General features: G+C 42.1%; 3 protein-coding genes across 3 annotated transcripts; 1 reads left to right on the top strand and 2 right to left on the bottom strand.

Annotated features, from left to right (window-relative positions):
• Positions 1-999: 999 nt before the first annotated feature.
• On the bottom strand, positions 1,000-62,450 carry ARMC9 (armadillo repeat containing 9). Its single transcript, XM_082055864.1, is given in 27 exon segments — positions 1,000-3,695; positions 7,333-7,386; positions 7,388-7,505; positions 12,083-12,215; positions 15,432-15,556; positions 18,699-18,814; positions 19,533-19,637; positions 25,095-25,153; positions 26,449-26,539; positions 27,620-27,694; positions 29,438-29,514; positions 30,320-30,459; positions 32,345-32,468; positions 33,418-33,508; positions 34,820-34,912; positions 35,852-35,963; positions 37,062-37,096; positions 43,796-43,831; positions 49,142-49,240; positions 51,134-51,291; positions 53,523-53,547; positions 54,763-54,855; positions 57,970-58,125; positions 59,132-59,302; positions 59,856-59,981; positions 62,018-62,113; positions 62,414-62,450. Coding segments are annotated over 26 exon segments (2,550 nt in total). The 5' UTR covers positions 62,069-62,113; positions 62,414-62,450; the 3' UTR covers positions 1,000-3,608.
• Positions 62,451-72,620: 10,170 nt separating this feature from the next.
• Positions 72,621-140,617, bottom strand: PSMD1 (proteasome 26S subunit, non-ATPase 1). The gene is made up of 25 exons (XM_082055413.1): positions 140,454-140,617; positions 138,031-138,074; positions 137,115-137,188; positions 136,696-136,865; positions 135,653-135,858; positions 134,167-134,310; positions 133,088-133,314; positions 131,625-131,685; positions 129,780-129,908; positions 128,526-128,614; positions 128,234-128,312; positions 127,266-127,439; positions 126,255-126,366; positions 125,396-125,592; positions 124,742-124,837; positions 124,175-124,239; positions 95,042-95,156; positions 91,978-92,094; positions 86,435-86,537; positions 81,379-81,548; positions 79,601-79,693; positions 77,953-78,045; positions 75,608-75,754; positions 73,630-73,784; positions 72,621-72,837 (listed from the first exon to the last, which is right to left on the bottom strand). Exons 1-24 carry the CDS (start codon positions 140,467-140,469, stop codon positions 73,638-73,640), a joined length of 2,868 nt encoding a protein of 955 aa, XP_081911539.1. The 5' UTR covers positions 140,470-140,617; the 3' UTR covers positions 72,621-72,837; positions 73,630-73,637.
• Positions 104,913-113,492, top strand: HTR2B (5-hydroxytryptamine receptor 2B; the record flags this gene model as incomplete). Its single annotated transcript, XM_082056673.1, has 3 exons — positions 104,913-105,312; positions 110,392-110,592; positions 112,612-113,492. Exons 1-3 carry the CDS (start codon positions 105,003-105,005, stop codon positions 113,490-113,492), a joined length of 1,392 nt encoding a protein of 463 aa, XP_081912799.1. The 5' UTR covers positions 104,913-105,002.
• Positions 140,618-144,179: the final 3,562 nt, after the last annotated feature.

The following is a 144,179-nucleotide window of genomic DNA, read 5'->3' on the forward strand; positions in this document are numbered from 1 at the left end:
GTGAATGCAACGCAGCACCTTTTATCTCTACGCCGTAACCGCCACCATGATTTAAAAAGACTAGTGGAACTTTTAGAAGGAAACAACTCAGAGCCAACCAAGCAACCACCGTCCCTCCCCATCACAGCAATATTTTACCTCCAGAGAACTTCCTTGCTTGTCCTCCCGTACACACTTAAATCCTCCGAAAAACAGTATTTCTGACACCAATCGATGTCACTGTGGCATCCCACATGGCTGGGCTCTCCTCATGAGAGGCCACGAACAATGAGCGGTTCACGCCTGCTTTGTAACACTCCCAGTGAACAATGGTCCCTCCAGCCTGAACAGGAGGAAGCTGCATTTGCAACTCAGGTGGAGACAAAACTCTTGGGGACAGAACTTGTGGATAAACCGGAGTGAAGTGTAAACACGAGTCCATGAAACCCCAAACAAACCTACCAAAAAGAGGGAAAAAAATCCCTTTAGAAGCATTTTTACTCAGCCACTGACAGATGATTTTAAAACACCTGAACAGAATGAATCCTCCATGCAAATTTAAATAGACTTTATGTCTCTCATAACACTGTCCATAAACAAAATTAGGCTGCATATAGAGAAGTTGTACCCCAGAGGCATGCTAGCACCACATGGTGCTTTGGTCCCAGAAAAACTTCCTTTTCAGATCTGTGTGTCATATGCAATAACTGTATTTGCTTCTTGTAAATAAAATCACAGTTGCTTTAAGCACAATCACACCCCTCTCATTCAGGACAGCAATTTCCTCTGCTCCCATTATTAATTTACCAGAGTGGTGTTGTATCTAGCAACAGCATCTACATGGCATACACAAAAAATACCTAAGAACTTTTAAGAGTGAGGTGCAGAATGTGCCATGTGTGTGTTACTGACCTTTACCCTGGGACCTTTCAACTCAGAATAGTGAAGTCCTACTAACAAAGACAGAACCAACATTTTTCATTAGCTTCAAAACCTTCCAACTGGCATCACAGGGGCTTTTCACGAACAAGACACAGAAAAGGACACATTAGTTTGTCGGCTTCTCAAACTACTGATCAGCTGTGATAATTTATTTCTAAGCATATCCACAGTTTCTCTCAAGTATTTGGAAAACGACATTTCTCAAGCATGAATACAAAAAATAATCTCAGTTTTCAAAGTCCATACTCACACTCCAAAACATCTAAGAGTGGAACATGATAAAACATACATACAGAGTTCTGCATTGCAACAGGCCTGAGAGAGAAAAAAACACTCAAGTATATAAACTTTGGTGGGTTCCTTTCATTCCATCTCTGCAAGATGCACTTTGTTTCCCACAAATCTTCATCTGCTGGAGCAGTTGTAGCTGTACTTACCAACCACCTTCAGTGGACTTGTAAGGAGTGACACAGTTTTTAACTCAACTATTGGTAAAGCCAGTGAGGCTTTGGATTTTCCACCCCCCCCCCACCATCTCTCTCAAATAAACCCCCAGTCGACACTTTTCAAAAGCTGCTCTGCATCTCAGAGAATGAGATCTGCTCCAACATGAAAGTCAGCGCTGCTGTAAAATAAATACAACTCAACTGCCGGAGCATCCTGTGTCATGCACATATGCAAACGAACGTGCTTAGCACTCCAGCGTTAACAACCTGGCCATTGCTCTTACACGCTGGAAAAAAGACAGCATGTCAGAGGAAAGAGAAAACCAGCAGGTGAGTTTTTATGGCTGTTTTCCATTACTTCCCTTTTGTGAACCAGAGGACGTTTTCCCATTAAATGTGTTTATCAGCTTGGAGAGGAGGTGGGTGAATCTAAGTACAAGTCATAGATTTTCTGTGATTTTTTTGTCTAGCATGGAGATCTATGGGAAAGGGATTATCAGGTGTCGATAATCACTTTATGTCCTATGTGGTTTGGGAGTTAAAGCAACATCTACACTCTGCTTGCTTTGTGTTAGGCCTGAAGTTACCAAGCGGTAAATTGTAACTTCCACGTGAATATGGCCAGATTTTAAACTGGGGAATGTCTTCTCCTACAAAAGATCCTGGTTCTCATTCCAAGCCTATTATCCAAAGGGGTTGTTGTGCGCGGGAGCCCTTTCTGCAAACACCTGACACAGTGTCACTGATCCTGGTGGGGCTCATGGCAACTGTCTCAGAGGAGGAAATGCCCAGGGCTCTTCAGTTGCCACCATATACCAAAAGGCACAATTCAACGTTTCAGCACAAGCATAAAGCTTTCTCCTGGTCCTACAGAAACGATTGGTGCCTTTATAACAGAGTTATATAACTCCAGGGGAAGGTAGTGTCTCTGTTGGAGTTGCTTTACCTTTCAGGTTGCATTCCACTTGTTTGTTTCTCAAGGTGAAACTCCAAAACAAAGGCCTTACCTTTGTCCTTTCTGTACCTGTTAAAACATTTCCTTTTGACGGCTGCCCACGGCAAATACACTTCCACCTTTATGCGTCTTTCTGCCTCAGTGGTAGCCAAGCTCAAATGTAAACTGCATTTCCGGAAAAGGTGTTGCTGTTGTCCTAACAGCTGTGTCACATGAGGGGATGTTACTGAAAAGCCAACACACAGTGAAGACATCAGCGTTTCCCGGTCACTGTTACTTTTGAGAGAAAGAACAACAAACAACACTAGCTTCATAATTCACTGGCAGAACTGCTGGTCTTTTATTCAGTGGAGGGCTTCCTGATCTCTCTTGCCTGGCCAGCACTTCACATTCATTGAAGACCAGCACAAATTCCATAAAGACATGACTACTCATTGCTCAGAAGTAAAGAACATAAGCTACAAAGGCCAAAGAAGATTGTCCACAGGAACAAGTAAAGAGAAAGTTGCTTCTGACCTGTTCACATTCTCATGGTTTCTTCTACGAATGAAGAAACCAAGTTCTTCACTCCAGTGGAAAAAATGGATTATTCATTCTACAAATGTTGAACAGTAGAATTAAGGAAAAAAAGAAACATAGGAAGAAGGAATAAGAGTAATTGCTGCAGCTAAGGCTGCTAATCAGCTGCTCAGAGGTGAGCATGGATGCTGCCTTGGGCACCAGCATAGCATTTTTCAACTGCCACAGGTCAATCAGAAGCTGATGAAATACTTTCTCTCCAGTATCCAGTGGCTGAACACAGATCTCACTCCACACAAAACTGCTCCAGGCAATGAAGTTCTAACGTTGCTTTCCCTTCTAGTGCAGATATTTTGAATGCAGGTATCTCGCAACTCATTCACAAAGGCACGATTTTGAAAAAGCAAGTGGCAGGCTAGTTCAGCAAGCAATGTGTAAACAAGACAAGTGCTCCTGTGCTGAGCCCTACGTACCATCTTCCAAAGGCTGTTCACTCTGACACAGAAGGCAGAGAGCAAGAGTTTCTTCTCAAGGTGGCAATGTCACTTTAGAGTAAACTATCAGAGACACTGGGACTGTATCCATCTCCCATATCAGTCCTGGGCTGCTGCTGAGACCTTGAATTGTACTAACAAGGCCCTTGTCTTAGCCAGCTTTAGAGACAACAGATGCATCCCATCAGATAATCCCCGCATCACCGTGCAAGGCGTACGCCGTGCCATGTCAGTAACCTCGCTCTGTTCTCAGCAGGTCGCCAGTGAAGCTGATTACAGGAAGCTGGCTCTGTCCTTCAGCGATGTGACAGGTGATTCTCGAGGAAAGGAACTGTTCTCACTTCCTGTAGGACTGGCTGCCTGCAGAAAACAGCACGAAAGGGTCTGTCAGCTGAAACCAGGATTGATTACAAGGCAGGAGCTAGGGAGAGCAACACTTGTTCGACCTGTACAGTGACACAAACACCACAAAGAACACGCACAAAGGCACCTAAACCACTGACGTTGCAACTTAAAAATGCAGAATGTATTTATGGCAACCACTTGTCACGGGACACTTAAAGAACCTGTGGAGGAGCAGGGAGTTCTCAGGGCAGGGTTGCACTCCTGACAAAAATCATTCTTCATTCTTCTGGTATAGATTTTTGTACTACTGCAGCCCCACTGTGCCCTAGACAGAACTTGGTACACTGCAAACAGCTCATGCCCATGCAGAGGAATTTGGAACAGGTGCAGAGCAAAGAACAAGATCGATTAAACCATCCAGCCACAAGGAGCACATACGCACAGGTGAAAAGGTCCAGATTTGGAGTCCACCTTATGTTCTAACTGTGCTAACAGTGTCATCACTGTCCCAGAGAGCAAGTGGAATCCACAGAAAATCACAGCATGGCTGATTTTATTCGGAGGAGCTTGGTTTCCCTTTAAGGTACAGCTTTAGAGCTTGGCTAAGGGCAGCCGGCTACATCTCAGGCAGGAATCTGGCCCCAGGCCCAGCAGCATAAGTACCTGTGCTTCCTCTGCATTCCTCACGCATTCCACACACTCTGTGCTCCAAGAGGAGCAGTCCAGCTACTCAGCTAGGATTATTTAAAAGTAACTTATTTCCAGAAAATCCATATTAAAAGCAAGCTAAATATGTGTCTTTAAAATAAATGAACACATGAAGTAAGTACAATCAGAAATTAATCTTTTTCTCATCATGCCCATCAGCTGTAAAAGCTTGTATTCCTCCAGAAATCATAGAATCATAGAAGCATTTTGGTTGGAAGAGACCCTTAAGATCATCAAGTCCAACCTTAACCTAACTCTGGCACTAACCAGTCCCTAAGAACCTCATCTCTATGTCTGTTCAACCCCTCCAGGGATGGTGACTCCACCCGTGCCCTGGGCAGCCTGTTCCAGTGCTTCACAACCCTTTCCGAAATACCAACAAATCTACATACTAAAGACAGCTTTTCACTGGGGCAGAGCCTCTCCATATGTAAAAACCTACATAGCTATGCAGCAGGTGAATGAAAGGCAGCAGCTGCTGAAATCCCCTGATTGTGATATCTGTGCACCTGATAGCATTTTTGACTTTCAGATAAGTCAGCTAGGAAATTAAAACATCAGTACCACAGAAGTTTACTAGGGAAACATTAGGGGTCTCCTGTGTCAGATGCCTCCTTGCACCTTTAAGTAACAACTGGGAATTTAATTACTTTTGAGAACCTCAGGTTTGGACATAGGTGGTTAAAGTCCTTTTTAGTTCTTTAAAATCTGGTCTTTACCACCTTCCTCTCACTCTTCCCGGTCACCAAAATCTGGGTGAAAGGCCCTGCCAGATGGACAATGACTGTGTGTTGTGACAGCAGACAACGCAGGACTCACACACACAGAGTGAATGAAAGACAACCTGTTTGCAAAATACTTTCTTTACTGTTTTTAGCAGGAAGATGGGAGCTTAACATTCAATTGCTGGCATCAAGTCTGTCTCATGACATATGTGGACAGACAGAAAACAATTACCCATAACCTTAATAAAAAACTATGGATAAAAGGTAAATGGACACATAGTAAGATGTGATGCCCACTATATATTCAGTTTTAGGATGCACAGACACAGCAAAGATAAGAGGTATATTGTCAGACAAATACTATATAATAAAAATTAAAAGAGCCCAAGAGTCTGGACTGACAAATTACGTGTACTGAATCAACAGGGAAACCCAAGTGATGTAGAACCCGATTACACTCTGCTTTAACGCAGTTTCAAAATACGATACGCTATACGCTGTGCTGCTGGAAAAGAAACTTACTCCAGAGCCCGAGGGCAACATGTGTATGTCACATCTTTCATAGGACACACACACCCAGGAGTGTAAAGCTGCCCTGAAGAAACTAGAACACGTGAAGGAGTCTGAGGAGAAATGTCTTCACTTTGAGGGTGACAGAGCCTGGACCAGGCTGCCCAGAGAGGCTGTGGAGTCTCCTCCTCTGGAGACATTCAAACCCGCCTGGACACCTTCCTGCTCTGGGTGAACCTGCTGTAGCAGGTGGGTTGGACCGGATATCTCAGAACGTCCCTTCCAAGCCCAACCACTCTGCAATTCTTTGAGGTTTTACGCACACATACAGCGTGCCTTTCCTTTCTTCATCAGAGCTGCACCTTTTCAATGGCCTAATGCTTTTGTAAATGAACCGAAACAGGAACCAGGGACAGACTATCGGGTGTTAACAGCACATTCATTCGGGGCAGAACAGTGTTCCTATCACAGGAAACAGCACTGATGTCAGAGGTAAACCACAGGGCATGTGCAGCACAAGTAAAGCTGAAAGAGCTGGCAGTGTTACCTGAGCACAGGACTGCTCAAGTGCTCTCTGGGTCAAAGCCGCCCTCAGCCACCAAGGACACCCCCTGGCATCAGCTCACCTGCACTCCCTGAATGAAACCGCCACATCTCCCTGCACATGCCACTGCGGGGAATGACAGTGAGTGAGCAACACAGACTAAATTATTTCAATTCCCTGTGTTTCATTTTCCCTACCTGTAATGAGGAGCTAATGATAACACACATATCCTAAATTTCTCAGGAAGGTTTACAAGTATTACGAGCTACTGTATTTCTGTGAAGTGTTTAAAGACAACGGTTACAGCTAAGGAGTAGAGCTGATGTTACATTGTGATCAAACCATTATCACTAAGTTCATGATACGTTTGGAATAAGAATATACACCACATAACTCCTGCCATTTTCATCGATGCTGGCCCCAGAGGTGTATTTGAATTCCAGAGAAAAAGCTTACTCCTTACTGAAGAATGCATCTTTCTTCCCCCTCTCTCACCAAAAATCGCCAGTCTGTACACTGTACACTTTTATTGGTGTGCGAGCATCTGACATCAACGTTTCCACCTCATTGGGTTTGTGTTGGCTGGCTTAAAGCAACCATCCATCTTTTCCCTCCAACCTCTAGACCACAGCCCTCCTCTCTTCTGAGTCTATTGACTGCTTACAGTTCTTCAGGCAGCGACACATCCATATGGTTCTTAAATACACCGTGCCTGGCTGCCCTGAGCCCGTCTCTGAACTGCCTGACATCTGGTCTGCATTCAGTTGCAATGTAGACACACCCAAAGATCCAATTCAAGAACATTAGACAAGTCACACAGCGGAGCGAACAAGTATCTAAAGAAAAGGAAATAGTCTATGACATCTAGAGAAAGTCTGATCTGAGATGGGAAGCTTCTCCCCAAACTTCGGAGAATTTGGGCCACTTTTCTCCGCTCAGAGACAGGAAAAAGCCTGTCTCAACTGCTCACATGACAGCCTGAAAATAGGAGCGGAGTCCAGCAGGATATAATTACATGGTTGTACGTCCTGCAGATGACAAGTACAATGTCATAGACTCCTGGCACGTGTGGAGCATACGACTTCATTCCTGGAGAGCTGCTCCAGCGCTCCCTCCTCTCCCACCCCAAGGCCTGACAAACAGAATGATGGCTTTTTCCACTTACTCTGTCTGCTCCTTGTGGATGATCCGGAGGAGCTGGGACGGCTTGTTTGTTGGGGTCCAGACTGAGAGAACTGGGGGGCAATGGCTGGGACCTTCCCCTTTCTAGGGCTGGTACTCAGCACTTCGGGAGTGCGAGGGATCTTGGGCTTGCTGGTGAAGGCCGAGGGAAACTCGCTGCAGGAGGAGAGGGACAGGGTTAGCAATGCATGGAGCAATATGTACGCCTAGCGAGTCCGCAACCAAGTGAAATCTGTAGTACGTGCTGTGATTGCATGACAGAGCGCTCAAAATTCAGGGAGACTGCACATGGAAAGGAACATGGCACCACAGGTACTGCCCTGTACTCACCGCACAGCCTCTAAACCTGGCTCTATCGACCTGTCTGTCCTACCCAAACCTGATGCTTTGGACAACAGGATTGAGCAGGTTCAGCTACATCCCCTGCAAACAAGTAACAGAGCTTTAGCTTGTTTTCTGTTTTATTTATCACACATACAGACTCGATCTGAGGTGCAGATATGCTGCAGCACAGGAACACATCCTTTTAGGGCACAAACACTATTATTTCTCCCAGGTATAGGTCACAATCTCAGCAGACAGAGGCAGCCTCCCTGACTCCCAGCTGCGATGAGATTTGTAGAACTCCCTGAAAGCTTTGTCAAAAGAGCAAAAAGCTGTGACGGCATCTATGAAATAAATCCCCCCCACACACAGGTTACTCGGTCACACTGAGAACATGAAGAAGCTGCTGCTATTTCACAGTCTGCATGTGCTGCAAGAATACCAGTCTTTAACATTTAGTCCATGGCTGTGTGGGGGTGCACTGTCCTTCCCCCCCCACCCCCCACATCAATATATTATTTTTCAGGTACAAAAATAGAGACTACCAGGAAATAGTTAGCCTCTAAAATAATTCTGAATCTATATTCATGTTTGCTCTACTGAGTCAATTTTCTCTTAATCAGATAAAAGGTTAAACTGAAATAACACCTATGTGAAAAAGCTCATCATATTGAAAGGGAAAAAAGAGCAGAGCCAAAGGCAGGAGATCAAAAAAGGTGCCATCTAAAGACAGGCGATTAAAATGGAAAGTCTCCGTGTTACTAGCTCCATCAAAAGAACCCTTTGTGGCCATCAGAAAGAGTGATTAGGAGGATTTTCGAGACATTTAATCTCCCCTCCTCCCCTGGGAATGCTGCTGAGTCAGTGCTGATTAGCTCTTCCATTCCCCTGCTTCACTTTGCAGGGAGATCTGAGCAAGTGTTTCTTTTGTATTTGAAATAGCATTAATTGTCTGTGTTTTACATATGTATATGCTAACTGTTAAGGACAGAGACATGCTAGTTTGTCTGCTCAGAGCCATCTCTGCAGCCCTCTGAGCATTACAAGGATTACACCTGTCTCCTTTCAAAACAAGAGGTGGCAGATGGCAGCAAAAACACACTAGCATAACAAAACCAAAAGAAGTAAGATGGGCTAGATAAAACCCCAAGCAGTGGATCACAGACATATTGAAATATCTCTCCATAAAATACTGTCATTGTTATTTCTTGTCATTTTAATCACCTCACTTCAAGAGCCGGATTTTCAACTCACTAGTAATCTTATGTGTATTATGATATGCCAATGTAGACAAAAAAGCAATATTTCAACAGCTTTACAGCAGTTTTTAATCCATAAATGAGCTGCTTTTGCTTATTCAGCAATAGATAACAAATCCCCGGATTTGTGTTCCTGTACACTAAGAAGCGTTTTTATAGCCATGAACAATCTTCATAGTTTCACTGCAATAACCCAGGGCAGGTAGACGAAAAGCACTTTGGAGAGAAAGTAATGTCACCAAAATCACTGCGTTCACACCAAAGAGAGAGAATAAATGCACAAAGGTCTCCCAGGGCGGCTCACACCTTTGCAGACTCTCCAGGAAAAGGATTATATGAAATAAGCTGGTTGCAAACACTAAAGCTTTTAAAAAACCTGCTGTTTTTCTGACAGGGCGCAGAGCAAATCTCAGTCCCCCTGTGCCTGGGTGTCACTGAACCACCTCAACTTTTACTACGTCAATAAATAAGCCTAGATCAACAGAAAAGAATTAAACCTCAGAATAACACAGAAAACTGCTATTCGGCATCCTTTGGAATGTGAGGAGATCAAGAAAGAAGCAGCGAAATCTACTGTGGGAAAATGTTCCATAGGATTTGGTAAAGGACTCATTTATGACAAGGTGTGGTAATTTGAGAGCAAATCTTCAAACAAAAAACAAACGCAAACCACACCACACCAAACAAAAAAAGCAAACCCATAACCAACACAGAAACCTACATGTGTATTGAGAAGAAAGAAAACTACTTGGAAGAAATGAAAATAATTGTCTATAAAAATGTACTAACAGACTGACAGTGGGATTGGAAAAATCAACCAGGAGATGTGACAGGACTTGAACATACAAAGATGAGTTAGACCGTTTTTTCCAAGAGAAATACACTTGGACTTTTGGCCATTTTTACCAGATTATCAGAAAATCAAGACCATTACAGACCTAAGGTGGCCCTGCAGAGTTTAAACTCTATTACGATGATACTGGACATAGTCACAATAAAAAAAAAAATAAAGGGCTTTTTTCAGCCAGCCACAATTGTAAACTCGAGTCTATTACAAATTTAACCTCAGTTAGCTAAAAAGCACTAAAAATCTGTATTTTTACATGACCAAAATGCAGCAGGGAATACCAATGCACGGCAGCTGCCAATCTGACATTCATCAGCTAGAACAATCATTTGTTCCAGTGGAAATAAAACAACTGCAATAGACATGTCAGCACTAGGGCCTCATTCTTCTCTTCAACTGATTTAGTGTAATTTCACTGATCTCTGTGCAGTTAAATTCCCAATTTATCCTGCTAAGGAAGAGGGGAAATACAGCAGTGACCCCTTCCTCACCACAACTCAGCACTTTTCATACGTACCTGTTGTAGGAAGGTCTTAGTATTTGCCTAGTAGGAAGGAGCCACCTCTTACAGTGGTCCAAACTATGACCAAAGCAGTGATTTATTCACTCCGTTTGTTTTGCAAACACATTAGAGTATGCTCCCAAGAATGAAAGAATGAAAAGGCAGGTCTAGGTATTGCAACACCAACATATTAACAAAAGATCCTTGATATAGAAAACCCTGTGTTTGCTTGGACTGTGGATGGCTACATTCCCATATCCGTAACTCGAGGCTGCATTTGTAAATCCAGATTACTGTGTGCATGCTAAGGAAGCACGCAATGAGAAGATATTATCTTCTTCTGCAGGATACTGCACCTGTGCCTTCAGTCCATCTATTACTGACATTTACACATATTCATGAAGAAAAACTAAAGATTAGTGGGGATGCATCTTTTTAATAATAGATTATGACTGTAGAGAAGCAAAGCCAAGGTGGGGGCAAGATGCTGCCAACTTACGACTTCTTGCAAGCCAAGGCCTGAAAAATGATCTCTCTCTCCATCACAAAGCAAGCAATTTGGCCATAAATTTTTCATAGTCTATTTGTACTTGTAGTATGTGCGTAGCTACTGTTAGGACAGGCAACAGAAATAAAACCAGTAGTGCTGGGGTAGGGGTATGACTACTCAGCACTTCAGCTGCCAACCAGTCGTAATTTGTTGACAATATGAAATCTCTCAGATCTCACCATGGAAACAGCACAACTAGGAAGGAAGGAAGGCAAAAACAAACAACAGAACCACACCAAGCCCCCCCCCCCCCCCCCCAAACCCCAAACCTATAAGCATCTGTAGGCCAGAAGGAAACAAAGCTCTAAATAGAGTCCAGTTTTCAAAGTGCTAGAGCTTTAACTGATGCAAATAATTACGCACTTTTGAAAATTCAAGTCTATAAAGAGTTGGTAAAACCTTTCCTTTACCACATCTCCACCCATTCTATGTTTTAGTTTTGGAATGTACTTGCTTTTAAAATTTCTCTGCACTCACTGTTTAAAACTTGGCCCAATCAAATTAGCTATAGGAAAAAGCTGTTAATGTCTGAAGGACACATGCGGGCCCTGAAAAACATTGGTAAACTGTGGTCCGATTGCTAATGAATTCCTAGTTCTCATCCAAGATGTAACATCACAGTCCTACGTGTGACAAAGGCTTCACAGAGGGCTCAAGGTATGACCAGGAGATGAAGAGCAGGATCTTTCACCTTCCTTTGACAGAAATTATTTCAAGGAAGAGATGAAAACCATTGCTGAGAGAACTCCTAATATTGCCTCCCTTGCTATACCTGTCTAGTGGATAAATCAGAGGCTCCAGTCAGCAGTGCTAGCAGCTCAGCATGTTTAAACACTTTGAATCCACTTAAATGCTAAATTTTTCTTCCTTCTGCAAGTTAATTCCTGCCCTGTTCCCACAGTCCTACCTATTTCTTTACTAGTAAATGATTTTTCATGGGTTAGAGTCGAGTCATCTAAGGAAGCAATCAGGAAGTTTTATTTGCAGAAGACTGCGTTGGGCATACATGTAAAGTTCATTATGTCTTGCTTGAGATTGTTCCCATTCTGGACCAGATGCTTAGAAATTAACAGCTGCCTCTGGCACAGCTAAGGGTATTTTTTTTGGCAAGTACCACTACAGCTGTCTCAGACCAGACTACATCATATATCAAGTGACTTCACAGATTGTCTTTACAGCAGCATGGAATTAGCTGGTAAGTCCCCTCAGACTACTTCTGCACTTTTAGATACTCATCTGGATAAATCATACCTACGAGACTGCCCATTTACTTTGTCCTGGGTCAAGTCAGTAGATCCAGAAGACAAGATATTGTCACCAGCTGGGATGCTTCTGTCCATTCTATGGCCTGATGGAAATACTTCAGATGACTTCATTTCAACTGCTGTTAAAAAAAAACAACAACACAGTTCAGTAAGGAGTTGTCTCTTCAGAGTTTTACTAGAAACACAATCAAGTCCCAGTTCCTGCAGTAAGAAGGAAACCCTGAGACTGGCAGGCGTGTGGCACAGCGTGCCACAGCTCGGCAGCTCAGCCCAGCAAACTGCAAGTGTGTGTGTGCAGCCCTTCCCAGCTGGAAAGTAAAACATGCTTGGGTCGTGGTCAGACAGCTACAATCTGCATGTGCAATGGGCTGGGAGCATGCAGACCATCAGTTAACACCTATCGGCTAATGACTGATATCTCATTAAAGCCACCACTTGTGGTTGCCTGTGCATATCTATAGTAACAGGCATCATTCTACACTTCTGTCAGCCTTCAGGTCTGGTACATTTGTTCAATACACCTCACTTTCTGCCTTGCACTATTGGAGAAGGGAAGGACAGTTTGCTGAGAGACACGAGGCTACCAAGATGTGCAAGTTCAACAAGAGTGTAGGGAAATCTCTAGCTCCATTCCTCCCATGCTGACTCACTCCCACACGCGATACGGATGCAGATCGGGTCTCTCCTAGACAAGCGTTTCGCTGCCCAGCACATGTTTTGTCTGACATCCAGCATAATATGTGTAGCAAGATGACCAGGGTTCATCTTTAGTCTGCAAGTTTTCTGCTTACAGGAGACAAAACAGAAAAAAGAGCCAGAATTACTGATTCTCTAGCAAAGTACTAAAACGGGAGGATGGACCGAGAGTAAAGCAGACTGACTCAAGAATGGCTGAATGAATCCGGGCATGCAGAACACTAAGAACAGCTTTCATGTTTAGAAAACAAAAGAGGATGAAGGTTTCTTGAGGCTGAACTTTGCTTCTTTGAGATATGACCTCGATGATAGTAACTGTCCACATGAAGCTTTTATTCTGTTTTTTCACTCTTGGTCTCTTACTATTCATTTAATAGCTTGACTGCATGAAACTCTGAATCCCAAAGTATTCATGTCATGCTGGAAAATACATATTCTGAAGTGAGCGGGTTCCTGGTACTGCATAACAACCATCAGAACTCAATAAACGGCATATTTATTTCACAGCAAAGATGTTTGGCAGGGCATGATGAGTGTCTCTAGGAGGAGTGCAATTATTTTTACACCTTTCTGCTATGTACTGTTCCCTGACGTATCTTAGAAGGCACTAAAAGAGAGAGGGTTTATCTTCCACTGTCTTAAATAAAAGCCTTTTCAATTTAAGAATTACTAAACCCACCACCGCCTTTTGGAAAACAGGGGATGTCCAAAGACCCAGTCCACTCATTATACAGAATGAAAGTCCTGTCACTGATATGAACAACCAGGGGCTCCAGCGGCACAGTCTGTCTCTTCTGTCAATCCTCATTTTTAAATCCCCAAAGATACAAAAACCAAGCATGTATTTCACTGGCTACTCACAGAAACCTGAAATAAACCTCTGGCAATCCTTCAAGTAGCTCAGTGCTGTTTTACAGCCTGAATTAGTGCTAGAAAGAATTGTCTCTGACACACACAAAAATCATTTGTCTTTTTACATGTATAATGCATGCAAACTTGCAATATGCTATACATTCTTCAGCCTTAAGGCTTTATATCAAAATTATCCACCAAAAGTGAACAACATTTACTTTGCTGACTTACTCAGGTTCCCTGTTTAAACCTTCACACAGATCTCTAGGAAAAAACTGTCAGATAGCAGCAGCGGAACAGAAAAGGTGACAAAGGTGAGTGAATGCATTTGACTGGCAAAATATTATCAAAATGTGTTTCAGATGGCACGCTGGGCTCCTGATGGCTGCAAAATGCCTTAGAAACTGCAACCAATGACACTTTAAACTAGCAAATAGGAACAGCTTTAATACCTGCTTGTCTTAACGTCCTTTAAGGAGCATGACTATGTAAAACCTCTCTTTTTTTTTTCTTCTACAGAGGAAAACTTTGCTTTTGATTAGTTTACAACCTCTGTTGCGCTGCGTTGCTGCCCCTGGCCAGGTGAGCTCCCCATAGAATGGGCTCAGCTGCTCTCCTGGTGCAGCACCAAGTGAGGCTTGAGGACGGCAGCTCTCGCTCCTACCCGACAGTAAGAACCCAAATGCCCATCTTGAACAGGAGCTTCATCTGCTTCTATCACATGGCTTTCGTTCAGCATGTTCTATTTATCAGCTCGAGGTATTACGCAAGCAGATTCCTGTCTGCAAGACCTTGGTTACTTTTCTCAGAATCCTTTTTCATTTCCTCTAGGAAATTTAAAAAAAAAGAAGAGAGAGAAAAAAAGTATGCTATTCCTTTATGGCTTCAAAGCATATTTTTTCAGCTAAGTAAAGTCATGCTTTGTCTGCACTTATTAATAATTCCGTACCGGATATGCTGCAAGATCCTTTATCTAAGACTTCAGAACATTTTGCCTCAAATCCCTAATTGGAAATGTTAATGAATCCCTGCAAGAAAGTAGAAACTCCAACATCCACGATCCTGTGCATATCAGAAGTTCAGAAATCAAGTATTTCATAAGTCTATAACCTTTTAAATTCCATCCCTTGTTTCTGAGCGCTTGGGTTCAGCTGAGTTTGCATTAATTTCAGCTTAAATTGCAAGGACAGAATCTTTAGCAGCATCACCCACAATGCAGCTATACAGCACAGGGCCTCCCATCCTCCCCAGCCTTTTATGGTTTGAATGTAGTTGCAAATCTAAGCAGATAACTGCAGCTGCCTTCAACTTTAATACAGAGGTCTGGCCAACGGAGCCTGCAGGTGCCAGCAGACAGTGATTCATTTAGATCCAAACAAGGGTATATTTGATCAAGGAAGGGTCTTTGCCTGTTGGGAAGCACACTGTCTCTTGGGCCGCATTTTTTTCCCCAGGCAGAGGACACGGTGGAGTGAAATACAGTGCACTTTGCACATCAGAAGCCCTGGGTATGATCCTTGGCCCTTCCACAGGGAGCAAGATGGAGCAAAGCAAGTGAGACCATTGGTCTCTGCTGACCACACGTTATGTTCTGTGCACATTCATTTAGCTCGAGCCAAAATACCAACCATGTGCCCCAAGGTCTTGCAGACCACCCTGGGACAATTCCAAGACCACATTTAAACAAAAAAAAACAATAAAACAATTTACAACACAGAAGCTCTGCCTCAAACACCTGCCCCAGTCAAGAAAGACAGCAGCAGTGAACAACAACAGAATATCCTTACATGAAGGGGAAATGCAGAGGTCAGAGATGCTGGACTCGCTGCCACCACAAATGGGAGGATGACCACTCGGCAGAGACTGCAGCTTCTCATCCGTATCATGACAAGAATTGGTGTCGTTTTCTGGCCTGAAGGAGGAAGGAGAATGCAGGGTGATGAATGTTTGCACTATAAAAAGTTGCATGAGAGTAAATTCTGATTTCTTCTAATTGCCTGTAATGACATAGAAGATATTAAAATTATTTTATATTTCACATTATAAACTAGTTCTAAGGACATAATTTAACTGCATAACTGTAGCTCCCAAACTAGCTGACAGTAGATGTATTTGAAATGAACATTTTTTCCTACTGCAATAAAATAGCTGAGGAAAGGAAACTGTAACTCCTTGCAGTCTGAAGACCCAAAATACCAGCAGGACACAAAGAAAAAGACTGCAGCAGCGGGCCTGAGAGGTCTTCAATACTTAACTTTTTAAGGGATTTAAGATTTGCTCCTGAGTATTACAAAGATTTCACTTTACAGAGAAATATGCAACACAAACTTAAAACCAAGCAGATAAGAAATAGAACTGTTGGTTTCCCAAGTGAGGTGGATCAATGAGAAACCGAAGTAGCTGAAGGACAGGACAGGGACAAGATCGCTTAGTAATAAGCAATAAAACACAGAAGCAGCAAGAGAAGTGCGAAACGTGTGTGAAAAGAAGCTGGCAGACACAGAAAGTTTCCCTGCCCACTACCGGGCTAAGGCAACTAGACTGTATTTCTAGTGAGAAAGGATGCGGTCCAAGGAGGTAGTTAATGATTTCACAGCTAAATCTGTTTCTAAGGAAACAGCTAGCAGAATATTAAGTAGTTCAGTCCCCCTTGAATGATCTCAGCCAGAGAGTCTTTAAAGAAGAGGGGAAAAGAAAAGAAAAAAGTGCCCCCCCCAAAAAAAGAGCAGCTTTCCAGTATTTCCTGACTCCCTCAGCTCAGTACAGGAAGAGCTTGTCCATGTAGGGATCCCATGACAATTCATGTGAAGTAAGTAGAGCTTTGTCTGCACTGAGAAGTCATAGAAAAATTAGCATGGAATAGCTGCTACATGTGCAGGGGCTATTCTGCATCAATTTGCTGTGTGAATACTTCCATTCAGCACTAGAAATCTACGCCCCCTTTTAAAGGTATGAACCAACAACTCATAAAGATATATGTTGTAGTATCTCCATCAATTGCTTCCTCTTTCACAAGGTTTTAAAAATATGATATGATATAATACAATACATTTTTAATGTAGTTTAACTACTCTGCTGAATCCAAACAGATCAACTGTCCTGGATTGACCCCAATCAGACAAGATGCATACGAGAATAAAAATGCTGATGTTTTTAATGCCATTTCATCTGATACAAACAGAAACCACTTAAATTATTCAAAATATGAAATACATCCAGTTCAGATATTGCTTTCAAATTGAGGCAGCTAAGATTTGATCACTTTTATTGTCTTCCTCTTGCAACACTTCCTAACAGAGTATTTCCTCATTTTAGTAAGTGAATTCTTACTAAAATTAGAACAGCATAATAGCCAAAGCTTGTCCTGTTCTGTTGTAAAAGGTAATTCGGAACACTTCCATCTATTTACTGCAGTTTTCTTGCACACAAATTAGTTAGATACAAAATACAGACTTCTGGGTGGTATCTCACTCTTCCTCCTTAAAACACGGGAGCACTAAACACTCACATTATTTCTACCATTTGGCCAGAGCAGCAGGGAAATTGATTTTCACATATTTTCACCGTGTTAGATTTCGGCTGTTTACATTTTTCCTCCTTAGTTTACCCAGTGAGGCAACCTATAAAGTCTGCTTCCCACCGCCAAACCAATGCTTCTCTTAGACCCAAAACTACCAGAACCAGCATGAGCAGAAGTTGTTTTAATTTGCGTCCAGCAGCGACTTGAACCCGTCTCGCAGAGGCACGAGCTGCACGGCCGTTCGTAAGGAGATTCGAGTTTTGACAAAAGCTGGGACCAGCGTCACTCTGGTATCCAGGATACTGCTAAGCAAACGTACGCTCTAGGGAGCTGGTGGTACGGGGAGGCACGCGATCACCTCTAGAGATTATTTCTGACGCATAAATGGCAGCACATTACATGGAACCAAGAAATTAAAGCCACTCCCCCAGGTGTGCCACCGCTTTTCTGACTTCCCGTAGGAAAGTCACTTCATTTTCACAGGCTTATTTTTCTCTCCACTTATAAAGCAGGAATGTAATGTTTAGACACTCCAGTGGTAACCAGGATTTATTACTGAAAAATACTTTATAAATAGGCTGTAAGGCCACCCCTTGCAGCCAGTTCCACAGAATCAGTCCAGGTCTCTGAGCCCCCTATGAGCAAAATACTGTGCAGGGAACGTGGGACCTTGAGCTCGGTAATGCTGACTCCACAATAAAGCAGCAATGTATATTTGTCATGTATCAGTCAGTTTAGATTTTTAAGGCTTGCAGTTCGTTTGGAGGACTGCAGGAAAATTATTAGATAATCACTATGTTACTAATATGAGTTTATATTGATTAGTTACTGTTTTCTTCTCACACACACAATATACAGGGAGAGGGCTTGCAAAAGCTGTGGACATTATGATGGTGCAAAAGTTCACCACTGTGAGAAAGGGCACCAAGTAACAAAGAACGAACTCCCAATCTGCATTTAGTTCTTGTGCCTCCTATAGCCTAAGTGCCACGCTCAAACAGGTGCCATTTTTTTCCAGGCTAGTACTCAGAAGAAAAATCAAGATTGTGCAAGACAGACCTGCTACAGATCTGCCCACTGGAAAAAGTATTTCTTCCACAGCAGGAAATCGGACATACTAAGATTTTTGCCTTTCCCATTTTCTTTTTAATCTGTTCTCTTATGGGTGGGTAGCAAACTTCTCCAGAACAATATACTTTCTTGTGTATAAAGTGGAAGATCTCTGACCTTTTGGACACTCCATGCAACTTAACATTAAAATATGAGAAGATGGAAGACTATGAACACACAGGACATCATACAAATTTAAATCAAATTGATCAGTAAACATATACTCAGCTATTCCAAGTATGTGACCTAAGCCAGTGAACCTTCCTCTGTGTACAATATTCCTCTCCTTTTTTTTTGTTTTGAAGTTATCTTTAAGGAGTGATCAATGACAATGCACTTTTAGGTAGGGAAGGTGGGTTTTTTTTATTTGTTTGTTTTAAAGGAGTTTAAAAAAATCCAGCTTGTCTCATTTCATTAGACTTACATTAGGCATATAGTTCTGTGATAACCTGGTGTCACAGGTCTCTGGAGAGGCTCATCTATACTCTGATGGACACCAGGAAACAGCTTCTTCTTGGTTTTTGGAGTATGAGTCATTATCTGATACAAGGGAAATAAAGCAATAAAAATGCAGTGGAAAGACAGGTAAGTGGACCCATAGAGAAAATTCCATAGATACATTTCATCAGAAACTACATATCATTCTTGTGTTACTAGATAAAATTCCTGGAATCAGGCTGTTCTATCACATCTTATCTCATGTTACATTTCCAACATCAGCACTGGTAGACCTATAGAGTCCAGAAGGCATACAGTCACATTTATCTCAAATTAGTCACAGCACACTAAATGGCGCATTTATGTCAGCCTTACACGTTTTTTACTTAATGCGCTTTTGCTGCTTGAGGTAAGACATACAATACATGATCTGGTATAACGCCTGCAGGAGCAGTTAACTTTTCAACTTAAAAAAATATATATTCAGACCAGCCGAGTGTTCCAAGATCAATAACTTGCTCACCACTTTGCTTTGTGTGCTCAGAGTCACTGAGGTAGCACTGGAACCCTAAGGCTGACTTTAGCTTATTATTAAGCCACGGCCTGACCAACTCCTGTGAAAGGGTAGCTCAAATTTATTCCACTGAACAGCAGCTAATACAACAGACTGTGGAAGATTTGGACTGCTGTGTGGGTAGAACCCGGCTCTTCAAGCAACAGTTTGAAGAAGAAAAGATGTTAGAAAGTAATGAAACTGCTGAAATTTAGCACTTAATCCAGCACATTAATTTATTTCAAGGTGCTAGTGAGTGGTACTCACTCCCAGGTACTCAGTTGTCAGCAGCTTCTCTCCTGCAAGCTCCCCCAGTTGAGGCTGCAACACCTCGTCTTTGTCCAGATCAGACTCCATGATGTCATGGTCCTCCTGCAACAGCAACACGCATGTTATTTGAGACCAGGTTACAAGCAGTTTACATTCCAAATTTAGTCCTCCCTTCGGTAGTCACTTAGATGATAAGAACTTACATGTGCAGCACTAACAGTACTGGAAAGTTGTAATGTACAAGCATTGTCTGTCAAAAAAGTAACCTAAACTTGTGATATAACTAGAAACCAAAGAATCCTTAGAGCATAAAAAAACCACAAACGCTTCACCATAATGTACAGTATTCGTTTAAAAAGTTGTCCTCCTTCAAATTTCCAACCCCAAACCATTATTCCTTGCTTGACCTAATAAAGGCTGAGGAAAAATCTGAGTCGTTAGCACCTTTTTAGAACACTGCATGCTGCAGTGAAGAGATGCAATGCTCTTCAGCACGCAGTGCTTAACTAGCACCCGCTATGAAATATGGAGGTTTAGTTTCTGTGGATCTGCCCAAGTGAATCCAGTCATACAGTACAGGCTGAAAAAACAAAAGATGGCATTTCTCAGCCACATGGGAGGCCCAGAAAAGGCCTCTCTTGTTATTTTGTTTGGGGTATTTTTGTGGTAAAAACAGACAAACAAACCACCAAAAACACAAACCCCAAACTTAAGGTAAGTCAATTCTAACAAAAACCAACCAACCAAATAACCCACAACCCCCTCCCCCCCAACAAAACCAACAACAAAATCACCAAGGAAAGTTACCATTCAAGTAAAGAGGATGGTAGGAAACTTGACAGGAAAGTTGTCTGGATCTTTTTATGAGTCAGTATCATCTGATCATAAATTTAAGTTAGACTATAACAACTAGTAGTAAAAAGCAAGCAAGCACACTTTAAAACATTTCATAGCCTTTCCTAAACATAATACCAGCATTCCACGAGACTGAAATGCTCACGTGAGTATTCAGCACTCTGGGGTATGTCCCTTCACCTTGACAAATCACTGCAGTGATTTATTGCCATGTATTCCCTAAAACATTTAATTACACATTTTCAAGACACAGAAGCACAATAAAAATCCTTATTGTTGGGCATCCAAAACCCCTCCCCAAGCTGCGGTTCCTGCAGGGTGAGAGCGCGCTTGTCTGACAGCAGCTGTTTTTACAGCAATGTGAAGCAGTGCTGTAACTCAGGTTTGCAAAGAACCTTTAAAGCTGACAACATGGGACGGTACAAAATGATTGGAATCGGTACTTTAGGATACAAATATCACACAGGAAGGCAACAATCCTCTGTTGTAATCAACTTCTCAAGTGAAAAGTACAAAGAATTCACTCTTCAGATCAGCAAGCCAGGAAATTTTAAAGTTTGAGGGACTCTTGCAGCAAACCAGAAGTTGTAACACAAGAACAAGACAGTATTTTTGAGGGGATCTCATCAAGCTTTATAAATATCTCAACAGTGGGTGTCAAGAGGATGAACCAGACTCCTTTCAGTGGTGCCCAATGACAGGATGAGGGGCAACGGGCACAGACTGAAGCACAGGAGGTTCCATCTGAATATGAGGAGAAACTTCTTTACTCTGAGGGTGCCAGAGCACTGGAACAGGCTGCCCAGAGAGGCTGCGGAGTCTCCTTCTCTGGAGACATTCAAACCCACCTGGACACCTTCCTGTGAGATCTGCTGTGGTGAACCTGCTGGTTGGATTAGATGATCTCCCCAACCTTACTTTGATTAAGCACTCCTTCTTTTGATGTTTATCTAGCTGAAGTGTATTTTCACACTGCAGTTTACTGGTTTTATTGCCAGGTGCTAACGAGGGATCAAAGGACATCTGTTAAACTGTCACTGTTCAGTCATATAGTGTAGCTCAAGTTTGTAACTATTTGAATTAGAGCTACGATATCGCATACTCACTTTTACAAGCAGCTTTTAAAGACGGTCCAAGTCAATTAAAAAGCAGATGTAAAGATCAAATACTGAAGATACATTAAGCTAATATTCTCTCAACTGTTCTGTTAAAAATATCATGCACTGTGACTGTGGGTGTCAACACACCACAGATGGCACATAATGAAGGTGGGGATGTACTCCAGAAGCATCCTGAGCTCTGCACTAGTTAATTTAAAGCACAGCAGACAAACTTGAAAGCCAATTTACTTCTGAATAATGGTATACACGTTGACGTTTTTCATTCGGTTTATATGCTCCAGTGTCATCACACATTACAGAATCTTAAGTTTCTGAGTGTATGATGCTCTTAGAAATGCCAGAATTATCCTCCAACAGGCTAAACCCCATCTTGGAGCTAGCGTTTAGGAGAAAGTAGTCATCACCACAAGGTCTGCTCAAAGCCAAGACACAACTCAACAACAGATAAAATTAAAAAAAACATCAAAGGTAATAGTAACAGCATGGGGAACCTTCACACACTCTTAGAAACAATAAAAGTTGGGGCAAAACCTGAAAACTAAGTCTGCATAAGAGTCCTTTTGTTGTTTAAGTTGTGAACGTACAAATATTGATATTTACGTAAATCAGCAACAAATTATAATATGAGTAAGCAGTCTGAATGCGCATCATTAAATTGTCAATACAAGGACATGCTCTGAAAGACATTCAGTCTGTTGTAGTTTTTCAAAGTTACGTAAAGACAATACTTCAGATAACGTTTTCAAAAACTTTCTGTTGCCAGATCACAACATCAGATGTTATCACAGAACCTCATCAAAGAACAATAACTCACTGCATTTCCAAAATACAAAAGGGCTCCAAGCACTGAGGCAGCGAGTCAACAAATCTTTTGCCCATTTAACCAACTAAGAACATTATGCATTTTGTCTAGCATTTTGCTCCCATGCTGTTTATATGCTATATTTTCTAAACTGGGGATTAAGAAACTGGGCCTCCTTGCAGCTGGAATCTGACACTTCTGTTTCAAATGCCTACAGTTATTTTTGAGTCAAATAATAAGAAGTGACAGAAGCCTCTTTTAATCACATGACGGTTCAGCGGTAAAAATGCATTACAAAATTATTTGACCTAAAGCGCTGGGTGGGATTGTGAGCAGCAGCTTGTGGAAGGAGTATGACTGGAGAACTCACCTTCCTTTCGTTCCCAAGAGTGGGTAAAGTAATGAAAATGTTCAACACTATCAGGCAATTCAGTGTCGCACCTCTCATGAAGGAGCTCCTTATCTCTGCTTTCCCAACAGAGCACAGTATCCTCCAATAAAGTATACTAGAGTTCAAGCAAAAATATGAGTACTTTGGATTCTCACAATACACCTAAGACGCTCAAAGTCTTGGAACATCAGTCAAAGAGTGTCAAGCAGCGTATTAAACAAAGGGAAGTTATAATGACTAATCCCACATCTTGTACATCAAGCATTGGTTTTGGCTGGAAGGAGTGGAAAGATTATAGAAAACTCACTTCAGGACTGCAGGAGGTGAAGCAATTACAATACTATAATCCTGTTAGGAAAAAAACAACAGAACAAAACCAAACAGTTTGCTGTACCCCCTTAGAACAAAAGAGGGAGAGTCAATTGTTAAATAAAACTTCCTTGTAGCTCTAAACTTAGAATTTCCACATGGCTCTAAATTTAGGCAAAGTCACAAGAGTAATCAGTTCACGTGTTCAACAGCTATTGTGCCACAACACAGAAATTTGCTAAATAATGCAAGTAGTGCACAAACCTCCCCGGACGCTGCCAGACAAAGGCTGGATCCTGCAAGGTGCTGCACCCCGTGGCAGTTGAGGACACGCCACACCTCGAACAATTGGGACACGCTTTTTCCCCTGCTTTCCAAACATAAAAGGTTCAACGCGCACTTGAGAATGCACTCGGTCCCCTGCAGGACCAGGGCAAGTCTCAGACTGTCGCACGGTTGTCACTACTCAGCAGCATTTGCGATGAAGTGTAACAAGCTGGTAGAACGTGGATACAACTGACTTGGTAAATTTCATGTTGCTTGTTCTCCGTTGGTTCAGGACAAAAACTTTTTATCTAAAAACTTGTTTTTCAGTAAATTTATGTTCTCCAGTAATATTTATAATACAAGCATGTTTTGCAGAGATGTCAATGTCACTGACTTCTTCAGGGCAGGTACATGATACAAATGTTTGTGCACATACACACCCACTTAAATACATACAAATGCTATTCCAAGGACTTTTACCATAGCTGTTATTTTAAATTTCTCAAACAAGATTTTTCAATAAGAGACAAGCATTACGTGGTAGACTTATTTGAGATAAAACTCCCATGTATAGTATAGTATATTTTCAACGTCCCCTATACACTTATGACAACATCACCAGTGAAGACTGGGTCAACATTTCCTTCACATCATTTACACCTTGCTTTTCTTGTCAATTTAGATGATCAAGTATGGTGGGTTGTCTACACCTGGGATCCCATTATTCTGTGCAGACAGCTTCTTAAAAAAATGCTGAAGTATTAGTATAAAATGCATTTATTAGCAAAGACAAATATACAGCTAACCAGTTTATATTTACTATGACATAGCTTCTCATGCGTACTTTCTTTTTCTTTTCTCTTTTTATGGGTGAAGGGACTTGAACACAGACCTATGGGGAGAGGCTGAGGGAGCTGGGGTTGTTTAGTCTGGAGAAGAGGAGGCTTAGAGGTGAGCTTATCACTCCCTATCACTACCTGAAGGGAAGTTATAGCCAGGTGGGGATTGGGCTCTTCTCCCAGGCAGTCAGCAACAGGACAAGGGGGCTTCAACTCTGCCAGGGGAAATTTAGGCTGGATATTAGAAAGAAATTCCTTGCAGAGAGAGTGGTCAGGCATTGGAATGGCTGCCCAGGGAGGTGCTGGACTCAGCGGCCCTGGAGGTTTTTAAACTGAGATTGGACATGGCACTTAGTGCCATGATCTAGTCAATGGACTGGAGTTGGACCAAGGGCTGGACTTGATGATCTCTGAGGTCTTTTCCAACACAGTCGATTCTGTGATTCTCTGTGATTCTGTGGGACTCATTTCTTAATTTGTAATTACTGTTTTCCTTCATTACATACAGAAAATTTATTAAATATATTTCAAAGTTTCTAAACAGCAAAAGAAGTCACACCCTGAACAGATCATGATACCTTAAGAAAAAGCAGCAACATGTGCATAAAATATTCTGATGATAAACTGGTTCATTTGGTTCCTTTAACTGCTGAAATGGGTCTGCTTAAAAGCAACTTCTAATCTCTTCACTTATTTCAAGTTATAATCCTTTATCACAGAGGTGGTGACTTGCCAAAAATAAAAGAGTAGGACTTAACGTGAAGATAAGGGAATTAAACCAGATCCAATTTTCTTGTTAATATTAATACACCTTGGCAATTAAATGAAATAAACTCCCCAAACCAAAAAAAGCCAAATGAAAACTAAAACCAACCAACAAAACAAAACACCAAAGTCTGGCTTATTGACACAAATATTTTCTGTCTAGAAGGTTGAAGATTTTTCTAAAAGGTGCCACAAGGCCTTTAAACTTACTTCCTCATCCTCCTCTTCCTCTTCATCATCAGACACGATACTATCATTTAATGGCTCTTCTAGAAAGAAGCAAAACAAAATGGTGTAAGAGTACATGTGCAGCTTCACAGAATCTCTAGTTATTGCTTCTCTTTTGCAACAGTAAGATTCAGCTTGCTTCTCATACAGACACCGTTGTTTTCAGGACAACTATTGGAAGTATTTGCTTCTAATAAAGCATTCTAGAAATCACTGAAATTGGGAAAATGGCAGAAACAGAAACACTGTGGAATATTTATTTTCTCATAAATCCTACTATAAGGACTCAGTGTATTTACTGACAAGACTTGGATGAAAATGTGTGCACTTGCAAGTTCATCCATTTTCAACTAATTTTAAATAAAAGATTCTACTTCTCCCTACAAGCACTTCAATATTACACTGCTTTTGTAAGTAAAAAGATAGTAGAATACTTATTGTAACTTTTGGTCAAACTAACTTATGTAGAAAAAAGCACCCAGGCTTGTACTGGACATGTGTACACTCAGCTTTTACTCACCAATCAGACAAAACCTTTTAAAAATATGATTCACAGGTAGAAGAGGAACAATTCTATAACCTTGATGAACAACCATTGCATAGTGGCACTAAAGTGTTTAAATACTTCATTTTTTCTTTTAGAAGCTAAGACCATAAGGGATGCAGCCTTCTGCTCTTTCCAAAAGCCAAAGCAAGCAGTCAAACTTGTCCTACTTTTGCTGTACAGAAAGATTTAATCAGAGTTCATCTTCTTTTCGTTATTTGCCTTCTCTTTCTTCAGCCTCCATTGCAACCACAAGGAACAGAAAATACAATAAATAGTCCACATCCTCATATTTATCTGTATTAACACTGCATCGACAACTCCTGGGACCCATCAACATACTGTCCACAAAGGCTTTTCTCTGCCCCCTATTTAGGATACATAATTTCAGATAACAAAGCCACACTCCTCAAGAGATAAGAAGAGCAGAGACAGACCTGTTCCCTAAATCCTGCTTTACAAATTGTATTACCTGTTTATTTTTGCAGTTGACAGCAGTCTCATTACTGTGAGGCCACTAGCATGAAATAAAACAGTCGAGGTCATCATATTTACAGTTCCAAGACTCTGGGATTAAGACCTATCCAGCCTTTTAATTCTTTATGATTGTAACACAAAAGGAAATTTTAAAATACATGTGACATTCAAATCCTGACATTCACTATTCACCCTCTCTCAGACCATCACGCTATTGTTATTCTTTGAGAGTTTCAATGCCAAGTAAAAACACGAGCTTTCTTGTGGCTTTTGTGAAAGATTTACAGCTCAGATAGCTGCATCTGTTCTTCTGACCTGAATTGAGCTGCTTGATAATAAATTCAATCTGTCGGATCATCTCTGCATTTCCTTCCTTGATAAAGCAGCGCAGAATTTCTTCCATTCCCTGGATGTAGTGGAAAATATTGCTAGATTAGTATTTCATGTGACCACAGTGACAGAGTTTTGTTAGCTAAAATGTAATTGTTTTGTTGGGAGAAACAGAGGTGGTGTGGAACAAACCACTGTGCCAGCTCTAAACACTCCATTCTGTCCATACACTTCTTAAAGACAAAAAAAATGCTGTCTAGATTGATTCTAGGTTTGAATACAGAAGTATCCATGATGAACAGCAAATTTGTACAATAGATGTACTGCTTCTGCCTTCTGAACTCAATACACAGTAGCCAGCAGACAAGGGAAAATCTGCATTGGCAGAGACATCAGCACAAGGTTCAGAGAAGCAAAAAGCAGGACTAACTTTGACCTTCCCTTAAACCCAGTTTCTTTCTTTGTGGCCCCTTATGGGATGGATATTGTGTCTTTAATCATTTAAGATGACTTCCAATCCTCTGTGTGCTGTGAGGTAAAACATCTGACAACAATTTATGCCTGCATATAACTAGGTTAGTTCTAAGATACGGGGATACACAGCTATCCCAGGAACAGCTTCCTGAAATCCAGAAGTTAAACCACACTCATTATCATTAGACTTTCACAGAAGAACAATTCCCAGTTCTGCTAAAACCTTCTTCCTGCTGCCTTGCCCAGCAAATCATGTCTACACCAGGTAGAAACAAAAGCAGCACGAGGAGCTCATCCTCTTAGTGGCTATTCACAGGTTCAGAATGAGTAAAATAAGGGGAAGAAGCAGCAGGACAGATGAAAGCACATCCTGGGCCACACCCAGTCTACGAAATGCTAGATGGACAACACTATTCTAAGCAACACCTTTAACTTATAATTTAGACAGAATCCTTCACTCTGCTGGGGCTCCACTTCTGGGAAAAGACCAGCAAATACGGCAGAAGTGTTTGAGACATACATTCGTATCTGCCTCAGAATCAAAGGTGTAGGACCTCTTGTGGATTCCCTTCTCAAAATGCCACAGCTCCTACCTCACAATCCTGCTGCACACTGCTCAACAGCTACCTGTGTGCGACCTGTACGCGTTGATCTTTGTGCTGTGCAAAGCAGCACTTCTTACCATTGCTCTGGCTTCTTCTCGGACAGAAGGGATGGCCAGAATGCTGTACAGTGCTCCATTCACATACGGTTGTATCTAAGAGGAAGAAATAGCCATACCACTAAGAAAAACTCTTACATACACCCCGGCTGACTATAAGCAAAATTGACGAGTGAAGGTGCAGAACAACTACTTGCAGAGAGTTTAGTCAGGCTAGCCTGCACTTGCAAAAATGCCCACTTGGGAAGCAGGGAACTTTCAGGATGCAAATATCCTGTGATATGGTTTATTTAAATCAGTATTGCTGCATGCTGATCCTCCCCCCACACCTCTGAAACTGTATTCTTGCAAATTGACCTAGCCCTAAAAACAAAAAAAGGCAGAAAAAGAAGGTTAATTTCTGACAAACACTAGTGGCAATACAAAAAATAGGACAAAGAACAGGGACAAGACTGTGTCGGCATGAACTCAAGATAGGCTTCAGGCATTACACCCTTAGGCAGGATGATAAAAGCCGTAGAAGGTTACTCAAAACATCCTCTCACTCTGCAGCCTGTTACTGTCCCTCAGCAGAGGCAAAAAACCACCCAGCCTGAAAGCTCTGCCACCAGATCTATCAAACTAGTTTTATCAGCACTTATGTGACCCTTTGTATTGGCCAGTTACTGTTGGAGCGCTAAGATTCCGACTCATCTTCTGTCTATAAGCTTGGAACAATGAACAGTGAGCTGGGCTGGGAGCAGGGGAAGCAAGGAAAGGGAAGGAACTGGGAATTACACGGGGGTTACACAGCTTCTCAGGAAGCTCTCCCGGCCTTCTGCCTTCGACATCAATAACAAAACCTCTATCAGCTGCACTGGTGCAAACTAGGTCGTAAGAACGTACCCGCCGAGGGAAATTTCAAGGTAATTCTAAGGCACAGAATTCAACAGTATATTTTCAGTTTAAGCTATAAACAAAAAACCACTGATGATACGATCATTGTATATAAACATAAGACACCAGAGTTTATATTTCATCTTTACAAGAAGTCCCCAAACACCTTGCACAAAGGATCATTCCAGAATACTCTAGTAAAAATTCTGCCTTCCTGATTTCAGCTTCATACAATATTTGTCTACATGTTTTCCTGCCTTGAATTTTACTCCATGGTTAAAGAAGTTCCCCTCTGCAGAGAGAGCTGAAGTAATGCTTTACATAGCAGATACCATAGTGATTTTCCAGAAAGCATAAGGTAGACATAACTAATAATTTTTAACATTTTTCTTTGAGATAGTTTAATTTAGCATCTAAGCTGGAAGTGTGTCTGGAGACAGAAAAGAAACAAACCACAAAAGGGTTAAGCAGCAGGTTAAATGAAGTGACAGATAAAAAGATAATAAGGGTTCAATGTCACGAGCGTACTGCTTTCTCATAATATTCCTTAAAACTACTAGCAAATTTGCTTCTTTGCACCTGATGTTTTGCATAATGGGCTTGCACCACACATTGTTCATCTCATGAACTAGTTAAGCTTGAGATGATTTGGTGTGAGATGACATTTAAACAGCATCAGAAACTGCAATCAGGAAGGCACGTGGATTGCATTCTAACTATGCATCTAAAAGACTTTCATTCTTAGCTGCCAACATTTGTTGAAGGAAGACATAATTATGTCTAGAAAGACCAGCGCCCGATGAAATCAAATTTACATAATTGTGAATTTTAGGAAAACTTCACACAACTTAATTACACGAGGGAAACAAAACCAATTTACTTATTTTAATTTCTTCCTTTCTTGCTTTGTCTTTATTTTTTCTTTGTGCTTTCTCATTAACCCAGAGTTTGCTGTACAAATACCTCGTGATTCTCATGGCCAAGAAGATCAGAGAGAACTTTGAGCACATGGTTTGCGATCCTTGCACACGTTTTCTTCCCTGCAAAGTGAGAAAACATAAATATGCTTGAAAAAAATATAATGATCAGAGCAAGCTTCTTACTTGCTTCTTAAAATCAGTCCTAAATACAATCTACAGGGAGCAACATTGTTCCTTGTTCCTGCCAAATGCTGCTCAGTATAACTGAGCTGAAACCAGTGGAGTTACTCTGGATTTACACCGTTTTAGTCTTGGACAGGGTGCAATACAAAGGGATTTTTAAAAGTTTAACAAAGCCATTATCTTGCTTATGGCAAGCAGTTAATTCTTCACCCTACCTTATTTTAGTTTTTAAAACAAAACTTACTTTAAGCTCCTTTTAAGTCTCTTAGTCATAGACAGGACCTTATTTTCTGGGGGTGGGGTAATCTTTGTATTGTAGAAGTGAAGCATGCAAGTAAAGGTTAAGTTTCTCGCCATTATTCATCACTCAGTTCTGACCTTCTTTTATACAGATGAATCTCTAACACAAGTATAAAGTGTCCTTTGAAAAGTGGGCCTTGCGCGTAGGAACGGCAGTCTGCACATATGGATACCAAAAAAGAATCAAATCCTAGAGGGTTCCATTGATTAACTGCTTTCTTAATTCTTTAGATTTTGGTGAAGCTAACCTCCATTGTTTGGGATTATTGGGAAAGAGCTCTGCTCAAAAACATCGGTTATAACACCCAAATATCTCTGGTCATGTGAGTCCCTGCTACTAATTGCAGTCACTTGAAAGAATCCATGTATACCAGCAAAAAAAGATTCACAACTTTCCCTATCCATTCCTTGGAATAAGGTTGTAATTCAAAATGTGGGACACCTGCACTGCGCAGACAAAGATTCATGAGCAAGGCAACCGAATACTCCAGCGTGTAATCAGACAGGCAATCCGAATCCCTGAGAACATCAACCAGCCAGAAGATGAGCCCGTCGCTGATCATGGCCGACTGCAGCGCGCGCCTAGGGTCCAAAGAACAAAAAGCCCACAGAAGTCAGACCACAACACAAAAAGCTTTCAAATACATTTATAGCAAATATAAGCATATTAAAACCCTACTTCATCTACTCGCTATACACTAGCCTGCCAACAAACCCCCCCAAACTATCCATTTTGGCAGAATCAACTAAACTAAGGAATTAACAAAGCCTGAAGAAATGGAAGATACGGATTCCCACAGGGTTAGAGCACTAAAAGGTTGTTGGGCGGGTCATTTTTTTTGTGGTTTGTTTTGTTTTTTTTTAAACCTGCAGGCTACTGAGGTAGCTTTCTTCATTGTTTTCTAAGGCTTCTAACCACCTAAAACTGCATTTTCAATTGTCTTCAAATTGGTAAAAAAAGCCGGCTACACACAACAGACCCATAAAACACATTAATTACTACTTCTGCCATAGGTACCCATAGCACTATAGCACTTTTGTACTGTTGATTTGACAAATGAGATTTTTTGCTTAAATCTATTTGCTCTTTCCTCTAGAGATTCTTAAAGCATGTATTCTTTTAACTCAACCTGTAGGTGCCCTTGAAGAGTATACTGAATAAAGTGGTCAACTGTGCTCTCCCATTGCAGAAATTCCTCACTTTACAATAGAAAAAAATAAGTATATACTGGTAGAAAGGTCTTACTGAAGAACACCATTTTGAAAAACCAATTGGCAGTAAGTCTAAGCTACAAAAATCAAAGCAGGTATTTTCCTGGTCTTGGTACTTGGGATCTGAATTACTCTTGAAAGTTCATATGCTTCCTCGGTCCTGGATCTTGCAGCAGGTCTATGGTAAGGACTGAGCAAAACAAGGGAGCATCCCACCACACATTCAAAAAAAGGAAAGTCCATCATGTTAAGTATCTGGAATTAACCTTTATAAGATTAACTGTTATTTTTTAGAAAGTAAAAAACTTGCAAATTTTAAGTAGCTTAATGTCTAGGCCACAAAATTCAAAATGACTTGTACTATGAACAACTGCTTTAATCAAAGCATCATTTTCTCTAAGATTGGGTTAGGATTTCAAGCAGTATAAGGTATCGTGTCAGGAAGCAGTGCAGAATTCTACCCAAAGCACATTTACATGTGCTTCATCTAGACAAGTTCTACATGAAGCAAATCCAAAAGCAGCCTTCATTCTTCAACACAGCCAAAGAAACAAATAATTAAAAAAAAAACCCAAACCAACGCTTGCAGTCTTAATTCAGAAGAAGTAAGAATGAAAATAAAAGCTCAGCACATCCATATACCTCCTCACATTTAGTTAACTATTCAGGGCTGAACAGTCTTCACAAGTATGGTGAAAACACAGTTCCTAGATCATATGTATTTGATAAATGACAGCAACATCATGCCCTTTACTGCTTTTGTATACTCCTTTTGTGGTGGGCATTTGAGACAGACTGCTAGGGCAAAAATAAGAGAGAAGACAGCCCATCCATAGACAGCTCCAGGAAAGAGGATCAACAGGATAAGGATGAAATCCCTGAAAAATGTTTGCAGAAAGGATAATGAAAACCTTATGCTTTGGAATGTAATGCAACTCTTTTTTCTATGCGGTGTCTTCAGAACTTTCTCCCTTAAGATTTTAACTTTGTTCAGTTAAGGAATACACATAAAGTACAGAAAGCTGTGGCAGGAGATGTACATTTACTTGAGTCTTGACAGCTGGTAGGAAGTCAGGTTAATTCAGTCAGCAAAACTGAGTTCTCCTCCATAATAAATGACACTGCTTTCATCAGTCAGCAGAGGTTCTGATGATCGTTATGGGAAAACCAAGTGCTCTTCTTTCTCCCTGAACAGAGCCCAAATAGCCTGCATTTCCTCTCCTGCTGTCACCACTGTGTGCTGTGCTTTCATCACCTGAGGCTGAATTTCTGCAGAGCCCCCAGAACATTCTCCCATGTAAGGGAATCCTTGTCTTCAGCTTTCAGTCTCTCCTCCAGCATTCGCAGCAACATGGGGTTCTGAGAAAGGTAGACACGACCTGGTGCAAAAGCAGTGAAAGAACAGATGCTGAGATATCAGTTCATGACAGAAGAGCTCCCTCTCCTTGGAAAAGCAAGCAGAATTGACCTCAGTGTCTTCTTGACAAGCCACAATGTGGTGCCAAGACCCAAACAGACCTGTACAAATAAGTCATCTAGCAGACCAATTGCATTCAATGCAGCCATTTAGGGCATTAGAGGCCAAATTAGTCCCACAACGAATCCACTATTCCTCTTTCAGGACATGCTTTCTGACCTGTCACAGTTCTGTACGCTCTAGGCAAAAAGCAGAGATGTCCAAAGAGCTTGGGAAAGTGAGGTGCCCTACTGCTATTGACTTTAAATGGGATTGCAGCTCCTAGCAATAGTTAGTTCCTTAAGTGGCACCAGACCAAGGGCTAATTTGGGACAGGCAGAGATACAAAGCTGCATATACATACATATATATGGATACGTATATATCTCAGATAGCAGTGATACACAAAGGTTTATTCAGGTGAGTACCAGGAAGATAAAAGAGCAGCTGCACTAACTACTGTTACACAGCCTGGTAGCAGTTCTGCCTATAGGATCTTTAATTAACAAGGATATTATTATTATTATTATTATTATTATTATTATTATTATTATTATTATTATTATTATTATTATTATTATTATTATTTTATTTTATTTTTTTCACCCTCATGAAGAGACTGAAGACTATATTAAAGGCAGCACCTGAGTAAGTTCCCACATAGACCACAAAACATCAAAAGGAGTCAGAAATGCTGAATATACAGCGTCAAAATGAAAACTTTGGAATGCACGTAACAGAAGACAGTGAATCCCTAGGAAAAGGGTGCCAATAAGGCTCTAAATCTCCACATGCATTGACGTGTATTTGTGAAGTATCTATAACCCTGCATTATATGAAAATGCTCTTTTTCTTTGCAGTGAATCTCTTACCTTCTGACAGTGAAGCAAAAGCATTGATGAGCCTTGCCATATACTGTCTGACCACCTCACTCTTCGAATGTAATAATTTGAGAACAGTTCTCTGAAAAAAACAAACATTAATAAAAACTCACCAAAGGAGGGAAAAACCAAAGTTAGTCTTTCATAATGTTTGAAAAGCTTCATTAAATTTTCACACTAAACAAACTTTGAATGCATATCAATATCTTAATATATTTTTGTCTTAAATATCTTAATATTAAATATATTAATATCTTAATATATTTTTATCTTAATATATATATTGTTTTATTGGCAGGGGCTGCGGGAGAGATGGAAAACGAACAAATAAGCAAATTTCAGTTCCTCAGCTCTGTGTGTTAAAAAACTATTAAGCTCCGTGGTGCAGGGTGAGAATTATAATGAACCAACACAGTTATCAGTTAAAGCTGGTATCTAAAATTAATATTTAGTCAGTGACAAAAATAAATACCTAATTTTGTAACGAATTTAAATATCATAATGATACCTGAATAGGAATGTTTTTGTTTGACAACTAAGAGCAGGGGAAAGCAGCTCAGTAACTTACCAAGAACATCACATTGCAAACTATTTTTAATCTGTTTTACTTCAGGCATTACCTACACATAACTTCCCTCTTACGGAAATTTACAGGGAGAAAAACAGATCATTGATTTAATAATCCTTTCAACTTTTTAAGTGGTACAAGTTACTGTTGCAACGACAATGGGACCCACAATGTAACAAGTAGGCCCATTGCTTCAAACAACTGGGGAAAATCAACTATGCACAAAATTCACTATTACAAATTAAAAAGTTGTACTTTTGTTAGTAATAGTAGTGGATTACAAGTGACTGAAGCAATCTTTCAAAATCAACACACCCACAATTCCCCCTTCTAAATAAAGGTAACAATTCGTTCCAAATTCATTTAAATACTATTGAACATGTTATTACAAGCACATAATCAGATATTTGATAAGGCTATTGGGACTGAAGTTCTAATTTAGTCCTTATCCTAGATCAGTGGAATGGATTGAAAGTATTATCTAACAATACACAATCACTCAAAAAGAGACACAGAATCTGATACGCAAGAGCTTATTTCTAAGTAAGGGGCTCAGGAGGCTTCTGCTCAACTCACTGGCATCAAGCACGGTGACAAACTTCTACCTGTCTACAAGAATTATATCTACACTGAGAGCTCTTGCAATGCAAAGCTCTGCCCATCGCATTTAAAGACTGTGATGCAGAAGTTAAACATATCCTATGATTTTGGCATTACTACTTTTTTTTCCCCCATTCCGGAGTGATACATTTTTCTGGTCAGCACTTTACAGAAACAAATGAGCAATATCAGATGCAAGGTGGGGGAAAACCCTTTCCAGCTGACCTGAGAGTTGCTGTGGCAGTCTAGGAGGTCGTTACTGATGTAGGCTTGCAGGACAGTGTCTCTCTGCTCTCCAGGATGTGATGTTGTCAAGCGCTAAGATAAATAACAACCAGTCAAAAGAATAAATGGCAACGTGAATTGATGACCACTCAAGATTTTAAAGGTGCTGATACCCCATAATTGAGAAACCTGTTCTCATGAGGAGAAGGAATTCAGCCTCAGTGATCTAAGGGAAAGAGATGGACTGACCTGACCTCAGCTCAACGATCCATTACAAAACTGCTACTCAGGAGCTGCCATCTCTGTCCGTACAGGAAGGATGCAGCATTACTTCCCATAACGTTAAAAAGCCCCTTTTATAGCTACAGATGTGGTCCTTTCTAAAACATCTGAGACAGAGTACCAGGCTAGAAGAACCAGCGGTCAGACCCAACGGATGTTTTCTTATGTGAAAACGGACACTGAAGCTTGATCAGAATTCCACTATGATCATATTTCACATCTGTCACTTCAGACCCATCGGCTTCATTTTCAGCAGGAAAAGGTAACTTCCCGTTGTCAACTTTAATTTTTCTGGAATATCGCTATATGATCTGAATCAACCAAATCACATGCTCTTGTAGGATACCTTGATTATAAAGGACAATTGGTGATTAGAGTCAGGTATTTCTTGGATACAGCAATACTTACACAAGTTTAAAATGGGGCAACACCTGGGAAAATGAACTGCCTAAACCAACAACAATTTATTTGAAAAAACATCAGAAATTACTTTCACTGAAGATCCCAGCAATCCCTATCTGGCTTTCCTCAGATAAGAAGAAAACTGCTAGAAATAGATGCCTACTTGACTGGGTTTTCTTCACCATCTCAAGAGCCTTAGCCAGCTTCACCAACAAAGAGAGAAGTTGCCTGTAATGCTGAACTGATCACCAGAACCATCATCCTGCTCTTAAGGTGGATTTTAATACTGGATCCCTCCAGAAGGGATCTATTTCTTTATTTCTGCAGAGGCCTCTTCCTCTCCCTTACCCAGCGCAGAGCCTGCAGCAAGAAGGCCTTGAGACGATCGTTCCCTGTAATCAAATCTTTCTTCAGCTTCTCATAATCCAACGAGGGCAACAATGGCACATCCTGCATCTTCCTACAATGCAAATGGGAAAGACATTAATCAAAACTCTCCTTATTCAGCACAGCTGATGTTACTGAGGTGAGAAGAGCCAAAACAGGAAGGCTGCTTCAGAAAAAGAGCTTCCACTTTTTTACACCTTTGTTGCTTTTATTACCATTACCATGTGAGAACAGACTTTTTCAGTTCATGCTCTGAGCTTTTTAGTGGCACAGGACAGTACAGCAACATCCTTTTTTGCTCTGTGTGGATCACAAGCTTGTGGCCCTTAGCACTCGGTTATAAAAAGACACGGTAACAAGCTGCAGCTCCAACTTCACCACTAAGCCCCCATGCACACAGAAATGTCTTCTCCAAGGCAAAGGTGGAAGGTCGGACTTTTACAGGCTGGGCTATGCTGGCTTAATGTAAGACTTCATACAAGACCACTTTCTGTGCACCAGTACTATCTTTCTGAGTTTTAACATTGCAATAGAAGTTTCACTTTAAAAAAATTGCTTCCAGTCAATGCTTTACTTTTAATATTTAAATATATTCCACTAAACATTTTTTACTCCTATCTTCCTACCCTACTACTTTTCAAAACAGATTTTCTGTTATACATATAATTGTCCCTTTAATTATATTGTAAACAACAGAAGGATCAAAACATTACCTTGAAAAATTTAATAAAACCTTCACCTCAGATATACCAACTCTATGTAATCTAACAAGCAAAAAATTAAGTTAGTCACAAAAAAACTTGAACTTGAGGCACCCAAAAATCCACGTGATTGATTCCCCCTTTCCTGGATTTGTGAGAAGCAAACCAATTACAATAACAGGACCGTGCTGTGCGGAAACAGCAAAGAAAACACAGCAACCAGCTCACAGGTGTGGAGCGGCAGATTTACTGGATTAGCAACATCCTGCTGAAATTAGAATGTTACTGAGCCTGCCCAACAGAAGAATACAGATTACACAATATCTGCCTGCAGGGTTACACTGAGATCAGAGGAAGCGCACAGAGGACGAGCGATTCCCATTTGCAGACAAGGGGCAGCGCACTCCAGCTCCCAAACCCTTCCTCCTCTTCTCTACAGATGTGCCTGAAGCTCAGCAGTAAATACTTACGCAGGGGCTAAAGATGCTCTTAACATTGTGGAAGCCTGGATCAGAAAAAGAGAGGAAAACAAAGAAACCACAACAGATTAGTCCAAATTCCAGATTAGTCCAAATTCCACTTCAACAGTGTTACTAACAATGTCCACAGTGAATCCTCTCACTCTAAAAATTACCTACACTTGAAGCATAAAAAAAAAAAAAAACAGAATGAAAAAAGTGAGTAGAAACTACCACCCAAAGCCCACTGATGAAGATTAAGAACTTTCTAAACACATTTATTGCCTTCAAAAACTTTCATACCTTAAAGTTGTAATTATATTTCACGGGAGACCTAGCACACGTTACAGCATCCAAACTTGCTATACTTCTTTGTTTGGATGCTAATGTTATCAGAGTGCCTATTGCTACTAATATGTATCCCTATATGTAACTATTAATATGTAAAGATAAGACTGTGTATTCTAGTACAGATAAAACAAATATGGAACAGCATGGCATTTCTCAGTGGTTCTGCCCTGGGCAAGTCCAGTTTAAGCCTGGATATTTCCTCTCTGATGCAGTTGGCATGGAGCATATACAGCACCACTGCTGAATAAGTTGAAACTTAAATACATCAACACCATATAAAGTTTCCATACAAAAGCTGTCTGCCTCAGTAAATATTTTTTGCTACAGCTAATTGTGGGTCAGCCAAAAAGCAGCAGTTTTGGCATGAGAGTGCTTCATATCATGCATTCTGATGTCAACTGCATGCCATATTCGCAGAATATTCAGTGTCATCTCTTTGTGTTGACCTACCTGCTCACTTTCTAAAAAAAAATCTCTCATTACCACTTATGCCTTTAAAACGGGTCTTCTCTTCTAACCTACCCTCTTTCAATGGGAGCTATATAATTAATGTCTATTGTCAGATTTAAAACAGGGATTTGGGAGACAAAAAGCATGAAATACCATAGAGAATATTGAATTACCCCAGCTGACATATTACTGAACACACCAGTGCATGGGTATCCTTCGTAATACAAGGAACTGTTCTTTTAGAAGTGAAATAAGCTTATACGCACACTGGAAAGCATTTATATTATATTTAAGTCAATGAATGACTTGTACACAATAGACAATTAATAGGTCACACACTTCAAAACTAACCTGTCTTGTCAGCAGTTCAAATCACAGTTTATTTTCCACAATAGAAGTGTCTTTCAAAGTATCCTATCTACCTAAACTGTTTTCCCCTCATTTACTTTTATTCATTTTCTTTAGCATTTTTGATAAATATCAACAGTTAACTTTTGTTTAAACAAAACTGTTTTTCCAGTCAAAATCTATCATCTTGTACCTGAGTGTGCAATGAAACTACAAACCATTTCTGTTGGCTTCCCCAGCACTCTTCTCCATTAAAGGAAACTGGGAAGAAAGTGACTGTAGTATGTTAAAGCTACAGAAATGACAGAGCCTTTGAAGATGAAAAGACAAAGAACAGTGGTGAGCAACGCAATAGAGCAGGTCACTAACAGACATCTTTATGTGTAGATGTAGAAGCTCTTGCCCATCACTCCTTTGCTATTTTAGAAATAAAAACGTGCTCCAACCAAAGTTTAACCAAAGGATATATAATTGGGAAAGGTACACGCATCGCCCTTCCACACAAATAAAACTTTTGGGCAAGATTTTGTAAGCTTTTATAAATCTGGATTTTTAAAAATCAATCAGATCAAGGAGGACAAAGTGCTATTAATTCCCAAATTACTTTTTCAAGCTGGCAGATGGAGTGCAGCAAAGCATTTAGTAGGGTTTGGCTCTGCAGTTTGCCTACACCAAAAAGGCACCACACAGTGAGGTGGACCCTGCACTGGAGCTCAGAGGACAGGACCACCGAGATGGAGAAGCTTCTTGTCCAGCACACACTTTTCTGATCAGACCCACGTTCATCAGTCTAGAACGTGCACAGGAAGGAGGAAGCACTCTAAGGTATTTCTGGGAAAGCAATAAGGATACAGTTCATATCATGTCAGGTTCAATGATGCGAAACAAACGGTGAGAAGTTTTTCAGGGCTAGTTTGTCCTTCACTGCACCTTCATTTCTGCATCTGACTATGGTCAGCACCACTGATAAGCAGAAAGAATGCAACTGTGTTGTGGGCAGAGATTTCCTTTCTTCATCTACATGATTGTGATTAGTCATAAATAAGCTAATCTGTATTGGTCCAGCAGAGCACATTGGGTCTCGAGAGCCAGCTTCTAGTCCTGATTCAGCTACCAACTGCAGAGAGAACTAAAACATGCCATTTCACATCTCTGGGCCTCCATTTTTCTCATCTGGAAAGTAGATACAGGCATCCCTCCCTTGAATAAGGTGGTTTTTGAGATCTGCCAATGAATGACAGTCTGCAGGAGCTAAAAAGTATTATTTTGTGATTAAACAATCGAATGATCACAGCACAACCACCACAAGCAGAAAACCAACAGATTCAGTGTTTGATTATGAGAGAATAATTCTGCAAAATAAGGTAAAAACAGTAGATACAGTATAGTAACAACTCTGGTATGTGTATTTCCCAATTTGGAACTTATTTAGTCCTCTATTTTAAGTAATATTATGGGAGCAAGAATTTCAGTAAAATATTGCTAGAGAATTCTATTTCTGGTCATTTTTTGCAATCCAGCAGCTCTCCTGTGGCTCACAGGGCTATGATGTCCAGGTCCACACTAGCTCAGGTCAGACAGGTGCCCTGTGGAGCAGCAGGCGGAGGGACAGCATCACTCTCCATCTATCCTTAAATGGGTCTGAAGAGCTTCTCCATCAGTTTAGTTTTCAAACAAGTGATCCAAATGCAGTGGCACTGAGCGCTGACCATTCAACTGAACATCCAGGCTACCTCTCGCCACACACTCTCGGCAATGGGATATCTGGGTTATGGACTTGGGTGGAAATTAAGCCTGGAGAATACAACCCATACTCTGCTGAAAATTTCATGGTTCCCTTTACATAAACATTTCTAATTAAAAGAGTGAAATACAAACCCATCCTAACATTTCACTTGAACTTGGTCTAATTCTTATTCCTCAAGCAGAAGGTTGCTCTTCACCTCACAAGGTGCCTTGCCCCACTCCCCACAGGGAAGGGTAAATGCACATTACAAATTCCCTCGCAGGTAGCCCACCTAAACAAATACACTTTGTCCCCAGCGCCTCCTTTTGCATTTCACTAGGCAGTATTTGTTTGTTTGCTTCCATTTCTCCTCTTTGGGATGGATTTGAGACGTCCCAATCTCAGGATATTTACCAAGTTAAATATCTTTACATAACCTAACCCCCCCCAAGCTGCCTTAAGTTCTAGTTGTCAAATTGCGCATTAGCTTTAACAAAAGGAAAAACACACCTCAAATACAGCTGGGTCCTACAAATCACTTCTTGGGCTTACTTACATCAGCACACTTCAGCCATTTAAGACATATATTCTAGCCAGTGCAAAAAGGTCATCGTCTTCACCATCTTCTCTGCACACAGCAGACCCAAAGCCGAGCTTTCCCCAGCAATACTTCTGGTGGGCCGGCCAGCTGAACCAGCCTTCACCCCTCTCAACACACTGCTGCCATGGAAAGCACAAGCGAGAGATTCTCAGGAACAAAAACCTGCCCCTCTGCCAAATTAATAACAAAACTCGTTCAAAATTATCTGCAAAACTTCAGCCGTGTTCTTTGAAAAATGGCCTTCTGTGTTGCAGATACACATAAAAACACAAAGCCTTTAAAAATTATTTTTAGGAACAAAGGGATACGTTTAACTGAGGAAAATGTTAATATTGAAATCTAGAAGGGAGCCCAGTTCAGCCTTTATTTATCCTTATAGAATCTGTTCTCTTTCCTAGTGTTCACTCTTAAATCTACATGCTGAACTCTGATATCTTGTCATTTCTGTGGCAATAGTGCAAAACCTCCAAGTGTACTGTGTTTTTGAGAGAGTATTTGGATGCAAGAAGTTGGGACTCATTAAAACCATTAGCACTGTGCATTCATAGCCCTCAAAGCACTCTATATAGTAACTAAATTCTTAATAGTCTTATAAGGCTAGTAGAAACATTATGGTCTTCATCTCCAAGTGATGTACCAAAGGCTGAAAGGGAAACAGAGTTCAAGGTACTGCCAACAGTAGCTTCCCGTTACACAGCCGTCATGTCAACCACTAGACAATGCCCCAAGCAACATGTGTACACAGCTCCTCTTAGTTTTATCAGATTAAAAAGCACTTATTTCCTCAGCACCTTCTCCTAATCTTACCTTTCCTGGAACAGGTTAAATATTAATTCAACCTTTTGAGTAACAGTATTCCTTAAATTGCCAGTGAATAAAACAGTGGGAAGAACATGGGGTGTTTATGACTCATCTGTAATTGATGATTCCCGACATTCGTGGACTTAATCTCAAAGTAAGTACTTTTCATGCAAAACTTATCTTGCAACAGAATCATTTGTCATAACTGAAACACATGCAGAAACAAGGTTTCTTAAGGAAAGGAAAAGAAGCAAACACAAGGAAACAACAGCCCAAGCACAGCTCATTCTGGTAGGATCATGCCGCATGACTTTTGTTTGTGCTGGTTCTTGCCAAAGCCAAACCAGGTGCCGTATTAAGTCAAGTAATTCTGTCACGATGCAGATTAGCCACAGATGGCAGCCCTTCATTTCTGAACCCAGCGAGGTATGAATATGAACAGCATGGAATAAAACAAAGAAGTTCAAAGGGGAAAAGAAAATAAAATCAATATTTATAAAAGAAAACAGATGCATTGCCTGTGCAAGCCAAAACCACAACTGATTTTATCAAATGCTGCAGCTCTGCATTCAAACCAGCTCCACTTTGCTATTTAATGTATATATTCATAATATGCTGAAGGCTAACACTGAAAGCCAGGTTCTGTCCTAAGTTAGCACTCTGAAAACGTGCTTTAAGAAGTCAGTGTAAATTCAATGCAGATTCAGAATTAATAATCTAAGATACATGATGAATATGTGAACAGTAAACCCAAAGTTTGAGCAAACTTATAGATACTATTAGAACTCACAAATTTATGTTGAGCTCATTTGTCATATGCTAATGACAACAAGACCACTACATGCAGCCCAGGATGGGTTAGACTGAGCTTGCGTAAGCTGGCAGGTCTGCTGGAGCTATGCAAATTTATTTCATAAGAGATCTGCAAATGTTTTTAATATTTTTTTCCCTTACTGATACTAGAGATATCCTGTCAGAAAAATTCCCACTTGGCATATGAAAAAGGTTCTCTAAGACATTTGAAGTGTACCTAGAAGTCACACTGTAATATTATGTGATAATGTAATGACAAAACAAAAATGTCAGAAAGATAAAGTACTATATATAAACAGGAAAACGATCTATTCAAGAAATACCTCCAAATTAGAGTCAGATAGCTTTAAAAAAGTTTTTAAAACCTCTGCATTGCAAGTTCTTATGTTCTATATATAATATATATATATATCTCTATATATAAAGTTACATATAACTAAGGTTACCTAGATAAAGGTAACACTTTTGCTTAGCAAAGAATTTCATTCAGAATTTCTTATCTGTAATCACCTTTCCTCAATCTCAGACCATTGTCCTAGGGAGCAGAATGCTAAATATCAAGCAAAAGGTGCCCATTATGTCCATCCGCATTGTCAACAGGAACAGGTGATCTTTGAACACAGGTGAATGTGGGCAGTGCTCTCTGCGTCAAGGCAAAAGAAAGCACATAAGGAATAGTCCATTTAATTCTATAACTATTGGTCAGAACAAAATCTTGTTTTAAGTGGGCAGCTGAGTGCCCACAGGGGTTCCTGTAATTCCCAGTGAGGAACACATTTGGAAAAGAAAAAAAAGGTACAATTTTTCTTGAAAAGTGAAATTTAGTTTTACCTAAGGAAAGCTGAAAAAATATAAATATGGATGATTTTAAAACAGAATACTGATTGACATTTTTCAGAATTGGTGTCAATCACTCTTATGAATTGATTACATACCAAGTTACTTGGAAGTGGACTCATTTCCTCTCTTTGCAAAGAATGAACTGACTATGGGCAAAATTAGACACTTATGGTGTACTTGTAACACGGCCAGAACACAGACTTCCATCTGGGTTACAGAAGTCCCAGGCAGCACACAGAACACTGTCTTGCTTTTTCAGTTTTCAATGAAAGAGGATCCGTTTTAATTACATGAAACAATTTGATAATCTTTGCTACAGAGAGGCAGTTTCACTTTACAAATTAAGAATACAAATGTGTAAAATAAGACGCACCTCTGAAAAGCACAACTCAATTTCCTGTATTATCTAAAGGAATAATAGTTATCAAAGGTGTCGTGGGATCAGCTGGTGTGGGCACATTCAGAGACATCGTATGCTGTATACACTGATGTTCATGTGGAAGAAATAATTGCTTTTTGCACATTATAAAGAAGCTGTGTTTCATGTAAAACTTGTGGACAAAGCTACTCCCTTGCTGACATGCTGTGTTACACATATTATGAAGCCATTACGTTACTTAAAACTCCTATTATGTTCTCCATGCAGAAATCCCAAGCCTTGCACATTTTTTGGCTCTTGATAAACAATACAGTTCATGTCATGACAAGTTAAAATAATGCCCGGAAAATTGTTACACAGTATGAAATGAAGAGAAATATAGATGGTGACAGACTGCAGCAGGCAATGTGAAAGGATATAAAGATATAGACACTTACATATTCGTCATCACAAGGGCTCATAGAGTAATATCCCTTTATGGGCAAACAGGCACACGTTAAAATAAAGAAGATTAAAAAAAAAAAGTTAACAGAAATAAATCACAGAGAAATGCACAGTTCTAAAAAAAACCCAAATCAATAAATCAAAATTAGCTATAAATTAACAAACTATTTGCTTTGGAATGTATAATCACCTTCTTCTCCCAATGTGTGTAACGATATGTTTAGAACTGAAATCAGCATGTTTCTCTTTATATATTTACATTACAAGTTCTCCTTTCAACACCTGGCAAGCATACCCAGTCTGCACATCATTCCATGGTAACTGTCAGAATTGCTGTGTACCAAGCACTGAGACATTATGTGAATATGTGAGCTCTGTTGTTCACTACACTGAGGCAGCTCAGAGGTACCAATGGTGGTGTGGATCAGGAGAGCTCAGCTCCCGAGAAAGCAGCTCCAAGTGTTCTCCACACTTGCTTTGGCTGGAGTTTCTCACCAGCACATAATGAAAGCTGAGGGAGAAATTAAGGTGTTTCAGCAATTTTATCAATTTCCCATCCCAAAAGGCTCCAAGGATAAATTAAGAAAAAGTCTCTGGAAGGAAACCTAAGATTTAGCTACTATAATTTAAAAAAATGTGGTAATTCATGGTTTGAGTGGTTTAGTACAAAATACGCCACATTCCCTTCACTTAGACTAAAATATTTAACTTAGGACAGCTTTACATCTAAAAAGAACAGTCTTAATTCAAAATAAAAGTACACAGTTCAACACAATGAAATAAGACCAACATTAATTACTCTGCTTCTGGTCTTTTTGTGCACACCTGCCAATACTTACTTTAGAAGATATATTTGTGCACATGAATAAGCACATAGACACTGTATACAGCAGATTCCTCTTTAACAGACATATACTGCCTTATATAGAAGGTATACGAAACTTGCCACTCCTCATTGAGAGCAGAAAAGAAAGTTCCTTCTATGCTTTAACCAATTTTTAAAAATCTGACATTATTCTCTTTATTACCATCACACTCAGAATTCCCTGACGTGAGTATTTCAGCTTTCAAAGTGCTATACACACATATAACAGTTCCTTGCAAAGACATTTTAAAATTAGATTTATGACAAGGTACAACACTGATAGAGATTGATAAGTGAGCAAAAGAAATCAGGAAATCGCCTATACCATGATGAGAGAACATTTTAACACACACATGACCTGAGCCAGTGAAAAGGTACACAGGCATCAAGACAAAGATGATACTAAAGGAAAATGTCAACATTAAAGGAAACCATGAAAGGTTGGACCAGAAGACCTTTCAAGATCCCTTTCAACCTGGGCTGTTCTATGATTTGAGGACATTAAAAGGTTGTGGAACCTCTACTGATGGCAGCACTTTACCTTTAGAGGTGAGGAATTCATCCAAACAAAAAAACTCACCCAAGTTGCCGCAGGCAGTTTTACCACCTGCAGCAACTTGTGCGAAAGGCATCACATACCTCATCAGCAGAAAAAGGGAACTTCCCTTTGCTTAACTAAAGTAGTAAGTTTATTTCTTCTTTACCATATCTAAGTGGCAACATAGAATAATCATTCCATGGACAGGGATGGGGAAAACTGATATATGTCATCCTAAGAAAATGCTTGCTTAGGGTAGATGCTGTTTGCTGTAATGTGCATATCATTTTTAAAAGAAAGTGCGTACATCCATGTAATACTTGGTGAATCTACTCTGAATGACTACTCCGAAAAACTTCTGTACCCTGTCTCCCAGGTTTCATGTGGTCTCCTGGTGCAGAAAACTCTTTCACAAGAAGCAGGATATCTGCCACCAACTATTAGAGCCTGATGGCATGTTCACGTTTGCAGTAAAAAGCATGTTCGAGGGGAAAAAACACAGACCAGCAAGTTTAAAACATTCCTCATTGTTTACACGTTGTAAATTACAGCTTAACTTCACAGAAGAGCTGCTGCTTTTGTCCAGTGACAGAACTAAAACAGTAATTTTTCCACACCTTCAGGAGTTGTGCCAACAGAGATCCACAACTTGCAAGGGACATTAATTCAACTAATTGTAGCTACAGGTAAATATAAGCAAACTCAATAGCTGTAAAAACATAATGGGCATTTATTCTATTCCATGACACAGTAGCAATGTATGCAAACAATTATCCAGCTTTCCAGTCACAGAAAGATTCTCCAGTAGTGAACATACATCTTGACTACTGACAGATTGTGCACCTGAAGAAGCAGTTCCTGTCTTCCCTTTAATCCAAACTTGAAAGAATCTTATTACATTATCCCTAATCCAAAAAATTCCAGGAAGGTGTACATCTTACTTGAATCAGAAAATTTATTCATGGGTTGAAGACTTGAGCCTGTGCTTAAGAGCTACTTTCGATGTGGAATGAATACACAACACTTCAGTGATCAAGAGCCAGAATCCACTTGGCTTCATGATGTATATTAAACAGAAAATTGCAGGCATCAAAAAACTACAAGACACCCTTCTTACCCACCTGACAAATCACTATGAGAAAGAAAAAAAAGGAAAAAAAAACCCAACAAACTAAAACTTCAGTTATCTCTCATCTAAAAGATATAGGGGACTATGTCCAAACCAACACTAGAAAGTCAGGAATCCAATTAAATCTTCAAATGAACGTTTCCTCAACTTGTTGGACCTGGTGCTCTGACCTCCTATTCTTAGATCCAAACCTTTTGCTCTGACAATTCTCTCAGGTTTCTTTTCTCCCAATTCAGGACCACACATGCCAAATGACATGATGGAAGATGGCGATAACATTCAACTGCAGCTAGGAAAAAAGCTTTATGGTAAAACAGGGCTTTAGAGAAGCCTTGGAAACATCTCCCAACTGTGACACAGTAGTGTGGCCTCTCTTGACTACACGCAGCAGATGTATCCTGTCCATGGATTGTAGATCAGGCTCAGGAGCTGACCCAGGAGGTCACAGAGCTGGCGAGAGACACGAAGCTGCTCTGTGGAAGAGTGAGATCCAAGCCAGCTCACCAGAGAGCATGGAGCACCAGCCAGCACCAGAAGCCCTTGCTAAGTAAGATTTCACGGGTATGATTACACTGGGAAAGTATTTTGGCTAAGAGACATCACTGCCTTAGGTCTTAAAGCCAGTTTGGTAAGAAAGACTTGTTCTGGGATCTGTCTTCCCTACACCAATTTATTCCAGTGTGAAAGGACACAGCCACAGAGGAGGGCAAACCAGGAAGCCGATGTTTGTAAAATAACTGCACACATTAGTAAGTGATACATGCTACCTTTATTGTAATTTTGAAGCCTGAGACCTCAAGGCTTTATATTACACAATACTACTTTCCTGACATTAAAAACTGAGCACAGAGTACAATGCACTGGGAACAAAATCAAGTTTGCAGACAAATAATGCTACCAAGGATATAATCCAAGGCATAACCTTTCATTTCCTTGGGCAATACTCCATTTTGGTTACAATGCTGGTACAGTCCTCCTTCCCAGTATAACTTAAAAGTACCAGTGTAGTGTAGCTGATTTGACAAAATACATTGTAAACCTCAAGTACACATACAATCATTTTGGTTGGAAAAGACCTTTAAGATCATCAAGTCCAACCATTAAGCTAACACTGCCAAATCCACCTCTAAACTATGTCCTTAAGAACCTCATCTACACACCTTTTAAACACCTCCAGGGGCACCTCCGAGAATGCCGCCACTTGAGCATTTTATGCTCTCAGAACTTGCTCCCAAACCTGGATTGTCCTGAGTTGGGCCAGTATAGCTGACTGTGAACTTCAGCACCTCTTCTTTCCAAACTATGTCATGCACATCCGCTCACCCCCTAAGTAAAACTGGTAGAAATTTAAGGCTGCATGTCAGTACAACAAAAAAGTAATTTCTTTGCTGATGATTTTATTTTCTGCTCTTGGATTTAGAGATACTGATCTGCCAAAACTAATCTATTTAAGGGTCTGCTCCTGACATCCATGAGGTCACTGAGATAGGCTCAAATCCTGAATACTCATGGTGAAGTGGGGAAAAAAACCCCAACAAACCACCATATTTAATGCCTGCTGAAACTCTTTAGATGTTGACTTTTTTTAAACCTATCACTTTTCTTGCCCACAGAGTGACCTAATGGTAAGGATGAGCAAAAGAGCTGCCCCTCTGCAATTATACAGGGGACTGCCCCTTATAGCAGGAGGAGTTTTGTGAAATGGAGTAGCTGGAAAGACCACACTCCAGTGTCTCTAATTAGTTTTGAGCAAAACTGGAAGGGACCTTCCAACACAAATCCAGCACAGATGCTGCAAACTCATGCTACTACTTAGTTTGGGTCACGATGCCTCCAGCTTTATTCCAAAACTTACGAAAAACCTGAAACCACTTAAGAACAGAACAATAACATCTAAGTGTATAACAATGAGGTATTTGGAATCCTTGAAGAAAAAGTAATGGGATGCCTTAGTGGCCAACAGTCGGAATTCAGTTTTTAGTCCATCACATCTGCCTTCCTGAATCAACAGTCAGGGAGTGGTTAGAAGTATTTTGGGATGATGAGGAAAGAGCCTCATTTTTCTTCTCAGAAGATGGGCTGTATTTTTTCTTCTTGTAATCATTCGTGTCTCAAGTTTTTGCTGTTCAACAAGAAAATACAACCAATCAAGTGCGGACAAAAGGATAAGATGAGGAAACTGGATTGTGATGCAGCAAAGGTCTGTAAGTGAAGGCTGTCATTAGCTCTCCAAAACATGGCTAATGCCTCAGACAGCCTGAGCGTGTGGGTCTGCTTATTGAAACAACATCGGATTTCGACCACAGTAGCTACTAGAATCTCACTGTCACGGAGTGACCTAAACCAGTTGAGAAACCCTTCCTCCTCTTTTCCCTATTTGTTCTCATGATGCTGTCTGATGGCTAAGCCAGTTCACCATAGGGTTATAGGAGCATCGCTGACAGCAGAAAGGAACAGAGCAACACCATTCAGCTAAATTAAATTGGCTAAGATGTGCCATCAAACCACACTCAGTACATTAGTTTTAGGGTTTGGGTTTCTTTTAAAACATCCAGTTGGTATTTTAACAGATACACAGCTTACTCTTATCATAACAACAGAATTAATCGTACTTCTGCAGCTATGACTGCATAACTTATTCACCAGCATTTGAGATCAACAAAACCTTATGTATCACCATATTCTTATATAAGTTTGGATACATTATGTTTTGCTTTTACTATCTCACATTCACTGTTCAATATACAGCTTAAGTGGTATTGTCTTTTGAGACAGTTATGTAAAAAACCCCAAACATTAATACTTACAGTTCCAGGCCTTGTGAAGTCAATACTATGTGCTACACTTTGTCTCATCTGATTGCTGAACAAGCGAACACAAACACTTTGAAGATACTCTGGTGTGATCTAAAAATCAGGAAACATAAGAGAGAACAGGATTAAATAAAAGTTACACTTTCTACCAGAGAAGTGTTTCTACAGTAAAGTTCTTTGTTGTTGTTGCTTTTTTTGTTTTGTTTAAGATTAAAAAAAACAAAACCAAAAACCATAGACCTGAGACTCATTGACACAAGCACAAGGTATATACTGTAACTACAGTTCTGTTCAGAAATTTAAAACCTGTAAAATCTCTACATCTGGGAATAGTTATGCTATTCACAAAACAAACACTAAACACTTTCAGAGAGTCTAGAAGAAAAATGGAATTTGTCACCTGTGTCTGCATACAGATTTTCCTCAATCAAAAGTTCTCCAACAGTAAGTATGAAGCAGTTTTATGCTTCAGACTTACGCAATGATTCGCTGATGTGTTGTCCAGCTAAAGAGCAGAACTTACACAACTCTCTTGTACAGCAGAGAGAATAAATATGAATTATACAGTACAGGACATCATGCTTCAATGCAAAACATCTCACTGGGTTTAGGTTTTATTTTGGGAAGTCTACACCACAGTAGAACTGCCAAATTTCAGAATTTATCTTCCCCAAAACAGAGGTGAGAAAACAGATTATAGCAATGGGAAAGGGGACACTTCTGATATTCTCAGACCTGCAGCAAGACAACAAAACCCTTCAAATTCTGAATGCTGTAACTTCAACTTGATTTGATCAGTAACCAAGATGCATAACGAAAGAGCACCCTCAGCTGGACACACTTGGAAGGATCAAATGACTGTCCAGGACAAAGCTTACAAGGAAAATTAAACAAGCATCTGCAAGAACAGATAACGGGCGCATGGTTCCTTCACCGCAGAGGGTAAGAGGATATCACCTCGGAGAGCAATGACGTGTGAAATGGGAGGCAGCAAACACATGACTACGTGTTTCCTATTGTTATCAAAGCTCACGTGAGCAGATACCTTTCCTAATCTGCTGTAAAGCCAAATCCACACCTACAGGCAAGTTCTCCCCTGCAGTAATGATGTCAGCAGGCAGTGATCCCCGATGCAGAGTAACAAACAACAAGATGTTCCTGCTGATGGCAGGAGAAAGGTACATACTGACTTTTCAGCAGGCAGCACAGGAACTCCCACCTCATTCTCCCTGCTAACAACTCACAGCTCCTTTAAAAGCATCCGGAGGCCACTAACATCTGCCATAAGAATCATCTTCAGGTTGTACAAAAGTTACAGTACAGAGGCATCCTCACAGAGGCCACACAAGATGAAGCATAAAGTCATCTTTGTATAAAAAATACCCATAAGAAAGTTGTAGCTTCTCTGGTCACATGTGTGTAGCCCATTTCATAGAATCACACATGCGCAGCTCATTTCACACAGTGAATAACTCATTCACTGCTACCCCAGGTCCCTTTACCAGCTACATTAAAAAGTTCAGCCTGGTAGAACAAAGAGCAAAGCTTTTCCTCACCGAAATTTTGGATGAGAAGACTGTTTCCACTACAGTGTAACTTAAAACAGACCTGGCAGCAGTTTTAAATATACAACCACCTCTGGTGTGCTGGATTGCAGTCAGTAATCACAGAAATGTCCTCTAATTTCTGCTGATTCCAAAGCTCAAGAGGGGACTCTCACAAGAGATACAAGATGTCTTGTGAGGTGGTGATGGTGTCTTTAAGATTTCTGAGCCAGTACAATTTAACCCATCTCTGTGCTACCTTTATCCTTGTACACAGGGTGACGGAAGAATCCCTCATTCCAAGTGCTGTGTTTCATTAGCAAAGAGACACAGCACTTACAGAAATGCTCATCACTACAAGGTTTAATTCACATTTTAGTGGCATTCTCTCCCCATTATCTGAGGGGAGGGGAAGCAAGTACACACCTGAGTCATCTCTTACCATCTTCCCACTGACTGTGGCCTCCAAGGAATCCACCAGCTCTGCAGTGACCCCAATGAGATTACGGTAGTCCGCCTGCATTTTGTTAAATCGCTTCAGGTAGGCCATGGCCCTGTGCTCAGATTCCACTAACTGCTGATGAAGATGTTGCAACGTTTCTGCCAAGAGAATAATAAAAAAGAAATAACATCACCTTTTCAACCCAAAGGACACAAGAACCCACAGGCATTTTTACTGTTCTGAAGGGACAGTTTCAACTGCTGCTACTTTTATCCAAGGGGTGAAATTCACTGCAAGGATAATTCCACACTACTAGTGTGATTTCACTGCATCGCAGCAGCTACAAGTGTTTATTTTGCCTTAATTGCCCAAAGTAACAATTGCTTCACAGTTACAGCAGCACTACAACTATTAGACAGTAAACATCACTGAATACATTTGTGAGGAGGATACTGTTTTAAAGGTCTCTTAATACAAGTTCTGTGCTATCGGAGACAGAACGAGGCTGTGGGCATCAAATCAGAAGAATATCTGACAAAATGCAGCTCAGACTTGGTTAACTGAACTTGCTCCCTGCAAATGAGATCCATGCACTATCTTCGACATTCACTAAAGTAACAGTGGCTAAAAAACATTATCACACTGAGCAACTGCAAAGGTCAAGCTGCCACTTCCAAGATAAAACAACAAAACAGCAGAATGACAGTACCCAGAGATTCATGCCAGTGCCTGTTAGATCACATTGTGAGGGTGGGTGTTTTCTCCAGTTAATTTGTAGAAATACACCACTGATATTTAGGTTATGTAGTGCTTTGCTTATTTTAAAGTAAATACAAAGTCTTGTATCTTTTAAGGAAAATGGTACAACAGAAACAAACAGCATTCAAGTTATCCAGTTCCTCATCTGCTATTAAAATATTCATTGAATTCTTCCAAGCTGCAGTGAATTTTCTACTTCTACACCAAATATTTCAGGTGATTCCAGCATTCACTGATGGTAAGCTATGTTACTCACTTCAGTACCTTTAGTTTCTGAAAATACTTCACATTTTCCTTTATGTCTAAATTTTTTAAAAAGTTACATTCCAGATACATTTTGTTTCTTCAGGTTCAATTACTTCAGAGATGAAAGAAGCAAACTACACACCAAAATCTGTATCCTCTATCCCCCTCTCACACCCAGCCAAATTAGCATCCTACATGGGAGTCAGGCACAGAATCTGGAGCTGGGTACCGCAGAGCACATCTTCATGGCTGGACAAAACCATGAAGGGAGGCACAATAATTCTATTGTTACTGCCGATGTTTACGTATCTTGCTAGAACATGATGTTTTCAATTAGTTTGTTGAGAAGCCAGTATTGCTCGTGAAAATGGCATCGTGCCCATCTGCAAATAGGCTGAATATTTACCATAGGATTTTCTCTTAAACAATGGGCAGGAATCAGCCTGACTACAGAGTTTCAGACAGAAGAAGGATTTGTTTTCACAGATTTAGATTTTGGGGGGGGGGGGGGTGGTGGTTAGAGTAGAGCATTCCAAATAGACCCAAAGGGAAGAAAAACAAAGTAGCTAAAATGCAAAGTTGGAAACTAGAAAAACTCATTCCTGTTCCTGGCTTTGAACAGACTTTGCCCAAGATCTTTGTGGAAACCATTATCCTCTTTCATAGAATCATAGAATCATTTTGGTTGGAAGAGACCCTCAATATAATCAAATTCAACCATAACCTAATCCTAGCACCAAACCATGAACCTTGTCTAAACACCTTTTAAACCCCACCAGGGATGGTGACTCCACCACTGCCCTGGGCAGCCTGTTCCAATGCCTGACAACCCTTTCCAGGAAGAATTTTTTTCCTAATATCTAATCTAAACCTCCCCTGGTACAACTTGAGGCCATTCCCTCTTGTCCTATCACTTGCTACTTAGGAGAAGAGACCAATACCCTCTATGCTCCAACCTCCTTTCAGGTAGTTACAGACATTGATAAGGTCTCCCCTCATATATGTCATTGTCAAGCCTTTTTAACGCTTTGAGTCCAGTTCCTATGAGCAGCCAAGGAGTTACACATATGTATGTAATTCCACAATAAGTTTTTCTCCCTAAGTGACATATCGGTCATTAGTGTTTACAACAACTCACCTACACCTCAGACACGCTCCCTGAACTTGTGCTCTGTGTCTCGGATCTCAGCCCACTCTCACACACTTTGTTAGAAGCGCTGACTGTCCAGGTTGAGCTCCTGCACACAATGCAGTGGAGCTCTCAGCATTCAAAGGACTTTTTGCCACGCATCACTTGTTTCCCTGTCATTGCAGGTGTGCTTTCCACTACTGTTAAAGCCCCTAATCATCTTACGGAATATTCTTACCACACCTCAGCGTTTACCTTTGTTGCACTGTCCATTCTCCTTCTGTCGTACGAGTAGGAGCAGTTCAGGAAAATGTGCATCCTTTCAGTACGTGTCTGTCCCAGAGACACAGAATGGGAAATTCAGCCACTGGCAAACCCAACCAAGCCAAATATTCCTACTGTCCCAAGCCTGATGCTTCACAGGACAGCAAGAATAAATAAATCTATAATAAATACATAAAAATCTCGTAAGTGCACAATGTGCAATGTTGCATGGAGACTTGAGACTGTTTGCTGACCTTTAAAGATACTAGATCCAGCTCTGAAATTTAAGATACAGTAACTCCAATCTAAATGTATTAACACGAAAATCAAAAGTCAAACCACTGATTCTATATAAAATCAACATATGCAAGTGTTTTAGGGCAAGTGCTGTTTTATACCTAAGAAACATTCAGAGCTCAGTTAAGATCCAGTCCACTACTTGATTAAGAGGAATAAGCAGAGAAAAGCTTTTCTTCAACTGTTCTATGCCAGACTCCCATACAGAGATCCATAACACGGGAGTGAAAGCAGTGTTCTCATCACTCATCCTGGCAAACGGGCAGGAATGGAACAGAAGGAATGTAATTTCCAGCTCATCATTCAATACCACCATGGCAACATGCTGCTTTAGAATAAAGTAAGATATAGCAGGAAAAGGACTTTCAACTTCTCCCGTTTAAAAAATAAACAAGAAAAAAAGTCAGAAACAAAGACTGCAGTTCTGTCTACCTTGCCTTTAACTGTGTTGACCAAAAACTCAGGAGAATATTTGTCATTTAGCTAGTTAGTTTGCAAATTAGGCCTGGCAACACAGCTTAAACAATATTGTTAGAAGAACAATACAATGTGAAGCACAAGTCATGAGTAAACCAACAATTTCCCAGGGCTTTTAAGCATTCCAGAAACTTTCAGCTAGTCCCTGAAATGGCTAATTAAAAGACTAACAACTTTAAGAACTATAAGAAAGCAATCAGGTCAGGTCGGTGCCTTCGGGTATCCTATACTTTATACATATGATAATTCTGCAGGTTCGTATGCATCTATACATTGCCTTTACATAACTTTTTCAGAAGGTTTTTTTGAATGTGGAATATAAACAATGTTTCCTACCATAAAAACACTGGACTGCAACATGACTGCAATAAATCTTAGCAGCACACCCTTCCAATAAGTTTTACTGCTTCTTTCTGGTAACCCTAATTATCTTCAAAATGTTTTCTCAAAAGGATACAAATAAAGTGAGAAGCCGAGGAGTCTGTCTGGCTTTGAGAGTCAGAAACAGGAACTTTTCCAATCTTGTCCTTAAATCCAATGTCCAAGAATCCTTGAAAAGAAAAACAAATGATGACCGTTGTTCTCCAAATATGTACACTCTGCGGAAAGTGCTGTTTGGATCAGAGCAACCTTCCACTAGTAAACAAGTGTACAGAAGTTAGAAGAGAGTTCAGTATTATTCCTAGACAAGAATTGCAAAAACATCATGCAGCCTTATTGCAAGTGTAGAACTATCACGTAATGTTGTTGCCTTGTATGCAACAACATAGAAAAACTACCCCTAAATTAGAAGCGCCTTTAAAATAAAAGCAACTTGAGAAAAAAAAACAAAATCAGGAGGATGAATTTTAAATTATTAAATAGAGTACTGAATTAATAATTTTCCATTGCTCAGTTTTCAAAAAGTAATCGCTGTAGTCATCTTTCACTCCGAACAAAAGCTGGGAATTGTAAATGTTGTCACTAACTATTGCAAACGTCATGACGTACATCCGTCATCAGGGTACAACATTTCTAAAATAAGGATTTGGAGAAAAACAACTCGCATATGAAAAATAGACCAACCCATCAGCCACTAACGGGAATGATGTCTTCTGCCTGACATAGTGTCTCATAGGCACAAGAAAATAATGGTTAAGGAAAAAAGTCCAACTACATGTAAGAGTTCACTGAATACTCATTTCTTCTATTTCAGACCTTCAGTTAAGTTTGTTAGCTAACTTTTTGTCAAGCAGAAACTGATGAAAAAGGACTATCTTCCAACAAGTAGCAGAAGCTTCCTAAATTTACTGTTGTATATGTACATGTTGTAAGCTGTTCTCGCAGCTCAGATCTCCCCTTATTTCACCATTCTGGAGAGTGTACAGAATTTACTTGCTGCATTTACCAATTCAGTATCCAGACAGCGGTGCACCATAGTGTGCTGCATATTACGAAAGGAACCATGTCTCCTACAGAGAGTAGTATACATTCTTTTTCAAGATGTATTACACAAACAGACAGGAACTCCAGCTATATAAAGCATCAGACGCCTGAGAAAAAAATAATGCCGTAAGAACACTGCTTAGTAGACTAGTGACTCACTGCTGTTCTTTCTCAAATGTAAAACAATCTCTGTTTTAACACTCATATGGAATGAGCTGTACAATTCCCACAAGAAAATATGAGTGACTGTGGACTAAGAGCTTGGACACTGGGTTACTATGAATAAACCTGAGGACCTCGTCTTAGATAAGGCATTAAAAAAAAAGCTGCTAAGTATAATTGAAAAAGAGTGGTCATATCCCATCTCTGAGGTCAACCAGTACATCTCATTATTTATAGCCAGTCCCACAGGAAAATGGCAGTATATGCCTTTTTTTGGCATTAAACTGGAGCTCCTCATCAGCTGGTACACCCAAAGCCAGCCCTAGGGCAAGTATCACTTAAGTTTTCATTTGACATCAAAAAGCATGTGGCAGCACTGCAGGCTGAAGAGATCTCCTCCCCCTACAACAACTGCCACAGCTGGTTAGATAAGCCAGCACAGCTGTACAGGTGGTAGGATAGAATCATAGAATCACAGAATGTCCTGAGTTGGAAGGGACCCACAAGGATCATAGAGTCCAACTCCTGTCCCTGCACAGGAGAACCTCACAGTTCGCACCATGTGTCTGAAGACGTTGTCCAGTCTCTTACTGAACACTGTCAGGCTTGGCGCTGCGACACCTCCCTGGGGAGCCTGTTCCAGTGTCCACCACCCTCTGGGTGAAGAACCTTTTCCTCATGTCCAACCCGAACCTCCCCTGGCACATCTTCCTGCTATTCCCTCGGGTTCTGTCATTGGTTCCTAAAGAGAAGAGATCGGCTCCTACCCTTCCTGCTCCCCTTGTGAGGAAGCTGTAATCACGATGAGGTCTCCCCTTAGTCTCCTTTTCTCCAGGCTGAACAAAGCAAAATCACTTCAGCCGCTTCTCATGCGGCTTCCTCTCCAAACTCTTCACCAACTCCATAGCCCTCTTCTGGACACTCTCCAGTAGCTTTGTATCTTTTTTATCCTGTGGCACCCAGAAGCACACACAGTGCTCCAGGTGAGGCCGCACCAGTGCAGAGCAGAGCAGGCAAAATGTTATCCATCTTTTACAAACATATTTGTGTATGTGTGTGCACATGGGAGCTGCATACACACACATCCACAGGCAATAATGCAGATCAATTCCTTGATCCAGTCCAAGTGCAACCATACAACCAGCTCTTTTCAGCGTAACCAAGAAGTTCAGGTGCAGTTTTGTACCACAGGAACAGTGAAGTGGTGGCTGCACCTTCCCCACAGGTATTGCCACCAATACTTTGGAATGTCAAACCACAGCTCTGGGCATCATTTCCTAACCAGCTACCTGCATGGTGCCCAGCAAGCAGCCAATGTGAGGATTAAAGTAAAGGCATTTTACTACTGACAGAATAACTGTACATCATCATTGCATTGAAGCTGCACCTGCAAATGAGATCTATTTGGAAGTTCAACTTTTACACTCTTCTCACCTTGTACATGCAGGCCTAAGAACTCTCAAATAGCCATTCAAAAGGCAAAGGCTGAAATGTATTTAACAAAAAAATTAACCAGGAAAATGCCCGTGGCAAGAGTTGCCAAACCACAAAGCTATGCTCCTCCAGCATTCTTTTCTCAGAACACAGACAACACTGACTCATTTTCTGCTAAAGGAGGATCACTTATAAACTTGACTTTCTCTTTTCCACATTAAATTAAACTGCTTCAGCCTCCTTATGCCCAGCTATCATATTTTAAATCCAGTTACACAAACACGTGTTGGGCAACCACCTCCAAAAAAGTAAGTGGGCTCGAACTACTCTATAGCATCTCCCAGAAGCATGTGTGCTTCAGGGCCATGTGGAAAGTAAAGAGGGGCAGCAACTCTTATTTATGGACACAAAGCTGGTGTACCATTTAGGACTCAAGTGAATATAGAATAGATATTTAAGATGGTACTCTGTTATTGATAGCACTCTCACAACTCTTCCTCCATCAAATACATGTTATTTTATGACTGTACAGTTTCTATTAAAGGAAACAATAAAAGTGATTACCAAAATAAACATCATCCGATATCTATTACTCATTGAGAAAAAACATCATAACTACCGTTTCTGCAATACAGATATTTACCTGGAAAAGTTCTTTAAATGAAGGATGTACCATGGGGTTCGGAACAAAAGGCAAAGCATAGAAAGGGAGAAACTCTGTCGTCTGGCTCAGTGCAGCTCCTTTTGTTTCCAGGTATGCCTTAAAATAAGAAATCCTTTCCTCAAATTCAGCTTTGTCCTAGGAAATAAAGCAGCATATTTATTTAGAAAACTGCCACTCTGAATGCACTGTAAAGCTGGCAAATACAAGCAGAGACCTAAATGCATTCATATCAAGTTTGAAAGCCCAGAATATTTGTTATCTAAAAAGCAATGTTTGTTTAACTAGAGAGCATTATATCCTGTTTTCACCACTCGAAAAAGCAAATTTAAACCAATGCTGTTTTGGTTGTCTAGGTGCAACAAGAGAGGAACAATTGCTTTTTGAATGTAAATGATTCCTGCCCACTTCAGGCTAGATTTCTAAAGCAGAGTGCCATTTCACACTCAGGGCAGAGAGGAAACAACTACTTCAGACGTGCTTCATTTTAGTGATACGTGCAGAACCGTGAGATCCGCTCACACAGCACCTGGAAGGGGAGCCCCACGCAGAACAGACCAAAAGCTGCTTAGAGGCTCGAAAACACACAGAAGGCATCAAAATACTCCTGTAGCAGCTGACAGGTGTAAGGCAGGAGCTATTACGCCCTGGCTGATCTGGATGAATCCAGGCTATTTAAATGTCTCTTCATCATAAAAGCTCCATGTAATGCAGATTTTATTTTATGACAGCTTGGAATTATAGTTTTCAATATGATATATTGAGCTGGTCAAGATTCAGTTTTGCCATTTTATCAGAAATGTTTATATTTCAACATACAGCTTCAGTCCAAACTGGAAGCAAAGTAAGTGTTTTAAGAATCTCATATGGACTACAGTTAGAGGTGTGAAAGTATCAGTATGCTGGTATTTTCTAAGTTAAAATACTTCAGTAGCTCCAAGGTAAGGAGACCTCCAACTTCATCTCTGTACTTGACAATACAAGGGGTCTGGTTCAATTAAAATGCAGCCTGTGACCCAAAAACTGGATTCATATTCCGGGAATTCTTCTTACTAAACATCCCACCCTTATCCACACTAAAGACAAATAAATGAAGTAAACCAAACAAAAATTATTTGAAGTTTGAGCTGTGAACTCAACTTACAGGCTTTCCCATCGAGTGTTTTAAGAGGCAGGTGGCAAAGTGTACATGAAGATAGAACTCCAGCTTCTGGGCAGCTGGCTCGTCATCCTGGACTGAAGACGAAATATGCTCCTCCCAGAGTTGGAAGAAAACTTTCTGCTCACCATTGTCGAATGCTGCAAGCAGATCTTTCTGCAAGGGGGAAAAGCATTCTGTGAAAAACTAAACATAGAAGAGCTACATTTTTATCAACAGTTGGTTAGTGAATGACAAATTCAAGTGCCATCTGAAGGCTTTGAATTAAAAGTTTTATCCAAAACTTCTCACCATTTAATGAACATCTAAATATTCTTTCTCCACCTACCTTTAATATCTTTGAGAGCCTCAACCAACCATCAGTACAAGAAGTAAAGCCTATATTTTCAAGCATCTTGATCTGCGGACCCACCTTTACCATAAGTTAAAAACAAATGCCTATGGTGTGTGAAAATCAGTCTTACCAAAGAATGGCAAGTTAAAAACCCCAAATAGTGTGAACCAAAGCTACTGTCTCAGGTTCAAAAGGACTGGAGTTCTGAAAAAAAAAGTTCCTGCTCTGGAAGAAGACTGCTGGCAGACTTCTTCAAATAATCAAGAATCTGTTTAGACAGTTCAGATAATCTCACTGCCATAATAATTCACACAGCAGTTAGTGGTCTACAACTGGTTCTAATATTACTCAAAACAAGTGTAAATGATGCATTACCTGAAAAGGCAAAGCTTTTGAATCTCTTGAGGAAACACCTGCTGGTTTAGGTAGTGGCTTCCCTTTTATTTTACATTCCTTTGTAAATACTTTCACAGTTTCTTCAAATTCAGCAAAATCCAAATACTACAAGATAAAAACATACAGGAAGAACATTTTTTAGATTATTAATGCTTCGATAAGTGACCCGTGAATTGACAGAATCCTTTAAAGCTTCTCTGTAGCGAGGTCCACAAATGCCAAAGAGTGCACAGCAACAAACCAAGAACTGGTACCTTATGTAGTAGGAATATTCTGTCTCTAAATTAAAGTTCCTCCTGAATCCTAGAGAACAGTACTGACAACCCAGCACATCCTCTCTGGAAGAACGATGCCCCTCGATTCAGCCAGTAATTTCATTCAACCAAAGAAGAAGAAGAAGAACTAAAATCCATTAATGCTATACCTTGGTTGAAGAAACAAGTAAATCTCTTCCTTGCAAATAATGTTCTGAGGGCAGAATTCTTACACGTCATTCCCATCGCCACAGCAGCGGTCAGACAGCTTGAATTCTAAGCCAGGTCACTCACCTGAAGCTGTGCAAGCCAAATTAACAACCAACTAATCAAGCACTGTTCTTCTGACAAAAGAGATGAACAGCCCTGCCTCCTCCTCCCACGATGTACAGTGGCTACATTGCACACAACTTTTCTCTCTTCCCCCCGTCTCAGGAGTTTTAGTTATTGGTTGCAGTGGCAAGACATCACATTTCATTTTGCAGACTTGATCTGGGTTCCCAACATGGTCACAGAGAACACGAATCATTTACTTTCTTCACTCTTAACATAAACAGCAGTATAGCAATGATTAAGTACCCAAATCTCTTTTTAGATTTATTTTCTGAGGTCCACAGAAAGATTTAAGTTGGGTAGAGTACCTGGCTGGGAAATTCTGCTCAGGCATTAAACCACGGAGAGCAGTGGTCTCAGGACTTCAGCCTGGGCTTTGTCAGCTCTAGGGTTTTTATATGCTGCTGTGATTTTATACACATACAGAACAAGGTGGCAGCTACACAATGTTTTAAAGATCTCACCGCTATCGCTGGTTGAACCTGAACCCCAAAGCTGTCTGTAGATCTCATCAACTGTTCCTTTAAGGAAAGCTACATTTGCAATGAACAACAGGTAATTCTAGATTGATTTGCTGTTAGATTGTTGACATTTAATGAACATTGAGCCTTTTGAATATACAGAGCGTGACAGGAGCCAATATGATTTCAGGGTGCAGCAAACACCCGAGTGGACAAACAACCTATTGCAGGGAGGTTGGACTAGATGACCTTTAAAGGTCCCTTCCAACACATACTATTCTGTGATTCAATGAACAGTATCACAGTATCACAATATGTTTGGGATTGGAAGGGACCTCAAAAGATCATCTAGTCCAATCCCCCTGCTGGAGCAGGAACGCCTAAGTGAGGTCGCACAGGAACATGTCCAGGCGGGTTTTGAATGTCTCCAGAGAAGGAGACTCCACAACCTCCCTGGGCAGCCTGTTCCAGTGTCTGTCACCCTTACTGAGAAGAAGTTTTTTCTCAAATTTAAGTGGAACCTCTTGTGTTCCAGCTTGATCCCATTACCCCTTGTCCTATCATTGTTTGCCACCGAGAAGAGCCTGGCTCCATCCTCGTGGCACTCACCCTTTATATATTTATAAACATTAATAAGGTTACCCCTCAGTCTCCTCTTCTCCAAACTAAAGAGACCCAGCTCCCTCAGCCTTTCTTCATAAGGGAGGTGCTCCACTCCCTTAATCATCTTCGTTGCCCTACGCTGGACCCTCTCCAGCAGTTCCCTGTCCTTCTGAACTGAGGGGCCCAGAACTGGACACAATATTCCAGATGTGGTCTCACCAGGGCGGAGTAGAGGGGAAGGAGAACCTCTCTCGATCTACTAACCATCCCCCTTCTAATATAACCCAGGATGCCATTGGCCTTCCTGGCCACAAGGGCACAGTGCTGGCTCATGGTCATCCTGTTGTCCACCAGGACCCCCAGGTCCCTTTCCAGAATTTAGACCACAATTACAACACCCAGCTCTGAAAACAAGCATTATGAAATCTTGCCTTCTTCATTCCAGCAACAACAACAAAAAAAAAAAAAAAAAAAAAGAGAGAAAACCAACCTCTCTCACTAGTCCAAGCAACTCAGCTTCATACGCTAGAACATCGCCCATCGCTAAGCATCACTGCTGCGTCTCATCGTTGGTAAACCTTGAAAACTGCAGAGAAAGGGGGTGTTAGCAGGGAGCACAGAGGTCCACACAGCCCATCGGCCACCTCACCTACAAACATCCCGACGCCATCCCGACCACCGGGAAGTTCGCAGCCGCCCCGAGCCGCTGTTCTCGCCAGGCCGCGGGGCGCTCACACCGGCTCCGCACACAGCAGCCCGCCGCCCACCCCCACCCTGGCCGGGGCGCTGCGGCCGCCCCCTCAGGGCCGAGAACACGCGGCCCCACCGGTTCCCGAACCAGCCGGAGGGAAGCGACCAAACCCCGAGAGCCGCCGGCACGGCCTACCTGTCCCCAGCCCCGCGCCGCCGCCCGTCGCCTTGGCAACCGCCCCCCCCCCCCACCCCCGCACATGATCCCTCCCAGCCAATCCCAAGCGGAGAAAGGTGCGTCACGTGACATAGGGGTGTAGTCCCCCCCCACCCCCCCTCACCGTGCCGGCGGGCAGCGCCCCCTGGAGGGTGGCGTGGAGATCTGCAGCTTCCCGCTCTTTGCCGGTTCCCAGTCTCTGACGTCACTCCATGAGAGTTTGGGATCAAGTTCATCTTTTTAAAAAATCATCTACTGTCTTAACATACGTTGTTGTAGCCTCCTCCCACCCCGTACAGCCCAGAAGTCTCCTAAAAACTCCACACACTGTCTTCTCCATGCGCTTGCCCATAGCCCTGTGGCTTTCAGATGCACAATTAGACAATTTTCTTAATTTCAGCTTAACAGTGACCCAGCGGTACCTTCCCCTGCCACACTGGGCACTGCGCTCTCTGAGGGGATGGAGGCGCTGGGCGTAATTCCCGCTCTGGTGAGAACAGCGCGCGGCCGAGGCCGCCGGCTCCGCTCACCCCATCTTGGAAAAGATGTCGGGCACAAAGGGCAGGGCCTTGCCAAGAATGCAAAGCAAACAGGAGGATTGCCCCAGCCACTTATCCAGGCTTTGTCCCATTTTCAATTAACAGCGGTCTTAGTGAACTTCTTGCCCTTAACACCAAGTTTTCTAGCAAGCATTTGCTAGTCACAGCAAAACACCACCAGCGATGTCCTGCTCGGGGTTTTGGTCTCACCCCATGCAGCAGTTTTCCACCATGAACACCTAAGAAGACCCATGTCCTCTGCATGTCCTGCAAGCAGATGCAGCACAGCACCACCTTTCTTCCTTCAAAAGGCTCCTAAAGTGGGCAGCTGAAAATAAACAGACATTTGTGTCTGCCCCCCACACATGGGTTTTGATCCTTAATAACCTCACAAAACCCAAAAGCTAACCACACCAGCCAGCTCAGTGGCACTGCTCTACTCTGAGACCATTTCATAGACTCATAGAATTGTTTCAGTTGGAAGAGACCTTCAAGATCATTGAGTCCAACCATAACCAACTCTAGCACTAAACCATGTCCCTAAGAACCTCGTCTAAACGCCTTTTATACCCCTCCAGAGATGGTGACTCCACCACTGCCCTGGGCAGCCTGTTCCAATGCCCAACAACCCTTTCCAGGAATAATTTTTTCCTAATATCCAATCTAAACCTCCCCTGGCGCAACTTGAGCCCATTTCCTCTTGTCATATCACTTGCTTCTTGGGAGAAGAGACCAACCCTCTCCATGCTTCAACCTCCTTTCAGGTACTTGTAGACAACAATAAGGTCTCTCCAGCCAAACCTTAACTTTCCAACACCAGCGTGGGTGAACACATTTCAGGGTACAGCCTTCCTTTGGCTCATGATCTAAGGCTGCTCTTCTTAAGCAATTAAAAAAAAATATATTTAAGAAACAGAAAAAATAAAAACAAAAAAAAGGCTCCCTTGCATATTCTTGCCAGATCTAAACTTATCAGCTTAGTAAGTGAAATGTTTGGAAACAGCGAGGTGATGCGAAGCTGAGTTATGGCAGATGGCAAGCAGTCACTAGCGCTCCATCCATAATCCGTGGGAATCCTCTCACCCCTGCTCCATGGCCAGGCGGCTGTGGGCTGGTATGTGAAGCAGAATGCTGCTTTTTGGGAAAAGAAAGGAAGACCCTAAATAACTTACGAAGGGAACAAGCAGCCTGACAATGTATACCCTTTCCTCTGCCTTGCTTCTTCAAATTGTGGTTGTCCCAGTAAGCAACAAAGCCACGATTTTAGCCCAAGTTGTGCCAAACTGCCCAGTTTTTACTTATTTACATTTCATGTGATGTCCAGAAAGCACCCTGGAATTCAAGTCTATAATCCCTACAAAGATCTCTACAGTTCCTAGACAGAACAATGATATTCCTGGAAAGCAAAAAGAAATATTCCCAAAAAGGTAAAATTCCTAGACTCCAGTTTTAATTCCTAGAAAGCCCATTGAAAACCCACAGAAAGCCCACTGAAATTTCTAGAAAGTACACCAAAGAACAGATTTAGAGAGCACCAGGGAATTCCTAGGAAGCAGAACTGAGCATTGGGTTGCGTTCTTGTTACTCACCAGGAGGGTGACAATCAGCATTCAAATTGGCTTTGTAGTCGCTGTGTGCACTGGTAAATGGTCAGGTAGGTACGCAACTGAGCCGATAACTGGAATGCCTGGATTTATATACTGATTTATATACTAAATACCAAAGTTTTATGTATATAAGCGAGCGTAACATTCATACACGTGAAACTTCTATACTTAGTAATACAAATTGTAGATATACTCTGAGTATATATAGAGTATGTCGATGGCCAGAGGTTTCTTCTTTCTGTTGCACACACTTCTATAGATATCCCGCAGCAGCAAACTCTCACAATAGCAAACTTCCAATCTTTATGCTCAGTTTTGCCTATTGGGTATCTAGCCCATACCCAGTGGGAAGAGTGACAGGGTCCCTTGGCCATCTCCAGCCCGCTCATCTCTGCTGTGTGTGCAGCCCTCTGGGCCCCTTGCTCCAGCTGGAGGAAGGCGATGGGGCTGTGAGTTCCTCCTGTTTGCCACCTGCCTCTCTAACTTTCTAAAGGAGTAAAAGATTCTCTTAGTGGTCCTAAGGTTTTGGAGCAGACCAGATGCAGCTGCCCTCCCTTGTCAAGGCAGCTGCACTACCCGCTGTTCCCTCTCTCCTGCTTTGATTTGGTGGCCATCAGGTACTGCCCCTTGGGGAAGGGAGAGGGATTTTCACAGTATCACAGTATGTTTGGGATTGGAAGGGACATCAAAAGATCATCTAGTCCAATCCCCTTGCTGGAGCAGGAACGCCCAGGTGAGGTCGCACAGGAACATGTCCAGGGGGGTCTTGAATGTCTCCAGAGAAGGAGACTCCACAACCTCCCTGGGCAGCCTGTTCCAGTGTCTGTCACCCTTACTGAGAAGAAGTTTTTTCTCAAATTTAAGTGGAACCTCTTGTGTTCCAGCTTGATCCCATTACCCCTTGTCCTATCATTGTTTGCCACCGAGAAGAGCCTGGCTCCATCCTCGTGGCACTCACCCTTTATATATTTATAAACATTAATAAGGTCCCCCCTTAGTCTCCTCTTCTCCAAACTAAAGAGACCCAGCTCCCTCAGCCTTACATTGATTTTCTCCTTTTCCCATCTTCAGGGTGATGTGCATCCAGCTGGCTTTCTCCTCTAAGTAGCCAAGCAGGACTGACATAGTTTTGCAGGCAGGATGGTGGGAAGGGCTGTGTGGGATCTGGGCTTCGCTTGATCATATTTTTTCCTCTTTTTCTCCTCCCATTCTTGCACAAGTCCCCTTCCAGTGGGCAGGCAAGGCTACTGTGCACACACTGCCCTGCACAGGCTTTGCTGTGCTCCCAGGATGCTTAGACAGAGACACCTTTTTGGGGAGGTGCTGCCTTGGGGCAAACACCCACCTGCTGACCAGCACCTGGGGTAAGGTCAAGAAGATGCAAAGCTTGCGCCTCAAACCTGAAAAGCCGGACTCCACGGCCCTGCGTGTCCAAGGGAGGACATTCATCATCACCTGGGGCATCACCCCAGCTCCACAGATGAGGTTTTTCTTGGGGCAGATGTCACCGTCACCTCCCCCGGGGCTGAGCATTCCTGTGGCTGGGCCACCGACTCTGCCAGCTGCAGGTCCTGAGCTGGATCATAACCTGCTGCTTGACTGAAAAACAGAAGGGTACTCTCTGTGCCCAAGTGGAAGATTTTGCAGGAAACGTCTTCTTGCCATAGGCTTTCCAAGAGTCTGCGTTAAAAATAAAAGCAAGCAGGCAAGAGGGGAACATTTGTTAAAGCTTAAACATCCTGTTATTTTCTGAGTCGAACTTCAGCTTTTAGACACCAAAAAAGATCTTGGTTTGGATTTTCAACGAATACTTTGAAGGAGCATTCTGGACAATAAATAAGAACTCTAATTAGAGTTTTTAGCTGATGACACGTTGCTGGTCACATCTGGCGCACAGACTGGCTCCTACTGGGCCTGGCTGGGGGGCAGAGGGGTTTTACTTGGACCGACGTCCCGCGCTCGGGCAGGGCGCTTGCCCGGCAGTTCAGACGCTGCTCCCATACGAGTCACACAGCAAAGCTTCCCCAGGGCCCTTGGCAAAGAAAACCCATGCGAAGGAACTGCAAAACCTCTCTGCTCCCCCCAGCATCAGGCTGTCATAAAGCTGCTCTGTCTCCCTCAGACCGAGCTTGTTTAGCTGCTGCTGAGCCTCGAGTTTCACCACACCCCAGAAGGATGCGGTCAGCCTGCGCCAGGCTGTTTATATGCAGACCCTTCTTCTGTAATTTCCTGTAATCCAAGTCCCTGGCCAGGAGAGGCACAATGGAGACTTTGATTTTGTGCCACAGAATGCATGAAGGAGGTAAGAGGGTAAACTCAACTTTCCTGCACAGCACAGAGCAAAGAAGAAGGAGGGACTGGCTGGTGGGTCCCCAAAAAGCTTCTTTCAGCTCCATTGCAAAATGATGAAGGAGACCCCCAGGCACCGTGCAGCCCCCTGTGGAAGGAGCCAGCCTTTTCTTCTCCCAGCAGGACTTTGTGGATGAGGACACAAGCATCCAGAGCTCAACATATTGCCCTGCAATGTCACCCCCCGCATCCCTCAAAGCCCGATCAGCCCGTGGTGCCTGTCCAGCTGTGACAGAGATCGCCCTTCAGAGATCCCCACAGGGACAGAGATGACAACAGGAGAGACCGGCTGGGCTGCCTTTGTGGGGCTGGGCTGGCTCTGTGGGGCTGACAGCAGCTCGGTGCCCCAGGCCCAAAGGGAGACACAGCTGGGCTTGCTGGCATGTACTTAGATAAGACATGGGTCATTAAGCCCCCAGCCAAAGTGAACACCAACGTGTGAGAGAGCTTGGCTTGCAGTGACAGTAAGGGGCTGGGAGGAGGGAAGAGCCAGAGATGCTCCATTAAAAACAACAACAACAAGAAGGAAAAAACCCACAACAACAACCAAACAAACCAACAAACAAAAGGAAAAATAGCCTGGGAAAACAGGTGAACAGAAACAGCAGGACAGGGAGCTTCATCATCAGGAGAAACATCCTCAGTCCCCACGCTAACGCCTGGGAGCCTCAGTGCCTTCATTGCATGGGCACGGACTTGATGCTGCCACTAACACAGACTGGTGGCAACCTGTCCCATGCCACCAACACAGACCGATGGCCACCTGCCCCATCACTTGGGGACAATCTGCAAAACCTCCAGGCCCACAAGAGGAGCAAGCAGTAGGTTTCATCTCTGAATGAGCCCATGAACTCTGCTGTCCAATGCAGATGATTCCAGCAAATTATTTTCAGCTGTTTCTTGTTCATTCCTGAAAGCCTGATTTCATGCTTAAGCTAAAAATAAAAGAGATCTCTGTGTGAAGTTCAAGTGAAAAGAGAATTTTCCCAGCCCTACAGGAGCTATCTCAGGTTCTCCTCCGGGACAACATGGTGGGGAAACAAAAAGTTAATCCATCTTGGTTCTCATTGACAAGGAAAGAAGAAAAACAATTAAATGGGAGAGCCAGCCTAAAGCTGAGAACAAAGACACCGCATCAATATTTCAGGTCTTTTTCCTTCACTGTGAAGGGGAAAAAATTGCTTGATGGCTCATCCCTCGCAGGTTATCTTTGGAAGAACAATGTCCCCATAATTTCTGCTGACAATTAACCTCGCCTCTGCAGCAATGCTTCCCTGGGTCACCAGACCAGCTGTCTACACCCTTGGCCAGGGATGCTGTTGCCACCAGATGCCCTTCCCCTGGGCCAGCCCCACACCGGCGAGCCCTGGCTGTCCCCCATCACCCTGCCCCGCTCGCCAGGACCCGCTTCACCCGGACCCTTACACTATAGACCCTCCACCGTCCACTTTCTGCACACGCTTTGCAAACACAAAGGGTCTGTCAGACCAAGCCCGCGGGGTTGGGATGTCTGAGGTTATGGTCTCCAGGACCTCTCCTGAGCTGGTTTCCAAAGGACTTGGGCAGAAATAGGATTTGCTTCAAGTCACCTCTCTGCAATACGTGGGTAACACCGATTCCACATGCCCCGGAAGGGACAATGATGGCTCTCCTGAGCACCCACACAGTGTTTGCTCTGGGCAAAAAGCAGAACTTCAGCTGTGCAGCCAATGCCAGGAACTGGAGTAGAGACCTCAAAACAAAACTCTGGAGCCAGGCTGCTGCCAGCTGGACTATTTGCCCATACAGAGCAGGATTTCAGAGGCCAAATCAAGCCAGTTCTGAGCTGGACCCCAGCAGCAGGGGTGAGGGCACAAAGCACAGGTCAGCCCAGTCCCACCAGGTCTGCCAAAACCCGTTATCTCCACTGAGGGAGCAAAGCGCTTTGCTCTCACGTGAAGCCATCCTGGGGACAGATCAGCGCCCTTGGGTGGAGGCCTTCAGGGTAGTCCCATTGAGGCTGCAAGCACACACCACAAACGTTTCACAGTCCTGTGGTGTCCGTGATCCCCATGTCCCCGATCCTGCCACTGCCATAGAGTTAAGGTGTCCCCAGAGCTGGGCTGAACACCCAACCCGTCACCAACGCCGAGAGCAGCAGGCAGGGGCAGAGCCTGGGGTGGGCTCGGGTCTGGCAGAGGCGAGGGCTGGGGACACTCCAGCCTCCAGGATGCTGGCAGATAAATGGCCAACATCATCATCGTTATCAGCAGCGCCCAACCTTTGTTGAGCAGTGAGGAGGAAAAGCTTCGCCTGGCCCTGGAAGGAAGGGGAGAGATAGGGAGGGTAGCACTGCTGTGATATGGAGAGGTGGGAGTGCCCACCAGTGTCAGCCCTGTCCCTGAAGACCCCTTGCCCCGGCAGCATTGCCTCCAGCATCTCCATCCCCAGCGCCGTGCCAAGCAGGGGGCTCGTAGCTCAGCAAACGAGTGGAAAGGGGAGACTGACAACATGTCAGTGACTCCGGGCCCTGTCAGAGCAGCATGCTTTTGAAGTGATTTATTTCTCACCAGGGTTAAGGGGGATGAGGCCCATTAGTCAGGAGGGACGGGAGTAGCTTCCTGCCACCTCGGCCTCTCCCTCGGCAAACCCAGGAGCATCAGGCCCAATTAGCCCCTGGCAAACACCCCAGGGTGGGTCCCCCCACAGCGTCCCCAGACAGGCCCAGGAGAGCAGCACTTCCTAAGAAATCATGGCTAATTAGTCACTGTGGCTAAATGATGTGATTTAAAGCAGCAGTGAAGCTTTCCAGGCTCCCACCATGCCTTCTCCAAACTGGAGATCAGAAAGCCAGAGGTGGTTTCAGTCCCCTAAGCACAACACTGAGCCAGTCCCACAGTTACTGGCCCCATCTATCCCCATGGAAACTGGTCAGACACCTTAGCAAGGGGGCAGGATCCATTCCAGAAGGCTTTCCAGAGCCTTCTCAGAGGTTTTCTAGCACATTCCCAGACCATTTCTGGAGATTTCCTAGCCATTCCTTGGAATTTTTTCCAGATTTTCTGCTGTATCTCCAGAACACTTCTAGACTCTCAGAGAGGTTTACTTGAACTGTCCTGGGCCTGTTACAGCCTCTTTGCCTATTATTATTATTATTACTATTATTATTATCATCATCATCATTTTTACAAAGTCACAGGTTGAATGTTTCCAGATTTCTCAAGTGGCACCTTGGCAAAGCCCACAAAGCCCAGCACCGTGTGACACCTCAGGTACTCACAGAGCAGCATCCTCACCAGCCTGAAGAACTGAAGAAATATGCTGAGGGTAGAAAAAAACCATTTGCACGTATGTATGTATTGTACGTATGGTTGATTTGCACCTGCTAGAAAACGCTCCTCATGGTTGTTCTGCCTAGAAGAGCAGCACGTGTTCGCTCAAGCGCCATCCCGTCGAGCTGCCCCTTCCCGCTCAGCCCACAGCAACCCAGATTTGCCACATCTCCTCCTTCACATTGTTGATCTGTTTGCTTTGCTCTCTAACCAGCAGCCACCTCCATCAATGCTCCTCCAGATCCAATTCCCCGTCCCCAGGACTCCTGTCCAGGACATTTTCATGAGCAGGAAAACATGGAACAGCTGTAGGGGAAAGCCAAGGCAGCAGATGCTTTTCTGCATATGGTCTCAATCCTAAACCACGTAGTTCCCCTGTGCATTTACACAGTGGAGACAAGTCAGCAGCAGAGCCAAGGAAGAAAGGCCAGGCCATTCCCCAGATGTCCCTCCTGGCCTCCCCAGCCTGGCACACATGGACCTTTTCTTCCACAGCCACCAAAAGTTCTTCTAAAACTCTGACTGCCCAAGTGTAACCTTACCCTGTGGCACCAGAGTACATCAGAAATCAGCTCAAGGCTATCTGAGGTTTTTACTTTTGCTTGTGCCAGGGAAGCTCTGGGAAACATCGCTGCCAGGGGCAGGAGGGGTCTTACAGGCACAAGGGAATCATTTAGGACAAGAATCGGGTCTGCGGGATGGTGCCCCAGACAGCCCATGGCTCAGCGGGAACGGCTCTGTGCACACGAAGTTACACAGCCGCACTGAGAACCAAACCTACAGCAAGCATCAGGAACATACTGGCTACCCCAAAACGCCCGTTATAGCACGAAAGGCTCAGCAAAAAGCCCTGAGAATAGAAGCAGACAGTTCACAGCTCCGCCACGGCATCAATACGATCTAAGCCCTTATTCCCAGCATTTCTTCTCAGAGTCTAGAAATCTCCAAGCAATATCTGCCTGTCCACAACCTGCTGAGTGACCTGATTTCTTCTCTTTTTGTCCTCCTCCCAGTGTCCTCACATCACCATGGTATTTTTTAAGATAACACAAGGCATTACCAACAAATTACCTGGAAAATATCACATACCAGACTGGCTGGCATCAGCAGAACAGGTAGGGGTAAGGGATACAGGTGCCCATTCCAAGGGAAGGGATTCCAGCACCAGGAAGACCCACACAAGGGATGTTTGTCCAGCTTCTCTTTCTTGCACCGTAACACCAGGTCTCACTTTGAATGACCATGGGAGCGGAGCAGTGATTCCTTGTTTCCAGTTCTACTGACAGTTACACTGTCTGTACCCATTTCAGGTTCATTCTGGGCTCTGCTCCATGGGAGAGCAGATCTGGATCACACAGAACTGTGAGTTCTGACCAGCACCCTGAGACACCATTTCACCTTCAGGGACTTCTGATTGAAGCCTAAGACTCAAAACTGGCTTTCAGTCCTACACCTCTGCTCTGGATTAAGCTTTGCAGAGAACAAAGGCAGACTATTCTATTGCATTCACCAAAATAAACCATCTGCTGGAAAAGCTCCCAGGCCCCATATGCAAGATTTGTCTTCCATTATTACGATGCACATACCATGAGCTCATGTTAACATGGAGCAAATCGTTCCCAACATGCATACAATAAAAAACTGATTCCGTTTAAGTGCTGTTTCAAACACTAGAGCTTCATCCAGTATTTGGCTCACAGCTGAGCAGTGATCACCGGGAAGCGTTAGAGCCCAACAGGTGAAGTGCTGGCTGGGCCCACAGTGAACGGTTGAGCCGCATTCTTTCCTTCTGACTGCAACTCATTCCATCCCCCTGACTGTAAATCCCCCCTTGGCTAATGATGCACAGCTTGCATGTCTGGATTCACCCCATCTAGGCCTGTAATGTGTTTTCTGGCTGCCTCCTCACATCAGTTATTATCCTCATATTTGGTGAAAGCACACAAAAATGAAAAGGGATTCTGTGAAACAAAGAGAAACTTGCCCCATTTCCCCATCACTAACACCCAGAGCCCTTCTCTGAGCTCCACTCTGTCACACGAATACCAGGATGAGCAAGGGGGAAGATCAGTGCAAAGTCAGTATCACAGAGGTACAATAATTTGGAAGCAGAGCTCAGCCGGGCAGCTGCTGGCAGGTACAGACCTGCCCTCTCTGCAGCACCAGAGCTACGGCTGGGCCAGACTGGAGCTGGTGACCTTGCTCAGCCCAAAAGAGCTCTAGAGAAAGCAGAGAAGTGCACAGATCCCAGCCACTCTACAGAGGAGCAGAGTCAGCCACGCTATGCTGGAGGAAGATGCACGACTTGGGTCTAGTTTTTAACATTTGGGGTGAGTGGAAAAGGTTGTTAGGCTTCCTTTTTGTTTTCTAAACCAGAACATTTTCTGTCAAGAGTTTTTAATATATTTATTTGAAAAGGTTTTGTGAAAGAGTACACTAAATAGCATATATCTGTTCTTCAGCCATAAAACGCGGACTATCGGCTTTAGCTCAGCACAGATTGAGGCTGCATGCACTGAACGGCAGATCTTGACAGGAAGGTCTCCATGTCTGTCTTTCCAACATCAAGCATAGTGTCTTCTTTAGAGGACGTGATCCTGGAGGAAGGGGAAGGAGAAACCAGAAAAGCAAATGTATTTAACTGAGGTATCTTGTGGTTGGCCCCACGCACTCACCCGAGCGTGCCACTGACGCAACATTTACAGTTTTTAGCAAGGAGTTTGTTTTCCTGCCCATCCACCAATTCAAGTGCATAATCTCTGCTCTTGGGAGCACTGGGACATGCCAGCCCATATTTGGAAATAAAGCAACTGGGTTTTTGCCTCTCAGAGAGAAACTTGCACATCAATTCAGGCATTTTAACCAAGGAACCTGAGAACTGCCTGGAACAGATCTGTAAGTATCCTTAGGCTGAGCTCAGAGAGCACCACAGAGCCCACAGCTGGAGTGTCTTTAAATTCTGCTAAGCACTGCTGGGAAGACAGAGACCAACCCCGCCACACTGAGGTCAAGTAGCTGAAAACTTTGTTAAATGAACCACTTGTCCTCTGGGACCATATTTCATGAGGTGATTATTCCCAGCTCAGCAGCTGCCTGTGACCCCATGCACTGCTCTAACTCTGCCCAGCGAGGCTCTACTCAAGAATAATGAAGTTTACGAGATTAGAGACCATATCCAGTACGAATGGGTCAGACCTGATCCAGCACAGTGGATTTCTCTTTTATTACTGCCAAACTCTTCAACTTGGGACGGAGCATGTTTCTGAATCTGGTGCAAAAGCCATTAAAGAGCTAAAACAAGAGTGGTGGGTGCTGGTAACTGCTTCAGTTGATCCAAAGAGGCTTCTACACTGGGATTAATGAAGGTGACTCCGCACACTATACTGTACCTCAGGTCTTAATCATCAATGTACTCAAAGGGCTCTGGTGGTTCAGGTTCCTGCTCCTCTTCCTCGATCTTTGGACCGTGAGCTGCCACAGGTTCAACCAGCTCCTCCGTGTCCTCACTGGTGTCCTTCAGAATGATGATGCCTCCGATGGAAAGCTGCAAGACAAGTGCAGTGAGCATTACAACTGCTCACCTCTGCCTCGTGGTGCAGTGTTTGTGGCTGCACTGTTTATCTTAGAGCACACGAGACACCGCAGCGGGAGTGAGTTTCAGAGAGCAAAGTGTCTGACACCCACCCGGATCCCTGCCCGATCGTGTGGAATAGACAGAGCCTGGCCAGGCTACCTGTTGTATTCCCACTGTCTAAGTCTCAGTTCGATAGAAAATGGCATCTGGATTCACAGCATTACCCCAGTCTGGGGCTTTTCACATGAAAACTAATTGAACCTTAATTGTTTTATAAGGCTCAAAGGGTAACAAAGCTTAGTGCAGCTTCTCTGTGTAGCCACCTCCCAGGAGGGTATCTGAAACAGAGACTAATCAGATCACCAGCTTCCACCAACCGAGGAATCCTATCAGCAGAACCTTGTAAAACAAAGGAGGATTAATTACAAAGATCACAACCAAACATCCTGGCAGGCTAAAGCAAATCGGTGCGTCTCCAGGACTGAAACACGAGGTGCAAAGAGGCAGCGCTGTGTCACGCCTGGCTGGGATCAGAGCTTTGACCGCAGCTGGATTCCAGGCTATAAACAGCATTTCAAAGAAGCCTTTTACTCTGGCGTCCCCCAAAGCAGAGCAAAGCTCCACAACAGCTCCATTTCAAAAGCCTCCTTGGTTACACACCCTAAATCCCAGCAAAAAACCTGCACTGTTCTGTTCTCTTCAAAACCTATTCATTGGGGTTAAGGCAGTGAACTGCCTTAGGACTTGGCTCCTTTGAAAACCGAAGCAAACAGCTACTTATGGCCACATTTCAGCTGCACAAGTGGACACTTACTGGACCACATAGCAGATCTTCCCCATTCAAATACCAGTTGGGTCACCTCTGCTTTTTGAAGGGTAGAAACTGAAAAAATCCTTCCACAGCTTTGCTGAAGAAGTTGTTTCAAAAGGGGATGAAGCACAGAGAATTCCAATGTGCTGATAGAATTCCAGGAAATCAATTTATTAAAAACATGACTGTTTTCCTGGAAAAAATATTACTACTTCTGAATACCATTTTCCCATGCATAATCCTGCAAAAGGGGGAAGTCAAGGGTGCTATTTCTTGAACAAAAATAAAGGCCAGAAGAATTTTACTCAGGAGATTTAGAGGTCAGGAGCAAGCTTATTAGCTTTGCAATAAATTTGAGCATCTTAGAGAAAAGTTAACCCCTTGGGCTAATGCTAAAAGGTCTTTTTAATCCTCCATCTGAGAGTTATATCATCTCTTTATGTTAACAGGAGATGAAGGCAATTTTCTAAGGTCTGATGTAACTGACTAAGAAATTTGTTTAATGAAAAAAAATAGTCCATTCAGGTATAAATGCCACTCTAGAATAGTAAAGCGCAAGTCTTAAAGTATTTCATTGCTTTGGTAATGAGCCTGAACAACTTCTCAATCCACTGTAGAGATCACAGCTCAGCCTTCATGTCCCCAGCAATGTCATTAATACACAGAGTACGTCCAATTGATTTCCAGGTTACAGTGTCTGGCATACGTAGAAGAAGAAAGAAAAATAAAGCTGCGTAAGCACAGCGAAAAGGTTCGCAGAAGCTCTGGCTTTCCCCCAACTAGAGCTGCACGTGATCACTTGGAAAGAGGGACATCAAAAAGCAAATATGACAACAGTGAAGTTGCAAACCTTTCAAACACACGGCAGTGCTGCCCCAGCTGTGAGTGGTGTTCTGATGTAAACACTGAACTTCTGGGCCTCACGCACAAGCCCAGCACTGGGGACACTGCCAGGCGCACGGACTAGGAAGGTGACACTTACTGGTTTGAAAGGCTGGTATCGGCAGCTCTCTGTCATAGTGAGAACTTTGAGCTGAGCGGGCATGACTCTGGCTGGGTTGTCCAGAAGCTGGAAGTTGGGTTCAGGTTCCTTTTTCTTTTCTTTTTCATCCTTCTTTTCAGCCTCATCCTGTGGAAGGGGAGGAGAAGATCAAACTGATTTTAACAGTAGCCTCTAACATTTTCACAGTTCCGGAGGATAAGGTAAAATCTGCTGGGGAACAAGCTGGCGGGTGTCTCTCGGCTGCACAGGCAGTGCCAGCGTGGATCCAAGTGCTCTCACCACAGCAACACCTCGCTCTCAGCTGCAGCTGAAGAAACGTTCAACAAGAGGTGGCAGCAAAACAGTTTACCTCTGGCTTCCCTTTCTAATAGTTTCTCTGTAAACTCACCACTTTTGGTTCACAGCTGAAGATCCTTTAATATCATTACTAAGCACATGAAAATTGCCAAAAGCCGCCCTCATATTTTTATGGCTCTACAGTCGTCAGGGTCAGCAGCTCAACTGAAATGACTCTGTCTCAGTGACTCCCCAGGGAATTGCAGCTAAACCTCCCTTTACCGATGACTCAGCAGCTGGAAGCAAAAGCTTGCCTCTTGCTTGGGAACGTCTGAACTGCAAACAAGAGACTGTAGAAAAGATGGAACCGATAGGAAATGACCAGGGACATCACTAAATGCACGGCATGTTCTGTGACAGCAGACAGGACTTCTCTGGCACGGTGGCTGCTTGGTGCTGTGCACATCCCTTGGAAGCTATGGATTACTAGTCTTGCAACAGGCATAAAAGAAAAACAGGAAAGCAATTATACCTCTAAAAATATTAGGACAATGGCAAAACACTCGACTCAAACACAGCAGGTGGCAGCAAGCTCCTTTTCACTACCCTCATTTTTCTGTTCAATTCAACCACGAAAACTTTTCAGACATCTGGAGCATACACAGACACGACACATGAATCCCGTCTAATATATTGCTTCCTCCTAACACCTGTACTTGAATGTAGGTTGTAGCAATTTTAGAAGAAACATGCATCTGCTCAGCACATTTTGCTTGGTATATAATGCTGTAAGAATAATTCAAAGAAAAGGCAATGTTTGATGACAAGGAAACATTGATAAAGGAGCAAAAAGACAAAAATCAGATATTCTACCTTGAATGCATAAGATGATTCCTCTTCTGGGCCAACTGTATAAAGGTCAGTGCCTACAGTGTGGTTGCATGTAGGTCTAGGAAGGTCATTTTACACATACACCTTTGATCCTACTCCATGCTCTTTCACATAGCATTTGCGTGTTTCTTTTTAAAATTAAAGAGAACAAAAATTCCCTGACCAGGTTTCTTTTCTCATATGGATGTTAAAGTGGAATCAGAAAGGTTTCTACTGAGCCTGTCAGCATAACACACTTTCAGCTCACAACTGCTCTTAGCATATTTGCATCTGTTAGCAGAGCACAAAAGGAAGAGTCCTTTGTCAGGGCACAGTGAGAATTTTAGCTGCCATATATTTTCCAAATTACAGCAACCACAAAGAATTCATTATCCAGCCATTTCTCTATCCCTCAGCTTGCCCCACGATGACACACTATTCACACCTGAGGATGACAAGTGCCAGTTTCTCTAAGCAGAAAGAAATCATCAGAGGACCAAAGCAATCACCCTAACCACTGCACAGCAGACGGATCCAGTGCTCAGATCAGCTGCTTCTAAGGTGGGTGTGGGTAAATGTTTGGCATTTTGATAGATGGGCAAAGCACATAAGAGATTGCTGCCAAAAAGGTGAATGTTTCAGAACAGGGGGTTAAGCATGTGCAAAACCAGAAAGTTTAAACTCTTCAGTGCTCCCAACTGAATTAGACACCACCAAGCAACTACTACGACACTGAGTCCTTTTTAAAAGGTCAGAGGTACCAAGGACATGAAATTATTAAGACTTTTTCCATGTTAATAAGAAAAGTACATGGATAAGAAATAAAATTCCCTTGGTCTAAAACCAGAAGGCAGCAAAATAATTCACAAAAGGTTGCGGGCAGTTAAAGGCACATAGATCTGTCAAAACAAGCTTTTGCCTTTCAGGAACTCAGTTACTTAACAATATTGAAGAAGATTTATTTCTCAGAAATAAAGGATTCACAAATAATACTTGGCTTTTAAAAATGCACACACCACAGAATAAAGATGCTGACCCATACACTGAAACATCTATTAACACTTTGCACAGAACTAATACGGGGGGACAGCACTAAGAGGGTGCCAGCTTTCCAGACAAACCTTCCACATTTATAAGGGGGGGGATGAAGACATTTAAGTTTCAATGTTTGCACCCACCACTTCCATCTTCTCCTCTTCTTTCTTTTCTTTCTCCTTCTCCTTTTCCTTCTTCTTGGCTTTTGCGGTGATGGACAGCACAGCAGTGGAAACCTGGGTATGTCAACAGAGGAGACGTTCAGTGTGACTGCAGCGCCGGGCGCGGCGTCTCAGCTCCCCAGGTGGGGGACAATGGGAAATCAGGGTTAGGTGCACTGCAGGTGTCAATAAGATCAATTCCACTTCATACCCACTGCTCTGCTTAAGAGACAACTACAGAACCACCAAAGCAAACAAACAGCACAGATGGGACAAAAAAGTGCCATGAATGCAGACTGGGTGCAGCCACGTATGCAGGAGGAGAGCAAAATTCTTAACTTAGAGATTAATCATTGCTGTCTGGGTCTCTATATGAGAAGTTCGTTTATTTTGAACAAAGCAACAAATGGAAACTTTATTCTCAGAGTCTCCAAGGTAAAGAAACACGTATATAGATACTCTTCAGAATGACCTAAAGCTGTCCCAGTGTGTGAATCAGACAGCTGTGTTTCTCACTGATCTGAAGAAGTGCATTTACAAAATGGCCCATGGAGCAGCCCTCGGGAGGCTTTGGCACTCCTGAACCAGAAATACCCAGAGGCAGCACTCAAACGCAAAAATCCAGCACATCTTCCTTCCAGCAAGCACCTCTGTCCACAGGAACTGGCTCTCTAAGGCAGTAAATCACTCAGAGGGAGCAACCACATTTGTCACATCGCTGCCGAAGTTTTCTAGGTTACATGTGGGCTCATGGCACATTTTAATTTTGACCTGGGAAGTTGAAAGGAGGAAAAATTTGTCTAATTCTCATCCTATTCCAAAGGCAAGAAAGCAGCTATAAGCAGTGAGCTTTGCCTTTCATCAGAGTTCATTTCTGGGTTCTTGGTGGTTCAGAAATCTGTCCTGTGCAGCATTCAGTTCTGGTAAAATGTTTTACATTTTTCATACAATGCCATTTATCAGCATGACATATCTGAGGTCTCCACTGCTGCAGTCGCTCCCCAAGGGCTGCTCCGCCTGCTGCTCTGGTCTGATCAACAGCTTTTACCATCTTATGCCAGGAGACAAATTTCTTCCACTATTGTCCCACTTGTCATCCCATAGGTCTCATCTCTTCAATACCCAGATATTCTCAGTTCCACACTTGCCCTTTTGCAATCCACAGGCCTGACAGATGTTATTCTAGCACATGGGCCCAGGTACACTTCCGACATTCCCTATGGGACTATTGGAGAAGTGCCACACCTAATGTGCTCAACGCTTGTACTGCAGCAGCATTTTGAAGCCCAAGTCATGAACAAGGAGCCCTTTGTGCTAGATGCTGCACAAGGATGATACACACATACAAATCAGTAGAGCATGGAAAACAGTTTTATTACTCAATGCTTCTGCTTGACCGCTGGAGACACGGGAGGTTCTAGCGACTCAGTAGCACAGCAGTTTTATGCCACGATCAGCAACAGACCCAGGCACAGCAGGAAAAAATTGCTAGAATTCTCTTTCAGAGACAATAGTGCCTGCCAATTTTTCGTTTGCTCTTTAGATTCCCTGTTAGTGCCACCAAAGTCAATGTTTATACTAGGAGGGAGAAGAGATTAGTCTTTAGAACACAGAAAGCTCGCCTAAATACCTTTTCTTTCTCCTTTTCCTTTGGTACCTCAAGAGGTGGGGGGTAGGCAAATGTGGACGGCTTACAGTTGGACTTGTACTGGACTTTTGGCATCTACAATAAACAGTTAAAAAAAATGGTTAGAGAAAAGAAAAACAGGGGGAAAAAAATCCACAGCAGAGTAATTACTTTAGCTTCATTTTCCTTCCAGCAGAGGCAAACACAGATCCTCTAAAGAACACAAGCTTCCCCTTCTCTCCCTCCGGAAGCTGAGAAACTGTTATCAGTGGCAACAGTTCAGCTAGAACAATGTTATTTAATTATTCTATAATTTGACTCTGGCAAGCTCTCCCAGCCTTCTCCATGCACTCCACGCTATTCACACCATGCTCTGTTTTCATTGTTTCGAAGCTTTTGTGGTTTTGATGTCGTTGCTGCGCCTGCTCGTATTAACACAAAATTGGTTTAAGATTTAAGTGAAGATCTGCTCTGCCAGTGCACGCTATGGCAAACCAAGCACTGCCTGACACCCACTGCTTGCAAAAGGACAGCACATTTTGCGGGTGGCTTACCAATTTCACGCATTCTTGTACTCTGCTAATTAAGCAAGGGCAGAAAGCATCTTTGGCCACCAAATCCATATTCTCAAACTGAATTAATTTCTGCAGTATCTCAGCTCTCTTCCTTTCTGACACATCGCGGAGCAATAAAAGAAGCTCTGAGGATGCAAGGTGGGTGTGGTGCAGCTGTTACGTACCTTTACATACATACATTTAGTATGCAAGGCAAGTTATACAGCATAACCTCACCTACAGGCTTTTGGGCTCCCTGGAAACTAAGGGATGGGGAGAGGGAGTCAAAATGGCAGTTCAGCCAAAGAGCCAAAAAGGTTCTGAGCCTGTCCCCATTGGTGAGCACAGAGAAAACCAGCAATGCAGCCTCTGTGATGTATTCAGGACAGTGAGGGGAAAAAAAAAGGCATTTTCATGCAAACCCCTCTCTTCAGAGCGAGAATTTTGAGCTGTGTGTAAATCAACTCAATGCTCAGCCTGAGACAGGTGGAGAAGAGCAACATAGAGCCATAAGGTTCTGGGTCCAGAAGCTGCAATCCAGCAAGCTGGCTCAGTCCAGTGGAGGACTCAGAGCAGCCCAGCTCGATGCGAGCTCTGCGCATCACAGAATAAGCCTGTAACACTGACAGGAGGGGGGTACATGCCCCTGGGCTGCCACATTCAGAGCCTTTTTGTGGAAGTTACCAGCTCAGTTCTCCAGCACAGGAGCCCCAGCACAGTACACAGCTTGCAGGGACCACACCACAACCGATCAGCTGGCAGACAGAGGGATATGAAAAGTGCAGTACCCGTGACTGCTTGGTTTAATTTTACTCCCCACAGAATCCAAACAAATCCTGCTTTCCCACTGCTAAATATCCTCGGGGAAAATATAATATAATATATTTGGGAAGGTGACAGTTTAAAAAACAAAAATCTTGATCTTCTGGAAAGAAAACAGGCTGGTTTCTGCCCACATAGACTGACTAGAGTTCCATTCTTTGTAAGCTACTTTGAAGCTCACAAAGTCAGGTCAAAGCCTGCTTTCTACATTTTCTTGTCCTTATTCCCACCAACAGCTCTCCAATTTAAGCCTGCTTGTCAGACTTCTTCCAGTTAGAGCCTTTTCTGGCACAAACAAGCTGCAGACACGCAAAGACAACCAACAAATCCATGCACACCCTCCCAGACCACTGGAGTCTTCCAAGCAGCCATCAGTGCCTCCTCTCCTCTCTGCTCATGACGTACCTTCAGATCCTTGTTGAGACCAATGACACAGGTTGGGGTGAAAGCCAGCGACAAGAAGTGTGACAGGGGGAACCAGAACCAGAACTGGGTGAAGACCAGAACGCCCACCACGGAAGGCATGTGAGTATGTCCTGTCCTCGACTGCAGTGAGATAGTTACGTTATGGCCACCTGTAAAGAGTCATAAATGAAATCACTCAATGCATTCCTGCGTACTCCACAAAGACACCTGAGTGCTGATTTTGTCAGGATACAGGTTAAACGAAAGCACAATGCAGAAGGCAGGGAGAGCAGAGAAAAAAGGAAACCTTTGCCATAAGCAGTTTTAAAACACAGCATCCACAAGACAAGGCTCACAAGGAAAACAGAGCATTTATAGCAGGGTGTACAGAAACATTTCTTTTTGAGGCTGCCTCCCTGAACTGTCAGTTATTCAGAAAAAATATGCCTAGGTTTTTATCCTACACCATCTCAGTAGAAAAAAATGTAAACAGCAGCAACTTCAGAAGTTGCTTCTAGAGGCTATCAGTCTAAGCAAAGAGACAAACTCCTGCAGTCTTTGCAGCAAAATTACATCTCTGCCAGACAACCAAGTCTTAGCTTCATACTTGCAAAGCAGAGACCAAAACAACTCCATACATTGATGTAGTGCAGAAACGTCCAGCTAGAAACCAAACTGAAAGATTGGGCTTGCAGACAGAGTGAGAAAGCGTTAATCGGATCTCCAGTCTTCTGATGAACACAGCGAACCGAGTTGAAGAGGGCACCAGACAAGTCCATTACCGCTGACAAGACCAGGTGCAGGAAGGTTAACTTTGTTAAAATACAAACACCCACTCGTTGCAAACTCAGGACACTTTATAGCTGAAAATCCCAAGCTGGAGTAGCATTCGTCTGTCACAACATTCTTCTGGCACGAACAGCCACCTCAACAGGGCTGGGCAACAGTGAGCTGAGTTCTGAAGACAAGCAAAATTAATTTTTGCTGCCAAAACTAACGAAGTCCTGAAAGCAGCAACAATCTCATCTTAGGGATCTGTCAGTGTTAGTCCCAGGAGAAGCAGTGGAAGATGGAGGATTTTGATGCTCTCCTGTAGGATACTCTGCATACATACAATCTCCTTGCTTCTCCTTTTGTGGTACAAATAGATCTCCTGCTGTTTGACTAGAGAACTCCTTCCAGCCACCTCTTTGAAGAAAGGCAATGATACAGTCTCATCTTTTACTACTGCTAGGTCTGCTCTGCTTCTCATTTTCTCCAATACCAATCTCCTACCCTTGCACTTGACTTTGCCACAGCATTAAGGAGGGACTACCTGAGGTCTTCTGCTACCCTTAAACATGTCAAACATGGCACTCACACTTCTGATCTTCTCCTCCATCCTTACTTTGAACTTTTCTTCACTGTATCACTGTATAAGGGTCAGGTCAGGAATATGCAGATATTCTGGATCAAGCAGCCCACTCAATGTTGCACAAGCGGCTTAGCTAGACTTTATCAAACTTCTGGACTTTAATTTTCAGAATTTATTTTAACCTTTAGAAATTTATTATCCAATCTCTGGAATTTCCTGGATGACTAACAGATTTCATATTCCAAAGACACTGTCATGCTACTCCTGTCTGCTGCTTCACACCCACACAGAGCCCACCCTCTGCAGGGAGCAGGAAAGGTGGGAAGACACAATATTGCACAACTGTGATTTATCTTCATGATTAAGCAGCAGCCCCGACAATCCAGAAGGGAACACATCCTGGATCTTTGGCTGGATGCATGAAAGTTGTGACATGATGCCTGGAAAAAAAAATAACCCAAAAACACAAGAGAAAAATTTTCAGGGCTCCTTGGGCAGTACTACAGGGTCTGTCTCCCAAAATTCACACCGCTACTCTGGCAAGGCTTGATGGAATTCAGGTGGCTGTTCTGAAAGCTACGAGGATTTGCTGGCCCAAGTTTAATGTCAGTTAACAAGAGGAGACTGCAGCAAGCAGATGCTGATGACTTATATACTTGGATGAACTCGCTCTTTACATAGTCATGGTGGCACTTGGTAATACTGTGGCAGTGTAGCCAAGGACAACACACCAGGACAATAACCATTAGGTAAAGATGCCTCATGGATCTTGGAAATTAGTTTCCAACCCTGGCTCAGGCAGCACCACATTTTCAAACAATATCATACTGTTTCTTTCGCTATCAGCAAAGACTTATAATTCACTTGATCTATGCAGTGAACGAAGACAACCTGAACTGTTAGCAGCAGCACAGAAAAGTCAATGGCATGAGCCATCAAAATGCCAGCAGAGTGTCTTTCAGCATGTGCCAACAACTCAAATAAAGTGGGCAATGAACTACAAGGTAGCTCTTCTCTAATGGACAAGAACATTAGGAAAAAAAGCCATAATGCCGTGCTAACTACCAGAGTTAGACCCAGGTTCACATGAAGAGCCCATGAGCAGGGACAGGCAAGAGGAAGGTGGAAAACACGGGCACCAAATTCAACACAGGGGAGATCAGACTTAGGCATTTAAGTTTATACTTTACTTAAGCCTTTAACATGCAAAATGTAACACAATGTGTGAGATACATATTTGGAGAGACAGTAACAAGGAGATGGTAACTCTTTCTGTTTTAATTTGGATGACACTTTTCCATCCCTCTTCTTCACAAATGTCTCCAAACTGTGGAGAATCCAGCACGTTCACACCAGGCTGTCAACAGCTTCCCTGGCTTCATTCTGCTACCCCCTGTCCCCGACCCCCTGCACTGCTGACCCCCCAAACCTTTCCTAAATATTGAGAAGAGGACTTTCCAGATGTACTATACAGATATTTGTGTAGTAACTGCGGCTCCTCCTTTTTTCTCACCGACTGAGAAATGTAGCATTAAGAACCAGAGAAGATACCTAGAGTCTAGAGGGCAAAACAGTTTCCAAGCAGGTAAAACACCGACATCTAATTTGATCAGTATATCCCTTTTGTAGCTCACACTTACAAATCCATACTCCAGCAAATAAAGTAGATTGATTTTGCAAATAATAGAAAGGCAGTCATCAGCCGGCAATAAGAGAGCATGTTTGTACGTGGAGGAGAATATTATAAAAGTTCAGAGTTTTTTTTTGAAAAAAAATACCTAAGCTAAATTTTGAGTGTCTACATTTTTCTTATTTTATTAAAGAAATAAAAATGTAGCTGCTGGGGCCTAATAATTAGGAAATGACCAAATTCTTCATTTCCACTTCGGTGCTCCTGAAGCCCCCTGCTCCTTCCATGACACCACCAGTCTAATAATGACCGCTTCATTGTCAGAGCGAACACCCACCTCCAGTGCATCCCCTCCCAGTTGCATGCTGGAAATCTTGTCCTTTTAATCAAATCCTGTCATTGGAAGAGAATTACACTTTTCTCTGCCCCACCCCCAACAACAACAAAAACCAACCCGAACTCAATTGTCCCAACTGTGGCAGATGACATAAAGAACCTTTTCTTCCTGGTAGTGATAATTAAATTCTATAGCTCATTGTTTCAGATAAGCCCTTGTAGTTGTATGGGAGAGATAAAAAGAATGTATTATTTTAAGAGGCTCTAATGAAAGTGGCAATAGGTTAAGAAAGGGTAGTTCACAGCCTTCCCCCAGCTGTTCGGCAAGAAATAAAGAGGTTAAAGTTGGCACAAATTCACATGTAGTTTCATAAAAGTGGGTGCTTCTGGTTTCCAAGTCATTATACAATACATGAGTGACACGGGAAGCAAATAAGGTTTTTATGATTTAGTCTTAAAGGCAGGAATTTGAAGCAGGGAGAGAAATCTCTGAGCCAGCTGGTCTCTGGCTTCCCAGCAGCACAGTACGAGTATGGAAACGATCAAAGTTATTGGGGCAGCATTGTGCCAAGAATATCGCTCAGCCTGAGCTCCAGAAGGGGAGGCAAGAAAGATAGAGGAGGTGGTTCCTGTTGCTTCCTCCTGAGCTGCACGGGGCAGCCTGACTGCCACACGCCCACCAAGAAGAGCATTTGAAGGACAATTCCACGCAGGTTGGTGCGGGCAGACCCAAGTTTTTCTCCCCCCACCGCACGACTGGAAGGTGTAGTAATAATTTCACACAGACACCGTGTAACCACAGCGCACGCTGCTGTGCTTAAGCCATGCCACAGAGACAAATGTATGAGACTTCTTTGCATATGTGACTTCAGGGCTAACCTTAAACCGGGTTGTTTCTACTGCCACAGGGAGGAACAGGGTGCACGGCGATAAAAGGCCACAGAATGAGAGACCAGATGGGAGAGACTGGAAACTTGGGAGGTGGGTGCGAGTGACACACAGCACTGCACAAGCCTGAACTCCAGCAGGAGGAAAAATTCAAAACAAAACACTGTCCGTCCTCTTTGCTTACAGAAACCTTCCTTAATAGGCCCTGCAATTCGGCCCTTGTGAAAGGCTCATGCCTTTCGAGAATCCTTGGCTCAACATTTAGTCATTAATGATCATGAAATGATGTCTCCTCAGCTGGAAAAGGTAAGTAGCTTGTGAAACTAACTGGCTCTTCCTGAAGTAACACTGATGTAGTTCACTATGCTTCCCTCTTAATAATCAGGAAAGAGGCAAAACCTAGTTATTAATAATATATTTAATTGAACTGGTTATGTCAAGTTTTAACCGAAAACACAAAATACAAGGACTGGATTCCAGAAGGTTTCCAAATTTCTGGAGCAGGCACTGACTTTGAGAAATAAAGAAATAACCTATTATGCTATAAATCAACATTCAGGGTGACAAAACAGAGCAAAAAGATCAGATTCATCTGGACCTCTGGACAAGAATTCTGCCCCCATGGCTGGGTTGAGTCTCTTCTAACAGAAGCACACTCATACAAGCTGAAACTACAAAATAGGATTTCTTTAATTAGCTAAAATTACTTGAAATTTGAGATTTCTTCCTGCCATTATATGACAGGCACAAAGCCAGCACCTCATCTCCCAGATGAGATTTGCTATTACAGCTGTTGTAGCCAAACAAGTCTAAGAAATTTTGACTGCTTTAGATGTTTGGGGAATTACCTGCATCCAAAATGCCTTGTGCCAGGATTGCTCCAAACTTCGCCATAACATCATCATGCTTATCATTGATCACTTTGGAATAGAGCTGTCTGAACTGGCTGACCTGGGTAAAAAAACAAATAAAAAATAAATAAAAAGAAAAAAAGAGAGATTATAAAACTGACTGCATGAGTCAAATATTCTGCCTTTCATGGAAGCATTCTAGATTTCTGCATCCTAGGACATTTGTCTTTTCATCAGCTTTAGTCACTGGTGTTACAAGTCATCCCACAAATAATGAATTACAGAGTTTTTCCCCACTTGAAGATACCCATGTAGTGATTTTAAAACAGACACGATGGACATGTATTTCTGAACCACATTTTGCAGGCCTTACAGGAATAGCCTGAGAACCTCTGGAGCGTCACTGGAACAAAAGACTGATGAGTTTGTAGCAAGAGTTACTGTATGTTCTTAGGTGTGTGACACTGCACCTTATTAAATTCCCTCCAATTCCTACTGCTGAAAACCTATTCTGTTTTCCCCGTACGATATTTCTGCTCTATTGATAATGCCCCTCTGGTGCGTCATCAGCACATTTTGCTATTGCGCTCCTACCTCTTAAGTGAAAATCATTCACGTAAATATTTAATAAAGTAACAGTTTATGCCATGGCATGCTCACCACAATATCTTAAGCGTGTATTAGTAAGGGAAATAGCTAAACTTTTGCTTATATTATTGTCATTGCTTCAAACAGCTTCATCTTTCACTGGTTCACTGTTGAAGAGACAGAACAGTATCACATTCAGCAATATACATTATTAATCAGTGATAAAGCCTTAGATGTCTTTTAATAGATACAGTGGAGCAACAATAGAGCTCAAGTAATTTTCATAGCTTTTTCAGGCTGCTCCTGTAAAGCGAATGCTTCACAAGAATGGATTTTTGATGGGACCGGGTCCCAGCTGTAAAACCTTCCCTGCTGCTCGGGCAGCTGCAGCGGTTCGGGAGGCATCGTCCTCGCATGGAGCGGCTGCTCCATCTCTTTGGAGAAAGCAAGAGCGGTACAGACAAAAACTCAGTTCTGCCTTTGCTGTTGGAGCCTTCGCCTCCTACAGAACGGAGCAAAATATCAACAGACAGCTTAATTTCTTAAACTGTTGAAACAAAATCTGCTGGAGTTTGTCTAGCAGAGCCCTTTAATCTGCTACTATTTTTCCTGCAAACCACAGCAGTGAGCAGATCCCAAACTACTGAATAGGCTTAGTTAATATGCTATGAAACCCACAGGCTCTGTTGCTCCCTTGAAACCTTCAAGCACCATAAAAATTTTATAGCGTTTGGAAATGCTATCAAGAAATTCATCAGGGTGACTTCCAGGAGGAACGCTAAAGCATCAGCAGTGACTCATGTCAACTTTACCAACAATACACACACAGCATTCTGATAATTAGTGCATGCCGCCGATTCCAAATGAAGCCGAACGCGCAATCTCGGAAACCCTGAGGAAGCAACACAGGCTTGAAGATACAACAATGATACAGCACCATTTCCTACCACAAACCCGAGGGACCGTCATTTGTCATTTATCAGGTTGTTTATAACTTCTCCCTCCACCAGTCAATATTCATGTGCATCATGAAGCCCATGAGATTTTTAAGAATAAGACTTAATAAACGGTTAACTAAGGCAACAGTGGCAGATGATGTGCATGATGCTCTTTGCAAATGCAAGTTCTTAAGAATAAGAGTATCTAGGAATCTGTTTCATGCAACTGATCTTCTTCAGGAGCTGAAGTTACTCCGCGTACACTTGCTCTCTTCAAAGAGCATCCAGTCTGCAGAAGCATCTGACAGTAACGGGCCTACATGAAGGAATGCAAAGATGCTACTAGAATAAGGAGGAAAAAGCAATCTGGTCCTGTTTTTTTCCATGGTATGCTAAAGATAACAGGCGAAGATGATCAAAGGAAGATGAAGGAAAAGCCTTGACCTTGCTGATTATCTTCTCGTTTTGCCACGATGACTATTCTAACACAAAACCAGGAAAAAGTAAATTCAATTCATGATGTTAGACATGGAGTTGTCTCCAAAATTGCTGTCTTAATTGCCCTGCAGGTCACAAATACATAATGAAGTTGCCATTGATTTCTGTTACAATGATCTCATCACATCTATAATTTAGGATTCCATTTCACAAAATAAACTTGTTACTGGTCTATATCCTGCACTAATATGGTTCCTAAATGTATCAACAGAGGTCAGGAAAAATCACGCTGGCTGCACATGGAGGAATTGTGTTTCAACTCCAAAGAGGTCAAATCAGCTTTACACAAGACTTGCTATTCCCTTTGGCACTTAAGCAACTTCCATATAATGACAATTCCTAAACTTTTTATTTAAATTTAAACTGTTTAAATTATTTAACTACAGAGTGAACACAACAAAGAGGAATATGAATAGAAAGGAAACAAGAGAGCAAAGGTGATTCAAATACATAGATCTGCGTTCTCTCTGATAAAAATGGTTGCTTTTAGACCACAATAGTTTGATTGTTAAATCTCTGTTTATTGCTGGCATTTCAGCCCTGCAACACTCCGCTCAAAACCCTGAAGTGAGTTTATTCCTGAAAAATCTAAAGTTCCCTTTTTGCAATTAACTGTAAATACTTTTATTTTAAAAAAAAGCCTTGTTTCCCGTTTAAACTTTTTAAACAGACCTATTAGCCTATGAAAAATTGATGCACTTTGCAATTACAACCCCAACCAGTACCAAGGGAGGGCAGTGGGCAACAGCAGCGCTAATGGTTCTGCAGCAGATCCTGAGCAGAAAAGCCGATGGGAAACTGAGGCATTTCCACGAGCATTTCCATGGTCACTTATTTGTTGTGCTCACGTGAACAAACTTTAGAGCCAAGCACGTTACCAGAACAGTTTGAAGAGCAGATTACTGTCCATCCTCCATGTCTCAGATTTTAAAGCGCAGGGAGGGAAGGAACAGAAAATTCTTAAGACAGAATTTATGTAAAATCTCTCAGGAAATAAGACAAAGCACAGCAACTGCTCTATCTCCTTAAGGAATATAGTTTGCTACCATCTTCATCACTAATTATCACCAGAGAATTTAAAGTCTTTCTAAGCCAAAGCACACAAACATGAAAGTCTATAAAAACCAAAACCAGCCAACCAAAAAACCCAGAAAACACAAAAGTGAAAAATAACAACAAGAAGCTGGTCAGACTGCATGCCACAACCTTTATGGAAATCACCATCTCTCACATGCAAAGCAGCATATTTAGCAACAGTGAGATGACGATATGTAAAATGTAGTGTCTCTGTAAACCCATCAAGACCACAAATATGGCTTGTGGGATATAAAATCCATCCCGCTCCGCTGACCCGCTGCTTATCCAGCGAACACACCAGGTTAGACAGACACTTTGGCACCAGTGTGCCGTTTAGGAATCGAATCACATCAAAATATGTCACTGTAATCCAAAAATGGCTTTTTTCTGAGCTCTACCCTTTCACATCAGAGTCAAACAATTTTTCTTTAGACTGGCAGAGAGCTCAAAAAAATTTTCCCATGGATAATAAATAACTTAATTGGTAACATATTCCTCAAAATATTCCTTTTACTTTTGAGCAAGAAACTACGATGGCTCTAACATTTGGGGAGTTAAAAGAAGTAGAATTGATATATTCTGTATTTAGTTCCTAAACTAGCAGACTATTGCAGAGATTCATTATTAGTTTATAATCTGTAGTTTTGTGGAGGGGTTTTGTTTGTTTAATATCTGCAGTGTTTCTATGACCAGCTAAAGAACTGCCATCTGTATCTATATTATGTAACGCTACACAAGTTTTGGCTCAAAAGAGGCCTTTGCCATAAAGCTTTTTCAGATCCTCTCCCCATTTTTAAATAAGCCCCTGACCCCCAGACGATACATCCCATCCTGTATTTCCCGGCCAAGTATTTTAATCACCCATTTAACAAGTCTAGGTATTACACGTACTTCTGAAATCAAGGTTACCAGGCCTGTTTCAGGAAAGAGACCTGACTTATTACACATCTCAAATGATCTGTATTTTTTCTGGCTGTTTTCCTGTCTGCACACACAGATTATTTCACCTTTTATCTCAAAAGGGTTGAAAACCCAATGGACTCAGCAAGTAATCCACAACAGTCTGATGTCTGACTGATTCAGAGCTGTCATTCTCATCCCAAAAGGATTATGGTGCTTTGCAAATTAAAATTAATTTATTCTCACAATGTCCTTTCATAGAAGAAAAGTACCATCCTTATTTCTTTCAGGTGGGAAACTGAGGCACAAGAGAGCTATACGGATTGCCCAACATTAAAGGAGCGATAAATGATTAAACCTGATTTCCTGTATTGAGGGCTGGCATTCCAAGCACCTGGCCAAGGAAGAAACGATAAAAACAAGAAGTACTTTCTTTCCATAAAAAGATAATTCAGCTTCACATTACAGAGCCACCATATCTTGGAAGATGAAGGGATCCAAGAGAACTCCAGTGTTCAATGGCTTATTCAGTTGCACCACGATTCTCATAACATAAACAACACTCCCAGATTCTGCTCAGTGAAAACTAACGATTATAAATTATTTTTTAAGAATGCAAAGGAATAAACTTTCTGACAGTAAAACTTCATGTTCCGTGACTTGGAAATACCCAAACACCTGTATTTGTACATCTCCTTTGCTGACTTTCCCAAGTAAAATTTTCCACTGGACAAAGAGGTTTTTTTTTCTTTCTTCCCATCCAAATGCAGTAAAAAAGTGGCTGTTTTTACCACAGTTCAATTTCTAAAATGACATCAATAAAAGCCACCCATATGTGACAGAGCAGTAAAGTACCAGCTACAGCTCTGCCTCAGCACTCACCAGAGCAGATGAAATGTGGAACCTCAGAGCATCTATTAATGCCGACTTTTAGCCTGGACAAATGTTTGCATATCATCATCTGTCATATATTCACAGTGCAATCTATTTTTAAAAGCTAAACACAGCATGTGCAATCCTTTTGGCCTTCGGAGCAGAAAGAAAAACTCCATTAAAAAATGTATTTGCTGTAAAGCCACTAAGCCAGTTGTGACAGCAGAAACTGTTTCATCTGAAAGGTGTAAGACTAGCTACAAAAGAAATGCAGTTATAGCAGGACTTCCCTGCATTGCAACCACATCCTAAATGAAGTTTACTATCATAAAAAACTTATTTGCTAAATAAGCGTTCACAAAAATCTGTGCATACAGGCATCAGTGTGTGTCCGTGGAAGACAGTCACTTCCATGTCATTACAAGATGCTTTTAGACCTTTTAAGATAGAGCAAGAAGAGTTAAAATGCTGCCGTCTACCAGGCGTGTTTCTATCAGCATCCATTGCTCCCTCATTGCAAAGTGCTGATTCACAGAGGAGCTTTCTGCAGGGCATCCAGCTCTGGCTCTTCCCAAGGCACCCTCGCTCTCTTGCCAAACATGAAACATTTGGCATCCAAGACCATTTTTCGCCAACCACACCGCTATGCAAGGTATGCCACGTTACCTTTGGGCAGGTAATCTCAGTCTGCTGGATCATGATCAGGGCAGATGCAATCAGAGCGCCCTGGCGTACATAGTTCACAGGATCGTTTGTCATTGGCTCAAGCAAATTAATTGCTTCCTAGAAAAAAAAGAAATGAGCAGTCACAAAGTTAATACTATTATTTTTAGTTTCCTAGGATTCAGTACTCTAATGCAAGGTTATCAGATTGATACTCTCAGATATACTTTTTAATATATTTTGTCCATTCTTGGTAAATGAAGCAGAAATATTTTTCTGTGGATTTTCAGCAACTGGGAAGAAAACGACCCCCAAAACCAAATGATGAGTGGAACAAGATCTACCTGCAGAAACAGGGCAACAGATAAACAACAGCTGTTGTAAGGAACAGAAGCATTCAGCACAACAGAACTACTGACCTGTCTTAAATAGTACACATAAATTACTTGTGCATTTTCTTTGCTATCCTTCCCAACCAAATACAGTGTTACCTTCATCTTCTGCTTAAGGAACAAATGAACCAGAGATATCTAACAATATGTTGGAGGTTATAAAGTGAGATAGTAAAACAATCCAGGTCTCAAATTCTTGTCCTTACACTTTATTGTTAGAACCTGTAACATTTAGCATGACACAAAAGCATTCATTTCAAACCTACACCAAGTGAGGCCGCCTCCAAGTACCCATATAGTACATTTAAGTTATTAAAACATTTTGAAACACTCTATTGCTTCTTCGAATTCAGTAATTTCCCAGCTAAGAGCAACAGGAACATGATCCACTGCGATCTACCAATAAGTACTGCGGCAGTTATTGGTTATAAAAAGCTGTGACAGAGTCTATTGTAATAAACGCTGCTTAGTTGAACCCGAGACCAGCATGTGCAATTTTCAGGTATCTCAGACTAAATCTCCATTCACAGTTCTGCCACTTTGCAAGCCATGACTTAAATAAACATAGAATTATGACAGATGCAATTAATTTCTAACCATGCAAGTCCTCAGCGCACGTTACACAGGACAATTGAGCTCATCTAAACTCACACGATTAAAATTAGATCCCTCTCCTTCCTCAACTTTCCTGTGCTGGCTGCAGCCCTTGCCTCACCTCTCAGTGAGCTTTTCTAGCTCAATAACTCAGCTTTTTTTCTGCCACTATCTGGGTCAGCATTCTGCGAGCTTGCGTCTGAATCTGCACATTAGGGAGCTGGACACAAGCCAGAGCAAAAGGTGGTAGGAAGGACCAAGACGACTCATTTCAACAGCAGCAAGTTGTCGGTGGGCTGAGCTCACCTGCAGCCGCCTCGCTCTTCAGATCTAAGTGGAATAAACCTCAGACAGCAGTTTGTACAGCCATGGGCTGCACAGATAAATTTGGCCAGTAGCAACACAGGGGCTAAAAGCACTCTGGAACAGCACGTGAAGCAAGCTGCTAGATACTCCTAGGAACAGGAGAGGTAACAGCCATCCACTCCAAGACACTCAAAGAGCTTTTCATCTATTACGTAATCTCCTGATTCCAGAAGTCAGACAGAATCACTCAGCAATCTCTTGTACTGAGCTCTTGCTTGTCCACACTTAAACCAAGGACATGAGCAAATGCAACTGAGTGCATGAGTCTCGCAGCACAGACACCTCAGGGTGTTACTTCTGTCAGGGTGAGGCTTTTAAAAAGCAGTTGATCTTACACAAAACACTATATCTAAGCACCACTTCTAGAATAACTTCATGCCTTCGCTTAGACTCCTTTGGCCAACTGAGCTGTCTTGAGGGCCGTGCTTCTCCACCGGAAGGTGACTCACTCGTTCAACACCATCTATGGAACATCTGCTATGACAAAGAGCTGAACTTTCCCATCTCCAAAGTTGAATATATTTGTGCCTTCAAAACCCATTAATATAAGCTCTGGGAGACACGTCTACATATAATCAGATGGTTTAAGTCTTTATCACACAATGTATCTGGAAATAAAACAGACTTCTTTGTGTGACTAAAAACATTTTCACTTAAATCAAATTGTTAGATGAAGCAGTTTAAAAATAATTAGCTCCTTGATTCCACCTTCCGCTTGACAGTAAAGCAACCTGGATAAAAATAGGACTTTGGGTTTGCTTTCAAGGCTGCACTCTTCAGATACTAAAGCCAGCAGGCAGAGCACCTCAGCATCTGAGCACTTCACAACACAAGGGACATGCTGGGGAACGCTCATGTGCAAGAGCCACAAAACACGTGCTTAATGCCAGCAGAGGAAGGGACGACACAGAAAAGCACGAGATTTACCAAAGGCTCAGAAGCATGAAATATTAACATGCACAGCCTGTGCACCAGTTTTGAAACTGTGATTCCATACCTGTACAGATTATACACACAAGTGGATGAAGTAGAAACTGCTCATCCCAAGCTTACTTGCTGTTTGCTCCACTGAGCACCCACTTCCACAGCAGAAGCGGGAACCCTTCTACTCTAAAAGGTCCCTGCTATCATCTGTGGTACTTATCCTTCACTGACACTTAGAAAGCAATAACAAAATTTACTGGCTGTGAATTATACAGCTGGAACTACAGTAATATTTATTAAATTTCATTGCTTTTGGCTTTATTACAGGGATCTTCCATGAATTCGGTATCACAGAAAAGAAGAAAGGAGCTGGAAATTATGCAGAACACCTGCTGTTTTCCTGTCATTGGCACTCCCTTGCTCCCCCTAAAGCAATCTGTAAAAGATCAACTCCAAGGGCAAAGGAGTATTGATTTTGACGTTCTGAACATACAATTAAAGTTCTGTGGCAAGTTGACAGTAAGAAAACTCTAAGAAAAGCTTTGAAGACAAAATTCCAAGAATGTGGCAATCATGTATGAAACATTCTTCTACTTTATCTGTTCTGCACAAGCAGGAAAAGAATCTCTGTGCCCAGGACAGTTCAGGAATCTAAAGCAGTGTCCAAGTCCAGCTGGCTAACTGTGCATGTGTGAGAAATCTGATCTCTGTGTGTGATGTTTCTGCACAAACGTGTCTGTGGAAGGAGAAATCAGAAACAGTCCTGGCAGCAGATGCCTTCTGGTGCTCACCTTGTTTCCAGTGCCTGCACAGCAGATACCCAAAGCCATGGCAGCCCCATAACGCACATGGGGGTTGTAGCTCTCTGACAGCAAAGAAACCACGCTCGGACACTGCTCAGGAGTCCTGAAGAGAGGATAAAATAAAATAAAAAAAAAAAAAGAATGTTATAATCATTGTTCTTCAAAACATGGAGACTTCATTCTGTTCATACTGGAAAATCTAAATGTGTCCTTCCACATTGTATGTCTTGCCTTTCTCAAAATGTAACCAGAAGGATGGAATGTCGTGGCTGAGACAGACAAACGACATAGACCAAGTTCTTCCAGGATGAAAACAGCAGATGCCATTTATTGCCACAGGTGCATTTTTATACAGTTTTACCAATTCATGTGTCTCTTCACTATTCGTTACAAGTTACAGCAGTAACATCTCACTGGCTATTTCTGCTATCATCAATGTTACTCTTTTATTCCCTTCTCTCTCACTGGTACATCCTTAACATCTCTAGATACTCCTTTACTCCCATCTTTCTCATGGGTAGGCCTTAATATCTTCAAGGCTAATTTCTGTTCCCATGCCCTCCGTCAGGGAATCCACGGACCCACCATAGTCCCCCACAATGGAACAAATGGACGAAGAGGAAAACAGTGAGGTGCACAAATGAATAAACTTCCCAACCACTGCAGATATCACACATGGTTCCCACTATTAAAATCTTCCTTTTTATTCCACATTTTCTGCCTTTAACAGATTGCCCAGCAGAATGACATATCTATTGAGGCTGAGGTCTTTATCTCTAGAAATCATACAGTTGTGACAGACTTTCCACTATCAGAGATTTGCTCTCCATGAGAGACACGGTACTAAATTTCCCATCAGCAGACACACAACCCAACTCCAGTGAACACTGCAGTGATGTCCAGTGAACAACTCAGTCTTCAAGGTTGGTGGGTCCCAAACTCCCTTTTGCAATCACTGCTTCTGCCAACTCCTCCTCACCCCCACCTACTGCTGTAAAGCAAAGCATGCGAGGAAATACTGATAAAATACACATTTCCAACCAGTTTATCAGCAGCGTCTCCTTACAGTATCATGCTGTGATGTTGCTGCCTTTTAAGAGATCTGAAATGAGAGCATATGCTCCACACCTCCCCAGCTGGGAACCAGTGTCCTATTGGTCATTATAGAAACAGAACTTGTAGCCCAGTGCTCAGAGAGATGAAAGGAACCCCTTAATTTCCTATAGCAAGAAGCATGTGTTGCTAATGCAAACAGTCTTGTGATGTTGCTAGTGCAACCGGTCTTGCGAATTTTGAGTATTTCTGAAGTAGGGCAGAACTCACTTGCAGGTGTGGATATATTAATTTCCCTCCTGTCTTCAGAGTCATATTTATCACTTTATTAGTTTTGATACAATACAAACCACTCCATAATATCGTACACTGCCAATTTCAGCATTTCTAATGCAGCCAATGCCAAGTTGTTTGTAAAATAAGCCTCTCTGCATTCTGAACTCATAAGCACATCCATCACAGCTAATCTGCTAAATTTACCCAATCTCATGACACCATAAACACAAGAGCAATGCAGGAACGTGGTTGGCAAGTACATGCTCATGAAGAAGAAAAATGGGAAACTATAAATTGCAAGTGATTTAATTATGTCTGTTTTCAAAGTGCTCATCATCTGGTTTCCACTCCATCTCTTTATGTCTTGCAGCGCAGACTAGCTTTTTAGTTGTCACATTCACAATCCTAAAAGCAGCCTTGCAAGCCATTTACTTCAACTACAAACTGATTTCAGACTGAAACGTACAAAGGAAGAGCAAAGAACACCTTAGTTTTAGCTTCCCTTCTTAGGTTTGCTATACTGAGAGATGGAGGGTGGCAGCAGCTCCTGTTGTACACAGGAAATCCAGCATCATGCAGGATCTCTAAGTGTCAATGTACTCAACAGCTCAAGAATCAACAAAAAACACTATAGCATATGCTCCAGCATTGGTCTTATTTAAACTAATACCTGAATGATAGAAAACAGAAGTAAAAAGACCTTAAGCAATAATCAAATTCATTTTCTTCTTTCACTGCGAATGGGGAGAGAAGACATGCTCACGTAACCACGCACTCGTACTTCAGTTATACTCTACATCAAAATCAGTTAATTTCTATTTAGCTATTATGTCTTCCCTCTTCAACTCTTTCCCATAGGATCCTGTGATAACTAGTCCTAAACTCTTCTTTCCAGCCCTCTCTCCTGCTGCGGTTTCTGGCAGACAGGCAGCACCACCGCACAGGCTCCGGTCCCCTCGACCATCACTGAGGGCACCAAGAGGCTCCTCAACCCCTCAGCAGTAACAGCCAGGACCCAAACCTTCCACCTCAAACCTGCTTCCAGCAGCCTCTTTCTTTATGAGTTGTCCTAAAACACCCGCATGCGGAAAGAATCCCGTCTACTAGCACCGCCTTAACAGAAAGGCCAAACAAAACACACACAAGAAGAGAGCAATAAACACAAAGTTGCTGGAAACTCCACAGCCGTGGTGATAAACGTTAAGAAAGGCGGAATTACTGGGAAACCAAACGGTTCTGTCCTGCAAGTGAGCAGTACGAGTGAAGACTATAAACTAAAAGACATTTAAAACTACCTGTCAGTCTCTTGCTCAAGTAACAGCTTGGATGCTGACAATGTTTTTAAAAAATGAGCTGATGTGGAGATGAGAAGTCACAAATGCTAAAATAAATGAGCCCAAGCATTCAGCTGCACAGAATCCTTCAGCTCTTGCACTAAGACTTAACACCTTTGTGTTATCTTTACTTCAGTAAGTATTAAACAGGTGGATTGTGAGCCAAAGAAGAGAAAAACATCTTCTGGCAAAGATGTGATTATGCACTTGGAAGCATTAATAAGTAAATTTGTGTTCAGAAAGCTGGATTTTATAGAATCATTAATTTGGACACATTCTTCAGTTTGAAGGCTCAGAAGTTCCCACACACTTATTATAAAATCAAGATTAATGCGCACTATTTGATTTTGGAATTCTTAGCCTGATTTACATTACTTGTGGCCATTGCTTGAAATGCTTTCATCTCTAATCTATCCATAAAACTGTAAAACATTTTGAAAGGGGGCCCTCCATAAATCCACTACGGGAGTTAAAGCCACTTAACAGGTCCCACCACTTTCCCCAGTAACAGAGCATCCTCAAGCGCACAGTCTTCAAAAAGTGTCTTCCCACTCAATGGAGAACTAGAAGGCAGAAGCACGAGTGGGTTGAGGAACCTAAAAAGCCTTGTAAAAATGCTCAGAGGAACAGGACTTCAGCACACAAGAGCACCGCTGGCACCAGTGCTTAAGCAATAACATTTGCTTGCTTTATGGCTGAGACACCTGACAAAGTCCTACACGCTGTTGCCAAAGGTCAGCCCATATAAACCCCAACCCGCGCTTAATGAAATTTGTAACACAAAAAACAACGCTGTCAAGTGATCAAAAGAAAAATTACTCTATCAAAGTGGTTACTGAAGAGAAACCTCCGGTGGGAGAGAAGTCGCGAAGTATGAGAAAACATTAAAAACACGACTAAAAAAAGATTAATGGCTGATCAGAAGTCCCACTCAGCAACAGGCTACTCTTAGTCCTAATACGGACATCGGTCGTTACTACAAGTTAAACATAGAAGATAACATCACATGAAATACCAGAACAACATCTGGAGATGCAGTGGGCAGAAGTTTCATCCCCAGACACAATTTCCACCCCCTCTTAAAAGTCATAGTAAAAATTCTAAACCTGGAGTATATTTAATAGATTTTGAGGAGAGAAACAATGTACCAGAGTCCCTTAGTCTGACCTTCCCATAACACAGTCCAGTAATTCCATCTAAAAATTCCTGCCTTAAAGCCTAAGGCATGTCTCTAAACTGGGCTGTGTAGCTTAGAAAGATAGGCAATGTCTATTTTTTAAAACCAAATTATCTTTAATGCACTGGTTCCTTCCTTTTTTCCCAACACTGCTTTTGCCCAAGCAGTTTGCTTCTGCAATTACATTTTACTACAACAGCAAAATGATGACAGAACAACAGCCTGATTATTTCCTTCATTTTCATCTGAAAATTGCTCAACTGCTCCTCCATCAGCCATCAAAACACAGATGTCAGTGAACCCAGGCCCATATACAAAAAACAGCATCACAACCAGCTTCAGTGTTGTTCTCTCTGGTACCAGAAAACTAAATAAATCAAGAAGCCAAAAAAGCCTCTAAGTTTCTTTGATATGACTTCTGTGCCACAGTCAGCTTCTGCTTTGTTTCCACCCTATGCCAGAAGTTTTACTGCTGTGATATATGGGCTGCAGACGAAGGATTTCATCCAAGATCCATGTTGTTTGTTTCAGAAGTCGTTAAGAAAACCATGAAGAACCAAAACATTAATGAGAGATTCCCAGGAAAACATACTAGTTAGCATTTTATTAGTTTTACTCACTGTTTCCTCTCAAAAGCTCCATGAGAGACAAACACACACTGAAACCAGAACCAGAGAGAACACAAAGGAGCTGCCCAACTCCTACCCAGTGACCCTGGCCTTGGGCTCAGCTTTGATCTCATTCCTGGGGATGTTAATCTCCCGGACGGAATTAAATATAAGTGACATTTATATAAAAATAAGTATTGTATTGTAGTATGTATAAAAACTGATACTTAGCTTCTAAGTGCCCACGAATTTCTGAGAAACCAAAGCAAGCTTTGCATTCTTCGTTACTTCCATAAAGAGAGGAAAGATTTTTCTTAAACTTTTAGTATAAAAATTCACAAAATAAACCCTAGGAAATCAATTCTTGCTAACACAGACTAATATGAACAAAACCACCCAGATGAGCTGGACACAGAAGGTGTCTGGCTTTCCTTTCAGTCCGTGACACTGACCACGCTCTCCATGGTGTGCAGTGAAATGTGAATTGTGCTTCCTTTCACCACCAACCTTTTCTTACAGCAGCTCTTCTAGGACTCTGTAAGGCACAGAAAACGATCCTTTTTCTGAAGGTAATGACAACTGCAACATCTGCAGATTAAAAAACTTGTAGTTCTTAGTAGGCTCGGCCTATCAAAGCCTTATTGAGCTATTGGAAGTTGCGGAACACCTCAGGTACATTGACTGCTTAACAATCTGCTTGATTCTTCTTCCCCAAAAGGCACGCAGCAACACCACAGATAAATTAAAACCTCAGACTGCCATATCTTGAAGCGTATTTCTTTAGTTTCTTAGATCACAGCTCAGTCTGAATCACATCCACATACCTTTGTGCATTTTATCTCCAGTTCTGTAAATCAGACATCTTGAAGGTTAGAGAACTATTGTCATTTCTGTTTATAATTCAGCAATGTTTGAACATGAGACCCTATGTATGTATAAAATGTAGCATAAATAAATAAACAGAATACTAAAAATAAACCATCACATTGGTCTTGTGATGGAGACTAAAGATAGAAATGTCTGAAGCATCGCTAACATACACTTATTTTTCAGTCTAAATATTTAAGGGCTTTACAACTCAGTGAAAAATGAAATGTCGGAGAACTAAAGAACAACATCAACTATGTATTTTAAATTCCTCATTAAGTCTCCCTAGTCCTATTTCAAAGGATTCTAAATATTTAGGGCTTTCTAAACTACTGGACATGAATTAATCATTTGATACCGAACCATTTCCACGAGTTGCTTTGGTAGCACAGTGACAGACAAAAAAAAAAAACCTTAACAGGAGTTTAATTTCATCCATGAATGAGTTAATAAAGGAGGAATGCAGATAACTAATTGCACAATTTGAAGTTGTTTCTGAAGGGGGTGCATGTGGCAGAGAGGGGAAAACATAGAGGATTAAAAACCCGCAGCGAAAAAAAATGCAACAAATGGACATATTTCAGAGTAGACTAAGCAGGGGTGTAAGGCCCATCTCCTTCTCTCTAGACAAAAAGGATCCGAGTTATTCCCATGCCAGGAATTTCCTGCAACTATGTCACATGTAACACAGCCTCCTTCAATTTGAAAACAGAAATAAACAGCAAGGGGTGGGAAAAATAACCCTATGCGTGGTTCAAATACCCCAGTTATGGTGGACCAGGAGAGAGGTCTACCAAGATTTTGGGTTCACCGCTCATTGCCACAGGTGAAGAGCTGGACATGGGGCAGGACAGGGGCCTGCGCAAAAAGCCTGGCCAGGAGCTTGTGGTGAAGAACCTGCTGCAGATCTGGAACAGATATCAACAGGAAGATGTGTTCCTCAGAAATGATCCACACCTGGCCAAGTTCAAAGAACATCACAGAAGGCAGATACGTTTTTTCTAGCCATCTGAAATGAAACCACGCACCAAGCAGACATGTATGCTATGCAAGCCTACATGCAACTAAACTCCTATCATCTTCCTCTGCAAGTTCCTATGAAAACTCTGTTTACAGCCGTATTTTAAAAAATCATTTCCTTTTCAATTAGATATGAATGCGTTTATAGAGCGTTCATCAGAGCGATCTGCACGCAACAGCACAGTCTTCATCTGGTACTTCGTCAAAGTGCCTCCTCCCTCCCAATTTATTTAATTTAGCCATTCTAGTGGCTAAAGAGATGATTTTGTCATATAAATTGCATTATAACATCCACTGAGGCATTCCAGAGAAGTGGGAACGCTTGATTTTCACTTGACCAAAGCAAGTCTTTACATGAGTAACCAACAATGATGGTAAGATCTGTAAAGAAAATTTATGAAGAGGCAATACAGAACTCAAGCTGGCAAAATTTCACTTCTGTAACACTGACACTTCCTCCGCACTGAAGTGACAGAGGGATGGTGTCTATGCCATGTGAAAGAGAAAACGTGAAGAGAAAAAAACAACACAGAACAACAAAAAACAACCACCAAACCAAAACAACCCTCAACCCAGCTCTTTCAAGATAACACTTCAGTTCCAACACATGCTTGCATCAGCAACTGATTATTAGCAGATGGTTCTGTTCGATGCGTTGCCTATTTTTTTCCCCAGAAGTTTTAATTCTCTTCTTTAAATTCAGAGATGGGACATGAAGATCTATGTGGCATTCACCCACAAGCAGACCACTGGCATGAAAAGATGAATCTGTCTTTTATAATACTTTGGTGGTTTTACACTGGAACCTTTTTTTTGTTGTTTATGATGCAGATATACTGCCAATAGCTCCATCTCCATAAAGCAGGAATAACTCCAGCTGCCTTTCAACAAGGAAAAAAAAACCAGCTCAGTGATGAAGGAAAACAAGCTTCACCGTACAATGGGAAAGAGGGAACACTGGCTCCGTTTAACCCAATGGACATTTTGGTAAAGACTTCAAGTACAGTTAGATTAATGCCAGGAGAGCCTTCAAGATCTATAAAATAAAACAGAAGCTGATTAGACATAGATGAGCTTAAAAAAAACTGAATCCAAATGCTCATTAGCCCAGCACAGTATTGGCCTGTCGTGATTTCTGCTTTTTGCATGTTTTCATGGGCTCTTCTCTCAGTACTGTCAGGGGTGACAATGGGGAGGTGGTCAGATAAAGAAATAGAATTACCGTAGCTGGATTAATATTTATTTTCTACTCTATACTTTTCTGAAGAATAAAGATATCTGAAGTCTGAATGAACAGAGTCTGGAATCTTACCAAAGGTTTCCTTTAAACAGGGAAAATAAAGAACAAGTGAAAACTACTTTGCTAGGAATTGTATTGTATGACCTGAACACACTTTAAATACAGTATTTCTATAAATTTCTGGCAGCAGCTTTGTCTCTCTGGCCCCAAAGTAGCTGTATCATAAAGATACAAATGCCTTTTTTTAAAAAACACATATAAATTGATACACAGCTCAAGCCTGGTGAGCACCAGCAACTCATGGAACATAAAGGCCCGTGACATACAGGGGGTCAGACCATGATCTCATGGTCTCTTCTGGCCTTAAACTGAAGGACTCGATTACGTACTTGTCCAGCTAAAGTCCTTGGAAGTGAACCTTATTTCCATTTTAATGCCAAACTGTAAGATGAAGTTAGAGACCATACACACATCTGACTGAAAGTTGGAAGGTACCAAAAAACAACAAAACATGATAATAAAAAGCAGCTGCATGAAAAAAGATTTCAAGTAATGGTGCACGCACTTGAAATAGTGCGCTAGACAATACTTTTATAAAATTAGTCAGGAAAAAAATGGGAGTATTTACAGGGCAGCAGAACTTTTCAGGGTTAACTGTGCTTCCGTCCAGCGAGCAAGTGAGCGAGCTCGAGCCGGCAGGCACACACGGGAGCTGCAATCTCGAAAAGCCAAGGGTCGTTTACATGATCTGCACATCCTGACACAGCTACAAAGAGCACACATTGGAGAACTGCATCAATTAACCCTCTCTGGCTCTTCTCCAGCCAAACCCCCACTCTTCCCTTCCCTGCTTTTGGAGCGCTGGAGCTGGATACGCCACAGTGTCCACCGGCAAACAAGGGCAGCAGCAGCCCCAGAGCTTTGCTAAGGAACAAAGAGAAAACTGCACATGGACTCTGCTAATCACTTAAGTCATCAAAAGAATGGAAGAGAAAGGACAGCAAAAAAGAACAAGCTTATTTCTATATATACTTTTTTATACGTGGCAAGAATGATTCTTCTCCTCCATTCAAGATTTGAAGAAAATACCTGGGTAAGAAATATAGTTTTCCCAAAATAGAAATTCTTCATCTTGGTCTTAGAAGAAACCTAAGTGCTAAGCAAAAGCACACAAAGAGACAAGCTTTAGAAAAATTATAAAAACCAAAACCAAATGAGCAACTTGTTTTCCAGAAAGCAGTGAAAAATCTTATCTTAAAATCCACCGTGTGATGAAAAAGAAAATTACAAAGGATCTCCCTGGATGCAAAGTGAACTCTACCAAAATGCAAGAGAAAGAGGTAAGGCTTTCTTCACCTGAAAACTGCAACACATGAGATCTTCACAGTAACTGAGTGTTCATTCAGATTAGCACGGTGACAGCTGCATCAGCCTGTGCTTGCAGGGGAAATGTAAGCGTTAAGTCTTCAGCAGAGTTGAGAGAGACAGAAAGAGAAAGAGAGAGGGAGAGAAAAGGCTGTGCTTAATAAAAGCCCTGCTCAGATTACAAAAGCAAGCCGTTTACTCACCCCCCTCCCTCCAAGTAATGGGTAAATTTAGATGTCTCAGTTCCATAAATCTTTACTGTACCCTTGAGAGTGTCACCAGTGTTTTATTGTCTACGGCTTCCTGACCCCCACCTGATAAATTAGGAACTGTAGACACTAAAACGGAAACCGCATACATCATTTCTCAAGATATTTTTGGGGTGACCCTCTGTGGAGAAATAGGATTCTTAATAAGGGGAAATATGGGACCTGCCATCTGCCTACGCACACGCTGCTGGAGACGAGACACTTGGGAGAGGAGGAGTTGCAGATACATAACGTGAGCATCTGCCTTTGCATCAGTTTGTACTTACAAAGAGCAAATCTACGTACGCTGCATCTAAAGGGAACCATTTGGGATCTAAATTCATCTATTGCATTTACAGCTGCAGAAAGGTGGGGGGGGGGGGAGAGAGAAAAAAAAGGAAGCTAATGCACTGCTTACTTTTCACAGCTATTGATTTGTGTCCTATAATCTTCTGAAACTTGAACCTCCCTAATAAAGGGGAGACCAGACCACTGAACCCTACCAACCAGAGATGGACACAACACAGGACTTTCAGTTTTAAGACCTAATTGTGCCCAGCAAGGCACACGATAAAAAAATATTGGATACCAGCTTGGACGTGGTCACTGTATCTCAAAATAGCAGATGACCAGTTTGCCATACTGACCATGCTGGCCTTTCTTCAGGACCATCCTGGACCAGTGAGGAACAGTGAACTCTTACAGCGGACGCGATTCCTGCGCAAAATACAGCTCCTGAATACCTTCTGCTGGACACAAAAATGTCCTATCCCTTACATTTCTTGAACGGGTCTGGAGCTGGCAATGGATCTTTGTCGCCTCTCTCGGTAATAGCAGAACCCAAGCAGGACGATCCAAGTGATGAACAAGGAAACAAAGTGTGTTGGGCAGCGTTACTGATTCTCCTGGTGATAATCCCCACCATTGGGGGGAACATACTTGTCATACTGGCCGTGTCTCTGGAGAAGAAGTTGCAATATGCCACCAACTACTTTTTGACGTCCTTGGCGGTGGCAGATTTGCTCGTGGGTCTGTTTGTGATGCCGATTGCCCTTCTCATAATATTATTTGGTAAGTACAGCGCATTTGTTTCGTCAGGCTGGCATACAGGGTAAAATTTGGGGAGGTCTAATTTAAACTGAAAAACTGTTTGCATTCCACTAGCTGTAAAAAATCACTTGGATGAGGGCTGCTAAATCTTTTCTCCCTCTCACCATAATATACCTTAACGTCTTTATGGGAATTATACTTGCTGGGGAGATTCTTTCCTTTAAAACAAATCATTCAAAAATCATCTGAGACTTAGGACTGACACTAAGTTGGAGCTGGACATAGGAAATTACATTTTGTACAGTGGAATATTACTTTTAACAACATCAGCACAATCTTGGTATCTGTTCTATTGGATATTACATTAATTGCAGTCTTCTCTTAAATGTGAAATGAAGAACAGGTATCTGTTCAGTCCACTGAGCAGATTTTGAACTTTCTAGGAGTCAGGCACCCGATTTTACCTCAGTATTGACTCCCGGCTCCATGAACAGCCGGAGATGGTCCCGGGCACCATCCGTGACAACAAACTCCACCAGTATCAGTTTCAGTTAAACTGATTCTCTCCCACTCCTGGGAAAGCAGCAAGTTCATAAAGTGTCCCAAAGAATCAAGCCAAGGGAGCTTCAATCCCTGTTCCTAATGTTTGAGACTCAGATTTATCAGTCTCGTTCATATGGAATAAAATAGGTTATTTTTTACATGAACATACATCGTGTGAGACGTTTTCTTTCTGGTTACTCATTACAGAACAACCGTGACTCTTTCATATCCTCTCATGCCCAGCTTTATTTCAGATATTACTTTTCACAGCTAATCAGAGGCAGCTCCATGGGAAAATCTCTCTCTTTTATGCCTAAAAATTCTTTACGAATGCATTTTAAATGGTCTATTTTCATATCATACAAATGGAAAAAAAAAAAAACAACAATCAGCATGAGCCTGGTTTTTCAATAAACTTACAGATTTACACAATTATCTTCAATGTATAGATACCACTGGGCCTTAGCTAACGAGAAGTTGCAGGAGTTCATTTTTCCTATGCTGGATCTCTAAGAGTTGTCTGAGCAACAAGCAAACACAACCATAAACTTTATTTCAGCAAGGCTTTTGTTTGCTGGAGAAGCCTGGTATCACTTTATTAACAAATGTGTTTATTCACTTTATGCCTTGAGACTGAACTTCTACCTATTACAGACTGCTTCTCTCTGATTGAATTCAAGATCAGAATCCAGTGTTGATATAATAAAAGTCTTTTTTCAAGCAACAGTTTCTAAAATGAAAAATGAACATACCTGACCAGGACAGCAATTTCTAACTTGAAAAAAAGACAGTCACTTATAAAAAACCTTGGTATATCATGTACATGCACGTGTGTGTAGAGGGAAGAAACAGATATAGATACACACAGATATTGTAACTGCTTAGCCTCATTAATAATAAAACTACTAACCATAAAAAGTACTAACATTGGACTAGCAATCAACACAAAGTGAAGGCAAGTCCTGGATTTCATGGAGCTGTTTTTTGGTGGTGATGGAGTATTTTTGGTTTGGATTTTTTTTTATTATTACTTTCATTTTGCTAGGCTAATAAAACTTTTCTTTTTAACTTTATAAAGAGACTACTGCTCCTTAATCTCTCAATCCACTGCTAAACCCTGATTACAACAGTTTAAAGCATGCTAGGAATCTTAATTTAAAAGTCAAACAAAAGCGTCTTTCATATTGCAGGAAATTTACAAGAAAATAGCAAAATTAGCTCTAATTAACTAAGACAGACTGCAACCAACCTTTCTCACAGCAGTGGTTAAAACTGAGATTTCTTGCATACAAGTCTCCCTCTGGCAGCCAACCAGAAAAACTGCTTTGCCTCTCCATGGACTGGGAGAAGATGCTGAGGTGTTTATAGAAGTTCAAAGCACGAGCAAAACATGAGCAGTTACTGGAATGTAGCTAGAACAGATATTTAAATACATACAAGTCTAAATCTTGAGGCTATGTTAGCCAGATAACTACTTGGACATGGAATAATCATTAATAGCCAGAGAGCCAAATAAATCCAGCCTCCTGGCACTTCCACACAGGAATGTTTCCATAATAATGAAATAGCTGCGTGCAGCTTCTAGATACAGAACACAAATATTATGCTTCCGACTTGGGTCTGATAACTAATTACGTGGAGGATATTTGAGGGGAAAGGTGTGAACTGAAGTACAGTCACAATAAAGATTCTGACTGTAAAAAACGAATGTGTCGGAGCGTTCCAATTCAAAAGCTACTGCAGATATTGGCTCCGTGCCCTGACAGGGCGCTTGCAGAAAAATTTGCAGAAATTGACTGTCTCTGCAATAAAGAGCAACCCCTTTCAACAACGAATTAATAAATGCATCTGTAACTTGCTCGCAGGTATAACAGCATGAGCAGCGGATTATTTATTCTCAGCAGAGGGACCAAAATGTACTCTGGTAATAATACACACTGCAATTTTAATTTAGGAGAGTGAGTGTCAGAATATCCAAACAGTTCATTGCTTTTATTGCTTGCTAAATTCTTCTCATTTCTTCCGAAAGAAGGAGGGCATGATAGGAAATAACTGCATTCTCTGAAATCGAGCTTTCCGAGTTGGCCACATCTCTAACTACTGAAGGAAAGAAAAATGTTGCCATTCATCAGATAGTGAAATTAGCAAATCAACTTGAGAGATCCTCTCAGGTGCAAAACCTGCAGCAGGAAGGATTCTGCTGCCCATGGCTTGGTGGGCAATGAGTTACTTGGAGATAGTGCACATACCATCTTATTTTAAAATATACTCTCTGTTCCTGATATTCATCCACTTAAAAATCAGAAGGTAAAGCTGATTGTCTGAGGCTGCAAACCATAAAAATATCTATGACAAGCACTATCCATCTTAAGCTTCTTCCATTACTGAAGACAAACCACAGCAAATCTTCCCTTATTGCTTGTAAAAACTACCAGAGAAAAAGGCTTTAATTGAGGGCCACTTGCCAAAATTTCAAATCCAAAGATAAGTAAGAAAACACAAGTTTACTCCTCACAAAGGAACTCTAATACAAATAAAATGAGTTCAGCACTGACACATGGCAAACACCACACACCCCCAGTCTGGACGCCGAAGCCCAGGGTTAAGTCAGTCAGTGATTAAAAGTATCCGATTTCCATCTCCGTAAATGCATCATTATCTAACAGCAACAAAATCCTCTGCAGGCAACACTTTTCGGCACCCTTACAGCAGAACAACAGTTTCCAAGACTATTTAAAGGTCACGTTTTATTGCTCACATTTTATCTGAACTAACCCTTCATCAGAGCCAAAAGAAGTCGTCTTGTTTTTCTGGAGTGGGCAAAAACATCTAAAGCCCATCAAATCAATTATTTCTTTTAACTTTTTTTTTTTTTTTAAACATCTGGTTACATGAACCACAAGACATCTTGGTTTTCCTCTTCTTTTTCCTTCAGAAAGGCACCCTACCTTACTGCCAGCCGAAGTGCAGGTAGAAAAATTAAATACGAGTGTTTCATAATATAGTAATTAGAACTTTCTCATGCTTGATTGAATGATTTTTGAAGCATAATTTCAACCATTATATCTATTCTAGGAAATATGCAGCTAGATATTAAAATGTACTGGTTAATGATTTGGAAAGAGAACGACTCTTTTCCTTCGGCCTCAGAGGCAACATCACCCTCACCTGGAGTCCAGGGCTCTGGGGACGGGCTCCATCCACCCGTTTAACAGGGGAGGTTTCCCAACGCAGGGGAGAACGCAGACAAGCATGTGCTATGTCTGACTTGATAAAATGTTCCACCCTCTGGAATTTGTAATTCAAATCAAGGCAGCGCCATTATCACTTCCATCTATCAGTTACATTATGAAAAAACGTTTTAATCTCAAACTACTGCAACATTACCACATTGATAAGACTGGGCATTACAATAGTCCCAACTCACCTGGCATTCTCAGCACGCAGATCTGTTTATTCAGAGCGAGGAGATAAAAACCAATCTGATTTGTTATTCTTTTTCCTTAATCGTCATTCAACAAAGAACTCTGATAATACTATTAATGTGCCTACCAACTGAGTACAGTTGAATTCTATAAAGCAGGAAAATATATTTAGTAGATCAACTTCTACCATGAGAAACAGAAAAAATAAATCCATGTTCACACATTCTTATAGACACACAACACTAAGGGACACCTTAAATTGAACACTGCTAGAACTGGATTGCGATACAAACTACTTGTGAGTGAAAATAAAGCAGTTAAGAAATAAAAATAATTACTGTTTCATTAAAATTCATTTGGTTTGGTATTGTAAATGTTGATAGGGGAGACCCAGCTCTCAAAAATAGGAGCCTTTTGGAAAGCTGAACATTAAAACCCCTTTATCTTGGACACAATGCAGCTGACAGAACCTATGTTCACTACAGAGATTAACGCTAAAGGCAGATAACTACTGTAAGAAACAGCATGCCAGACTTAAAATCCAAGCCATCTCTCTTGAAAAAACAACATGAAAACTCTTCAATTTCTACAAAATCATTACAGAGACAGAACAGCCCTGCTTTGCCACCCTAGTGCTCAGTTGTACCTGGTCAAGTGATGCAGTAAACTCACTTCAAAACTGTGTGAACCAGATTCTTCAAGATCACCCCTGAGATTCAACCGTGGTTCTGCAATGATTGATTAATACACATTGCTTATGACCCATTATCTCCTTCATTTAATACAACCTTGAATCATCGGAGGCATAGCTGAAAATAACCATGTAACAGCAGGGCACAAGAAACAAGCACAGTCGTGGCCCTTATTTTAAACACTTTTTTATCCAGAGTCCTTGCCACAAAGAGCTTATGATCTGAAAAGGACAAAAAAACTGGGAAAGGCTTAGAATGCACAAACAGCCTGATCAATATGATGGCAGCAACCATCCCACTTGGGAGCTACCTAAACCGTAAGACAATCCCGCTGAGGCGGCAGCAAAGCTCAGTTCCTCTAATACTGATGCCGAGGGAAAACAGCACACTGGAAACTCTCCAAAAGCTTGGAATCTAATGAGTTTTCTGTTCTCTTTCAGACAACGCCTGGCCTCTCCCAACTGCCTTGTGTCCTATCTGGCTGTTCCTTGACGTCCTCTTTTCCACAGCTTCCATCATGCACCTCTGTGCCATCTCACTAGACCGCTATATTGCAATTAAAAAGCCAATCCAGGCTAGTCAGTACAACTCTTGGGCTACAACAATCATCAAAATCATCGTGGTTTGGCTCATTTCAATAGGTATGTGAGACTTGGAGAGTCGAAAAGGAATGCAGAAGCTTTTTGTGTCCAAAACAATAGGTGAAAGCTGGGCAAAATGGAAAATTTGGCCAAGTACTACTGGTTATTAGACCCTAACACTTGGCCTGGCCTAAGTCCACCTGTTGGATCATACACAGCTACATCCTAAGAACTGCTGCTCCTTATCAGGCTTACCAGAGAGGGCAAGGACTGAGTAGGGATAATCATCACTCTTCTTCATGGTCCTAAAAGTCCAAAACTCAGAAGGCAATATCTGCAGGCATAGCAGGTCTCCTGTTGCAGTATATTCTGTCTCAAGCACAATTTCAAGCCCTGAGAAGATGCTGTTAACATCTCTGCCTTACATTTATCCCATGAAGCAAGTAAAAAAAAGGTTAATTACTTACATCAAAGATTGAAATACAAATGAGTGGCTGGTAACATTCACACTGCAGACGGAGATGCCCTGGCAATATGGCATATAGAAAGGCTAACTTCTACGCAAAAATAAACCAAACAACAAGCCCTGAACGGTTTATACACAGGATGCCAATGTATAAACTTTAATGACATGAGCACATGTCCGATGTACATGTAGCACCTCACGGGTCTTTAATGCTTAAAAACATAAATCTGTTAAGTGAGCTAAGGAGGTGAAAACACTTAATTCAAATAACTCAAGGCGTGCTGCAGGCAGCCATTGGCATAGTGCTGTACACTCTGTGTGCAAGAGGAAGAACAAAATCATTCTGGGTTATAAAGGCCAATGACACACAGGACAATGGGTACATTCGTGGCCAAGGCACACGTGCCTACACTCAAAAATTCCAACTTGAAAAAAATTTATGGAAGAGTTGTCATGATAGCAGAAGAGATGCTTTCTCTATTTAAGCACAAAAATAGGAAACTGTTAGCATGATAAGACACAAGTTGACTGTTTAATGCCTGATTTTATTGTTATTAATCAGCGCTGTACTTTTTAGTTTCTTTTTTCTCTAACACAGAAGTACTCTGCAGCTGAGCCAGGGTTCTCCAAAGCAAAGGCTAATTTGGCCCAGTCCTCATTTCAAATGTTTGCTGTATCTGACGTGCCTCTTAGCAAGAAAGGGATCAAGTGGCTGAAGGGTAAACCATTTTCCTCTTGCTGCTCTCAACCAACTTCAGTAAGCAGGGGAGCAGAGGAATACGGTAAATCCCCAGACCTCATTAAGTGGTATCAGGGAACAGAGCACAAATAACCTTCACCAGACAGCAAGGAACCTTTTGTTTTTGTTGTAATGTCAGATTGCTGGCAAATGAAGTGCTGACTGTAATTCAGCAGTTATAAAAAATTCATTTAAAATACAAGACTGTTAAGGTTTTTTTTTAAATGAGTGGTGAATTACAGAGCTAGCTAGCCTCATTTAAACACTTAAATATGCAAGAGACTTTAAACAACGAATCTATCTCAAACACACACTGCATAATTCTGGCATCTGTGTAACTATTTATATATATGAAAGAGTGAAGCAGGGAAAAAAAAAAATCAACTGTCTGTGACCACTCACTCGATGCGGTTAAGATAAGAAGGAAAGAAAAGTTTTACTTATTTGCAGAACTGCCCTTCAAAAAGTGCAAAGGTTACCCTGAGAGGTAAAAAAAATAAAAGCAGATAGCATTAGGGAAACACATTTCACTGGAGGAAAAGTCATATTAACTCTAACAAATAGAGTCAAAGCAATTAATGTGTTTTACACTTGAGAAGTTGGCAACTTTGTAGAGCTTCCTCAATTACTAAGGGTTAGGCCCAGTCTCCTTAGACATGGTACTCTGCTAAAGCTGAGCTTGCCAAGTCTCACAAACAGCTGCTTGCCCAATTACCCATGTGATGCTCTCAACAATTCCTGTTCTCTGTCACCATGTGCCTGCCCCAGGGCTCAGGAACTACGTTTCTTTAGAGACCCTGAGGTTTCAGGCCCCCTCAAAATAGAGATTGCAAGCAAATACCATAAGCTGAAGTACTTGGTTTTTCTCCTGTAGGCATTGCTATTCCGGTCCCTATCAGAGGCATTGAAGATGGAAATGGCAACTCTACAAACATCACGTGTGTCCTGGCGCCAGATCGTTTTCCTGACTTCATTCTGTACGGATCAGTGGCTGCGTTCTTCATTCCCCTCGCTATCATGATAGTGACTTATTTTCTGACAATCCAAGTGCTGCGCAAGAAGGCCTACCTGATCAACAAGCCACCTCAGCGTTTCACTTGGTCCACAGTGTCCACGGTGTTTCAGCGTGACACAACACCTGCCTCCTCGCCAGAAAAGGTGGCCATGCTGAATGGCTCCAGAAAGGACAAGACTTTGTCCAATGACATGCCCATCTGCAGAACCTCTACGATTGGGAGGAAGTCCATGCAAACAATAACCAACGAGCAAAGGGCATCAAAAGTTCTGGGTATTGTGTTTTTTCTTTTCTTGTTGATGTGGTGCCCGTTCTTCATAACAAACATAAGTTCAGTTCTGTGCAACTCCTGCGACAAGGAGGTTTTTCAAAAGCTTATGGAGATATTTGTTTGGATAGGATATGTATCCTCAGGAGTGAACCCTCTTGTCTATACACTCTTCAACAAAACATTTAGGGAAGCTTTCAGCAGGTATATCACTTGTAACTATCGGACCACAAAGCCTCTCAAGGCCCTTCGGAAGCGCTCCAGCAGGATCTCTTTCAGAAGCTCTGTGGCAGAAAATTCCAAGCTCTTTGTCATGCATGGGATGAGAAATGGGATTAACCCCATTATGTACCAGAGCCCAATGAGGCTGAGGAGCTCACCCATCCAAACCTCATCGGCCATTCTGCTGGATACATTGCTGCTCACAGAGAATGAAGTTGATAAAACAGAAGAACAAGTCAGCTACGTATAGTGGAATGGCAGCCATGTCCACATCATAGTATTACTGTATGTATTATTCTAGGTAACTGTGCTGTAAGAGGGTATAAATACTATTGTTTTCTGTTATTTATGCAAGCAATATCTTATAAATTTATATTAATTCCTCTCCTCCTAAGTCTCCTCTACTTTAACCCCAACCCCGTGGTGACAACCACAACCTCATTCCATGATAAATGACCAATGTCTACAGCCTGTAGCCTACAGGAAGAGGGAAATAAAGAAGAGCTAAAGCAGTTTGAGTATCTGACTTTAGTTCTCATCTTCAGTCTCTTCAAAGTACATTTTTATAAGAAAAGCATCTCTGTACAAACACTGATTTAACATTCACACTGGCAGGAAGACAGAACGCGCTGCAGGTTGATGCTCTATGATGAAGCCCGCAAGGAGATACAAGCTTGCTGGTTTTAATTAAAACCTTCACTCTGCGTACACAGAACAGCACACAGGGTCACTGCATTGCCTCCTACAGACAGGTTCCTCTGCTAAAACTGTGTATCCAAGTACAAGCTTCTCTTCTTCTCTGGGGGAACATATATCACAAGCAGAATCACTTGCTCCAGAGACCAAAAGGTGTTTGTGTCCATTCCACAAGGGGTAAAACTGGTTTTTAGCAGGGTGAGAAAAACCTCCGTGTGCTGAAATCATCCCTTTGTGAGCAGAATCTCTTACCCACCCGAATTTCATCTCCATTACTCTCACATACACATAAGCCTGGTATTGTCAGATTTGTCACAGAAAATTGCTGTTTGTTCTTTTCATACTAAGAAAATGAGAGCATTTAACCAAAATAGGACAATACCACATGAATGATCCCGAGCCAAATAGGACAGACAGTGCCTGGAACATCCCTTTAATTTATATGAACAAACTTCCTTTTTTATGATCATTGGAACTTCAGTGAAAGCCTCCCCTCAGCCAATGTAGTTCACACGAAGTAGAAAAATCACAGATAGAATAGCTATTTCACTTGAAAATAAAAGCAAGTGTTTAAGAGAGAGCAGAGACCACAGTACTATCTAGACCTACACACACATTCACCATTTAGCTTAGCTCAAAATAATTTCATTGGACTAACGGCGTAAGATTACAGGTCCCAATCTTCACTCTCTCAGACATGCTCAAGCCTCCCATCAGAGCATGGAATGTATAGAAAGAATCATTCTTCACATTCTGTAACAGCTCCCAGAGTCTATCACCTCAGAAATCAGGAAGTTCGGACACTTCCCAGACCATTTCCCCAAAGTACTGTAGTTCTTACATTAAGCAGCCAGGTCACTTCATTTTTTTAATACTTTCCCTTTACAGTAAAATGTTCAGCTTGGGCTTTGTTTTCATTTTTAATGTTTTCAGAACTCTATAGTTACATACTAAAATTACGTACAGCAAAAAGCTTAGGTTTTTTTCACCCACAGAACAGAAAGTACTAAAGATAACATGTCCTTCCAACATTTATTTTTATATATTTAATTTAAAACATATGCGAGGTCGAATCAGAGCCTAACGTAACAACTGCCAGGGAGTTCCAGAAGAAAGTATTAAAAATACTTCTGTGGGACTTACAGTCATTTATCTCCTTCCTCCTCTTTTTTGGTGATAGTCACTAGCCACTTAAGTTAGAATAAGCTTTATCTGCTCTTGGTCCTCTTTCATCAATAAAAATTTGTTTAAGAGAATCCTGTCATTAGAAGTCAGAATTGATGGATTGCTATAGCTGTGAAAGATGCCTATACCTAAAAGCACTTAAGAATCAAAAGCCTTCAATAAGAGCTGGATTACTTTGAAGCTCCAGGAGGGGGAAGAAGTAGAAATAAAACAAACCTCCAAACCCCCCAAAACTTCCAGGTACGTAGCTGAAAATATCACAGACTAGTGTCTCATTTAGCCCAAAGCAGGTGCTCTGGAACCAGGTAAAAGTGCCAATCACATCCATACACAGAGTGATCACAGCAAAAACATTAAGAGTGTCATCTGCAATGCAGGAACCAGCCTTCATGAGCAATAACACTGTTCTTGAGGGGTTTTTGCCCAGCAGCCAGACAGCAAGAAGCAGTCATCTTTGAAAACTCTTCTCTTGCTACTTAAATAAATCCATGCTGATCAAACAAAACCCATTCATACAGCAGGAAGCAATCGTCTACTCGCAGCAACAACTTATTTTCTTTCCAGCAGGAACATCACAGCTGGTTCTCAGCATCTGGAAACAGCAAGAGGTAACTTGGTTGTCTTCCGTCTGACTCTGTTCTTGTGCAACTGTCAGTCTGCAATGAGACGAGGAGTAACTCACCCCAAGTGTCCCATAGAGAAAGATTCCAAGGCTTCTTTCGTAGTCAGTGGTTACACTCCACCAACAGGAAACAACCCAAAGCTGTATTTTGTCAAGCCAGCATACAGATTTCTCAATTTTAGTAACCAGAAATAGAAGCTCAACATGTTCCAGTTACTGAATTTAGTCAGCAACAATAAACCTCAATCGAAAGGACTAGTGAGTAATCAAAAATCCGGGATTCCTACAGAGAAAGGAAATTTCTCCATAGACAGAAATACATCATCGAGAAAACATGCACATTCTAGTTAACACACAAAGTGTAAAAAGAAATTGCTTGTCTGCTGACAAAGCAAACAAGCTAAGAATTCAGGTAAGTCTTGGAAAGCATAAGGACACAGGGAGAGGAAAAATGAAGATGCAGAACTATGAAATAAAAAGACAACATAACGGGCGGCAGAGATCTTGTTTTAGCAACTGTATCTACAAGAACAGACCTGAACAAAGACATTCCATTCATTAGCAAGACGTGATTGAAAATAAGAGTCACCGCGAGCTACTGTAAGAAAGCACAAGTTTGTTGTATGGTAACTAAGGACAACACTGCTCTGGTGGTGCTGACAAGTGAAATAAGAAGCTCAGGACTATATCCACGAGCATCATCTTCAAGTAACACAAATATATAAAATGTATTTTTACATGCTGTGAAGTTAGAGTATTTTTATAGCTTCCAGCTTCCTTCGCAAAGATAGCAGCCTAAAAAATAATTGATATAAGGTTTGCAGTCACTTGCTAGCAAACACAAGACCTTTCTGCATTTCCCTTTTAACCAAAAAATGACATTTCTTCCTCTGGAGTGAAACGCTCTCAGCTCTTTCAGAATCTGGCCCATGCCAAACCAACCACCTGGCCAGCTCCTTGGCCTTTAATTACTACAGAAAATCAGAACAACAACTCACACAGTTACTTAGTTCAGCTTTCCCCATTATCACAGAAACTTTTATCCAGTGTATTTGTTTTTAAACTACTAGAGAAAACAGAAAAAAGCCAAAGCTGATCCGCAACATCCAAGCGCTATGAGAAAAAATACATTTTAGAGGAACAACAGCCAAGTACGGCATTTTTTGTCATTTAATTATTTTAAATACAGTAGGAGATACTTAGTCAATGTTCTGGCTGTCTATCTAATTAAAAATTACAGCACAGACATGGACATAAGGACTTACCTATAAATATATCCATCTCGGCAGTCTTGCAGAGAGGAAAATAATGGAGTTTGGAGCCTAACAGAATTAGTGCCTTGAAATGCAAATAAAGGGAATACCTTAAAAAACACAACCAAAGAAACACCACACACAAAACAACAAAAAAACCCAGACAAAAAATCAAGCAAAACAAATAAAACCCCAATCTTTAAGCCACTCTAAGAAACAAGAGAAGCAAGAAATTCAGCTAATCTCAACTGTGGTGATACAAAACCCATTTTGTGAAGCCAGTCCCAAGCCAGCTGGGGTTCTATACGCTGCAAGCCTTTAGTTTAGTTCCTATCAGAAAACTTTTAGGCAGTCAGGAAAATTTGTTCATCACCCATTTTGTATTCTCCAAGTGCAAAACTCTTCCTAACCACATCATACTAGTATCACATGCATCGAAAACCAGTTATAAAATCCAGTGTTATGCAGAAGCCAAGGCACTGAGGAGACTGATGCTATAAAGCTATTCACTACCATACAAAAGGCACACTGATTTCTCATGGTGCTTCACAGAAAATGTCATTTTTCTACACCATTTTCTTACTGTGGAGAAATCCACAGCACTGCAAGCTGGCAGGAGAAAGCAAAAGCGTTACTCCCCTGCATCTTTTTCTAGGTTGTCATATGTAACATCAGCCTTAAAAGGTAAAGTAATGCAAGCACAGTAAACCCAGTAAAGGCATATTGCACAACCTGGGACACCGGAGTCCAAAACAGCAGGACACTTCCCAACGCTCTCCTGGCTGGAGCCAGGGGTCCCAGATTCTGTCCGGCCCACAGGACAGAGTTAATATCACTGTGAAGTATTAGATTTCTGTCACTGTATTGATAATGATGCTTTTGTACCATTGCTAAGGAGACTCCTTGTTTTACACCTCCCCTTTGGCTCTCTAGGTAACAAAACAACAGCCAGGAGAGAAGTAACTTCCACGCTTCTGCTTTGGCATTCGACACCCTGGTGTTTACTGCCAGTGCCCGTTCCCATGAGACGCAGTTTTCTCCAGCTGCGGAGGCTTCTGCCCTGCAGAACAGGAGAGGACGTTTTCTCATTTTTAAATGGGAAGCTAGTTACAAAAATAGGAAAGATGGTTTGCTGAAGTGTTCATTTTTACTCTTATATTTAATAATTCATATCAAACCCTACTTGCCACACCTAAGATTCCTTGCATTCAGGTATTCAGGTCCTTTCCAATCTCTGGAAAACAACAATATGCTCTTAAAAATGAAGAGCTTCTCACTCACTGAAGGATCCTGTTTATGCTCTAGACAGGTGACAGTAACTCATTTTCAAATTCATTAGGCCCTGCACAACAAATGAGCCTTTTATTCTGCAAGATGCGTATCAACATTTCTGAATAAAACAAAAGGAAGGTTTTGCCACAAAAAAATATTCACCAGCTTCATTTAATGGCTCAAAGAATCCAGCATTTTTGATTACAACTTTGAAGAAACTATATCAGATTTAAACCAATGATATTCATTTACTTATCTGCATAGACATTCCATTTTACAGTAGGAAGTTAAAATGCTTGCTGAGATTTTCAAAACCTCTCAAGTGATATAGGGCTCTGAGTCCTATTTTCCAAAGTAAGTAAAATCTCATGTATACGAATAGTCCAGAACAAAGACAAAACAGTAGCAGGGAAAGAATTAATGCAAGAGGTCATAGTGCATTGCTTGAAACAGCAAACGTTATTTGTGCAACATGATGTACAACTACAATTTTCATCACAAATTGGATTAGTTTTGCCAGAGATGCCAAGGGACTTCTCCAGGGCTCTACAGTTTGGTCAGTGAAGACACACAGCTCTGTTTCCAGTTTCAGACCCACAGATAAAGACATTTTCACATCCAACAAAACCTCAGGGAAAGTCTAAGGCTTCTCCTGATTACAGTAAGATCTCTGTTATCATTAACCTTTCACTGAAAGGGACCCTCATTCTCCTCCCCCAGGAAGTCTGAATAAGGCAAAGATAAAATGGGTTGGAGGGTAAAAAAAACAACGCTTTAATCTTTCCCACACAAGAATTTTCACTAAATTCCTCTTCTTCACAACTGACACACTGAAAAAGTCACTGGTGAGATCACCTTAGAGTGACTGTTGGCCTCGTGATCAGTTACCCAGAAGATCAGCCATCTGCCTGCTGGATAAAGGTGGCTTGCCAGAGTTAAAGAAAACAAACTGTCCAGGCCTCCCTGGAACAAAAGCCTGGTATCTGATCTGTGTTTGCTTTAAAACAAATATATAGAGTTAAATATCAAAGGCTATGTAAACACAAAGAAGACATAAGCAGGAAGCATTACTGTTTCACTTGCATCATCCCAAATGAAGATCTGAACATAAGCCACGTTTGGGTAGCTCACACAAGGCTACATCTTCCTTTTGGGACGTTCTAGAGGCCGCGCTGTTCCCTCTTCTGCCCTTAGACTCGTCCCAACAATATTGCACCAGGGCAGAAGCAGGAGCCCACAGCTTAAGTCCCGCGTCCCCATGGCTCTTATTCCCCTGGACTGAACAACTGTGAGATCATTAAACCTTTTTAGTTCATGCTCTCAAGCACTGCTGCATCCCTCATTGGAGCTTTCTCCCTAACCAGTGTTGTTATATCTATAAAACATCTACCTCCTCATTCCGTATATAAACTAAAGCGTTTAGATACATTGCAGCGCGGCTCTAACTTATAACAATGTAAAAATAAAGCTGACTACATAACCAATCACATCTCGCTCTGCAATCTAAACAAAAATCAATTCATGACCGAAAGTGGTAAAAATTAAGATAAAAATAATTCTTTCCATTTTTAAAAACACTTGAATTTTATTGTGTTTTCCATCTCATGATAATAGTCTTAAAAAAAAAAAAGAAAAGGGCTGATGAGAAATCACAAGTGCCTTAAATGCTGTTTTCCAACAGCCATGATAAATATTTTATACACCACTTGAGTAGGAAGCAGGACTAATGTATAAACATGAACAATAAGGTAAGTTTGCTATCTGTGATCACTGGTGAAAGTATCAGGACTGGGAGAACAGAGACACGCCACAGTAGCCAAGTCAATACATCACTTCTTGCTATTTCACAACCCAGCTTCTTGCACAGCCCTGCATCCACACTGCAGTCTCCAACATCTCGAGTTTATTCATGCCTCTGTGCCATTTTACAATAACATTTAACTTAAAAGCGTCTCCTGTAAGAGGTGCCCATTTTTAAACACAGGGAAGGTGTGAAAAGCCTCAGGTTTTTATGTCAGACTATTTGAACTGTCTTACTAGTTGCAAAGAGGAAGAAAGGAGGAGACAGTTTTGAAACAATTCTCTTGCACCCAGCGCATTTTCCAGTAATTTAATATAGTGGCATGAAAATGATCAGTTGTAAAATATGTAACTACTGCCTAATTCTTGTAAGGCATTAAGCCAAGAGGTAAAAGAGCCATCCTATGTTCTGTAGCCAGGCAAGATGTGCTTTTGATCCCCAGGCAGCAGACCTGTGGAACGGCTGCTCAACAGTCAGCAAAACCACAATTAACAGCAGCAACACTGCTGGTCAACAAGCTTCGATATCTGTAGCCCCCTAGAAAGCTTTGCGGACTTGAAGAATAGAACAAGGGAGTTAGTTTTGTGCTGTCTGAACGTCACCAATGTACTCTGCAGCTCGAGCAGTACGATTGCTGCTGCTTTGCTCCATGGGTTGACTTGCCTGCAGACGATGGCACAGCCGGGAAAGCTCGGAGCCAACGACCAAGCGTGTAATTGCTATGGCAGCATGAACCCCACACCCTGATCCTTCACAGCTCCAAAGCTGATGCTCTGAACAATGTGCAGAGTCCATCAATTGCTCCTTACACGTCTTCCCCGCAAGGTACCACAGGACTTGCTGAGCAAACACAAGTAGTGATCCTATTGCAGAAGCAAGAATTTCACCAAGTTTTCCCCTTTGCTCCAGGCAAACGAGACGACTTTGAAAAATAATGTAGGAAAAACATTCATGCAAGTGCATTTTAACATTTTTTTTAAGCTATCTGAGAAGATAACAGGTGTTGCAGTTACAAAAAAAACCCAACTGCTAATTTAACAAGAGCCATAAGTATAGACTGTTTTCACTCGGTATGTTTAGGAATATAGAAATTCTCTTAAGGAATTATATGCTAAGTACTGAATGGTTTAACTGGACAATTTGCTATTTTTAATAACACACCGGAAAATTTTAATCTTGCAATTCTCAGGCAAAGCTTAATAATCTAGACTAGAATATCCTATCTAAACCTTGATTCCTGAATTTTGAACAATGAAGTAGCCACACACATTCTTCTGTAGACTTTTCCAGTAAGTAAAAAGTGCAAAAAAAAAAAAAAACAAACCAACAAAAAACTAACAAAAAAAAAAAAATCTGTGCTTTAAAAAAAAGTTAATCTTCAAGTTAGAGAAAAACCTTGTTGCGCTAAAAACAAATGTCATGTTTTGCTACATTATGTTCTATCACATTTACTGTTTCTGTGCTTTCATTAACTCTAGTTATTAAAAAACAAAGCTGTGCTCTTGAGTGTACACAGCGTTGCAGGTATGTGCTAGCAAGGAAGACTCACGGGGTAAACAAGGACAGAAAGGCCTTACAGAATGTTCTGCTATGCAAAGGTATTGCCTAAAAATAGCTGCCTTTGCGACATTTATGGCATTTTTAGTTCAAATCCAAGAGGAAGAACTTTTATTCACATATAGCTGCAACAAAAGGAGAAAACAAACTAGGTATTTATGACACAAAGTAAATTTGTGGGCTCTAGCTCTGTCAAGAGCTGTCACATTCACCAATGCTGCTTTACAGAAATCACCATCCTCTGACTGTGTAACCTCCACCTTCATATGGATGTTATTATTCCTACAGGAGGAACAGACAGAAGCACAAGTCTGTGTATACTCGTGGTTCTGTAATGTACAACCCAGCAGATGAACTTACACCTCCAGCATGCTCATCCCTACAGTAATGGCATGAATTCCCTAAGAAAAATGTAAACCACATTAAACAAATTTATTCTCTTATATCAATCCTGACTTCACAGTTCCCTTTCTGGAACCACAGACTTGCCAGAATTCAGTGCTCTATTAGTGGCCTTTAAAACAAGTAAATCCAGTTAGACTTCAACAAACAAGAGTCTTAAGAAAGAGACGTCACTTCAGTTGTGACAAACAGCCCACCTGCTCTTTATGTCTCTGGACACCTGCAGTGTTGAGACTGGCCAGAGCACACAATTAGAGATAACTAGCAGTTCCAGCACACAAGAAGGTAAATGTAACACCAGCTTCTAGATCCCTGCACCGACGGCCAATATTTCCTCCAGGAATTGAAACACAGCTTTGGTTTATAATTAGAGTAATGCAGGGGGTAATGAGTGGGGCCCTCTAAGCAGAAAATCCCTCCCATGGCTGTGTGTGAGCATAGGGGTCTGGGCCAGATAAACCAAGGGATCCTACCAGAAATGTGTCTTAAAGCAAAACAATTGATGGTGTATTTCATGAAAGCCATCAAGTGACAAGTATTCGCAATTACAACAGCCTAACACAAGACTTTTGCCTCCAGAAGCCAGCGATAATCAGCTAAAAAGTTTTAGTCTGTTACTACCAAGTAAGGCGAACACTGGAATTTACAATGAAATGTTCCTCCCTATCGTGCAAACAGGTTTTGGTCTGTTCCCCTCCAAACAGGGAAGACAGGGAAGATGCAGGACAAGATCTGAACCACTGCGGAGAAGGTAAAAGAGTCAAAGATGGTGTTACTCATTTCCTCGTTGCTGGATATGGAAAGAACAGGCCCAGAACTATCTTGCTCCAACGAGACACCAGCACATGGTAAATGGTTTAGCTCAGAGCCCTGAAAGTTTCTCAATGTCCAATTATGCATTGCATTTGATGAAAAGAAAAATTACATTGAAATCTAAGATCAAAAGTGCTTTTTTACAACCTGTTTGGAAATGAAGATGCCTGAAACTCTGGAAGGCCTGTGTGGAATCTTCCTTCTGTACACAGACACAGAGGGCAGTTAAACAGACCCTCTGGCTTCAGGAGAGACACAGATCCCTGCGCAGGGAGGGATGATCTGTGCTCAGGAAAGCAACAGAGCAGAAGCTCTTGGGAGACGCCTGCTGCCCACAGCGAGAATTTGTTATCTTTGTAAATTACATTTAATTGCAGCCAGAATATGCTTCAGATAAAATTGAATGGAACAGAGTAATTTCTACATGACAAACAACTTGGTCAAAGTGACTGGTTGTATCAGTAACCCAGTTTTTTAAGCATCTCTTATCCTGCCTTTTAGGTTGAATTTACAGACTGCCACTAACCCAAAGAAGATGAAAACAAAGATTTTTAAATTACAGTCCGGGCCCCAAGTGGGCAGTATCTTGTCTCAAACATACTCAAAGGCTGCAGCCTGGCTCAGTGCTCAGAACACAGATGACTGTATTAACAGATGAAGGTTTAGTCCTTGGGGAGCCTCCTAATACCCCCATCTAATAAAAAACCACAAACATCTCTTATCTAGAGAACTATAGAGCACTACAAAATACCAGTTCACTGAAAGGTTTCACTTTGGAGAACCAAAGCAAATATAATGACTATTTCGTGATGAGCTTATACTACCACAGCGTAAGCCCAGCAACCTGTCAGGGTTTAACAATGGATACTTAAAACACAAAGACTATTTCAACATCCTTCTTCAGGTTATTTTTACAAGAGTCACAACCTCCAAGAATGTTTTAAATAACAATTAGGCAGACATATTTGTCTGAGTACTGCTGCTTTTAAGAGACCTGGCACAAGCACTATATATTTGATTTTTAATTAACTCTCCATCCTGCAAATATTAATTTTTCATTCTATTTGTCAAGCTCATCTAACTCTATTCAGATAATTTAGCTGGAAGTCCAGAAACCTAAAGAAAGGCTCATTAAGCATCTGCTGAACATTAAGGAAGGCTTCTAATTCTGAACCAAGTTTTATTCTCTCTTAATTTTTTTACTTTTCCACCTAATTCAGTTAGCAATTGAGGCATTTTGTGAAAGCAATAGCATATAGCACGCACATTTCCTGAAAATGTAACAGACATCAAATTGAAGGCTGTGGAAGTGACCAAGGAAGATACTGTACCTGAACAGAATGAAACCAAGTGACTCAACAGCTGCCCGCCTCACGTCATCATTCACATCACTCACCTACAAAGGGAAAACAGGACATTCAGAATGTAGTTAAAACACGTGAGGACTCTGCAACATCTCAGGTCAGCTGCCAGGCACACGAGTTAATCAAGACAATGGGATTATAGAGAAAGAAAGTTAACTGAAACAGCCTCACCCTTGTTCATACACTGCAAGTCTATCAAAGAGCAGGCAGATCTCATCTTTTACAACTTGTTTTTTCCCCAGCCCATTGTTACACAGACTATTCAATGAAAACCTGTTAGCAGTTACTTTAGGATCATGTTTTACGTTTCACTGAGGTCCTTTTTTGTGATACCAGGCTGAATATTCTCTTGCTGAAAGTCTATTTATCCCAATGTCAGAAGACCCTGTTATTTCAACCATAGTATTAAGGAAAGCTTTAATCACTTTACAGTTTCTGATTTGGACCAGAACATTAACACTGTACACATAAAGCCTGGCAAAGTGATGTGCTTACTCTCTTCTCACAAATTTCTTGCTATGTGTTCCTACTTACAGCCACATGCAGCAGGCGTCTGATAGCCTTGTTGTTCCCTGAGCCGCAGTATGCCATAGCAACAGTGTACATGCCCGAACGACGGAGAATTGGATCCTAGAAGAGAAAACATCAACATTTAACATCCATCCAAACAGGGACTCAGTAACTCTGACTTTGAATCTGTTCCATTCTTGGGCCTGGAATCTGAAAACAGTCTCAGTGCTTAACTGTTCATTAGGGATGAGTAAGAGGACAATCACCAAAGCAGGGCTGAAACTACTGATTTCAGGCGGGCAGAAAGTTGCTACACCACAGGCTGCCAAAGAGGATCTGGTAAATGTGTCATTCTGCTTCTTATTCACTCTCTGCTGTTGACCACTACTAGATCCTTGAGAATGACTCAATTACAGAGAGCCTCATCTGTTTTTAACCATTACACCCTGTTCTGTTCCCTGTTGCGGCTCATAGGACTCCAGAGACTAAGGCTAAAGAAATACTCGACTAAGCACTATTGTTCTTGTATTTTTGATCAGAGTGAAGCAACCTGTGAAACTGCCCCACTTCAGACCTGGTTCAAACCAGTCAGCCCACCATAGACAGAGATTTCACAAACAGATAGGAAGGTCATCCATGTAGCAAAAGTGCCAGGGATTAAGTCGCAGCTGAACTCACCTTATCTCTGCAGAGACTCTCAATGAGAGCATCTGCCTCCTCCATCCTCCCATACATGACCAGAGCGATTCCAACCGCAAGGCCTCGCAAAATCTTTTCATGCTGGGTTTCCTGTGCGTAGCCAACCATGTCCTCGATAGCCTGAGCATTTTTAGACCCCAACATAACCAGTCCCAGCGCCAGCCCAGCTGCCTCACCTGCACGGCACAGAAAAAAAAGTAAAGCAAACTCTGTTCCTAAAAGCAATAAACATTCTAGTTAGAGAATCACACAAGATGTAGGCCCACAGATCACTTTTGGACACCACCATGCCCAGCAACCCCATTATTCATGGCCAAATATGCTTGTAATGATAACCTACCAGCCACAACTTAGAGCTCTTCCCTACCAAGTTCAATTTTCTCTTCCTTGGGCTAAGAATTGCTGAGATAATTTTCCTGCGAACCCCTGTAAATGCAGCAGTATCCCCCACAAGCTTCTCCAAGCCTGTCTATCAGCCAAAAATGGCACATGGCTCTGGAGATCAACCACACTAAATAAAAAGTGTACGACAAAGGAAAGAATAGAGCAAAATAAGGGACTGTTTAAAGACCTAGCATGTCTTAGCAATACTTGGCTTAGTGCCACAGACCAGGCCTGATAGGACCTCTGAACATGACTGTCACATAACTAAACAACTGTGTTGATCAGGATAAGGTCACTAAATAAAACGCAGCTAAGGCAACCTGAAAGCGATGTATGCTGCTAACAAAAAACCTAAAAAAAACCCCACCACACACACAAAAAAAACACATGCAGAAAAACACAGATGCCTGATAAGGCCTCAGATGGTTATTTGCTTTGAAAGCAGAACATTTACCTGTCACTGCATCATCCTGGTATAGATTTGTTTTCAGCAGATCGTACACGTCTTGACGTGCTGTCCCCATGGCAGCCAGACCCAGACCCAGGCTGCCACCATGTCGGACAATCTAGAGAAGCACATGCAAGTTTAGTCACCATGAAACAGGGAACAATGTGGCTTCAGCCGAAGTAAACATCTTTCTGCCAATATAAAGCTGCAAACTTTAAGCCCCAAACCACCAGAAGGTAGAGGAAAAACAGCAGTTCAAAAGCCTGTAAGCACTGAGTATCAGAAATTTTTCAAATAGCACAAGAAACTTCCTGGTATCTTTAAGGTCCTTTTACCCCAGTGATTTATGCAATAAGGCAAGTCTGTGCCATATGTAAAAATTGCTGCCTAGCAACAGCTTTTGAATGGACAGGTAAATCGGAACCCACTTACAACAGTCTACATGCCCTTCTGTTCTAACAGCAGATACAAGAAAGGCAGTATATTTGCAATAAGATGAGGGGGATCTGCACTCAGAATTCTTAAAGATGCAGTCAGAAATTACCCAAAGAAGGGAACATGCTGGAAAAAAACACTAATCTATTCCAAATTTTAAAAGACACTTTTTGTAGAGATCTACAAATATCAAGTGGTGAAGTAAAACACTTCTTTTTGTCTAAGATGCATTAAAGCTAGAGAGCAGCAGAAGTATTTTGTGATCTATTCCTTTGACAGCTACGGTGTAAGCAATAACAGTGCCTGAATACTGCTGGTCCACAAACAAAACCAAATAGATATATAAGCAGTAAGAACACTGAAGCTAGATTCACTGTCAAATACACAAGAATTTCCTAAAAATCTTACTTAAACCTTAAGCAATAGGTTACAACCAGACTTCATAATTAAGGCTCACAGGAGGTATAAATATCACAGCAAGGCCACAGTCTCAGTTACCTGGAACCCCCAGTTCTACACCAGCTGGTACCCTCCTGGGTATTCCCAACAAAACAAAGGCTCGTTACTGAATTCGGTACGTACGTCATTGCTGGCATTCTTCAGTTGGTTCAGCAAATAGTCAATGATGTCCCCACCATGGTTTGCATGAATGAGACCCAAGGCATAGAGACCTCCACCTTCCTGGTAGGCTGACCCTGGAGAAGTGTCCTTGGGTAGGTACGTTGCCATGAGCTGTAATGCTTCTTTCTCATGACCCTGTATGTCCAGTGCGCAGCAGGAAAGGCAGACAGTGGGAAATGAAAGGTGAAAAACACAGTGGATGCAAACATTTCACAATAATAGTTTAAAAAGTCAGGAGAAAACATGTTATAGCCATTACTTTCTCCACAAAAATCAGCCAAGAACCCTTCTTTACTGGGGTTTTATTAACCCCAATACACCAGTAGTGTCAATCACTTGGTCAAGAATCTAAACCAGGACAAATTTGGCCAGAAGCCACACTGATTTATTCACTAGAGCACTTCAGTGGGGGTTGAGGCACACAAAACAATTACAAAGACTTCTTGCTATATCAAAACAGGTTTAAATGATTCTATGGTTCTAAATACACCCTCCCTGTGAATGAATTTGAAGAAAGTTACCACTGCTTCAGTCATCATTCACACTTACTGTAACCTGGTACAGTAAGGACTTTGGTACTGTCCCAAAGCCAGGAAATACACACCTGCAATTTTAATAGCTAGAAACCATTGACGGTGTTCAACTCACAAAAGAATAGAAGAACTAGCAAGAAGACTCTCTCCTTGAGCTCTGTTATCTTACCACCTACAGCAAAACGTGCTGTAAACTAGACTGGATATAAGATGAGATGGACTTGATAAAGCTCAGCTTTTCTTCAGTGCAAAGACACAAACTACGTTACAGCTGTGCCTTGCACTAGACCAGCTAAACTGGAGTGCGGGCATCATTCCAAACCCTCACTTCAAATGTTTTTGGTGTTCACAAGTCAAGCATTTATATTGCACAGAGGGGAATGAATGCAACATTACCTTGTGTATAACACCCAAGCTGGCCGTAGCTGTAAACTTAGCCCAGTTAGTGGCCCTGGCCAGCCACTCCAAATTGTCTCTGGAAGACAAAAAGAGAAAGGTTATACAAAGTTTTTCATACAGCCCATTCCTCACCCTGCAAGTGCCTCATTAGTTTTCAGATCTTTTGTTTACTCTTGTTTAAGCCCATGGGGTTCTGCAGCCACCCTTTTGGAAGTATCGAGCTTAGCAGGGCAAGAATGTTGTTCAAACACCTCTAAATGACATTGGAGCTTCCTTGACATAGATTTACCTAAGGAACTGGTCACTGGTTGTACCACAATGCATAAAGGAGTTTGCTATAACCGTTGCTGTATGACACACGGAATTCCGCACCGCATCCTGAAATAACAAAAACAATCAGTATCACCATCAGCAAAAGACATGTCCTAGGTCACTTAACATGCTGGCCAGTACACTAGAAAAATGGGTTGTAACTAGGCTCAATTTAACCAGCAATTTCCCTTTAATCAAAGTTAATGGATTGTTAAGACATTCTAATGTACCTTCAACCCATCTTCCCAGTACAAAACAATCCTTTCTATGAGTTTCTGTCAGAGATGTGGTTCCTTGAATTGCAGCTTAACTGGAGAAACCCCTTCTGGTTCTGGAAACTGGGCACAGCAGAGCATCTTCTGTCGACATTTTCAAGCCATCCCTGGAACACTATGCAGCATCACTCCCAAGCACTTAACCAGTGGATAGAAAATGTTTTCCAATACACTTGAAGTGCCACCTGAAATAAATGAGCCCACCGACAAGCATCCCCCACCATCTTCACTGTAACATGCATCTCACTTCACACACAGAAACTTCTCCTAGGGTTTCTAATGGTCATTTAGCTTCAGAGAGTCTAATTTACCTGTAAGTTTTCATTTGCCCACTCTTGAGTGGCACCTTCCAAAACAAAAACAGTCACTCAATTCACTAGCACTGCCTACAGTACAGTATATCTGACCAAATTTATCTTCAATGTGGAAAGATTAACCTCTAAGCACAGGTCAGGATTTCTTTAGCCAAGCTGAAGGTGTGCTCTCAATAACACCTCAGCCAAGATACCAACATACCGTAACCTACAGCTCTGGCTGCCTCCCTCCCTCCCCAGCCAGCATCGTTTGCACTGGATCAAGACATGAAGCTGGAGGGTGCGTTGGTCCATCTCACTGACCAGATGGAAAACAAGCCAATCAAAAAAATTGGGATAAATGGATTAGTTTCTATAACCAATCAGCAAACAAAAAATTCAACACACTAATGGCAGCCTGTCGTTGGGTCACAGCAGCTGTAAGTTGAAGCAATCTGATTATATGGCCTTCTTTGGGTGCAATCAGCTCTTGTTCAAGTTTCAAATGCTAATTTATCATGACCAAAACACAGATTTGTACTGTCAAAACCCAAGGAGGCCATGCTAAACATAACACAATGTAAAATAACAGCAATGTGGTCAAAACAAACACAGGATGAATCAGATGAATCCAAGACAACCGTATCTAACAAAGCTTCTTACCTTTGTGTTTTTGAGGATCATGAGGTCTGTGTTGTTGTTTCGTATTAAAAACTGCAGATGCAACTCAATGGCCATTTCCCCACTTAAAATTTTAATCATCTTTGAGATCTGGTCCTTAGGCTCTGGGTTCTTCACATACAAGCAAAAAGAAGAAAAACATGAGAACCCAATTACAGCTCCGCTAAAACACAGTTCATGAGAAGCCACTCTGCTATATTCCTATCACCATATTTCAAAATCTGACAGGTTTTAGGACTGAAAGGACACTGTTTCTGCCCTCGCTGCACAAGTCCAAACCTCCCAGATACCCACGTCCCTTTGTGCACAACAGCACGGGTGGGAGAGGAGACTCTTTGAAAATAAATGCGTTCTTTCATTGAAAGCAAAAGAAGCTGAGTGACATCTGATATTCTGCAAGCTCCTATGTTTGGCCTTACAGATACAATGAGCATCCTGCAAGAATTTTATAAATATGAACCTGTATTTCCATGGAAGTTTTGATGGAGAGGACCACAAAGCCGCAAGACTTTGCATGACCCTGCTGAGCTGCAGCATCATTCTTGTGAGCTGAAGGCTTTATTTAGAACAATGGCTAGCAGAACTAGGAATCTCCAACATCCACCTTCCAAAGTCCTTCGAGAAAACCTTCTTCACCATGGAAGTTTCCACAAATTAAGTTCCAACTGAAGCCCCTTCTGAACAGGGTGAAAAGTACAGTGCAGCTCTTTGTACTGACATTATTAGCAGGTCAGAGACCAGCCAAGCATGAGTAATTCAGCCCTTAAACTAATCCCCTCAATTATTTCTTTGTAGGCAGCACTCTGAATTGTGAAAGATTAAGCTCAAGAACATTTCTGGTCACATAGATCATTTTAATGTAGTTGTCCCTTGGCAGAGTCAGTAATGCCAAAGCAGCAGAAACTGATTCAAGACAGAATTCCTGCACAAAAGCACTATTTACAGGTTCCTTGATGGGGTAAGAAACTCCACCCCTTTTGTTTTCCTTGTGGAAAAGAATTTCAAGAAAACATTTCTTTCTGTTCTTGATTATTTTTAAGTAATCTGCAAGAATCTCTCAAAGATTCCCAAGTCTACTTTGCAAACATGCACCATGGGGAAAAAAAAAAAAACAAACAAAAAACAAACCACAAAGAAAACCCCTAAACTGTATTGAGTAGCATCTCCTTTCCTCAGCATTAGAAGTGTCAGAACTGCATTAGCTATTCAACACGCTGAAATGCAATTTATGTGCATGTTAGAAGTGAACTTGCTTTCTCCAATTCTTGGGAAAAGAAACTAAACAAAAAGATGACCCAGCAACACAGCCACCATATCACCCAGAGGCAACACCTTCCTCTTTCATGGAAAAGACACTATATTATGTCAGCAACCCCTCCTGCCATTCCTGTGGAACAGCACCAGTTCTATCCAGCCAGAACTACAGCCAGATTTCAGAAGAAAAAAAAAAATGTATCAAGCTAATTCATCAGCTCAGGTTCTCGGCAGCAATCAAATTTGAGGCCCTTTCTTCTGGAATTAGTAAATTGTTTCAGTATCAACAAAAAGCAAACATGGGAACCAGATCCTTCTGTCCCCTTTTTTGGGTGTCAATAATTCCCACCAAAATTTACCCACTTCCCACTCTCCCCCACCTTTCAGTATCCAAACCGCTGGACTTTCGGACTGTCAGATATTTGGTCCTCAGAGACCATCTGCTGTCTTGTCTCCAATAAAGACAGAAGCGGAATTCAATTTTTCACTAATCAAACTAATTTAGCAACCCAGAGACACAAATGGAACACATCAGAAAAACAAAGCAAAGTATATTTTCAACATGGCACTCACAATTTCTGGAGACTTCCCCGCACAAGTGCTTCCTGGTTTCTCTTCTGCTTCCATAGCATCACTTAAATAAAATAAAAATGAAAAATGCAACCCAGTTCATCACTTGTAACCAGTCAAGTGCTGTAAATATGTCCTGAAATAATAGTCTGGGATTTGGAGGTGACAACTGTAAACAGGACTTTGACAGCACAAGGGTGGACTATCTGGAGGTCACTGCTGAAAAGCAAACTCCTCCACAATTCAATTTTCAGGGAACTTGAAGACAAAGACCAAGAAAATCCCATCTTCTTATTCCATCTTTAGAGACAACAAAACTAGAGATGTTTTTAGGGAATGAACAGGGACAGATAGGTGAGAAAACAAGGTCAACAAACAAGGCAGTGAGGATAATTATATCCTCACCCAGAATTCTTGAGTTCACCACTATCAGGATGGATGTTAGAGTGTTGAAATGGAAATGAAACATAATAAGTTGTTGTTAGCACCTTGTCCTAATGCTTCACAGCCTGGCTTACAAATTATTCGGTGCCTTTCATTTCACTGGAAAAGCAGCAAGGAGATTGCTTGCTATGCCCGTCTCACTGATGCAGACCCAGTTCTCCCAGCTGCATAAGCCAGCCATGCTGTAGGCAGCATTCTCCATCACACACTGTCATAGACAGTGCAGGGATCAGGTTGTGTGCAGATATGACAGCTCTGCTGATTAAAGAGCAGATGCAGCACAAACTTCTTAGACGGTGCCCCCAAGATGGGCAGCAGCCTTAACATGGATTGGCCCATCCTCTAAAAACAGGTTTAAAACAAAACTGTGTCAGTTACCTGTAAGCCATCAAAAGAAGAATTAAATAAGATGGTCTGGTTAATGACAACTTTGGTTTTCTTAACAGCAGCTTCCTGCAGCAAAGATCCAGTGATGTTGACCACTGTACAGGTTTTAAAGGTCAGGACTTCAACAAAACTCAGACTAGATTTGAATTAGCTCTTTTAAACTCCAAGTACAAAAGGGTCTATACCAACACAGTATCATCTGAGCTCACTCTCCGCACAAGGAGGCAGCAGACCACAGCCGTGATATGAAACCAACCTTGCACAGAGCTGTGCTGAGCTTTTTGCCTGAACTCACTCCTTCCCAAGCTTTACAAGTGGCTGCAAAGATCACACAGCATCAGTGTGTTCCTGAGCAATTCACACTATGACTTAATGAATTACTGCTCGTTAACTGAGCAACAGGAACAGCATCATGCTTACCTCATCTGCAAAGGAAAATGCATTCTTTCAAACAACAGTGGATTCCGGTAATACACAATTTTGCCCCAAGCAAATAACATGTCTTGTCTATTACCCTGGCTTAAATTCAAGGGAGTAACTGGATTGTAATGAACATCCACACACAGAACAGGAGGCTCCATCGGAGCACAACTGTAACCAAACAATTGCACCTCTTCTCAACCCAGTGATCCCACCTGTCTTTCTCTGATCCAGGGACGGTGCCGGTGTTGGTGGATCCAGGCACGGAGGCGATGGGAGTGCCAACAGTACGGAGATTCTGGATCACCGAAGACAAGAACTGCTGGCTAGCGCTTTCATACAGATCAAAACAAATTTGGTAGGCCATGAGAAGGTTGTCTTCCTTCACCAGTTTTTCTAAGATGTCACTCACAGCCTGTGGGTCATCCAGGAATATCAGGCACTGAGCAGGAGGAAGGGAAGAACAGAAAAAAAAAATCATGAGAAGACATTATGTACTTCAGAATTAAAAAGCAACACTACCCAAAGCCATGCTCCATTTTCCCTCTTACCTCATCTGCTGCTACTGCAGAACACCCCTTCAGAGAAAGAAAAAGTCTCTCTCTCCCATAAGAGATAATACTAATCTTTGAAGCGTTTTCATAGGCCAGTTTATAAATGAGAACAAGTATTACAAATTCAAGACACAATATTCAAGCCTTCCTATTTCTGCAGCTTTAACTTTGGAAGCTGAAAATGTCCTACTAAATACAGAAATTTCAATAGTGCATTAAAGGAGCATCAGTCATTTCAAAGGGATGTCTCAGCTAAAACGGAAGAGGTATAACACTCCCGAGTCACATATACACGGCACAGCAAGACTGGTGAAGGCCTGAGAACACCCAAGCAACTTCGTAATTTGTTGTCTAAACACTTTCAGACAATGGCTTACCAAAAACCAAATTTTCAAATGGCTTACCAATAAACAAATGTGAATGTTCTTTGGAGGTATAAACAAAATTCCAAGCTGTGAACTACCACCTCATACTCCCTACACAGGCTTGAAATATTCTGTCAGGGTTGTCTACATTCCTAAACTGCCTTTGAACGTGTTTCTTTTTCTATAAACTGACCAAATGCATAATATTTGCATCTCTTTTTCAAGTTGATCTTACTTTGATATATATTTGAAGCACACAACCAGGAAAAGATACTTAACTGCATAAATAACAGAGATCAGGTAGATGTCAAGTCAAATACATCTAAAGAAGAGCAACTTTTGATTGATGCTTAAAGAGCACTCTGAGAGGTTTACCTGGCACACGTTGATGAAGTCTGGTTTCTCCAGATTCATGTAGATTTTAACTAGAACTCTCAAGACTTTATTACGGAACTGTTTATTCTGCATCAAAGACATACAGAGCTTCAAGCTGTAGGCTAGCATCCCAGGAACATCGTTCTGAAATTAAATTCAGAGATATCAAGTCTGGGTTTGGACTGACAAGCAGGATTTAGAAATTAAAATAAAGCTCCCTCCTTTCCATTATAAAAAGCAGAGCAAAAGACATGCACATAAAAACCTTCACAGTTTCATCTCCCATTTTCAGAAAAGCTTATAGGCAGGTGTATTGCTGTTTAAAGAAAAAATACTACCAAAACTGTAAAGGGCAAATATTTAATTCAGTAGTTAAAACATACAGAAGATTAATTTAAAAGCTCAATACTTATTTCCCCTTCTTCACCTCTCGTTTGAATAATTACTCTTGAATGCAGTGAAATTTACTGAACATACAATGTCAGCAAAACAAACTGTGCACCAAGAAAAGATCCCCAAATCCTTTTGGAGACTGACAACCAGATTTGGTTACTAGACTTTGGAAAGGTAATTTGAAATGAGGGATTTATAGAGGGCAACGTTTGCAAATTCATAGGACAGCAAACAGGACAGAGAAAGAGGAATGCCTTATGATTATCACTCCCATATACAGAAATAGGACACATTCAAAAATGTGGGAAAGCTGTAAACTGAAAAGAGGTAAAATTTAAAGGATTTAAACCATGTGTTCTGGCATACAATTGAAATACTGCAGCACAAGAAGATTACATACAACTGCTGAGCTGCTGCAAATGACTACAGGCGAGTTTCTCTTACTGTCATTACTAGGTAATGTGACTTAAAATAGAAATGTTTGGGTTGGAAGAAACCCTCAAGATCATCTGGTTCCAACGTCTACCATGGGCAGGGACGTCTTCCAATAGAAAAGCAGCTCAAAGCCCCATCCAACTTAAACCCTCAGTGAAAGATGCTAAAGCCAGATGGTACCACCCTGCAGTCAGGGCAGGCTGACACTGCACACAGCCACCTACTGAAAATTACAGCAGCTCACCCTACTACCGGATTTTTTTAAAAAGGTATTGTTTACCTCCCATAAATAATCCTAACCCTAAGCATCCCTTCCCACAGTGTATTAGAGCAGAGGACAAGCACAAAAAAAAATACAACAGCTGTTCTAATATCACACCAGAGCTAAGGTCTGCCTAGCCCAGTATCATAAGTCTGTTCATAGCTGATAGGGAATACCTACAGAAGGCGGCACACTGTAGGGGTTCCCTCTACACTTGATAGCCCTGAGTGGCTCTGCCTTCCGTGAACACACTGAACTGAACACCCCCGAGTTTCTTCTTTTATTCTGTTCAGACAAAATGGGGCAAGTTCCAGAGCGACTTGGATCCTGCACTTCACTTCTGGATCCACACCAGGAAGGGACGAGCTATAGGCACTTCCCATCTCTTGCACATACCGATTCGAGGATGGTTTTCTCAAAGACGTCCAGCCGGCGTGTCTCCAGAGCAATGCCAATGGCCTGCTTGTACTTGTGATCATCCAAGCACCGCTGGAACATTTTGTTCACGATCCCTTCTAGCCTTTCATCAACAGGTTTCTTCTCCCCTTCTGGCAGCTCCGCATTTTCCACACACTGTTTAGTATAGTGGTCGATACATTTTGCTGAAAAGATATTGAACAAATATAGGGGGGAAAAATGTCAAATTTCTAGATATTTGCAGGTTTTCTTACAGATGAAGAGACCAGTATGTGCATACACACATTCCACCAGCACGTACAGCATATAGGGAACTGCACAAAGGTGACGCACAAGAACTGTGTAGTCCTACACAGAGAATAGCGGAAGATACTTATACTCTCTCCTAATAAACTCTGATTTTAGTGCCGAAAGCAAGTAGGTATTTTTAAAATGAAACCAAGCAAATTATCTTTAAGTGGCACAATATTTTAAATAAATGAGGAAACAGCTGTAGGAGACTTACAAGCTCCCCTGAAAGCAGTAGCTGGGGAGACTGAAAGCCAACCCTGATTCACTGTATCCTGGACAGGGTGATGCCAGCAGATGAAACTGTTAAAAACCATCTAAATTATACATGCATTCAACATCTGAGTTGCTTTCTTGTTAAGTGTGGTTAAAAAACCCTCAGTTAGGTGTGCACCTACACTTAGCCAATTATTTCCAAAGTTATGCTGACATCAGCAATAACATTAGCACATAAATGAGAGAAGGGACAATAAAAACAAAAGCAATTTTGCTATTAGGAACTCGCAATGGAATAACAGTTAAGAACTGGAAAATATTGCCAGAACTCCTAAGTCAGTTCTATTACAGAATCCCAAAGCAGGGGAAACAAAGCAAAAATAAACTGTGTGAAACCAGCTGCAGCATCAGTTTAAATGAATATAAGGAGAGGAAGAGAAACGTAGATAAATCTAGTAAAATCCCAAAGTTACAGTAGTTTTGACAAGAGCTTTTCTTTTGCAGCAACGGTTGTTTACCAATGATCGTCTCCACATATTCCGAGTTGTCGTTGACATTGAAGAGGTCACCTGCTCCCAGGGCATAGTTCAGCGATTCCTCAAAAGCTCCCAGGTGGTAAAAAACTTTAGAAGCAACTAGAGCAGCAAACTGCCGGCTCCGAAAGCCCTCATCTTCATAGAGAACTTCACTGCAAAGAAGAGAAAGAAGAGCATCAGCTCTGTGTGCTCAGTCCTCTCCAAGGCCACATAACAGCTTGACCCAACGTGCATCTTTGGCACTACAGATCCAACCCCACATCCACTCATATTAGTGCTTTCCGGAAAATATGGAGCTAGATGTTGCACCAGCAAGTATCAAACAACCAGAACTACATCCACTTCATATCTCACGTTCTTTTTAAGTAGCATGCTCTGAAGTAATAAGTGTCTTCTCTTACATTTTGTCCACTGACTCAGAGATTTCTGCCCAGAAGTCATTGACAACAGCATTCAACTTGTGAAGAGCAAACTCCTACAAAAATAACAAAAAGTTATTTACGTTAAAAAAATGCACGTATTACGTTCCCCCAGGAAAAATGAAGCATCACCTAAGACTGATATCATAAACACAGACCCATTTCAATAGCAAATTCTACTTTAAAAGATCTCTTCAAGTATTCACTAATCTATGGAAGTCCTTTGCAAATAAAGGGCTGCTCATTTAACAGGTAAGACAACCCTGACGTTACTCTCTGTAGAGTCACTGGCTGAAACGACTGACAGGTGAAATTCCTTAAAATGCAAAGTTTTTAAAGTCTTTGTGGCAACCTTTGTGTAGCACATAGAACTGGCCTGTGGTCTATGTCAGCCAAGACTATTTATTTTTTTGGACACAGTTCTTTAGCAGATAACCCATATCTGGACTAGAATCAGCCCACTTGTAATCATTTCAGAGAAAAAGCAGGACTCACTGGGATCTACCACCACCTTTCTTTGTTTCTAAGCAAAACATTTAGGGGATTACCAATACTAAAAAAAAACACTTGAGATGTTCTTCAGCTTTGAATTTTACACAAACAAGATGCAGTCTCTGGAACACTTAAGTGACAAAGCCCCATTATCATCAGAGAGCTGGGAGCTTTGGTGAACAGAGATCTTTGCAAGTAAAGCTCCAGTTTGATCCACATTCAAAACAAGGAAGTTTGCCATCTGCTATCATGTTATTTAAGCCTTTCCTTTCTGTTTTCAGGCTAGATATGATTCAGAGCCCACCTGTTGCTCTCCGACCATTAATTATTGAGATCCATTATTCCTGACCTTAAGCTCTCAACAAAATGCATTTGCTCTTATTTGCTCCCCGATGTAAGAGTTTACCTTGAGCTGTGGCTCTTCTTCATCCAGAAGAGAGATAATTCCAGCTGCAAAACAAGAGCACAGTCAGTTTTGGACTCTCTGTGTTTCAAAAGTGAACATGTTATTTGTTCAAAGCCAACAGGACAGGAAAAAATGCTGTCTCTGAAACATCAGTTTTAAATCTTCAGTATTAAAATTCAAATATCAGATTCAAGTTTGTATTAAGCATGATATAAAATTTTTAACTGAATTTATAACTGAAAAGGTACATTGTTTATAAAAGATGATCCTTCTCAGAGGAAAACATATGAGATGGAACTCGGAGAATCTGGGATTTACCTTCAGGTACCTCAATAGTTTGCTGACTGCATTCTAGCAAGTCACTTCTCACTTCCCCAAGGAGCACCAAGATCACGTCAGAACATCCTACTTTGATGCCAAGGAAACAGGCCTCATGGCTGAGAAAAGACATCCTATCTTGCAACTTTAGCAGGACTCCTGACACTGTACCAGAACATTTTTACAAACAGCTACAGAAATATTGTTCCACTGACATAACCAAGAGTTTCACAGTTCTTTGGTGAGACCAGTCTGAAGAGCGGTCGTAGGTCGTTTCATTGTCAGACTGCAAGGACACAACTGAAAGGGCTGGAATAGGATCTGATATAGGTCCAACACAATTCACTGCTTTTAATCTTTCATCTGTTGTATAGATTGATAACCTCTTAAAATCTAATTCAAATTAGAAAGGCCAGAACTGGGCTTTCAAATGATCTTGACAAATCTAAAAGGAGAGCGTGCAGGTCCAAACTATAACGTAGAAATATCGAAAGGAATCCGAAGAGTACAGTGGAATAAGATGAAACACAATCAATAATATCATGTGGCTGCAGTGGGAGGCAGAGAACCCAAACTTCACACTGAGATGTGTAAGGGAGAGCGTTTCTTGGCAGACGGATGAGGCAAATCCTCCCCTCTGGTTGGCACCTGAGCCAGACTGCAGTGCCCAGCGTTGGGCACCGAGTTTTAAGAGTTATGAGCAAACCAGGGTGTTCAGAACTGAGCAATAAGAACAAAGAGGTCAAGCAACCGGGACTTACAAGTTTGACTGGTGGTCTGTAACTGGTTAGTTTACAGAAATCTGGGAAGGGTACACAGTTCATACCTGTACAGGGCAGCTGCCAGCAGAAAGCAAATAACCTTATCTTTGTGTCAGATATGAACAGGAACAGTAGAACCAAGCTTTATTTGGAGCGTTAAAGATTGAGGCTTGATGATAAGAAAAGTTTTCTGACAGTAAGATAGATATTCACTTTGCCTGACAAGGTTGTAGAATCTCCATTATCAAAGATTTTTTAAAATCAGGTTAGACACATGTCCATCAGTAACAACTGAAGGAGCACTGATGTGGCCCTTCAGCAAGGAAAGCAGGTTCAGCAGCTCCCCCACTGTGGCTCCTTCCAGCTGTTTTCTGAAACTCTACTCCAAATGTGTGATTTTTTTAAATAAGCTCCTGAATTTACTTGATCTATCAGGAGGAAGCAATCTCACTGCTATCCAACAAATCAGTTCCATCTTTTAAAAAACCCTTTGAAATTAATTCCTACTTCTCAAAATAAGGCTGCAACATAATGCAAAGGGTTCAGAAAAATAAAGCTACTTGCAGGTTATTATCCTCTGCCACTGTTTTTCTCACAAAGCCACAGCCAGTCACATATTAGTTTCTGGACTGAGTACTTTTCATAAATACTCCTCGTATCTTCTCACACTATGAAGCTCTCATTAGATCCAGAAACAGGGTTTAACTTTTAATTGCTCACACACTTGACGAGCCTGGACTCTTTAGGGTGGCTCTTCCTCTGCAAGGCACTTGCATTTCCAACCCCCACCAAGCTCAAGTTTGCCTCTTCCCCCTTTCTCATTCCCACTGTGCCTCCTACAGAGCCCTCCAGCCCACCGGCTCATACCTTCTATGCGTTATTCACGTTAAGGAAATGAAACCCCCCCGTTCACAACCGCGGCACAGGAGCAGCCCCGTGTCCGCCAGGGGCCCGCGAAGCCACCGGAGCCCTCGCACAGACCCGGCAGGAGAACGCGGCCCCGGGGTGGGCAGCAGCCGCCTCTGCCCCCGCCTGTCCGCCCCCCGAGCCCGCCGGGGAGCCGGCCCCGCTCAGGCCCCCGCAGCACCCGGGGACGGGCGGGCACCGGGCAGCGCCGCCGCCTCCCGCGGCTCAGCCTTAACGTGCCGGTTGTTGCAAAGCACTGGGGCGGCCCTTCCGCTCCCGCCAGCGCGCACGGCGGCTGCCGGCCGGGGGTCCCCAGGGAGGCTGGGAGCCCCCGTGACGGGCGGCCCCGCGGAGCGCTGCGGCCTGTGGCGGTGCCCAGTCACGGCCCTGACTCAGCGAAACCCCGGCGGGCAACGCTGCCCCGCGCCGTTCCCTCACCGGCCGAGGTGATCATGGTGCCGCCCGGCCGGCCCGCGGAAAGAGGTGGGGTCCGGTGGGGTTGCGGTCCGGCCGCTGCGGCCCAGCTGCGGTGCTGCCGGTACCGCCCGGGATGCGATCCGCGCCGCTGCCGCTCCGCCGCCGCCCGGCCCGGAAGTGCCGCGAAGGGCCCCTTCCGGCAGGACCTCGCTGCTCCCGGCGAAGCTGCCCGTGGTGATCGCCTGCGCGGGGCGGCGGAGAAGGAGACAGGCGCGAGCGGGACAGCTGTGCCTTCCGGGGAAGCGCCTGTAGGTAGAATGTCCTGAGTTGGAGGGACCCACATGGACCATCGAGTCCCTCCTGTCCCTGCACAGGACAACCCCACAGTGCACACCATGTGTCTGAGGAGGTCGTTCGGTCTCTTATTGAACACTGTCAGGCTTGGGGCCGTGACACTTCCCTGGGGAGCCTGTCCAGCACCCTCTGGATGAAGAACCTTTTCCTAATATCTGACCTAAATCTCCTCTGGGACATCTTCCTGCCATTCCTTTGGGTTCTGTCGTTGGGCACTAAAGAGAAGAGTTTGGCACCTGCCCCTCCTCCTCCCCTTGTGAGGAAGCTGTACAGGTGCATCTCCCAGCCCCTCACCAAATACTTTTCCCAGCCTTTGCTTTGTTTGCAGGCACAGGGCAGTGCCCAGGTCTCCCATGCCCTTGTGTACCTGACGCTGCCCCCGTTGTGGAGGAGTGTGGGGTCATTTGGCTCCTGCTTTGGTTCCAGCACAGACGGACAGGACAGCCCGTGGGTCTGCAACAGGGAAGATCCAGCTTAACAGCAATGCTGTGTTCGGTTTTGGGCCCCTCGTCATAAGGAGGACATGGAGGTACTAGAGAGAGTGCAGAGGAGGCAACAAAGCTGGTGAGGGGCTGGAGCACAAGTGTGATGAGGAGCGGCTGAGGGAACTGGGGCTGTTCAGCCTGGAGAACACGAGCTGAGGGGAGACCTTATCACTGTCTACAACTGCCCGAAAGGAGTTTGGAGCATGGAGGGGGTTGGTCTCTTCTCCCAAGCGATAGGACGAGAAGAAATGGCCTCAGGTTGCACCAGGGGAGGTTTAGATTGGATATTAGGAAAAAATTCTTCCTGGAAAGGGCTGTCAGACATTGGAACAGGCTGCCCAGGGCAGCGGTGGAGTCGCCATCCCTGGAGGGGTTTAAAAGGTGTTTACATGAGGTGCTTAGGGACCTGGTTTAGTGCCAGAGTTAGGTTATGGTTGGACTCGATGATCCTGAGGGTCTCTTCCAAAGGAAATTATTCTCTCATTCTATGATGGTGAGAGGGTCATCTCTTCTGAGATGACCAAGAAGGTCTCCAGCCTTCCCTGCTGCCCACAGGTGAGCAGCCACCTGAGCTGCACACAGACCAACCCCGCTGACCTGGATACCAGGTACTGGGGTCACTTCCATTCCCTCCCAGTATACTTATTTAAGCTAAGAGAAATATCAAGTTAAACCATGAATAATGCTACATTAAGCACAACAACATGGCAAGGAAAAAATAAACTGAAGCACATTCCAATTCAGAAATTCGATGTCTTTATTCTTTACAGCAAGCATGTAAGATAACAGAGCCCATAAATTATTAAAACAATTAAACATGTAAAACTATCTGCTGTACCTCCACATGCCCAGATAGTGAAGAAAAAAATAATTCAAATCATTTTTATTCCTCAAAGGAAAACAATACTTTGGGTCACATGTATTCCCACTCACACCTCCTAAACCCCAGGCAGCTCATCCCCTTCCACTAAACCTCACTGCAAGGGTAAACTTGCTTAACTTACTTTAAAATTACCAGTAAATAAATCCATTGGATTTGTAGCACTAAGACAGCTTTAACTGCAAATCTGTACTCTTGGGCCACCTCTTCATTGGTAAATTCTAGGTGGCAAAGGCCAAATACTGCAAGAAAATAAAGATTCACCTGATCATGCTGTCAAGTTCTACTGGACTCACTTAACCAAGGGCTTTATTGGGAAAGCCCGTAGCTGCCCAGCGCTGTGGGCTCTGCTGTGAGGAGGAGCAGAGGGAACGCACCGCACAGCAGACGGATGCACCGGTGGCAGGGACAGGGCAGGAGGAGACCCTCGTCTCACCAAGATGCACTTACTTAGTGTTCAAGCCCCAGGTCATGAATACAGCCACCCACAGCAAGTGGTTATATTTTGTATTTTCCAGCTGGTCACAAGCAAAGAAAAGCTACAGAAATCCTGCAGGCTGGAAGGCGAGCGGGTTCAGTGCCCTCTCTGCAGAGCAACATGCCCTATTAATGTCAGCTGCCTTCTAGATTCCTTCTCCCCAGCCCACACCCACACAGGAAAGTGTTTCTGCTGTGACGAGGTGTGACATGCAATTCCCCAAGCGCTGCTTGCAGAGACTTAGCAGCCACCTACCCTCTCCCTCTCACCACCTATGGGGCAGCTTCAGCACCTTAGGGCTGTATTTCAGGCAAAGCTTTCCTACGTAGGCTGGGCCTAACTATCCCAACACATTGAAACCAGCAGCATGATAACACGGATTTGCTGAGCACACTGGGCAACGCTCACCCTTTCTCCCACCCGACCCCACCGGCGCGCCCCAGACAACCTCAGTTGCTCTCTCCCAGCCAAAAGGGCAAAGCAGCACCATCACTACAGGGACCAACTCTGAGCCCAAGAGCTGCTACGCTCCACTCCAGCATCACCATCATAACCCCGCTGTGAGGTAGGTAGGTGTTCCCGTCCCCATCCTACTGGTGGGGAAACTGAGGCACGGAAAAATTGTTGAAAAATGTTGATGATCATGGTAATGAGCAGCGTGGGTAAAAAACCATCCCTTGCTCCAGGTAAGAGCTGGAGAGCTGGTGAAGGCACACGGCTGGGAGAGATGCTTCAGACACTTCAGCTGTCACTGGGATAAAAGGAGCCAGAGAGAGGACAGACATGCATGGAGGACATACTGACACCATTCAGCAGCTAACCCAGAGAAGCAGGCAGGACATGATGGGTTGAAGTTTCTGCTCTGAGCCAGATGAAACTCCAGAAGGACAGTGAGCCCCAAACAAAACTGAGCCGTTTGTGCTGAAAATAAAACAAGATCTGTTTTATGTTGCATTAAAGTAAGAATAAAAAAAGGTATTATTAGCATTATAGAAACAGTCCTCATAAACCAAGGATTTGTAATGAATTGTGTTGCCCCACAGGGTAAAGTCAGCCCTTTGGAACTACTTAAATAGCTTATTTTAAATTTATTTATGAAGCAGTCACATCTTGTTGTGCTGCAGGCCACCTCCAAGACCTGCCACCACATGGCTGTGGAGATGTCCCAGGTAAGATGGGTCTCTCCATAACCCCATTTACCACCAGCCACTGAGTCCATCTGCCACCCCCTCCAGCCCATCAGTCTGTGAGCACCAGGACAAGCCAGAGGGACAGATCCTGCTCCCAAACCACACTCTGCTCCAGCTACCGTTACTGTCAGGATCTTCAGTGTTATTCTTGCTACCCACAGTAGGCTGTTACTGCATTCTTCACGTCACACAGTTACATTCAAGACTTTTCAGCAGCTGGTAGATACAAGACCTCGTATTTAGTCCCATTGCAGTCTCAATGCCACCATGTTATTTGTCTTTTTTTTTTTTCCTGACCAGAGAGGGTGGGAACTTCAAAGCAGCAACAAAGCAGGAAAACAAGGCAGCACAGTCTGTTTG

The sequence above is a fragment of the Streptopelia decaocto genome (assembly GCF_964273445.1).
Source record: "Streptopelia decaocto genome assembly, chromosome: 6".
NCBI classification, from domain to species: Eukaryota; Metazoa; Chordata; class Aves; order Columbiformes; family Columbidae; genus Streptopelia; species Streptopelia decaocto.

Bases quoted from the DNA above. Each gene is read 5' to 3' on its own strand.
- PSMD1 (XM_082055413.1), bottom strand. The intron at 92,095-95,041 runs GTGAGCACCAGA...TTTTTTTTCTAG, and splicing joins GTGCAGGCACTGGAAACAAG to GAAGCAATTAATTTGCTTGA. The intron at 78,046-79,600 runs GTATTTAGGCGA...TGACATACCCAG, and splicing joins AGGAAAAGGAGAAAGAAAAG to GTTTCCACTGCTGTGCTGTC.